Source organism: Sciurus carolinensis, unplaced genomic scaffold (genome assembly GCF_902686445.1).
Source record: "Sciurus carolinensis unplaced genomic scaffold, mSciCar1.2, whole genome shotgun sequence".
NCBI lineage: Eukaryota > Metazoa > Chordata > Mammalia > Rodentia > Sciuridae > Sciurus > Sciurus carolinensis.
Window position 1 is genome coordinate 181,959 of NW_025920116.1, and position 141,791 is coordinate 323,749.

The 141,791-nt window shown below is 55.1% G+C and overlaps 1 pseudogene; it reads left to right on the top strand.

Annotated features, from left to right (window-relative positions):
• Positions 1-33,985: 33,985 nt before the first annotated feature.
• LOC124973567 (probable RNA-binding protein 19) lies at positions 33,986-99,813 on the top strand (annotated as a pseudogene).
• Positions 99,814-141,791: the final 41,978 nt, after the last annotated feature.

The window sequence follows — 141,791 nt, forward strand, 5'->3', positions numbered from 1 at the left end:
CACCATGACTTTATGAGTTGTGAACGCTGCTGGGCCAAAGGATCTCAGGCTGGTGGCTTGAGCCATGGGTATTTATTTCTGCGCAGCTCTGGAGGCTGCCAGCCCAGGGTCAAGATGCTGGCAGTCCGGGCATCTTGGGAGGCCTCTCTTCTAGGCTGGTAGAAGGCCATCTTCTCCCTACTGTGTCTTCCTTTTTTCATCTGCTCTTCTTATAAGACCAGGATCAGGGCCTTCCTCGATGACCTCATTTTACCTTGGTTACCTCTTTGGAGAATCCAAAAGCAATCACATTCTGAGGTACAGGGGGTTAGGACTTCAACATGGGACTTTGGTGATGGGGTGGGGATGTGATTCAGTCCATACAGATGGAGCATCAACCTCAGAGGATGGTGGAGGCCCTGAAGAATGGCCCATCCATGTAGTCATCTCTCATGATGTAACAGACACCCCAAGATCAGCAGCCTAAGGAAGTGATGTATGTTTAATTCAATTATTTTCAATCTTTTCAGTGATGTTTAATGATTTCATGTGTTAATGTATTCATTTTCAATGGGTCTGTGAGTCACCTCAGAGACCTCTGTCTCAGGAGGCACCATCAGGGTGGCTCCATGGTGGGGAGTGGGAGTTTCAGGGGACTTGTTCACTTGCACACCTGGGAGTCGATGCTGGTGGGGCTGTTGGGAGAAATGCTTGCCTGTGGCCTCTGCATGTGGTCTGGGCTTCCTCACAACATGGCAACTGAACCCCCAGGGTGACTGCCTCAGGGAGAACCCCAAGGGGAAACTGGCACTCCGTGTGACCTTGTCACATAGCATCCCTTTGGCTGTACTCTGATCACGAGGTCACCAAGACCTGCCCCTTCCAGGGAAACAGAGATCTGTCTGTGCTTCTCATTGGGCAAACTTCTGGAAATGTATCTCTCATCCTTTTTGCAAAATACAACTTGCCAGAATACAGATGGGGTGGGGCCATCTCTGGGAAGGAGGTCTACCCAGGCCCACAGCATGAATGCCCCTCCTTCACCCCAGAGAGTGCCCGGGAATGTGTTTGCTCCCCATGTGGGGCATTGAGGTGTTCTCCTTCTCCCAGAGCCCATGGGAAGCTCAGCAGCTAGACCTCAGTCTGCCTGGGGGATGAATTTGTCACCTGAGAGGAAAATAACTGATTTTCTGCTCTTCGCCTAACTCCTTATTTGCATTTGGCCAGTGGGGAGTCCTCAGGGGTCAGGGGTCCTCCAGGTCCCCTTCCTCTTCCTTTGCTCCTATTTCTCCCACACTCTCTCTCTCTTGTCTCTGGCTGTCTATCCCACTCTCTGTGCCCCTTCCTCTACCTCTCTGATATTTGGGTCCTGCTGAGACCCTTGCCTGGAGGCAGCTCCTTTCTTGGATCCAGGCTTTGTGACCACTCTGCACCTGGCTTCAGTCGACCATGCTGCATCCAGACAGGGAGCTGGGAGTGAATGAGTGGCTGCATCGTTGCTTTATTTTGCTTAACAACTTTTTAAAAATTGAGGTGAAATTCACATAGCCCAGAATTAACTATTTAAAATGGACTTTTACCACATTCACAGAGGCATGCAAACACTTCTTCTACCCAGTTCCAAAACATTTCCATCACTCCAACTAAACCCTACGGCCATTAAGCAGTCACTCCCCATGCATTCACCCCTGGAAAACCCTCATCCATGTCCTGTTTCTCTGGATTTTCCAATCCTGTATATTTTGCATAAATGGAATCATGCAATATCTGACCTTGTGCAACTGGTTTCTTTTACTTAGCATGAGGTTTTCAAGGTTTATCTCATCATAGCATGCATTAGTACTTCATTCATTTTCATGACCGAATAATATTCCATTGTCTGGACAGACCATAATGTGTTTATCCATTTATTTGTTTTTGGACTTTTGGGTTATTTCCACCACTTGCAGTGAACATCTGGGAAAAAGGATTTGAGGGGGGATTCCTGATTTTTATTACTTGGGATACATAAAAAGGAGTGAAATATCTGGGTCATATGATAATTAATTTTGTGCTTAAGTTTTTGAGGGACTTCTAGACTTCCTTACCATTTGGCTGTGCAGAAAATGATCATGTGTTTAAAGGACACATGTTGCATTCTAAAGTCTTCTGCCTACTGTCCTGCCAGGTCTTATTTGAGGGAAAGCATTATAGCCTTGAAATGTGCACTAGCTATTCAGCAGTGAACTCCTAGATGGAATGTAGAGGAGAGTTTGGTGCAGCATAGGACAGGGATAGAAAGCCAAGACTCATCTTCCTGTTCATTTGCTAATCCATCCTTTCACTTATCCCTCCATTCACTAATCCATCCATTCACTAATCCATCCATTCACTACTTCACCATTCACTAATTCAACATTCACTAATTCACCATTCATTAATTCATCCATTCTCTAATTCATCCAGTCATTAATTCATTGTTAAAATATTTACCAGAGCTCCTACCCTATGCCAAACCCTGCGCTGGACATGGGAAGAGGTGCATAAGATACAGGTGATTCCTCAAGAGCTTATGATTGTGGGGTGAGGAAAACAGATATATTAAAAAAACAATCGGGCCTGCAAGGTGGCTATACCTGTAATCCCAGCACCTCAGGAGGCCAAGGCAGGAGGATCACAGAGATCATTTCTGGGAAGGTAAAGCACAGAAGAGTGAACAGGAACCACCTGGGGATAGGGCTGGATCAGGGCTGCCGTTCTGCTCACTTGTGAGAATCAAGAGCCCAGCACATATTAGGAGCTCAGTAAATAATCGTCAGTTGTACCAGTGAAGATTTCCAGGGAGAGACCTGCCCGTTCAGTTTCGGGCCGTTCTCTGCAGTTATAATCTGTTTTAATCATACACGAATGTAAACAAAATTTTGATTCTGATTTTTTAATGGCAATCCTTCCATCTTCTGATCTTCCTCACCCATCACTGTGCTGAGAGGAGAATTGGGGATCATGTTTGTAAAACAACGATCGGTAAATAAGTGCTGCTTTGAAAACTCAGGAGAAAAGCTGCCACATCAGTCATATATATATATATACTTTTTTTTTTTTTTTTTTTTTTTTTTTTTTTTACATCCCAGCAAGTGAACAAGGGCCTCCCTGCCTCCTGTTCTGGGTTCTGCTGAGGTATTTGTTTTGCCCAGGGTTCTCCAGACCTCCCTCCCTGGCCTCCCCGAGAGAGCACGGCAGGGCAGATGATCACTCCCAAGTCTCCCCAGCCCGCACGGCACCGGGGCTTTGGTGGAAGGCCAGTGATCCCAGGATCTGCTACACACAGCACCTAGCCCAGCAGGACCCTCCGTGGGACATACAGGGGAGGAGACATGTCCATCTAAATCCTGTTTGTTTTGACTTCTACGTGCTGATTTCTTTCATGCCCCCACCTCTCCACCCACCCTACCAATGCCAAACCCCACGTCGCTTGGAGAATGGTGTCCTGTGGGGATAGGGGACCTTGAAGTGGCATCTCCAGGGGTGGGTGTGGCTGCAGTTGGACCGATGACAGGTGGCAGGGGAAGGAGTCCCGCTGTTGGGTCCTGGAAGCCTGGGTTCCTCACTTGCTCCACCGGGACCAGTAATGGGAGCCCTGGACAAGCGACTCTGCCTCCCGGACCTTGGTTTTCTCTTCTGAAAAATGGGTAGAAGAGTGGCAGCCACCTTCTAGGATGTCGTAAGCAGGGAAGGAGAAAACAGGGCAGATAAGCACAGAGGTGGTTCCCAACCAGTGTCCGTTCTGTGGCAACGCCACTTTTTGGTAGCCTGGCTGCAGATGGAGGACCCAGTGGGAGGTGGAAGCCACATCCCCATGCTAGGAGGGTCAGGCTCTGAAGCGCACAGCCAGCTTGGGGGTCGCTCCATGCACCTGTGGGAGCAGAAATGGTTTTGGACCAATGACCTCAAAAGTTGGTCCTGGAACTTACATATAAGCAGCAATAGAGAACATGATGTTGACAGGGGTCTGGGGGTCAGGGACAGAGTGGCTCCTGTGTGGGGTCCCAGGTCTGCACATGTCATCTGCCAACTGTCCTCGTAGGACCCTGAGCTAAAGCCACTCCATGTACTTCTGAACCATCAAAAAAACTTAAAAGATGAAAAATATTCAGAGGGCATGGAAATTTAGGAAACTTGAATCTAAGTGTCCATATGAATATATGATTTTATTTTTGTCATTTTTTTTTTTTTTTGCAGAGCTGGGGCCGGAACCCAGAGCAGGCTAGCAAGCTCCCTGCCCCCAGCCCATCCAGAAATATGGCTCCACTGGAACACGCCCCCCACCACAGTCCTCAGACTCTAGGAGTGCTACTTTGGCCACACCCTGGCCCAATTGAATATCTCTCATGGAGGCCACCTGCCTGCAAAACTGAAAATACCTAGGAAAAAATGTTTGCTGACCTCAACTATCTAGACTGTATTGAAAGCTCAAAGTAAATCCATGAGTCATGTTATCATCAAGAACCCATCTTGTAGGCAAATAAACTTCAACCCATTTACCCATCCTTCCATCCATCCATCCACCCATCCATCCACCCACCCACCCATCTACCCACCCAACCGTCCATCCACCATCTATCCATCCATCTATTCTTCCATCCATCCTTCCATTCATCCATCCTTCCACCCATCCATCCATCCATCCATCCTTCAATCCATCCATCCATCCATCCATCCTTCCACCCATCCATCCATCCATCCATCCATTCATCCATCCACCATCTGTCCAACCATCCATCCTTCCATCCATCCTTCCATATATTCATCCTTCCACCCTTCCATCCATCCATCCATCCATCCACCATCTACCATCCACCCACCCATCCATCCACCCACCCATCCATCCTTCCATCTATCCATCCACCTACCCATCCATCCTTCCACCCACCTATCATTCCATCCATCCTTCCATCCATCCACCATCCACCCATCAACCCACCCATCCATCCACCCATCCATCCATCCACCATCCATCCACCCATCCTTCCATCCATCCTTCCATACATCCATCCTTCCACCGTTCCATCCATCCACCCATCCTTTCATACACCTTTCCATTAATCCACAAATCCATCCATCCTTCCATCCATCCATCCTTCCTTCCATCCAACCATCCACCATCAACTATCTATCCTCCATCCATCCATCTATTCATCCATCCATCCACCCACCCATCCATCCACCCACCCATCCACAAGCCATCCATCCATTCATCCATCCATCCCCCATCCATCCATCCATTCATCCATCCTTCCATTTATCCATCCATCCATTCATCCATCTTTCCAGCCATCCACCCACCCATTCATCCACCCATTCATCCATACATCCTTCCATCCATCCATCCTCCATCCTTCCATCCATCCACCCATCCATCCACACATCCTTTTGCCCACTCACTCACTGCCTTCTCTCCTCCCTTTCATCTGCCCAGCATGCTATATCCCAAGCCATCTTCCCAGTCTGGGAGGTCAAGTGAAGGGCCAGAGCCCAGGCCCCAAACCAGAGTGGTGGACTCCACATCCCACTTTTCTCCACTGTGCCCCTTGAATTCTGGTGTCTGCCCTGCCTCCAGTGCACAGTGTGGCCCCAGGCCACCCTGAAACTTAGTCTCCCCATGTGTCCTGAGAAAGAGTGGACCCCTGATTTCTAGGCTGCAGGCAGAAGAGAGGAGAGCCAAAGCCAGGGCCACCACCACCTCTCCCACTCCTGACCATTCACTCAGTCAGCAGCACAGTAGTCCCCGAGCTCCTGCTACGTGCCTTCTGGAACTCAGCTTGGGAACACAGGGGTGATGGAGAGGGACCAGGCTTCCACCCTCTGAGGAGGAAACACAGTAGCCACATCCACAAACTGATGACCCTATCTTCAGAGATGGGTGGTGAGAACCTTCTGTGGAGGACTCTGTTGCAGGGGAGGGTGGCGTGCCTGGATAGGGACCATCAGGAGGGCAGCCAGGAGGCATCCAGGAGGTCCTGATGCTTCATCTCACAACTAACCCTTCATCAGCAAGTCTTCCTGCCAAGACTGCAGGGAACAGAGTGCCAGGCAGAGGGAACAGCAAGTTCCAAGAAATGGTGATGGAATCAGACTTCTGGGGACATGGAACTGGGGTTGGGGACCTTGTCAACCACTGCTGGGGCATCCTCACATGGCTCTGTCACACGGCATTTAGTCCAGTAATTAATGACAGTGACGTCTTGTCTACTACCTGGGAGAGCTGCAGCCTGCTGACTCTTTCTTGTAATTCTCTTTCATTTTAACAGTCTGCATCTCAAAATTATGTTCCCAAATCCCAAGGCCTCTGGGTACCAGGTATATTTCTCCAAATCCCAATAAATAAATACAGTAAGTTCATGTGATTTCAGGGATTTTTATGGACCAGTCTGCAGAGGAAATGGGCTAGTTGCCTCAGAGGGACAAGCTGACGGAGCCGGAGAGGTGATTAGCTGCTAATTTATGGGGACACTTGAAGCCTAATTATGGAGAGAGCTGAGGTGCCTGCCTCCTTGGGACCCAGACTTACATGGCACTGCAAAGGCTCCTTGGGTCAGCATCTCCCTTGTGGGGCAGACAGGAGGGAGGCTGCTGGGTCTCTGAGGGGACTTGGAGGTAAAGGCCAGAGGGTCAGAGAGCATGGGGTGTACTGGGGGAGGCTGGGGAGGCCAGCACTGCCTCCATCATGAGCACCTCATTTCTTCCTTCTTTTTGGACTTCAGATTGAACCCAGGGGGCTTAACCCCTGAGCCACATCCCCAGACCTTTTAATTTATTATTTAGAGAAAGTCTTGCTAAGTTACATAGGACATTACTAAATTGCTGAGGCTGGTCTTGCACTTGCCAATCCTCCTGCCTCAGTCTCCCGAGGCACTGGGGTCACAGGTATGTGCCATCCTGCCTGGTGAGTCACTTCTTAGTTCTTTGGTGGATCCTGCAGCACTTTTTGAGAATCTGCTTCCATCTTGCTCTTCTGGCTGAGGTTTGCTTTGTAGATGCTCCTTAGCATATGATGGGGTTATGTTCCCAAGTCCCCATTATCCCACTCTAAGTAAAAAATCACACATTTGGAAAATGCATGAAGCTCCTGTAGTACAGGCACTGCAGGGATTCGCTCACCTCACCTCGTGATCCCTGGCCCATCTGGAAGTTGCATGGGGTGGTACCACCCAAACCCATCCAGGGAAAAGACCACAATTCAAAGTCCTGAGTACAGTTTCTACCAAAAACACGTGACTCTTACACCATCATAAAGGAAAAAGGTCTAAGTTGGACCCTTGAAATTCAGGACTATCTGTTTATGTATTTGCTCACAAGGTCCCCCTCCTAGACCCATTCATTCCTTCATCCAACCATCCATCCATTTATTCAACAAACAGACCAGGAACCCCAGACTGGGTCAGGATTTGGCATAAATGTTCGGGAGATGAGTCTCTCTTCACAAACAGGGTGCTTGACAAATCATTGGTGCACAGTATATGTTTGTTGCAAGAACTCAAGGTCTCAATGCCCTAAGTCCTGGCCCTGCACAGGTGTAGACAGTGTGTGTGTGAGTGAATGTGTGTGTGTGTGTGTGTGTGTGTGTGTGTGTGTGTGTGCAGGCTCGTGCACACATGCAAGCTGAAAGTCTCCCATGTGCCAAGAGGGGAGATGCCAATGTCACTGGCAGACTACTGCCTCTGAGGCCAGGACAGCTGTGACAGCCTGGGACAGTGACTGGAATATAAGAGGTGCTCAATAAATAGATTTTGGTGATGACCCATGAATGCATTTTTAAATCCAGAGTGCGGGAGCTGGCACATGGCTAGGACTAAAGACCTGCTCAACTAAACGTGGGGACAAGAGAGCCCCACTGAGTCCTGCAATGGGAAAAGCCTTACCAGACAGGTGGGGTCAGTGAGACACAGCAGGGTGGCATTGCCCGTGAGGGTCCTGGGGGGTAGGGGCTCTGCCTGGGGCATGTTCCACGAAGTTCAGGCTCTTGAGCAAGAATAGGAGCCTGACAGCTGGTTCATGTGGGGAAGGGTCTGGCGTGAGGAACGTGCCATCCACAAAGGTCGAATTAATGGGGCCTGATGTCCAGACAGCCAGAGGGTGAAGGGCCAGTGGGGAGAGGGGGACACATGCTCAAGACTGCAGAGCTTCACATGGCAGATGAGGAATTAAGATTTGCCCCAGGGGCCCTGGGGAGCCTGAGACACCACATACAGGAGGAGGACCCTGTCCTATGGGAGCCCGCAGCAATCTCTTCCCGACCTTTGGAGATGGTTAGGGCAGGACCCGCCAGCAGACCAGGAAGGAGATGGCAAGGGCCGATCCCAGCTGGGGATCCTGGGCACCAGGGAGACCCTGCATGGCTGTGCAACCTCGCTCAGCTCAGGATGCCCACGCGGAACTCTGGCCCAAGGTCTCCACCAGCCCTGTCTGCCTCACACTGAACAGAGTCTGATATCTGGAATCCTTAATTAAACCTATAATCTAATATTCAAAACAGGATTTGGGGAAAACAAAGGCTGTGTCAGGCTAAAGAGAAGCTTGCATCATGGTTGTAATGCAGCCTTGGTTTTATTCTGTGGACAGTCAGAAACAGGCGACTAGGGGGAGGGAACAGGCATAGCAATGGCTTCTGGGTCCTGTTTGGTGAGTGTATCCAAGGGGCTATGTACCGGGTGCCCATCAAATCTTGATGAGCTTGCCAGCACAGCATCATTCTCACTTCCAGGGGTGATTCGAGGCTCAGAGAGGCCCAGCAATGTTCCATATCACTAGCAGGCATGTGGTGGAGCCAGATGGACCCAGATCCTTGGGTTTGCAAACCTTCCTGCTTCTCAGTCCCAGGCTCCTCTGATCCCATGGCTTGCTCCCTTCCCTCTGGTCACACATCCATCAGGAACAGGCAAACACCTTCCAAGAGTTATCCCAACAGGTCTGTGGCTGCAGCCCCTCTGGACTTACACCTGGATGGTAATCTCTGGACAGTGGAATGACCCTGGGCAGCCCTGGTGGCCTTCTGGCAATGGCTTGAACCTGGTGAATCGGGGGCTTTCTTTGCCAGCCAATGGCAATGGTGCATCCCATGGAACCCAGAGAGCACCTGACAGGGAGGAGGGAGAGTGTACCTGGGAAGGTATGCACAAAGATGGCAGGAGACCATCAACCCGTCCATCCACACATCCATCCTTCTGTTCATCCCTTCTGGAGAGAGGAACAGAACAGAGATGCTGAGCTCATCCCGCCCAGGGCCAGCCAAGATTGGCCGACAGCCAGCTGAGCCCTGGATATGCCAGTGATCCCAACCAAGTCTTCTGGCCTCACCTCACCCAGGCTTCCTATCACCCTCTCCTGACCCCCACCCCTACCCCACATTCTGCCTGACTTCTTTCCATATTGCTCAGTCTTCCCAGAGATTGTAGGTCCTTTAATCTCCCTTGTGACTCTCTTCAGCCACTGCACTACTGTCCCATCTCTTACTCTGTAGTCTTTTTCTGAAGGACATTTGGCTAGGAGGAGCATTCTTGTGCACATGTGTTTGTTTCTTAGGACAAAAGATTTTCCGCTGATGGAATTGTTGAAACAAAGACCCCAGCCTCCTCCCCTGGTAACTGACCATTCATAATAGGGGAGCCCAGGGGAAGTGGACGTTTTGTGTGGACATGAATGAAGCTTTGACTTGCTCTCTGGGTAGGAAAATGTGTGGCTGGAGCCCAGTGGCAGATCACAGTGGCAGATCAGAATGATGATCCCGCACCTTCACTTCCCCCTGCAACCCTTTATCATGTGACCTTGAAGTCCCCTCTCAGAGGACAAGAATGACTTGCTTTCTTACAAGGACTTGGGGCATGTATGTGGGCTAACCCGGCTCTCTGCTGCCCCCTGCTATCGCCTGGAGCAGTGCACACACAGGCTGGCTTCCGGGGTGAGAAGTTGCAGCCTGCCAAGATCAGCCAGTCCTGGAGATGGCAGCAATCACAACCAGAAGCCATGGAGCCAACACAGCCTGAGCACAGCGTGCCACTCAGGTGGGTGATCCTTACCAGGCAGTATTTGGTTGAAGGATAACTGACAGGTATGCACAGCAGTGAGACCCATTTGCTTAGGATATCCACCCCAGGCAGGGATGGCAGTCACTCAGGGCAGCACTGGACAGGTTCTAAGAGAACTCAACTGGGGAGGACATTCATGAACATTTTACCTCTGCTCATCTGTTGGAAGGCTTGCCCCTGGTGCTTGGAGGAGACACAGCACAGAGGAAGAGTTGGAAGGAGAGTGGAGGTCAGAGGCTCTTGAAGGGATACAAAGTGATGATGACTTCAGGTCCATTACCACTGGATTGTGTTCTAAACTCCCTGCCATCCAGATAAAGATGCATGGTGAGGGATTTCTGATCAGAGAGAACAGGGTGTGTCAACTACCAAGGCAAGTGTTGACCTCAAAATAAGGCCATGCAGATTTCACCAATTGGTAACTGGCATGAAGGACATGGTGGAGAAAGTCACACCATGGTGTGGCAAATTAACTGGATTCTGATTCTAGAAAGTCTCACTGTGAATCCCAGGTCCACTTCTACTTTTTAGTGTGATCTCTGGCTGATGTGGTCACCTCCCTGACCCTCTGTCTCCTTTTCTGTACAGCTAGGATAAGAGTATTCACCTCAGGGGTGCTGTACCCCAGATGGGGCTTCCCTCCCTGGGATGTTAGCCTCACTCCTCTTCCCTGGATGTTCTCCCTGACTGTGCTCACCATCTGTGCTCCCTGGCTGAGTTCACTTGGAAACTTCTCTGTCGGATGTCTGAACATCCCCCCTCAATAGGCCCATGCTGGCCAGCTGGTGGGGCTCAGAGGGACCAGCTGGGGAAGTCGACTTCAGGGGTTTCAACTTTTTCATTAATCAGCAACCATGACCCCTACTCAGCAGCCCCTCGAGCGACAAGCTGATATTGCCACTCTCGTGTTACAGAGAATGTGAGCTCAGAAGGCCACAGGGGGACCCAGATCTGACTGCTCCTAAGACAGGTTTTGTCACCACTTACACCAACGCAGCATAGGCCAAGTCAGGGAGGGCCCTGCCATTGGACTAAGAGGGAAAATACCTGCCGGGCCAGTCTCACACCCTCCATCCTGGAACTCAGGTTGAGACGCTCTGATAGGTCTCAGTTTTCCTCCCTCCAGGCCCCTTTGTGTCTTCTCTCAAAGCCCTTGGCCTTCCCATTGCCTCTAGGAACAGTGAGGATAGGCCCAGCTTGCTGCAGTAAGAAAGCAGCCCACTCAACTCTCAGCAAAGGAGATAGATGTTTTCTTCTTGCTTAGGCTACAAGTTCCTGCAGGCACTGAGGTTTGGCAAGGCATGGTTCATACTCAGACACAGGACAGCTGTGGGTTTTGCAGGGCTCAGTGCAAAATGGAAACCCTTGTTTAAAAATCACTAAGCATTTTTTTTCAGGGGTTACCAGGGATTAAACTCAGGGATGCTCGCCCCTGAGACACATCCTTGCCCTATTTTCTATTTTATTTAGAGACAGGGTCTTGCTGAGTTGCTTAGGGCTTCACTTTTGCTGAGGCTGGCTTTGAACTCTCGATCCTCCTGCCTCAGCCTTCTGAGCCAGGGGGATGACAGGCATGTGCCACTGCCCCTGGCTAAAATTCACTCAACATTTGAACCCGGTGATAGCAAAGCAGTCTTCTCAGTGTGGGACTATGTGTGACCACACAGGTCACCTTCCTGTGAGGCTAGAGGGGCTCAGGCGCACAGGCCAATGCTTCTGGGCTCTGCTGACATCCTAGCAGGGGACCTGGGAGTCTTGCAAGCCATACACACACCTGGAAGTGCTGGTCAGCCATTCCCTCCTGTTCCTGTGTACTTCCTGCTCTGGATGGAAGGGTGGGGCAGGCAGGTCCGCACCCAGCCACGCCCCTCCTGCCCACTGTGGTCTCCCAAGGTGGGCCCCTCGCCTCATGCTTTCCCACTTCTCCAGCCAGATGAGAAGGTGCCCGTCAGGAGGACATCTTGCTGGAGCAGCGTGGGTCTCTGATCCAACGGGACTGAGGTCCAGACCCAGAGTCACAGAGGATGAGGAGGCCACCCACAACAGAGGCAGCCAGAGAGGTGCATCTGCAAGCCAAGGAGCACCAGGCTCTGCTGGCCGCTGCCCCTCACAGCCTGGGCCTCGGCCTCTCCAGGGCACTGGCGGCACTCAGCCACCCTGACCTGCTTCCCACCTCTGGGTTTAACTTGCTTTTCCTTCTGCTTCAACCCCTGGAATGAGATGGGCTCCTCCTCATCCTTCATGTCCCCACTGCTCCTTCTGACTCTCCATCATCCCTGATCTGGCTTCTCACTTCTTCCATCAAAGCACCCTTGTGATTTCCTTCCCAACACTTTTCATCATTAGTGATGATTTTCTTTGGCTATGTCTGTGTAGTCTGTCTTTCCTACTGGCATGTGAGGTACGAGGTCCCATGATTCCCTACTTCCTGGTGCTCACACCCTCCCCTGAGTGTGGGCAGGTCCTGTGACTTGCCTCTAACTGATAGAATATGGCACAAGGGATGGGTTGTCACTTTTGTGATGAAGTTGCATGAAGACCCCATCTGGTTGAGACATCCCCTCCCTTGCTGACTTTGAAGAAGCAGGTGGTCATGTTGTGAGCTGCCCCATGGAGAGACCCACAGGGCAAGATACTGATGCCAGCCTCCAGCCACCAGCCAGCAAGAAACAGAGGCTCTCAGGGCCTCAGCCTTTAAGAAATAGAAGCCTGCCAACCAAAGATTTGGGAACAAGTCCTTCCCCAATGAATCCTGAAGGTGGCTCAGGGGACGTCCTGAGCAGAGCACCCCCGAGAGCAGTCTAGGACTCCTGGTCTCTGAACCTTGGGATGTGAGAAGCATCATGGTTTTAAGACTCTTGGTCTCTGGGTGATTTGTGATGCAGCAGTAGCTGACCAGTGCAGGAGCGGCCCTGCCTTGTCATGCATGCTGTTCCCGGCAGAGTCCAGTAGCCTATTTCTCTTGTATGAGATGCTCAGTGAACATAAGTTGGCAGATTTAATGCACCATGTTCAGCCAGGCTCTGTAGCTTGTTAACATGTGTGTTTGTAGTGGAGAGATTAAGTAGATAGATATATGATAGATAGATAGATAGACTGACTGATGAGGTGGGTCATAGAACCACACATATTTTGTTTATCTGTTATCTATCAATCCATCCATCCATCATTTTTCTCTCTCCATCTGTCATCTGTACTCAGTATCTGCTCCAGATCTTGGGCTTCTGCATCTGTGGATTCAATAAAAAATACTCAGGAAAAGAAGGTGAACCTGCATCAAACACATACCCACCTCTCTTCCTTGTCCCTATTCCCTAAATGATAGAGTCTAGAAATGGTTTCCACAGCACGTACCTTGTGTCAGTTATGGTAGGTCGTCTAGACATGGTTTCCTGCAGCTGGGAGGAGGCCACAAGTCACTTGCAAATGCTCTACCACTTTACATCCGGGGCCTGCACATCTGTGCATCTGGGTATCTGAGGGGCCCCTGGAACCCAGGTCCCGGGGAGGCCAAGGGACCAGCTTCTAAAGTAGAGAATGAGACTTTCCAAGGTAGACCATAGATGGCCAGAGCAAGCCTGGGCTACTGGGAGCAGTGTTTCCTACCTCCTTCCTCCTGGGTCTTTGGATCTCATTTTGTTCTGAACACTCAGCGGGGTAGGTTGTAGTGCCCTGTCACCAAGGGCTCTTTTGGCTGCAGCTTCCAGCTTTTGAAGGAAGGGGTTGCAATTGCCAGGATTTCCATAGGCTCTCCTATTTTGTTGTTGGTGGTGGTGTTATTCTCAAAAAAATATAAGATTGTTCAACTTAATATAATTAAAAGAGAGAGAGAGAGGGAGGGAGGCCAAGCAGGCCTCTCCCGGCCATGTCTGGTGAGTCTTCTTTACTCTTAGGAGAGAGCAAACAATTAGCCCAACTCCTCCTGCTGCAGACTCCTCTTGGAGACTAATAGCTATTTACTTAGTCCTGTCGTGATGCTGTGTTTAATATTTATTCATCATGGAAACTGTGCATGTTAAATGTCAGTCCCTCATCCCAACAGCCCATGGTTCACCAGCTAGAATCCCACAAACAGCCCCAGCAGCCCGGGCTGGCTACCTGGCAGAGCCCAGGGTGGGCCACTTGGCGGGTCCTGCCACCTCTGAGGAGTCCTACCCCTGTGAGCACCACGTGGTCGCCAGGGCCAGTGTGGGTGGACAGCAGGCGGGACTCACCTGGAGGGACAACTCAGGGGCTCAAGTGGAAACAATGTGACTACCTTTGACCCCGTGCATGGTTCTCCAGGATGTGTAACACCCGATACCAGGCAAACGCTGGATCACTTGCTGTCTCGGGTAGGGAATGGCAAGAGTGGGTCGCCCCTGTTCAGCTCAAATACAATTCTTGTTTCCTGTGTGCTGTTGATGTGTAGTTTTTGAATCTGCTGATGCTGAACTAGGGGGTGCAGAGGGCAGACTCATGTGTGTGTGTGTGTGTGAGTGTGTGTGTGCATGTGTGAGTGTGTGTGTGTGTGTGAGTGTGCATGTGTGTGTGAGTGCATGTGTGTGTGTGCGTGTGTGTGTGAGTGTGCATGTGTGAGACACTCATAGTGCAGAGACTGTACCTAGGTATTGGATGTGTACTTGCACCCGGGACCAGGGGCTGCGATGACGGCCTCTGCGTTTTATAGGATGTCTTTCCCAGGGTTGTATCGTACATTTCCCATGACATCTGGGGTTCCTTCCGGCTCGGTTTAGCCCATTCTGAACTCCCAGCTTCACAGTGAAGGTTGGGAGGTTGGTCACTGAATCAACCAACAGTCCCACTGGGCAGCACTGGGAGACCCTTAGACTTGCCCCTGGATCCTGGGGAGGAAATGAGCATAAGTGGGTCCACAGGGTGACAGGAAGCCCAGAGCTGAACCCCACAGCCCAGGTCCCATGGCTCTGGAGGAGCTACGCAAATGTGCACCTACGACCTCCCCTCCCAACAGGCAGAACAGGAAGGGAGGCCCCACCCCTCCTCCGAATCTCCCAGGGCCAGCTCTCTGTGGGACTTCAGAGAAGTCTTGTCACCAGGGCACTGGGGCAGAGTCCAGGATTGTCCCAGGGCTGTTTCTGCCCCATAACTTGCTGGTCCCCTTTCTACAAGATCTGAGGAGGCTCCAAGGGCCACCTGTCGGGGGGTCAGGACCTGCCACCAACCGCACATGGAAATGCTTGAAGTTTTCATCACTTTTTGGATGATAGGAATGAGAACAGGGATGGACATGACCTGAAACGTTTTCTCTGAGGAATCAAAGCAGATGTGGGGCATTGAGTGCCTGGCGTGAGTGTAGTAAGGACTTAAGGGACGTGAGCCTGTCATTAGTATTGGCAGCAGCTGGTGGAGGAGTGGGACACTCAGCCTCAGAGGTAGTCAACACAAAAGCACAGCAAAAAAAAAAAAAAAAAAAAACACAGGAAACAGAAAACAAGACACCTTGAGATTTTTGCTGAAGTTACTGGGGGAAGTTTCTTCCAGTCAGGTTTTACTTTTCCTCCATGGCTTCTGTGCTAAGTAACCACCAGGGCCAAGGCCAGGCCAAATCAAGAGCTGCCTTTCCAGGGAGGGATCTGGGGGGACTGGGGCTTCAGATCCACACAGAGTCGCCTCCCTGCACCCCGGGACCTTCAGCAAGGGCCCCTCCTGGTCTCCACTCATTTTGCGGAGATCTCTCTGTTTGATAAACTGGGTTTTAAAAACAAATGTACCCCATTAGAAATAAAATGTTTCCAACCAGTTTGAAATAAAATAAAAATGTAATTACTAATGACATTTAAATGTTGTAGATACTTTACTTTTAAAAAATGCCCTTAATGTGAAATGAAGTATGACTTTCATTTAGCCTGGGAGGCATTAAGGCCTGCTCCTGGCCAGGACCTCCTCTGGCTTCAGAAGACAGCCTAAGCTTCCAGAACCATCCCTGGATGGGGATACTGGATGAAGTTTTGCTGAGCAAGAAGGGCGTGCCTTCCAGGGATCCCTGGATCTCTAGGGATCACAGGCTGTACTTTGAGAACCTGCGACAGGTGATGGTTTGTGCCCACATCATGTGAACGGGTCCCTGCCCTGCTCTGCACCTTAGTCTCCAGCAAGAACACTCCCTGCCCCCTCCTGCTCCCTGCGCTGGTTCCTGTCCAGCTTGTTTTGGTTTTGTTTTATGGTTACAGGATTCAGGTTTATTTGGTGAGTTATAAAGTTGTATAATGTGTGCAAGAGCATATTTGTGGTTTCCTCTAAGATGAAGCTTCTGCAATTAGCTCCCAGAACAAAACGTGGCTGGACAGGGGCAGTGGGTCAGTTCCTGGTGGCTTTATTCAGGAGGATCAGGTGGTACCTTGGGCTGCACTTCTGCAGCGACATCTGCAAGCAGGCAATGGTGGCTTTGGGATTCTGGGCTGGAGGGCTGAGGGTTCAGCCTCCCAGTGGCCTCTGTTGCTCAAGTCTTCAGTCCCTGCGCAGGTGACAGGGGCTGATGTAGGGAGCCTTGCCCAGGTGTCCCCAGATCTTGGGGACCTGGCATTCACTACGGTTGAATGATAAGTTGGGGAGTCCCTTTTGCACTTGGTTCCCTTCAACAGATGGCCAGAGGTGACTTGCAGCATGGGGAAGGGTCCTTGACACTCAGGGGACTTCCGATTCTCTGTGATCAGCACACCGTGTGGCCCAGGGTACTTTGCACTTAACCTGCTGCATCTGGGTCCTAGGCTGTGGTGACTACCACACACTTGGTGGCCAAGAGCAACAGAGACGTTCTGACCCCATTACCCTGGAGGCCCCGGAGTCCCCCCTCAGAGCATGGATGCCCACACCACCTGGAGACTCTGAGGAGGACTGTCCTGTGCTCCTTTCAGCTTCTGGTGGCCCCAGGTATTCCTTGGCTTGTGGTGACCCCACTGCAGCCTCTTCCCCATTTCCCCCTGTGGGTCTTCCCTCTGTGTGTGCATCTCTGTGTCCGAATCTCCCTGTGCTGGGAGGACCAGGGCCACTGCATGAACCCACCCTGTCCTAGAGTGACACAGTCGTAACAGATTCCATCAGCAAAGACCCCACTTCCCAATAAGGCTGCCCTCCTGGGCTCGAGCTCAAACTGCCTTTTGTGGGAGGAGGAATTCAGCCCCTGACATGTTCCCGTTGAGCACTGGGCACCCAGAGCAGGCCCAAGAGCAGGAGAGGGGACTGAGGCAGGCTCTGCCCAGAACCTGGGTCCTTGCTGCCTCTCTCTCTCTCTGACTGACCTCCAGGCATCAGGACCAGGGGCAGGGCTCCCAGCTTAAGGGGTAAGGCCCTTGGCAGGTGGCGCCCTCTGGGTACCACTAGAAGATGCCTCTTGGCATCTTCCAAGGTCAAAGTGCCTGTGAATTAATCTTTATTTGGGTTGTAGAGTCATTTATTCAACAGATACATACTACATACTGAGTGTCTCCCCATCACCAACAAACCAAAGATGCTTGGCTCAAGGACCTAGTCTTGTAGGTGAGAGAGAGGGAGAGAAAGAGAGGGAGAGAGAGAGAGGGAGGGAGAGAGAGAGAGGGAGAGAGAGAGAGAAGGAGAGGGAGAGGGAGGGAGAGGGAGAGGGAGAGAGAGGGAGAGAGAGAGAGAGAGGGACGGAGAGAGAGAGGGAGAGAGAGGGAGAGGGAGAGGGAGAGAGAGGGAGAGAGAGAGAGGAGAGAAAGAGGAAGAGAGAGGGAGGGAGGGAGAGGGAGAGAGGGGAGAGAGAGGGAGAGGGAAAGGGAGAGAGAGAGGGAGAGGGAGAGGCAGAGGAACCAGGAGCCGTGAAGCAACATAAAAACATGGCAGAATTGGGACCAGGGAGTGTTGGACTGTTGAGTGGGGTGTCAGGAAAGCCCTCCTTCAAGTGATGGCTGAGGGAGACCTGGAGGAGGTCATCCGCTGCTGTAAAGGCCCTGAGGCTGCCATGCCAGGGAGGCTGCAGCTGGTGGGCTTGGAGGGAGCACAGGAGTGGTGGGATGTCACATACATTTAGTTTTTAGAAAAAAACCTGGTGAATCACTCAAAAGATTGTGAAGTCTGGAGACTGCTGAAGTCGCCCTGGTGACCCAGACGTGGGTGGTATGGTTCAGGCTGCATGTGGCCTGGAATCTGATTGGAAGACGGGAGTCCAGGGCAACTGCTAGGTTCGTCCAGAGCCAGGGGGAGGTTGGCACTGTCCATCCTCAGCACGGGGACAGTGGTGCCAGGGGACAGGTGGGGGAGCAGGCAGGAACCAGGGTTTCCACTTTGATCATGTCAGGTTTGGGTGTCATTTAGATGTCAATGTGGAGATGTGGACCAGGCAGGTGGCAGGAGAGGCAAGAGTTCAAGGGAGTCTCGGGTTGCAGATGGATACTGACTGCAGCAACCATGTGTCCCTGAACATGGTGAGGACTGAGCAGTTGTGAGGAGGGAGCAAGGGGAGAAGGGACAGGCACATCAGGGTGGGGTTCCTGTGAAGCGGCCCAGGCCTTCTGCACACTAGGGAATCTGTCATGGCCGAGGGAAGCGGCACAACGGAAGGTGGTCTCACCTTTGTGTCCCATCTTCACAGAATCAGCATCTGACCCCCTTGAATGTCCCTTTCCTACTGTGAGAAATGGAGCCCCTCATTTTGTTCTGGGGAGTCAGAGGCTGCTCACAGGGGACAGAGTGGATGCTAGCAGTCTGGTGTCTTCCCCAAACCTGTTCTCTCCCCTCACTCCACACTGATGCAAGAAACCCATCTTACTTTAAGACTGTGTCCTGTGAAACACTTTCCCCACTCAGGGGCTCTGGACCACCATGGAGTCTCCTCGAGTTCACTTTACAGATGGGAACCCTGAGGCTCAGAGACCTGGGGTCCCCTGGGCAAAGCCCCAGGGTGGGAGGTGGGGGGTCTGGGATTGGAACCTGGGGCTGTCAGTCCTCAAACTGGACATGACTCACGATGGACCTGGCCCTCGCCCATGCTGTTCCTTCAGTCAGCAACACTGTCCCCTCTCCCTCCTCCTGCTTACTAGGTATCAGCTGCGCCCCTCCTTCCTGGGGACTCCTTCCCTGGCACCGTCTCTGCCAGGCTCCTTTCCGGAGTCTGAGAGCTCCCTCTACTTGAAAGGATCCTGGTGACTAAGTTGGTTTCTCTCCGACTCTTTACACTCTCAGTGCAGGAAGAGGGGGACTCAACTGATCTCCTCAGGCTGCACCCCACCCCAGCAAGCACCTGGCACAGGGCAGGTACCCAGAACAGAAACGTGTGCACAGATGCATGAACAATGCGTAACACGTGGCAAACAGGTAAAATATGTCCCATGGCAGAAATCTATATTTATTTCTAAAGTTGGAACGAAAGCATTCATGGTTGCTTGGGACCTGTTTCCATGGTCCTCTCAGAGCGAAGTAATTTACAGGGTGGGGTCAGCGCCTCCCTGTCCCTGGAGGGCAGGGCCTGGGCCTCTTAAATCCAGCTTTTAGAAAAGCGTCTGGGGTACAGAAAGATCTCTGTGAGGCTCATCCCTCCCTTCAGATTCCGTCCAGTTTCCACCCTGACTGTGCCTCTCCCTGACCCTGAGGCCACCACCCAACACAGCCCCCGTGACAATCTCCCTCCCCTTACACTGTTTCATTTCCCCTGAAGCATTCAGAGTAATCAAGGGACCTGTGGCAATTCCACCTGCTTGATCTCCTTCTCCCACTGTTGGAGGTCAGCCCTACATGGGCAGGGACTAATTTGTCTTTCTTTTTTATTTTTGAGTACCAGGGATTGAACTCAGGGGTGCTAACCTGCTGAGCCACATCCTCAGCCCTGTTTCATATTTTATTTAGAGACAGGGTCTCACTGCGTTGCTTAGGGCCTCGCCATTGCTGAGGCTGTCTTTGAAGTCCCAATCCTCCTATCTCAGCCTCTAGAGCTGCTGGGATGACAGGCATGCGCCACTGGGCCCGGCTAATTTGCTTTTCTTCTATGTCCTCAGAACCCAGCCCCATGGCTGGTCCTGGGGCAGGTGTTTTGCAAACACAGAAATGACTACAGAAGGAGGAGGTTTGTGGACACCAACTACCCACCAGCAGCAGACCAAGCTTGACCCACCTTCCCCTTTTAGATCCTAACAGCCACACTTGGGGTGGGTAAACTGAGGCTCAGAGGCAGTCGGAGCCTGAATTTAACTAGGATTTAAGTCAGGCCAGGATGTCCAACTTCCTCACACCCAGTGGCCTTCTCCAGGGACCTGTCCAATGAGCCCACCTGGGCCTGTCCTCGGTGACCCAGACACAGTTGAATGGGTTGTCAACTGACCAAATGTCCATGAGACAGCCTCCTGCAAGGACATTTGGGTTGTGGTATTTTCTCAAGAGCATTTAGAAGACACTGCTATCTCGTAAGGACACTTCTTAGGAAATAACTGTTTTCTTTCTTGCTCTTCTGTAAACAGATCCATTCTCTCATACTCTCCTGCAAGTTTTTTTAAAAGAATTAATTGCCCTTTTTATGGCTTTGGTGTGTTTGTGCTTGCGAGCCCCCTGGCACCCTTAATCACAACTGCAAAATTCTCTATGAACAGAGGGAATTTGAACAGTCATTAAGCAGCAGCGAATGTGGAGCGTATTCATGGGTAAACAGTAAGTTGGAGGAGAGAATGTTTTTCTCTTGCAAAGTACATAGGAAAAGTTGATCCAAATCAAGGTGCTGCCATAAATCTGTTAATTTTGGGAAATTAATGGGAGCTAGAAGGGACGGCTGGGCTGGTGAGAACAAGTCAAAGGTGGCCTGGACACTGCCCACCAGACTCAGAGGGAAGGCTGGGCCCAGCGGAGGGACACACAGCCCCGCTCTCGCCCAGTGCCTGGCCGCTCTTCCCTGGGCTTCCTCTGGTCTTGGAGCTAGGGTCTGGACGGCTCTCCAGGTAACCCCAGGCCATGGCCAGATTTGGAGTGGACCTGGATGCTGGGCTGAAGGGAGGGAGGCTTAGGCTTCAGTTTTGAGTGCACCCTAGGTTCTTCCCCTTCCTATTGGACTGTGATGCTCCTGGGGCCACTGGCGGGGTGGCCTCCTCCTTCCTGGCCTCCCCGCCTCCCCCAAGCCTGGCTGCAGTCTGGCTCTGGTCTGTTTCCTTTGGCTCAGGCTGCAGATGGCTCTCTCTCTTCTGGGACTGGATTGTGTCCAGGGCTGGCGGAGGGGTGGCCTTGGGACCCTGTGAGTGTACCTGTGTGCACAGGAGTGTGCCCCCCACCAGGGCACCTGGGTGCAGACAGTTGTGGGTGTAGGGGGCCGCTGGTGTCACTGAAGGCTTTTGGCCACAAAGAGCACTTTCCCCTTCCCACTGGGAACAAGACCCAGCCAGGTGGAGGCAGGCCGGGCCCTCTCCATTTCTGCGCCCTGCCCTTCCCTATCCCTCTGTCCCTCCCCGTCCCCATCCCTCCCAGCTGGCTTTGGCCTGCCTCTGTTTCTCCCCTGATTCCTTTCCCTGGCTCTTGGCTTCAGATCACCTGCTCACGGCTCCACTCTTCTTTCTGTTTCTCACTCATATTTCCGTACTTCTCCCCCGTCCTATTTCCAGATGCCCTGTCTCTCTCACTCCTTCCTCCTGTCCTCTGTGACTCCCGGGCACATGTGTGTGTGCACACACACAGACACACACACATTCTCGTCCTGTGGAGTCTGGGACTGTCGGTGAGCAGGAAGTCAAGGAGGAGCACAGACATGTTTCTTTAGTCTCAGTCACAGATTCTGTGGGGCTCAGGATGACAAGGACGCAGGCTGCCCTGTCAACTTCTAGTCAGGCTGCCTGTCCTCGGTTCAGGACCTCCTCCTCCCTGCCTCCTGGGCCCACCCTCTGCCAAGCAGGTGGCTGCTCACTGTCCACCCCTGGTGCCACTGGAGGCCAGGCCACCGTGGTTAACCATTGATTATGGAGGCAGCTATTTTTGATGTGTTCCACATGGCTATTCAGCAAAGCTGCATTTTGGCACTTGTTCTGGGCTTGAAGGAATCGCTTTCCCAGAGGTGACCCTTGGTGGGAGATTGCTTGTCACTGTGTGAGGAAAGGCCACTGCAGGTGTGATGGGTAGGCTGTCTGCCTCCCCTGACCTCAATCACTTTCTCACAGAGGCGGCAGCATGGACAGAGAGAGTTGACACAAAGTGCTTACAATTTCCACTGGAAGGCAGCAGAATGGTAATGGGGTGCTGGGCCCCGACTGGGTGGCCCCAGGCGTGGCCTTCAGGGCTGAAGCTCCTGTCGGGGGTGGCTCCGTGACAGGGATGGTGAGGCTGCCAGTGGTGAGGGCCAGCACAGGAGGGAAGGGGACAGAGCCAGGCCAGGGAGGAATGGATCCCCTTGCACATGCCAGCTGTCTCAGGGACCCACTGGGCTCTTTCACCAACACCCTCCCATCCAGTTGCCCATGGTCCCATCCCCAATGCCTGGTCGCTGGTGAGAGGGCAGCCAGGTCACAAACCCAACCTGATGCACAGCCCAGCCCTGCACCGCCTGTGACTTTACTCCACATTTGCTCCTGGGTCCCCACCTGTGAGGCAGTAGCATCAGTTCACAGGTCACCGTGGAACATCCTGTGAGCCAAGACTAGAAAATCTGGAACAGGGCCGTGTGTAGCAAGGGCTGTGCAGGTGTCATTAGCTTAGCGTTGCCGCAAAGGCCATCTTCATTTTATTGTATTTTTGTACTGTGGATTGAACTCAGGGGCACTTGACCACGGAGCCATCTCACCAGCTGGAACCGAGTGGGGACAGAGCCTTTTGTTCGCCCACCTCCTCCCTCTTTTCCTCTGCCCCTCAGCTCTCCTCTGTCTCTGGTGGTCCTGTCCACAGGCCCCTGGAGGCACAACCAGGTGATGAAGCCGGGGCACAGATGTGACAGTGTCCAGTCATCCCATCTCCCGGGCAGGTCAACCCCCATCTCCAGGTCTCAGTTGCCCTCTGAAAACATGCCAGATGGGTGCCTGGGAGCCAGGTCCTCCTGGCCTCAGAGGCTGCCTCTCCCCTGTGAGAGCGGGCAGACTGTGAGCCAGTCATATAACCCACTGTAACAAAAGGCTTCCAACTGCAGAGTCAGCCTCACAGAGTTGGCAAGGCAGAGTTGAGAAGAAGATGCTCTTGGGGCGTGGCAGGGGCAGGGGCTTCCTGGCCTCATCCTTCCTGGCAAGGCTGGTTGTATCCAGCACCTAGACACTTCTGGCTGGTCTGCGCTGGACATGAACTTAAGAGTGGCTGCAGGGTCACCTGTGGTGGCCTGAGGTCAAGGCTCTGAAGTGTCTGTGTCCTGTGGGATGCAGCAGAGAGGCCTCTCAGGGAAGTGCGGCTGGTGGGTGCGAACTTCTCCTCCATGATCTGCTTCTCTCTGGGGACACGCTCCACCTCGCACCTCCTTCTGCTGGAGCGCAGCTGAGCTCAGGCTGCACCTTCTGTGTTCCAGACTCTGTACCCAGGGATGTCACCTGCAGGTGGCTTCCAGCTGACCAGGGGAATGTCGTGTCTATGTCTCGTCAGTGTCACACATCAGAACTGGCCATCTTGTCCTGCCATCCCCTCCAAGACATGGGAGTGTAAGTAGCATGAAACTCTTGGTCCCCTTCTGAGACTCCCTCCAACCCCAGGAGTAGAAGCCCCCAAACTCCCCCTATGGTTCTCCCTCTGCCCTAGTGTCCTGGTTCCGGTTCTCTCAGGAGCAGATTTGGACACAGGGACTCAGGGGCAAGATGTATTTGGGGAGAGGGTCCCAGGAAGCCCCAAGAGAGGAGTGGGAGAGGCAGGCCAGTCAGTGGGGGGCAGGATATAGAGCCAGTGGTCACCGTGGGCGATGGGGCCTTATCCTGCAGACATGTTCTAGGCAACTCTGTGGAGAGACCCCTCTTCAATTCCACCAAGCAGGGAGGGCCTGGGGTATCCATACTCCATTTCTTGAGGGTCCTTGGTGAGGAGCTGCATTGGTTTGGGGCAGGTGAATTCCCTGGTGCTTCCTGTCCTCCCTGTGGAACTCTGGAACTGTCCCTAAGACACAGGACACCTGAGCTGGGCACCCGAGTCAATAACCGTCCAAGGGATGCTTGCCTCTTCCAAGAGAGTCACTGGGCACGCCTCCCTCCATCCATCTACCTCTTTGCTCATGGAACTTTCTGGGCTGTATTCAGTGCTGCTGCCCCATGTTTTTATGCATTTTCCCCCATGATGTCATGCTTCACGCAGCCATATCTGACTGTCTGTGTGTCTGCCCACCCCATCCCATGTTCCAGCTGTGAGCTCTGTCAGACAAAGCCAAGTCTGATCTGACTCCATGTTCCCAGAATAAATGCTCAACATCAACAACACAGCTCCATCTCCACGGAGGCCCATGGGAGACACCTAACTGTGTGACTCTGAGCTGCAAGTGAGACCCCCAAAGCTTCACAGGTAGCAGACACCACAGGATGCCAGTTTTCCTGGGACTCACCCCAATGCTAACCCCACCCAGCCCAATTTCAGGTAGAGTAAAGGGGGAGACAGCAAGCCACATCCCTGTGAAGATGGAGGCCTTAGCTCACTGTGAGTGGGAACAGATGGATCTGAGGTGATCCTTGGCAAGATGTAGTGGGAAACCAAAAGCTACTTGGTGGATCTTGACAGTTGAACCCCAGCATGACTCTGGCTCAGTTTCCTTCCTGCCGGATCACACCTGTGATCTTTGTAACAAGTTCCCCATCATCTTCTGGGCCCTGATTCTCACAGGTGGCCACTGGTCCGTGGATGTGAGATAGGAAGGGAAGCCCACGCCCAGGAGTGCCAGAGTGAGCGTCTCAGGGTACAGCACCTTGGTTACCATGCCCAGGACATGGGCAGTGGCCACTTCCTATGAAGGCAGGAAGTGGAGAGGAGGGTACAGGGAGCCATTTTTATTTTTTTCCAGAGCAGGGAGGCTGTGGTTTCATGGCAGTTCTTACTGCTCCCCATTCTGAAATGATAAGAAGGGAGAATGTGTTGTTCTCTGCTGGCTCTTGCTAAAACAACTCACCTCCCAATATTGGAAGAAATTTCAGGGCAAGAAATAAAGAAGATGGACCCACACAGAGGCAGAAGCATGGGGTCTAAGGAACTTCCATGTCCTTCTGAGGAGGGTGTTTCTTAATAATGCAGCCATGCTTCCTAGTGAAGCTCCCTGCTCGCTGCTGTCATGAGGTGGTGACATGACTACCTCACTTTAGACCAATTCGACATATGGATGTCCAAGTGATTTCTCCCATGAAAGAGACCCCAGCAGTAATCACTGAATAATGGCGGTTCTGAGTGTGAGGAGCACTCTGGTTCTAAAGTGGGTTTTTTTCTAAGTCACTTTTTCAAAAGGATGTTTGTGACTCATACGACAAATAATGCTTCCGTTGCAGACACCGTTCCAAGTATCTCTCCAGTTCTCACTTAATTCTTGTAGCAAGCCAGGGGGAAATACTGTGTTTATCCTCATTTTACAGATCAGGACACTGAGGCATGAAGAAATAAGGTAACTCACTAAAGGCCAGCCACAAGTGAGTTGAGGTCTGGGTCCCTTGTCTTGCTTGATATTTTTTTCCACTTCTAAAATGGGAAGGAAATTGGCTGGTTCCTGGATCTGGCCATGCTGGAGAGACCTGTGCTGCCCCTTGTCATGGGTGTGTGTCCAAGAAACATGGTCTTCTCTGTCCCCTTTTCCCTTCTTGCCTGTCCTACTCACCTTTAGAATCTGTGGAATGGGAAATGTGTTAGTCAACTTCCAATGACTATAACAAAATGCCTGAGATAATTCAGAAAAAAATTTTTATTTGAGCTTATAGCTGGAATGTTCCAATCCATGATTGATTAGCTTCATAACTATGGGTCTGTGGTGAGGCAGTGCATGTGTTGGGAGCTCATGGCAGAGAAAACCATTCCCCTCCTAATCAGGAGATGAAGAGGAAGAGACCAGGGTCCCTGTGCCAGGCACAGTGCTTGGCATGGGGTAGGGCACTCTGTGTCCTGAACTCAGGAGCAGCAGGGGGCTGAATGGCCCGGGTGGCACAATTGACTGAGGGAATGAACACAGATTCCCTTCCTTCTGTGTCCATAAGCTTTTTGTAGCTGTGACCAAAATACCTGACAAGAGCAAGTTAGAGGAAGGAAGATTTACATAGGCTCAAAGTTTCAGAGGTTCAGTCCACAGTTGGCCGATGCCATTGCTCTGGGCCTGAGGTGAGGTGGAATGTCATGGGGAGGTTGTTGAGGAGGGAGGCTGTCAGCCCGTGACAGCCAGGAGGAGGGTGGAGAGAACACAATCCCGTACATGCAAGGCACACCCCCGGTGACCTACTTCCTCTAACGAGTTCCTGCCTCCCATAGTCTATCCAGCTGTCCTTGGATCACTTCACAGATGAGGTCAGGGTCTTCATGATCTGAACCTTGCTGCACTGGGGACCATGCTTCCCTCATGTGAGATCTGGGGTGACATTCCAGACCCAAACCATCATATTTAGGAAGGTCCAGTTCAGGGGTCCAAAATTTGTGGGAGCTTCACATTGTCTTGACGATCTTGCTGCCACAGAGTACTGGGCCCACCCCAGGATGGTCTCAGTCCACGGATTTCAGGGGAGCCCAGGAATATGCCCTTCTGCAAGGCCCCAGGTGCTGGTCTCGGAATCAAACCATGAGATCCACCAGTCTTAGCAGCGAGCTTGCTGGTTCTCCATCTCGACTGCACATTGAAATCATCTGCAGGAATTTAAGACAACTCTGGTCTCAGGCTCCTTCCTCAGAGATGCTGATGTAATTGATCTGGGCCCTGGCTGGGCACCATTCAGGTTTTTAAAAGCTTCCAACATGCGTGGAATGCACTCTCCACACAGCCAGAGAAACCCTGTCTGGGCATTCGGTTTTTGTCTCCTGACCTTGGCTTTCTCTGTGGCTTTGTGAGTTGGAGAGCTCATACATCCCTTAAGTCACCTGGGTTCCCATGTCCCCACCTCCTGAACTCCACAAAGCCAGCTCTCCTGGGTGCTATGGTTCTTCAGGCAAACTTCTCCTCTGGTTGCTTCCTGGATATTTCATGTTTGTTCCCTGCCACTGGGAATCCCCCGTCCCCACCCTCACCCACCCTGTATGCTGTGGTGTCTATTAAGAGCAGATGCTAAACTGTTTTCAACAGGCCTTGAAGCTAATGCTCTGCAGAATGGACTCAGAAGGGCCTATTTCTTTGCATGCTAAGAGTGCCAGTGAATTAATGCTGGATGGAAACCTGCAGAGAGTGGGAGTTGGGGCTGGGGGGTATTTGGTGGCTAAATAAACCGTTAGAAACTCATTTTTTATTATTGGGTACATTGGACAGATATTTTCCTCTTCAAATGCAGTTGGAAATCCGTTTGGTCAAAAATTGGTTGGAAACCTCATCACCGTTGCCCCTGAAAGCTCACAGGCTCTGTCAGGGGAGGAAGAAGAATGACCAGGTCCCCAGCAGAAGTCGAGGTGATGGGCCAGGAAGGGGTGGGATGGGGCTGCCTGGGGCTGTGGCTGCGTGATTTTTCAAAAAAATGCTGCCTGTGGTCCACATTTTTACATGGGCCTGAGTCTACAGGGTTTTAAGGTGTGAATTTGGGGGTGAGGCCACGGATCTCCTCTGCTTTCAAGGAAGAAAGTCATGCAAGTTCCATATGTTCTGCCTCAGGCTTGTGAGGTCTTTGGTGTGACTCCATCTCAAGGAGCAGATAGAAGCCAAGAGCCAGGCCTAATCTCCTTTCACAGGCCAAGACAGACTCCAGCAAGGGACAGAGGGTCCAAGAATGTGCCATCAGTGGTGGCTTTTGAATTGGTGGTTCTGTTTCCAATAGCTTCAGAGAGGGCAAACCCTGGGTTGTGAGCAAGACTCTGGTCTGAGCTGTGTGACCTCAGAAAAGTGTCTGGGTCTCTCTGAAATGTATTTATTTACTTTTTTTTAATGGGAGGATCAGGGGTCAGCTGTAAGGAGTCTTGGAGAAAATGCACATACCTGGTACGTGGTACTTGCAAGCATATGGTCAGTGTATGGGAACCCTCCCTCAGTCAGGGAGAATTGTGGTAGAGGGGAAAAAGAAAGGAGGATTAGAGAGAGAGAGAGATTTAATTTATTTTTTAATTGACCCAGGAGAGTTGTACTTTTTGATGAGGTTATTCTCAGATAAGTGACTTATCCACCACCTGGAACATGGATCACTTCTTTGTGTTGGAAACAGGCAAAATCCTCTCTCCTGGCTGTTTCAGAATAGATGCTTGCTATCTACCAGGCCATGAAGGGTGCACAGTTAGGCATGCCTGTGTGTTAAAGGAATAGACATCCACGACACAGAGAGGGTGAGGTCTGGTCTTCAGAGTGACCCACTACAAATCAGGTGGGTCCCCACCCTAACCCCCGGCTCAGAACATCACCAGATGGAATTGAGGATCTTGAGATGAGATCGACCTGGATTGAAAGTGTCCTTAAGCCAGTGACAGGGGTCTAATCAGAGGCAGGGAGGAATGGGGGGTGGACTCAGACACAAGAAAGGAGAGGCCACAAGACAGACAGGGGGACTGGGGCAAGGCAGCCACAAGCCCAGGAGCCCTGGAGTCCCCAGAGGCTGGAAGAGGCCAGGGAGCCCTCCCCTACTGCCTTCAGACAGCACGGCCCTGTCCACAGTTTGAATTTTGGATTTCTGGCCTCCAGAACTGTCAGAGAATAAATTTCTCTAATTTTAAGAGACCTGGTTTCTGGTCATTTGTTACAGCAGCTCCCGGGAACCCGCCACCCTACGGCCCTTTCACTTAAAGCTACAACAATGTGGCTGCCCTGGGGCCATGTGTGCTGTCTCTGGAGTTCTGGGGTGAAAACACTGAATTACCCAAGGTTACTCAACACAAAGGGTGCGTCCCTCCAGTCAGACACCCACTTCCTGGGTGCCCTCCCCCTTCCCTGGGGGCCTTGGAGATGATTCTGGCTTATGTCACTGCTGTGAGCTGAATGACCCCAAATTCAGAGGAGAGAGTCCTAACTGTCAGTGCCCCTCATGGCACCACAATTTGGAGATAGGATGGTGAGGCTGACATGCACTCGCTAGGCAGCTCAGGCCAACATGACCGCTGTCCTGATGGCGTTTCTGTGGGCATGAAGACGTGATGCATCTATGACCTGGGCAACACCAAAGAGCTCCCGCAGACCTCAGGAGGCCAGGGACAGGAGGGGCAGACTCACCCTGGATGTTCCCAGGAGGAACGGCCCTCCCAACCTTGACCGTGGACCGTTCCCAAAGGTAGGGCTGCCCCAGCACACAAGAATGGGGACCCTGCACCCTGCTCCCCATCCATCCAGTGACAGAACTCATCACACATGGGTTGGCTTTTTGCTTGAAGGTCGTCCTGGGCTCCAGTCACTGTCTAGGGATCAGTCTCCCGACTGTCCCTGCTCCTTCACCGTGCCCTGTGCCCTGGAGCTACCTGTGTGCTCCTTGACACTCCTTATCTCTGGTCTCTGGCTGGCTCAGCCTAGGGGTGGCCACAACAGGAAACAGGAAGTAGGGTGACAGTCACAGGTGCTGGGGTCATGATGGGGACTCCATTCTCCCACTGTTCAATCTTCTATAGCATGGCTTCTGGAGACTATATCCAGGGAGGTCCCCTTGTGTAAGACAGCTGCTTCATGCTGACTGGAGTGTCCTTCGAGGACCCATACCCGGTTCTTCTCACCAGCTGCCTGGAACCCTTGGAATCTACAGACCTTCATTGATGATTGCTTGCCTTCTCCTGGTGCCTCCTGTGACATTTTGCAAAGACAGATCTGCTCAGGCCCCTTGGGCACCATGACATGGCAAGACCAAGGGGCCCCATCTGTAGCCCTGAATTAGCTGAGTGCGTTCTGGTAGTGACTTCTGCATGCTCATGGTAGGGCGGACGCATGAGGTCCAGGCATCTGGGACTCGGTGAGGAAGAGGTGGGTTCAAGGACACTGTGTCTGAGCTGGTCTTGGAGAATGAGAGAGGGGGTTGCTTCAGAAAGATACACAAATGGCCCAAAGCTCAGGAACAGATTCTCAGCAACAGGAGCCAACAGGAAACTGCAAACCCAAACCACAGTGAGATATGGCTTTACCCCCACTAGGATGGCTAGAATTGAAGAGGAGATGGGGACTCGAACTTCCGTGTGCTACTGACAGGAATGGACAAGGTGCAGCCACTGTGGACAACAGCTCGCTTCTGGAAAGGTCGGTGTGTGGCTCCCCAATGCCTCTCCCAGGAATCTACCCCTGGGAAATGGAAACACCTTTCCACACAAACACTGGAAAGTTTATAGCAATGTCATCCACAGCGGCCACTGGGTAGGAAACACCCAGATGTCTGTCCACGGAGGAATGGATGAGGAAATGCTCTTTATCCACAGGAGATATTCCTCAGCAAGAAACACAAGGAAGCACTCACACATGCTGCCCATGGGTGAACCTTGAAAGCACGGTGCTAAATGAAAGAAACCGGTCACAAAAGACCACAAGTCGCATGATCCCATTGCGTGGAAAGTCTAATGAGCAAATCCCTGTAGACAGAATGTCAATCCCTGTGGCTGCCAGGGCCTGGAGAGAGCAGGAATTGGCCCATGACAGCTGAACTCTGCAGGATTTCTTTGGGGGATGTACAAACATTTTAATATCGAGGGTGATGCTGGTGCCTGCAAAACTTGGCAAATCTACAAAAACCAGGGTTTGTGACGTTCAATAGGTGACTTGAACAGGGTGTGGAGTATACCGCAGTAAAGTTGCTAATTCCAATCACAATCAAAAGGATGGGAGGGTGGCTTTCAAGTGAAGAAAATCACAAAAACTGGGGAAACCAGGCCAGGGACACCAAGGCACTGTGGTAAGTGGCCAGGAAGTGCCCGTCATTCTGGAGAGGAAATGGCGGCTTTTTTACAGGCCCCCCTCCTCCCTCCAACAGTGGTACAGGATGCTCAGAGAAGCAGTAGAATGACACCCAGGACCCGTTCCCTTCTTACCTCCTTGAACCCTAGCATAGTAGAGAACTACCCCGGTTTTACAGAAGTAAGTGCAAAGACTCACGGTTAGTCTGGTCAAGAACTCCCAGCTAGAAGGTTGGCAGGCAGGGGTTTAGAAGCTCATCCAGAATTGGCATCTGCTTGTAGCATTGAAGCTGAAGATATCGGTGCTCACTGCGGAGTCCTAGGCATCCCCTGCCTCCAATCTCCGCTCTTAAATGGAATAGCTTCACTCCTTGGGTCCCAGGTTGACCGCCTGCAAAATGGAACTTTGTTTCCAATGTGCACATTCCACCATTGACCCTGCAGGGCTTAGAAAGCCTATTTCTCCATCTTCCAAAGGGAGGCAAGGATCCCTAATCTAGCCCCCGTTCTCAGGGCTGTCTTAAAAATCAACAGTAAAACACAATACAAATGGGACACAAAACCACATGCCCTGCTTAGGGCTCCTCATAGAGCAGGTCCCTTGCAATCTCCCGCGGGTGTTGTGAACCAGCGTCCCCTGCCGACTGAACCGCCGCATTGCGCAGAATGGAAGCGCACAGGCTCACCACTTAGGGTTGTGACCTCCTCAGGCACGACCGGCTTTGGCCACGCTACTTCTGGATGGGCGGGTCAAGAACGAGGCAACGTGACTTTGTTCCTGCGTGCTGAAGATGGGGGCACCAACCACTGCAGCGTGAAAGTTGTGGGAAAATGCAGGATTTGTGCCATGTCATGAATGATCATGAAGAACCTCTGAATGGGGTGATGGAAGAAGCAGGTTTGGGGACTCTGAAAGTGGGGCCTGCTGGGAGGTGTGGGGAAGGGTTGGCTGGAGAAAATTGAGAGACTTCTGCCTTCGGTGGGACTTTGGGCAGATCCGAAACCCTAAAGGGGCAGAATCCTGGATTTATCCCCACTTGACTTATGGGAAAGAGAATAGCAGCTGCCCAAGGTTTCCCATCCAGTCCATGGGTACCTGACTCCAAACCCAACAACCCTCTTTTTAGGGAAATGCCAACCTCTGCCTCATGCTGCTCCCCAGTCTCTCTCGATGGATCACGTTTTCTTGTTGGTCAGTGTCTGAACCATCATGGTACTTGTATTGCCCTCCCACTTGGGAGTCTGTTGGGGAGGCTTGTGGGGAGTATGCCTCCAAGGACCTGTGTTCCAATCCCCACTCTCATCCATCCCCCTTGGGACAGGTAGGAATATTGCCAAGGACTTTAAACCATTTATCCTAGCTGCACTTTACTGTCTGCCTAGAGCCTAGCACAGAACCCAGCACTAGGTAGGCTTCTGATGAAACAATCTGATCAGCAAGTGAAGAAATGGATGAATGGATGTGGCAATGTCTTTCCGGATGCAGTGGACTGAAGTGGGCATCTTTCCTCTTTCACTGTAGTTCTTGAATAGAGAGCACCCACACCACTTGTGTGGCCAGGAATCGCATGGCCCCAATACAAAGAGAGTCATTTGGATGGTGTGAGAATGTCTTCGGAACTCTTGCCTCTGTTCTGGGGAGTTTCTTTCCCTAGAAAGAGAATTCAAGGAGCCATTTCGCTTTTATTATAGTGTTTTAGGGTTTTTTTACTCTTTGTCATGTAGGAGGAACTTATGCCTCATGATTTAAAAAATTAAAACAGGACAGTTGTATATAAAATGAGAAGTAAAGTCTTTTACTCCAACTCTCTGGGAGTACCCATCTTCAAATGATTTGTTTTTAAAAGGACTCTCCATAGGCTTCTCTGTGGACCCAGGTACTTTGCTCATCCCTGTAGTTTATCCCAGGGACTAACTGCTGACTCCCTCTACTATGAAAGAAGAGGACCTTAGATAATCTATTCCTTCCCTCCAACTTCTAAGTATTTTTAAATATCCTGCTATTTACCCTAAGTAGAATACTTTAAAGATATTTATTATTGATCCATCCACCCACTTTAAACAGCATCTCCTGATGCTTCACTTAGTTGGCTGAGAATTTCAGCAGGGCTACCCTTCTTTTCTCTCCTAGTTTCATTTTGCCTCTCAGTGTGGCAGATTCTTTCTGTTGTTCATGTTGCCTGATGAATGAAAGAATTAGCAACAAAAACAGTAACAGTAGTAGTTAGCCCTTAGAGAGTTTACTATGTGCTGGGCACTGTTCCAGATGCATTAGGTACAGTAACTCATTTAATCCTCACATAAGCCTGCAAGACAGAATCTACTCTTATATCCAAGGCATATCGAGGCAAAGTTATTGGCCTGAAGTCACACACAGGTGATAATTCATACAACAGGAACTGAATTGAGGAGTGTGGTTCTAGAATTGGCAATTCTGACCAGTACCCCATTGTCTCTCTTAGCATAATTGCATGCACTTAATTATTTTCCAACAGATGAACATTTAGTAATGAGTGCTTCTGGTGTTGCTGACAGTGTAGACAGAAGTGGGCAAGACTTGGTCCCTGCTTTATGGAGTTTGCAGGGTAGCAGAGGAAACAGACACCAGATCAAAATGCAGGGACTGAACTATGAGCCGGGTACTTTGGGAGCCCACTGGGGTTTGGTTACTGACCCATGTGCGGGATCTTGGAGAGGCTTCCTGTGGGAACAGGGAGGAGCTGACAGTCCCTGCAGCAGAATGATGGGGTCAGAGTTCAGCGAGGCCCCCTGTGCAGTGGGGGCATGAGTTCACTTGTACATCTGAGCTGACACAGCCCTGGATTCTGTAGACCTTGAGCAGGTCATTTATTCTCCGAGTATTCCATTTTCTCCTCTCTAAAATGTGCATAAAAACTCCTAACTCAGTGAGTGTGATATTTGGGTGAGACCAGAGTTACTACAAAGCTGCCTCTGAAAATTTCTTCCTCCTGGGCCATCAGTACCTATGGGTTTCTGTGTTTTCAAGATGGTTTGGTTTTCTGTATCCCCCAGGTGCCTCTTAGTACCACTACCACCCACATAGTTCTCTGCTGAGTTGTGAGGGTGTTCCTGGGGTCGTGAGGATGCTGGAAGCCAGCAGCCAGTTCTGCCTGGAATGGGGGTCACTTGACAAGATTGTAACAACATCAGCTGGTCGGATTTCCATGGCTGCCCGAGCAGCTTGCCACACCTCGGAGATTGGACAGTGCGTATTTATTCCTACAGTCTTGGAGTTCAGAAATCTTAAATCAATGTGTTTGTGGGGTTGCCGTGCTTCTGGAGGCTGGAGGACAGAATCTGTTCCTTTGCTTTTTTGTCTTCAAGAACCTGCCTGCCTCCCTGGACTCCAAGCCACACCCTTGAACTTCTGTCTTCAAAGTGTAGCACAGCATCTTCCAGTTTCTCTCCCTCTGTTTCCGTCTTTACACCTCCTTCTCTGACTCTGACCCTCCATCACCCTCTTGATTACTTTGGACCTGGATAATGCAGGATTATCTCTCCATCTCAAGACTCCAAATCGTATCACATCTGCAAAATCCCTTGTGCCCTGTGTGGTGTGTAACCAGCATTCTAGGGCTTAGGTTGTGGCCACCTTGGTAGGCTGCAGCATCCTCCACCACAGTTGGCACACAGAACTTGCATGCCCACTCTCTCATTTCTTCTGACCAGCCTCTTTAAGTGTGTCCTAAGCAGTGCCATAAAGGTGATTTTGTACTTGGTCTTGACCTCGTAGCAGCCCTACAGGGTATGATGACATCATGTGGCCCTTGGAATTCTCATTTCTTCACCAGGGATTTGAGCAGAGGGCACATAGCCAGTGAGTGTTAGAGTCAGAGCTGGCCTGACTAGTAAAGCACATGCCGCCACCTCCTTGTCTCTGGCCACCCCTGGAGCCCCGGGTTTCTAGCCATTTGTCCCTTCACTATAAGGCCGCACCAGCTCCTCCACATCTTCTATCCTAGATGAAGGAAGAGCGATTCAGACAGCTGCTTGCTGCCTTTGGCACGTTGACCGACTGCAGCCTCATGTTCACCAAAGACAGCAAGTTCCGCAAGTTTGTCTTCATTGGCTTCAAGTCTGAGGAAGAGACTCAGATCTCACTGAGCCATTTCAACAAGAACTTTATCGACTCGTCCTGGATCACAGTGAGTGGCCGGGAGGCTCACCCTGCCTGCCTCTCCAGAGCAACACCCACCATCCACCTTTCACCCAGCACGTGGGTCCCAGGGCTGTCCTCCAGGCTGTGAGGTCTTTGGCCAGCTTTCCAGGTCCCACTCTTCCATGTTCGTAAGAATCTCCTGAGAACAAGTCAAACTGTGGCTGGCCTGTCCTGAGTTTTGACATGGTGCAGGCTGTCAGGTGTGAAAACAGGCACGTCTGAAGCCTGGGCTGGCACTTGTGCTGCCCGCCAAGAGGGCACTTGAGAGCCACAGGTGGGCATCAACCTGCCCGTAAGTGCACTCTCAGGAGCTATCAGTCACTGCTGGGAATCTGGGAAGAGCTGTGCCCTGGTTCTTGTACTCACGAGCCTGCTGCCTCTGCACAGGCAGAGCACTGACAGACACAGGCTGCTGTGGTCAGGGTGGTCAGTGCATCAGAGACCCTGGGAAGACAGAGCAGGACCCACCCTGGCCAGGGAGGGGTCAGGAAGTTTCCAGGAGAAGGAGGTCCCACACAGGTCACCCACATGATAAAATGTTCACTGACATGATAAAATGTCTCCAGCGCTTTGCTGAGAAAGAGAAAACTGATGGGCACGAGAGCCCATCGAGGCAGCCGCATCCCGCGGTCTGGCGTGGGGTGGGCATGGGTTTTACCCAGAGGCTGACGGTGCCTCTCTGATGATAGCAGTCAGAGTCATTTCCCTCTAACCTTCACAGAGACTTTCTGGTATTTGGGTTTTGCACCACAGACTTGCTGTTATTATAGGAGCAACTGCTTTGAACATCCTCACAGCAGGATGGGCCCAGATGGCAGGCTTTTTCTTCAGGGGAGGGCCTGGTGACCAGGGCAACCTTAACTACCTGGGAGTTGTCACCCTGGGCTCAGCCCTCTGTTGTCACCCTGGGCAGGACCAGCCCTCTCCACAGTCACCTTGAGTGTAGGCAGCCTTGGGTCTGGAGAGGTTCATGGGCTCATCTCCCTTCCATGCCCCGTGCCTGCCCTGGGCTCCCTATTACCCATGCTTGTTCCCCAAGGCCAGTGGCACTTGCCTCACACTCACTAGTGACCCCACAGCTGTCACTCGTCCCTGCCCCTGCCTGGCTGTACATGTGGCCTGCATCTTATGTCATCCTCAAAGCCGTCCTTTGGCATGGATGGTTAAAAACTCAGGCTTCTGGGTCCCCAGGCACCTGAGATCTCTCTCACCTACAACCTGGTCACCCATGCTCCCTCACATCTCTGTGCTCCCCATTTCTGGTCTGGGGACTGGGGAGAGTCGCAGCTCTGCTGCCCACTGTTGGGGGCTCAGCTGGTCAGTCCTTGCAGGGCACTCGAGGGCACCTGTGTGCGGGATGCCTCAGTAAATTGTAGCTAGTGTAGTGACATCACAGGACCAGCCAAGGCTGGGGCGGTAGTCATTCACTCAGCTCAGCAAGTCGGTGACAGCTGTCTCTGAGAAGCCCAGGTCCCCAGGTGCTGAAGGGCACCAGTAGGGCTGCTGGCTATCGTGTCATGTATGAAAATGGCCCTGTTCTCCTACAGGTGGAGTTCTGCAAGTCTTTTGGTGACCCGATGAAGCCCTGAGCCTGGAGAAGACACGCCCGGAGACTGAGGCAGCCTGAGCAGCCCACACGAGGCCCTGTCCCCCTGGAAATTAAGAAAGTACGCAGGTGGCCCCAAGGGAGCTGGGGGGCTGTGGGCACCGCGGGATCACCTCCTGCTTTCTGTGTGACCCTCATCGTCTGTGCCTTCTGCTTTTAGGATGACAAGAAAAGAAAGGTCCCAAGTGAGCTGGAGAAGGTGAGTGTCCCATTGACGGAGAGGGCTGGTGGCAGCAGATCTGAGATTGAGGGCTGGTCCACGAAGCAGAGTGCCACACTCTCCTCTGTCCCTCTCCCCATGGACTCCTGGTCGCCTCATCCTGCAGAGTCCACTCTGCCTCCTTGATGACCTGCAGACCCTCAGTGCCCACTAGAGGTGAGAGGGTGCCTGACCTGCCGAGAGCTAGGATGACTGGGCCACACCTGAGCCACCTCCACCTCTTCTCCCCCCATATCCCTGCCACCCTGGTTCTGGTGCCACCAGCTGAAGGAAGATAGCAAGTTCCAGGAGTTTCTGTCAGTTCACCAGAAGCAGATCCAGGTGGCCACAGGGGCAAACAATGCCCTAGACACAGAGCCCTGATAGGGAAGAGCAAGCTGACCAGTGACTACCTGAACTTTGACTCCGATTCTGGACAGGAGAGCAAGGAGGAGGTGGCTGAGGAGCCAGCAGGTAAGGCCTGGGCCTCTGCACCTGTGTCCTTCCCAGCCTGCCTGCCCTGTGTGTATGCTCACCACACCTGCTCGCATGCACAGGCGGCCTGCCCTGCCCGACCCCAAGCATGGGCCAGCCCAACGCAGCTTTTAAGCTCTCTTAGTTGGCAAGTCTGCTGCGACTGTTCTGCTCACTTACTCAGTTAGTGATCAACAGGATTGGCTGAGCACATGCTGTGTGCTAGGCACTGAGGACATGGCACTGAGCAGGAGGCAGAGGAGCCCCTCCTCCTTAGAGCCATCAGCTGTCCTCCTGGTGAGAGGTGAGGAGCAATAGCAGATAAGCACCCCTGGATCACATCATTGGTGACAGAGAGGACAGGAGGGCTTGGAAGGGGAGCTGTTGGGAAGGCCTTTCTGGGGGTGAGCCTTTGTCCCCACGGGTCAGTGCGGGGCAGCTAATGGTAGTGAGTGACCAGTTGTAGTATAGGTTGGTAGATCTGGTTGGGGGTCCGAGTCAGGGCTGGTTTAAAGATGAAGACAGGGACGTAGCGTGAGCTGGAGGCCTGGCAGATTTTCTGTGCTGAGCTGGAATCTGAAGGACTCGTAGGACTTGGAGGGACACAGAGGCAGGGGGCAGAGAAGGGGTCCCAGACAAGGGTGCAGTATCTCAGGGCTCAGGAGAGGGGAGCAGGGGCTGCAGGGGCGGACATGGCCCTAGGTGGGCTGAGGAGAGCAGGGAGGGAGGAGCCAAAGGCGGTGGGCTCACAGGCCTGGGAGGGGTGGCGGGTTCCCTCCTCAGACTCCTAGGCTCCTGCCCGGGTGTGAGAGGCTAGAACACAGTCCCAGCAGCCCGCGAGCATGGGGGGCACCCTGCACACACCTTGGCCTCCCTGGCTCTCCATCTGTAGCTCCTCAGTGGCTGACGTCTTACCTAGTGTCCTTCATATGTTATACAGCATGTCCAGTGTCAGTTAGCAGGATGGGGACGTCCAGAGCGCAGCACACAGCACATTGACAGTGATGTGCTGGAGGTGCTTTGGCACCGTCCTGCTGTTCAGATGGAGAGTTACCCCTACCTGGGATAGACCAGACGGCCCTCTGTGGTGACAGACACCATAGTGCCTTCCTCTGTAGTAAGGCCTTGGTTGTACCGACACCTTCTCTAACATGTTACGTGCCTGGAAGTAACCCAGCTAGGAGGGTCAGCAGTGACTGGGGAGGGCCATCCAGGGGAGAACCAGACTGTGGCAGGAGCCATGGAACCCTGGGTGTGTGGTGCCATCATAAGGAACTGCAGAGCTCTGCCCTCTTGTTGCCCATCACAGGGTTTCCTGGGGCCACTGGACACAGGGGCCCTGGTTGTGGTTGTTGTGGCACTTCGGCCGCCCTCTAGGTTTTCAGCCCTATGTTTCCCAGGTCTCTGGTTGCCCAGGAAGGTGACCCTCCTCCACCCTGGCTCGCTCAGCAGAGCAAGGTCTTGAGCCAAATACAGCTGCACAGAAGGGGCTCTCGGACATGGAGTACCTGAAGTCCAAGATGGTCGCTGCCGAGTCGTCCTCAGAGGAGGAGAGTGAGGACGAAGCAGTGAGCTGTGATGAAAGGAGTGAGGCAGAGGAGTCCTCTGCCACTGAGACCCAACAGGTATGAGGGAGCACAGAGGCCCTGCCTGGGAATAGGAGGTCACAGGAGCCCGGAGCCTAGGTGTGTGCCTCTGGGGGACAGGGAGGGGTTCTGTGCATGTCCACATGGTCCTGCGGCCCCATTGCTGGGGTGCCACATGGAGGAAAGACTGCCCCCTCTGAGCTCACTGCCTGCCATACCTGGAGGGGCCGCCTGCCACCTGTCAGGGCTCTGGGAGGAGTGAGGGTGGTGGCCGTGTTGCACGTGGTGTTCAGTAACAAGGCAGACGGACTTGAACAGGCCGTCATCAATAGGTGAGTTTAGTCAAGCCCTGACTATGTGCCTGGTGATGAACCCGCCATCATGGAATGTCCTCATTATCTCTGGGGCTGTTGTTCTTCCATTTCATAGGTGAGGAAACTGAGGCCTGGAGAAGGGAAGTGACAGGCTCCCATGATGGGGTCAGGCCCCAGCCTGGGTCTTCCAGGCTTTGAAGTTGAGAGTATACAGGTGGACACGACCCTTGAGGATGGCCACCTTGTCCCCCAACGGGGAGTCCTCTGCTGCAGACACAGGGCACTTGGACATGTGTGTGTCCCCATTCTTGAGTTGGAAGCAACCAGTCTTTCGCTTCACAATGAGAGGAAGGGGCTCCCTCTGCCTCCTCTTCTCTTTCCTCTTCCTCCTCCCTCCTCCCTAGTTACCGTGCCCTGCAGGGAGTCTGGGAGTTCGAGGCCCAGTCTCAGCTCTGACCCTTGGGGGCTGCTGGGCCTGGGGAGATGCTTCAGCCCACAGGCCTCTCTGATCCTCGTCTGCAGAGGACATCCTGGCAGTGTCCGGCCTTCCAGCCATCTCCTGACCCCCTGTAGTCAGGGTGGCCCTGGGGGTCACCATATCCAGCAGAGTTGGGGCAGCAACACTCCCAGCACATCAGCGTTTCTCCGGTGGGACTAGAAATGACCTTGTGCTGCACCTGTTGGCTCACGGCAGGCTCTGCTGGGGAGTGAGTGCTACTGGACAAGTTTTAGCACCAAAGGATCTACCAAAAACTTAGGTTGTGCAGAGCTATCTGGAGTCCAGAATTACAGGAAAAGGTGCCGAATTCAGAATCCGTGTGGAATTAGAGGCTCAGTAGGAGGCTGGCCTCTGCATGTAGCATGGAGCCAGCTGAAATCAGCGACTGCAGGGTAGGTGCCTTGGCTCCTCCCTCTATCCTGGCCCTCTGCTGGCCAGTGGCCTGCTCACCTGTCCATGGTGTGCTGACCTGGCTGCAGCTCTCACTTCAGAGGCAAATGGGGACCCTGCATCCACTGCCTCCACACTGGCCAAACCCTGAGTCTGGCAGGCACAGGTGCCAGCACTTCCCGCCACCCTGGCTGCAGCTGCTCCTAGAGCTGTGATGTCCCAGTCTGTCCCTTGCTCCCGCCACCTCAGGGAACCCACTGTGGCCTTTTCTCTTTGTTCTCAGACAGAGAAACCAGCGAAAGAGAAGGAGCCCACCACCTCCCACACCGTGAAGCTGTGGAGAGCCCTGTTCAGTGTCACAGAGGTATGTGCTCTGAGGACAGGTCAAGGAGGAGGCCACTCAGATTGAGAGCTGGAAGGAATCACCCACCAAAAAGGCTGACCGATGGCATCTTGGGCGTCACCAATGAGGGACTGTGATTGCTGCCTCGAGCAGGAGGAGGCCTTTTCTGCTCCCTCACCTACAGCAGGGTGGGTGGGAAGCTGGGGCAGAGGGCTGGCCTGTGGTCAGACAGTCCCTGGGGAGAGTCTTTCCCCACTTTGCAGCGGGCGGCCGCTGTAGGCGCTTGTGAGTGTGGAGGTGTTGCTGTCTTCAGGAACAGGCCACAGGCCAGCTGGCACCATGGCTGCAGCTGACTGGCCCTAGAGCTGCCTTAGCAGAGGACCCTGTTCTCACACCCCTTTGCGACAGCTGTAGAGGTTCCCCATATGAGATCCTAGAAGACATGGCTAAATAAAAAGAATGAAAGTCAACTATAACCAGGATGGCCATGTGAGTCACTGTGAGCGGGCGTAGCCAGAGGGGGTGCCAGGATGCAGGTGTGATCGCTGCAGGTCTGACGACTGGAGGTGATCCGCAGGTGCCCACCATTCTCTGCACACTGGGCTGCCCCGCCCCAATTCCCGGGTCCCACCCAGTGACAATAGCTGACATTCGGGACGAACCTTCTTAAGTGTCCTTTTCTTTGTGCACTGACGCTGACCTCTGCCGTTGGTTTGCTTTTTCTGCATCCCTCTGGTAGTACTGGCTTGCAACACCACCATTTCCTTTTTGCATGTTCTTCTGTGCTCGGGGACACTTTGATACACTCCTGGTCTCCTAAATGGGGACACAGGAGTTAAAATGTTTTGCTATTGGAAATACTGAAGCAGTTCCTTGTGATCGAGGTCAGTTAGGTTTTGGTTTTTTTTTTGTTTTGTTTTGTTTTGTTTTGTTTTTTAAATTTGGTACCCATGATGGAACCTCAGGGTGTATAACCACTGAGCCACATCCCCAGCCCTTTTTATGTTTTATTTTGAGACAGGGTCTCATTCAGTTGCTCAGGGTCTCACTAAGTTGCTGAGGCTGGCTTTGAACCCATGATCCTCCTGCCTCAGCCTCCCAAGCTGCTGGGAAGAGTGGCAGGCACCATGCACATCCTAGTTAATTTTTTTTACGGAAAAAAGATGAACCCCTGCCTTACTCCTCATAATGAGAAAAGTTTCAGACACATCAAGGATTTGAGCTGAACAAATTTCTTTCTAAGCAATTTGCAAACTTTGTTGGAAAAACAAAAAATGGACATGTTGACTGCCTACAAACCAGAAACCCTGTAAGGCCATGGCTGCCACGGGGTCAGAAGGTGGACCGCAGAATCCGTAGCCTGAACAGCAGGCAAGAGGCACCAATTTCTCTAATTTACAGAGATTCTTATGAAGGACATATGACCGCCCAACAGAAAAATGGAGAAAGGACAAGAATTTTTTGAAGAAAAAGAATTTAGGTGGCCTGTACAGATGCTTGAATTTATTCATAATTATTAAAAATAAAATCGAAACTGCAAGTTCATGTTTTTCACTTGCCAAAGTGGCATACATTTTTCACATTTGGCAATAAACATTTTCTTGTCTTTTGGAGGACAATGTAGAAGTGTCAGGCAGAATTAGGAACATCTAGGCCTTTGCCGAGCTGGTGCTGAGCTTTGCCCCACAGGTGGATCCCCCAAGCACATCAGAGTCTGAACTCAAGAAAGTTCTTTGCAACCTTCCTGTTATTATTTAAACTTAATGTGTTGAGTTATAGTCATCAGTAAGAACAGAAAAGCAAAGCTCCATTTCTAGGGAAGGTGTGTATCCTTGATTCTCAGAAGGGAATGATCCGCCCCAGTGGAACAGATGGTGATGTCCAGAGGAACCCTTGGTTGTCACCTCTGAAGGAGCTGCTGCTGGCATCTAGTGGGCAGAGACCTGGCATGCTGCGAGATGCCCTGCCGCACACAGGACAGCCCCCACAACAAAGAATCACCAAGCCCAAAATGTCACCAGTGCCTGGGTAAACTCACAGGGCACATTAAAACGGGGGAACATGAGGTGTCACATGAAGAACACAGTGACCAGGGAGACCCCAGGGTGCTGTGGCAAGTGGAAAAAACCAGGTGTGGAACAGCGGGTGGATTCATCCCCAGAGACACCTGACCATGTGTGGTGCAGGTGCTGGCTGTCCCACCAGTCACCGGGAATGAGGCCAGGCTTCTGGAGAGAATCTGATAATCAGGAAATTGGCAGCAGCAGGGTGAAAACCCTACTTTGCTGGACTTCTTCCATTTGTTTGGAATGCTTGTTAGCTTCCTCTGGTGGCTGGCACCACAGGCTGCTCAGGATGGGGGCCTCTGAGCACCCAGGGCCCAGATTAAAACTAGTTTCACTGCTTTTATTTTGCAGAAGGAGCCAGGAAGGTAGAGCTGGCCCTTGGAATTAGGAGTTGGTTTTGTTCTCTGATTTGCACTTTTCAGCATTTGCCATGATTTCACACCCTGCCGGTTCACATATTTTTTGAAATACACGTTTACATCATACACACATCCAGAAAAGGGAATGGTTAAGAACACGGAGGTCTCCTTACAATGTGAAGTATCATGGACAGATACCTATGCTGTAAAGTGAAGTGAGAAAAGCTAGATTTGACCCCAAGTATAAAAGAAAAAAAAAACCCTCAAAAAAGGTCAGATATGATGCCTTAAAATAGCAGTGATGAGGTTAATAGTTTATAGTTGTTACGCATTTCTTCCCTGATCTCTATTTTCCAATTCTTCTATTTTACGATGGAGGAAGGATGAGTATAACTGAAAGCAGAGCCATAATCACCCTGTTATCTTTTCTGATTCAGTCCTTTGTCCCTCCCTCTTTATTGGGCAGCACTTTTCTTGTTGCACTGATCAGGGGCCAAAGTTCTCCTTGCAGAAGAATGTCATGGAATTCCTGGCACCCCTGAAGCCAGTGGCCATTCAGATAGTGAGGAACATGCATGGAACAAGATGAATGAGGTCTGGGAGCTGGGCTGAGTCAGGGGAGGCCGGCACAGGGCAGGGCATGTCTCCTCTCCTGGTGGCGGTCCTCACTCTACCCTGGTCAGGACATGGCTCTGACGTCCTCCTTCCTGCCTCTGGCAGCCTGGTGGACAGTGTCACAATCTTCACCTGTCTCTCCTTGCCCAGCCTCCACTCTTCTGGCAGGTTTCCCCATCTGTTTAGATAGAGGCCAGCAGTTCTCGGTTTGCTGGGCTGAGTTCATGCTGGTGGAAGATGGTGGGGTAGACAGGGTGCTCCACAGGTAGAGACCCCATGAGACTGAGGCTGTGGAGGCCCCCCATGATTAGGAAAGACCCCCCACCTGCTGGTGCTTTGTGAGTCGCGGCCTCTGTTGCTCCCCAGAAGTGGTGCTGGTGGGCAGCGCTTTACTCTGAGCATGCGTGGTGCTGCGCCTGGTGTCCTCTCTGGCAGTGAGCCTCCACCCTGGCCTTGGAGCCCTGGATCTGGCTGCCCAGAGGCAGGTAGCATGGCTGGAGGGAAGTTGGCGCTGGGAGGGTGGTCACAGAGTCCAGTCCCCCAGTGCTAGGTTGGGTCAAGGGGCTGTCATGAGCATTTGTCCTTTGCAGAACCTGGTCAGGGAAGGGCTGAGGCCAAGAGGGAGGCAGAAAGGCCCTTGTTTCTGACTCCTGGCATCTGGCGCCTTCGCCCACCAAGCCAGGGAGGGCTCCTCAAAGGGGAGTTTGGCCTGTGGGGAGGGAGGTGGGTGTGCTTTGGAGGCTTCCAGCCTCTGCCCCGAGCTGGGTGCAGCATCCCCAGCGACTCCCTGCATCTGCAGGACCTGCAGTTAACCTTTTTCCTGGTCCCCCTCAGGCTACGTCTTTGTGGATTTCAGCAGCAAAGAGGAAGTGAAGAAAGTCCTGAAGTGCGACAGGGTATACATTTGTAAGGGGGCGCTGGCAAGGTCCCCTTGGGCTCCTTGTTTCCTCGTGGGCTCCTTCATGTACGTCTGTGCCTAGTTTTCCTCCCACCTGATGCTGCGTGCTCTGAGGGTAGAGCAGCAAACAGAGGGACTGCAGAGAGGCAGGCAGCATGGGAGCCCATGAGCAGGCACATGGCCCTGGGCAGTATAGGCGGTCAGGGCAGTGGTAAGAGCTGGGGTGGAGGAGACAGGTCTCCAGTGGGGCAACTGTTGGGCCTCCTGGAGTGAGGAGCAGGCTCTGGCCTCTGGGAAGGGTTGGTGGAGGTGCAGCAAGGGCACCTTCCCCAAGCTGGGACATGGTCCTCCACCCACTCTGGCACGGATGGTGATTGGACCCAGCCACAGACTCCTGGGGATGCGTTGTGTCAGGGTAGACAGGGGTCCCTGGGAGTCCTGCTGGCGGGTCAGTGGAAGGTATCCATCAAACTCTGGTGGCGCAAGTGGAGGCAGGCCATCCCTGCGGCCTCCTTAGGCACGCTGGGTGGTTTTTGCAACCTGCTCACCAGCAGATGATTGTTCAGGGTCAGGCTGTCACATGAGACCTTTCCCAAGGCAGAGCCACCAGCAGTGCCAGAGTGGGCTCAGAGTTCAGCGGACCTGTCACTTGGCCTGGGACAGCAGGCTCCAAGGGCTGAGGCCATATTGGCAGACTGGGTGAGGTCCCGGGGATTCAGACTGCTGCCCCTCTACAGAGCCTGCTGCCAGGCCCATCACCTTCCCAGCTGGAGCATCTGGCAGCCTGCATCCAGGGCCTGGGTCTCCAGCCAGCTGTGTCAAGTCCCAGGCTCCCTGGATTCTCTCCTCCTGTAGGTGGACACTACATCAAGGTGCTCAGGGAGAAGCACGTGCCCACATCCAAGGGAACCCTACAGAACAGTGTGCAGCCCTGGCAAGACCGGACGCTCAGGAAAGAACGAGGAGGAGGAGGAGGACCTGGCTGACTCTGGGAGGCTCTTTCTGTGCAACCTGCCCTACACCAGCACTGAGGAGGACCTGGAGGGGCTCTTCTCCCACTACGGTAGGGCTCTGCTCCTGGCCGCGCGTGTAGGCCCCTGCTTTGCCCAGCTCCCACTTGACTGGGTTGGCCCAGTCTGCCTCCCACTCACTCTTGACCTTGGGCAGTGGCTCCAGCTGGTTTCCTCATCTGAAAACAGGGCTCTCTGTCCCCACTGCAGATCTAGTGGCATCTTCTACTTTCTGAACTTGAACTTGGATTCCTTTTTTTTTTTTTTTTTAATGGTGCTGGATTGAACCCAGGGTCACTCTGCCACCAACCTACATCCCCAATTTTTTTTTTTTTTAATTTGAGACTGTTTTGGTAAGTCCACGAAGCTGACCTTGATCCTCCTGCCTCAGCCTCACAAGTTGCTGGGACCACAGGCATAACCAGCATGACCCACAGAACTTGATTCCTTAGCTCTCACCATCCAAATGCAGAGCGGGAGTGATGGAGGTGTTTTCCTGAGATTCTTTGGCTTCTGGTGTTGGAATTCAGCAGCCTCCCAACCCTCCCCACCCACCATGCTCCTGCCTGGGAATGCTTTTTTCTCAAGTCTTCCCAAGCAAACCCAGCTTCCGAGAAGAGGCAACAGCCAGGGCAATCTTTGTTTTTGCTGCTGTTACTTCTTGGGCTGGGAACTTGCAGGCCTGTAGTTGAGCTTGGTCACAGGGACCATTTGTCGAGGGGAGGAAAGTGGGCTCACAGTGCAGGTGAATCTGTGCTCTGGAGATGCTGCCGGCACCCTTGTCTCCCAGGAGACTGGCCTGGGTGTGGAGGATCAGTGAGGCCGTGTGAGTGTGGCTCAGGCCAAAGACAGCTCAGAGGTCCCAAGTGGAACCTGCTTGCAGGCCAGGTGATGGGACCTGAAGGTCTATCCATGCTGTCCTGCTGCCCAGGTCCTCCCATGGGCTGGTGCCCTGGCCATACAGCAGTGCTGGGTGGATGGGAGGGGGCTTGACCATAGACTGCAGGTATCCATTTGAGATGTGGCCGCACCTGGTGTTCAGAGTGGAACCACTGCAGACAGTGTCCTCTGAGAGGGACGGCATTACGAACACTTATGTGGCACTAACTGCAGCAGGCTCTGTGTAGTGACTGCACACTAACTCTTGGACCCTCAAGGCCACTGTGTGTGGGGCGACTTGTGCCATTCAGAGGTGAGAGGAGGAGGCCTGTGTGGGCGAGGCCACTGCCCAGGGCAGGCTGTGCTCAGCAGTCCATGGAGCCAGGTGCAGCCCGACAACTTCCTCCTTGCTTCTCTTAGGGTGGGGGCGAGGGGACTGGGAAATGACACCCTTGACCTGGAGGTGGGCCTCATGGCTGGCAGTCACCATCCTTCCCTCGGGCTGAGTGGACATGGCCAGTGCACAGCAGTTGTGCTGTGTTCATGTGGCCGATCCTTAGTGCCTGGCACTTTCCCTCAAGCTTGGGCCCAGCTCCAACCCAGGCGACTGACACTCTCCTGTCCTCAGGTCCCCTGTCAGAGCTCCACTACCCCATCAACAGCCTGACCAGGAAACCCCAAGGGCTTTGCCTTCGTCACCTTCATTTCCCTGAGCATGCGTTGAAGACCTGTGCAGCAGTGGATGGGCAGGTGTTCCAGGTGAGGTTGCTCATGGGCCCGCCGGGGTCGCTGAGCCTGGGGATGGAGGAGGGATGGCCCTGTGGAATGCAGGGAGCTCTGCTCTTCAGGGTCACCTTGCAATGTGCCCAGGCCACCTCCCCCCAGTGCATCTTCATTCACAGTGTATGGACCTTGTGGGCTCCAGGCCAGACCTGGCCCACCCACGGCCGCTCATGTTCTCCCTGTGCAGGGTCTGGGGGTGCAGTGTGAGGGACCGTGGGGTGTCACAGAGGGACACCTTTCCCTTGGCATGGCCGTGTCGGGGACCCCAGCACCAGCTGGACTGAGAGTAACCGTGTGTCTGCTCCGGCTGCCGTCCCTGTCCTCCTGCAGGTCTGGCTGTGGGTCCAACTTGTTTAGGACAGGAGGCCCCACTAGACAGGAGGCCCCACTGGAGTGCAGGGCTGGAGGATGGGAGGGTAGCTTGCCCACATCCTCCCCTGTCCCCACAGGGCAGGATGCTGCACGGGCTGCCGTCCACCATCAGGAAGGAAGCCAGTGAGGATACCGACACCCCTGTCTCATCCTACAAGAAGAAGAAAGTGTCCAAGGACAAAGCCAGCAGCTCCAGGTCCTCACCAGCCCCGCCCGGGCTCTGCCGCCCTCTCTACCTTTCCAGGCCAACTGGTTTATAGCTTTTATAAAGCTATAAACCTTTTGCTTTATAGCTTGAGGTTCATCCTCACCTCCGAGCCCACTTCCCCACTGCAGAGGGGAGAGTAGTGCCGAGCTCACTTTTGCTCTGAGTTGTCGCGTCCACTACAAGTGAACAGTTGCCACCTGCTGGGCCCTGCACAGGCCAGCTGCTGCACTACCAGAGGTTGGATCTGTCAGTCCCGCTGCCTGCTGGTGGGGAGCCCACCCAGGTCAGGTGAGCTGGCGGGAGGGCTAGGAAGGCAGGGAGGCTTATGACAGGCTATGTGTCTGAGAGAGCACCTGTGTGTCCCAGCGTGGCCTGTCCTGCTCTGCCCCTGCCCACAGCTCCCATGACTGAAACACGCTGTTCATGGAGCCCAATCCCATGGCCGATGTCATTGCACAGAAGTTCAGTGGCACCAAGAGCCAAGTGTTGGACCACATGAGTGGCCCGTGACCTGCGAACTTCGTGTCCGCAGACCCTCTTGGCGAATCTGTCCATGGATGGACCCCTGCAGAGTTCTTTCTGGCAAAACTGGGAGTGGGTTTCAGCCACATGGTGAGGGACATCCCTTGATTCTGCCCATTGGCTGCTTCCTCCACGGTCCTCTGCCCTTAAGACACCAGAGGCCAGCCTGTCTGTGGAGGTGGACAGCAAGCCTGTGTATAAGTGAATGGACTGGTGGCCATGTTTTTAAAAGAAACAGGAAAATTAATTCTAACAGACGCCCTTTATAGCTAATGCTGAGGGATTGTTACTTCACTGTGCCCAGCATAGTCACAGGGTGTTTCTCCTCCCTCGTTCCCACCCAGGCCACTGAGTTCCATTCGTAGCAGGACATGGGTTTGAATGAACCACACCTCAGGTGCCCAGTGGCTCATGGCTGCCATGCTGGGCAGTGCAGCTTGGCCTGAGTTGGAGGGAGGGACAAGGGATGGTCGCAGTGGCTCTGGTGCCATGAGTGCCCTGAGCACCATGGCTTCGCAGTGCTGAGACAGGGTCCTGCCTTCTAGAGCCTTCTGGTGCCTTCTTAAACCTCCTAGTGGAGACAGGTGGAGAGAGGAGAGCCTGGGTTGGTGGGGAGGTGACAGAACAAGGACTGCTTGGTGTGAGGGGTCGGGGTCAGGGTCAGCCCTGCAGAAGCCCCCAGGAGCTACAAGAGGAGCCACAGACCTGCCCACTGCAGAGAAGGGAAGAGCCTGGGTGGGTGTGGGGACACATGGCTGGAGAGGGTGGCAGAGGAGGTCAGGCAGGTGTGGCTGGGTGAGGGGCACCGCTGAACCCACTTCCACTGGGTCTGCTCAGCTGCTGGCTGGAGATAGCAGATTGGGTCCACCTGATGGCTGCTGGTCTCCTTTTCCCCTCCCTCAGGAGACCAAGGACAGTGTGGCTATCCGTGTGGCCCTTGGGGAGACCCAGATGGTGCAAGAGGTGCAGCGCTTCCTCCTCCACAATGGAGTCAACCTGGGCTCCTTCAGCCAGGTGGGTCCCCACTGCCCTCCCTGCGGGCTCTGATAGCCCTGACTGATGGCTGCTGCAGAGCTGGATATGGGGCTCCAGGAAGGCTGGGGGTGTGTCCACAGGCCCTGAGGTGACTGGAACCAAAACCTGAGGGCTCACTGCTCCGCTGCCCCTCACAGGGACAGGCTGCACCTGGTGCTTCTTCCTCCATGCCTGTTGTGGCAGGTGGCCTGCAGTTCCACACTGAGATGCCAGTCTGATCAGTGGAACAGCGGCTGGGGCACCTGGGAGGTCCAGCAGGCTGGTCATTCACTATCACGGTCTGCACAACTCAGTAAGGGGCTGGGGACTGACCCCTCAGCAGAACTGCCCAGCTGTGGAGCCAGCAGGTGGCCTGCTGGAGAGGGTGGTGCCTCCTGGGTCTGCTTCCCAGTCGCCTGGCCTCTGGGGCCCCAGACAGTGCTGGTGTCAGACTGGACCTCTGCTGCCATCTCTCACAAGTCCCATCCGCTCCATAGTCTGCAGCAGAACGAAGCAAGACTGTGATTCTGGCCAAGAACCTCCCTGCAGTCACCCTGGCAGCTGAGTTGCGGGAGACCTTTGGCCGCTTTGGGAGCCTGGGCCGAGTCACTGCCATCTTGGAGTTCCTGGAGCCCCTGGAGGTGCACAGGGCCTTCTGACACCTCGCCTACTCCAAGGTAGGGCTGCCCCAGGGGAGAGGGAGCTGGTATGTGGGAGGGCCCTCAGCCTGAGCTCCGCCCTTCCACAGCACACCTGCAGAAAGCACCCCACTCCGCCCCTGCTTTCCCTGGCTTCCTTTCCTGCCTTAACTTGAGCCTTCACTGTCTGCTTCTCTGCTTTCATGTACCCGTGATAAACTAAATCGGTTCTCTACGTGGGTCCGTTTAAGAATAGCTATAGCCACGGCACATTGGCTTAGACCAACAGAAAGTCACCTGTGGCAGATCTGGCAGGCCGGTGTCCAAGTCCAGTTTGTGGCCAGCAGATCTGAGGGCTCTGGGGAGGACCTGTCCTTGTCTCTGCCACCATTGGGCTCCTGGTGTCCCTAGGCTCCTTGAACCACTACCATCCCACTCCTGTCTGTGCCCCATCTTTGGGCCTCCTTGGTCCCAAATCTCCTCCTGGGTTTATAGCCCGCAAACTGGGAGCAGACACTGAGGTGCCACTGGCAGGGTACCCACTTTGTTGTCCAATGGCAGGTGATAGTAACCAGGCCTGTGGATGAGTAGTGATGCTTGTTTTTCTTAACAACTCAACACAGTGCAGGAGAGTGTGCCTGTGACTATGTGTGTCCATGTGGTTTTACTCCAGGTTGCAGGAGGGATGTGGAGGCAGGGCAGCTCTGTCACTGGTCTGGGCTGCGTGGGTGGTACACAACAAAGTCTGGTGGTACAGGCCCACATTGTGTTCCTGCGTGTGTGTCCCATGTCTCTGCCCCTCCTGACCACTGTCTCCAGGCCCCTGTGGACATCAGATCTCTAAAGACTGCCATGACCTCTTCTCGTAGCATTTCAGAATCTGGGTACTCCAGGGACAGGGATGTCATTGTGGGTGTGAAGGGTTAGGTCGTGGATGTCTTTGGAACTAGATGGCCTGCGCTGTTGGGAAAAGGCTGGGCACACGGGAACACAGCTTTCATCTCCAGCCAGCTGCTTTTCCCAGTGCACCTTTCTTGGCGGGACTGAGAGTGACAGACCTGCCCAGGGAGGGACCGTTCCTGAGCACAGTTCCTGAGGTGCCCACTCACCCAGCCTGCTCAGTTCAGCTCAGCTCTCACTAAACCCAAACGCCACACCCCAGGCTGTGCCTGTGACCACCTGACCAGGCTCCTGGGCCAGGGTCGGGTGGAGTCGACTCCACCTTGCTGAGGGCCCTGGGCTGTCCAGGGTGTCTCTGGGAGGCTCCCACTCCTGGAACCCCCGTAGGCCCCTGGGACAGTGCAGGGAAGGTGATCAGTCTTTGCCAGAGGTCTCTGAGCAAGAAGGAGGTGTGCGCTTGCTGGCCAATTAACCAATTCCTGCCTGGCCCAAAAGCCTCATGCCGTTGAGTTAGGTTGCCAAGATTGAAAAAGTGGGTTTTTGTGTGTAAAGTTGGGTTTTCCACTCCTTTTCAAAACTCTAAACTTCTGGCCATACTGAGTTGGCCTCCCCAGGGGGCAGAAGCTGGCCATTGCTGAGGAGAGGCTACCCCTCGCACTGGCCATGAACCTTCTGGGGAACCATTGTCTCCACTCCTCTCTCCTCTATAAGTTTTTGTCAGTCTTCCGGGAACCTGTCTTGCTTTCCTGAAACCACTTGGCATCTAGTGTTGGTATTCTGGAATGTTCCCGAGGCCACCCGTTTGTGTTTGTGATGTGATCTCTGTGGTCGTGCATGAGACCAGGTACCCAAGGCACCCAGCTGAGGTCCTGGCATGTGGCAGGAGATCTACTGCCCATTCTTTCCTTGGCCTTCAACCTCTAAGATGCAGGATGACCAGGAGATCCAGAGGGTCTTCCCGCTGACAGTATTGACTTTCACTTTGATTGAAGTTCTCCTCCAGGACCTGGAGTCTGAGCTGCTATGTCCTTAGTAGGCTGTTTCCTCCTCTCTCCTTTAAAAGTGGGCTTCTGAGTACCAATGAGCACACCTGGAGTTCCTTGCTGGGTCTGTTGGTTGTTTCTTGGGTGGGGAGGAGCCTGCAAGAAGGTTTCCTCCTTGAGGCCTGGGGCCCAGGAAGCTGGAGGACTCGAGGTGTTCTTTGGGCCCTGGGAGGGATCCAGCTGAGTCACTAGCTATTTCTGTGAGACTTGAAAGTCTTGTTCAGCGGCTAAGCGGTTGACACCTAATCAGGACTGGAAAGCTTCAGGCCACAAGCCAGCGGCAGGGAACAGGGCCCCGGAGCTTGGCGTGATGGTGCAGGACAGGTCTGAGTACTTGGAAGCCCCCTTAGGCCCCACACAGGTGGGAGCTGTTGGAGGGAAGCATGCTGGGGAGAAGCCCATGGGCTTCTCTTTGGCCATGGGACCTCAGGAGCTCCTGCCAGCCTGGGGGGCAGGGCTGCCACCTGCTCAGCACCAAGGTGGGTTGGAGTGAGGAATCCCCGCCCTGGGGCTGTACCCATGTGGCTGTGGGATAGCTGTTGAGCCTTTCCTGGGGAAGGGGCTTGTCCCCATGCCTGGCTCTCAGGACTTGGTGAAACTGGGGAGATTGAGCCAAACTGAGCGCGTTTCTCTAAAGTAGGGTTTCTCCAGCAGTCCTAAGACTGAGGTGTCCGCCACTCTCACTGGGGCAGACAGCCACACAAGGCCCTGGCCGACAGCTGGTGGCCCTGCCCCTTTTGCCCCATGTGCCCCTGGGCACCGCCACTAATTGGCAAGGCCATGTTCACCCTCCCTCTCCCTGGAACCTGTTCCTTCAGAGGGGGTGAGGTGCAGTGGCGGTGGTAACAGGTACTGGTGCAGCCACCTGGGTCTGCTGCTGCGGAAGCAGCCAAGGCCCCTGCCCACTGTTCTCATGGCTGTGTGCACATGTGTGCTTTCCCTGGCTCAAGCAGACCAACAGAACCACACACCACCCTTCTCGTCTTCATCTTCAGCTCCCCAGGTCCATCAGTGCCCTTCAGCATTCCTTAGCACATCATTTCAGTGGTGACCTACCATCCCAGCCTCCAGTGGCCTTGCTGGCCTGTCTGTGACTCTGTGTGATGGTTTTTCCCAGTTTCCACTATTACAAAATACTGTGACTTCCTCATGTATAAACAAAACCACTTTGACACAAGTGCATGTTCAAGGGGTATTTGAAATCCATATTCAAGTGGTTTTAGAATGCTTAAGTTTTCCCATTCTGTGATTTTTGCAAAACTCTTAAGATACATTTCAGTTTGAAAGTTCACTAAGTGATGTTTTTTAAGGAAAAATAACATTTTACTTAGGTTCATGGTTCAAGAACACAGTTCCCATAATTTATTTTGAAGTTAAAATGAGTGTGGCCTAGTCCTATCTGGTGCTTTTACCTTTGGATCTCTGTCATATTCTCTTTAAAACAGAGGAGGATCTGGGTGCAGTGGCACATGTCTGGAATCCCAGCAGCTCAGGAGGCTGAGGCAGGAGGATCTTGAGTTCAAAGCCAGCCTCAACAAAAGGGAGATGCTAAGCAACTCAGCAAGACCTGGTCTCTAAATAAAATACAAAATAGGGCTGGGGATGTGGCTTAGTGGGTAAGTGTCCCTGGGTTCAATCCCAAGTACAAAAAAAAAAAATACAACAGGGGCAGATGGTGGGACTTTGTCTCTCTTCCTGGCTCTCTCGCTGCTGACACCTGCAGTCCCTCCTGACCGTGCCACAGAGGCAAAGCCCCTTGGTACAGCGTTCTGTGCTTTAGGCCCTGGCTTTGGTGGGTAGATGTTACTTAATGGTGTTGTTTGTTTTTCATGGGGTTAGTGGCTGATGGTGAGACTCTAGAAGGTGGGAAGCCAGCAAGTGAAGGAGCAGAGGCATCCACAGCCAGGGGCAGAAGAGGAGGAGGAGTAGGAGGAGGAAGATGAGAGCCTTCCAGGATGCACTCTATTTATTAAAAATCTCAATTTCAGCACCACAGAGCAGATGCTGAGGGAAGTGAGTGTCCACCAGGAATGGGGGATGCTCCAGGCTGTGATGTGGGCAGTGTGTCTGCTCTGGGTCTGGCCCGCCCTGCTGCACACCACCCCTGCTGTCTTGGGGGGGGGTGTTCCATGTTCCACGCATACTTGAAAACAGTTCCCCAACTGCTTCTGTGGTGAGTGACTCAGAAGTCAATGCCACCACTGTGCGTGTCCTGATGGAGCCTGCAGGAGACTCGTCAGTGAGGGTGTCCCCACCTGGCATGTCTGGATGGGGTGAGTTTGCACCTGCAGGAGGAGAGCAGGAGGGGCAGGGTAGGGAGCTCCAGGCAGGGGTTTGGCAGATGCCCAGTGAGCATGGCAGCCCATGGACTGCAGGGCCAGGATGGGTGAGGGGCCCCTCCTGCTCAGAGGATGGGGTCTGTGAGCTCCCTGCCTCCCCAACCAGGACTCCTCAGCAGAGGTGCTGCTTTTGGTGAATCGAGCATGGAACAGAACAGACGCTCACCAGATTTCCTCCTTAATGGATGAGTGACACAGCTCACAGCCCTGAACTTGTCCTGGAAGGAGGATGGTCAGAGGATGGAAATCTCTGATTCCCCTTCCTTTCAAAATGTCCCCTGAGCTCTAAAATTCTATGGAGGGTTCAAGAGAGGAGGCAGTGTCCACTGAACCCACCTCTGTGCTGTGACTGTCCCTAGGTAGGACAGCCACAGAAGTGGAGATGCCCAGACCCAAGCAGGCAGCATGGCCAGGGGCCCCGGAGCACCTGGTGAAGCACTGATACCATGTGACTTGGTTTTAGAGGCGCACCCTAGCAGTGTCTCAAAGGCAGGTGGCTCTGAGCCTGTCAGGCCACCTCTGCTCCTGTGTTGTCCTTGTCACTCCTGGCATGGTGTGGGACATCACTATTGGATCAGCGTTTCCTGGAGTTGCACAAACGGCAGCTCAAGAGTGTCCTCAGAATTGAAGGCCCTGGAGCTGGAAGGCTCAGCCAGGACCATCTAACTCATCTGGGAGATGGAACTTCAGAGAGGTTGCCTCACTGTCCTGAGCTCACACAGCCCATTAGAGCACTGTGGGGAAGCACCCCCAGATCACAGGACCCCTGTCCCAGCACCTGAGTGTGGAACCATGGTCAGGGGTCAGTCCTCCTGGACCTGGATCCTGGCCTCACTCCTTGTTAATGGGCAAGCCCTGCAGCCTTTCTGTGCCTCGGTTTCTCTGGCTGTCATAGAGGCATGAGTTGAACTTTCTCATTGGGTTGTTTTAAAGGTTTGACTATGACGACTGAGATCCTCCAGTTAGAGGGTCACACGTCTGAAGCATGAGTCTGCCACCGGTGTGTGTGAGGATCTCTGCTCCTCCTGCTGCCCATCGCTCAATTGGTGGACAGTACTGAGCACCTGCCTGTCTTTGGTACTGAAGACAGGGACAGAGCCAGAGCCATGTGGAGTGTGCCTTAGCTGGGCTCTAAAGGGAGACAGGAGAATGGAGGGGAAACCTAGAGTGTGACTTACAGATTTTAGAAATATTTTGGCTTTAAGCACAGAGGGCAGTGAGGTGGTCAGGCCTGGAATCAGTAGACTCCATGCCCCTGAACTGACACCAACTTCTGGGGTCTACAGCAGACCTCTCAGCTGTTCCAAGGCCTAGTTCTTCCCTCTGTAAGTGGAGGAAGAAAGCAGCCCAGCTGCCATTTTGAGAGGCCCGGGGGACTGGCCAGGTTACTTGGAACAGGCCATCACTCACCACCTCCAAATGACCCAGGATCTCCATGGGCAGAAGTGGGAGGACAGCTTCACAGGTTACACAGTGGCTCGGAGCCTGGCTCAGCAGCCCAGGCCCAGGTCCAGCATGTCCAACTTTGTGACCCCAACTGCCAGATCCCTGGCTCTCAGCTGCCCATCTGAGGGTGTCTCTGGGTCACTAGGTGGGTGGGTGGTGTGGGACCTGGCACAGGCCCATGCAGAGTGAGCAGCCTCCTGGGGTCAGCTCTGCATGCCTCCTGATTCTTGTGCCCGTGGGTGGACCCATGGTGACTGGAGAGGCTCCCACGCAGGTGGTGGATGCTCCCAGAAGTCAGGGGCTGTATGATTCTCTCTTCTCCAGGTGTTTTCCAAAGTGGGTGCTGTGAGGAGCTATGCCATCTCTAAGAAGAGCAAAGCAGGTAACCCATGCAAATCTTGGCTGGAAGGAAGTGGTTCCAGAAGAAATCATACCTGCAGGCAGGGAGGGCAGCCAGGCTTGTCTGAAACAGCCCCTCCTCTCTCCTGGAGACTCCTGCTGTCACATGGTCCTGGAGCTGTGTACCTAGTGGGTGGGCACGGTACCATCAGCACCCGGGGGCTCCCTCCTCCCCACTCCTTCCAGACACAGCAATAAAGACTGATTGTGGGATTTCCCACTTCAGTTCCAAGGGAAATGACCCATACATAGAACTTCTAGATCATTCCATCTTGTCATTAATCTGCACCTCCCTGGCCATTAGGTAGTGTGCAGGTAGAGACCACCTGGCCTCTCCCTTCAGCCCTGGGTCTTGTTCTGACACTCCTGGCCTCCCCTCTTTCATGCCCTAGTTCCCTGCAGAACATGAGCAAGGACATGTCCTTTGTCCTTTATCATAGCCATGTACCCAGTGCAGCAGCCCTTTGATTCACAGACATGGTGTGGTGCATCACGAGTCAAGAGTGACCACTGCTCATTCACTCCCTAACTGGCCTGGACCACTAGACAATGAGCGCCAGAGATGTTGTCCCTGTCCCCAGGCACCTGCGGTAGCTGGGGGACATGTTAGCCAGTGGCTTCAGCACAGGACCAGGAGGGCTGTGGCAGGTTCTTCAAGTCAGAGTGGGCTTAGAGGCAGGGAGGCTGAGCAGCTTGGTGGCAGAGGCCAAGGCAGGAGGTGCCCTGGAAAGGAAGGCAGTTTCCAGCTTAGGAAGTGGCTTTTATGCCCTGCAGGGGTTTGGATTGAAGCCTGGTGGGGAACCACTGAGGGTTTTAAGTAGACATTTCTGTGTGTGAAGTTAGAGGTCCCTTGCCTCTGTTTGCTCAGGATGCCATGATAGCAGGTAAACCAGGCCGCAGGGACACTGCCCCTCTGGGAGCCTGCACTCGCCCCTGCAAGCACTCAGTAGTGCCTTGTCACCCGTTGTTGGTGTTGAAAGCATCTCTTGGGGTGTCCACTGTCCTTTCGGGAGTCTGTCATCCAGCCAGGTGTTGGGGAGAGCAGGATGAGGCCATGCTCAGCCTGGGGCTGGCATGAAGGACGGCTGGGCACAGGTGACTGTGCAGCAGCAGGTCATACTGCTAACCATTGAGGGGTACAAGGAGAGATGGTGGGCAGAGCTTGTGCAGAACTGGCACACGGGGGATCAGCAGAGCTGGGTCCTTGGCGCCAGCATGTGCCCCTCTCCCTCAGTCCCAGGTCAGCATTTCCTGTGGGCTGATTCCCACGGGCACAGAGGCTGGGAGCAGGTGCTGCTCTTAGCAGAGACCGGCCTCCCAGGCAGTATGGCCCTGCTGTGTCAGAGGGTGGATGAGCTCCTCTTTCTCAGGAGTATGTTTGACACTTAGGTGCAGATGCCACCAGCCCACTGCCCACAGCCTTCTGCCCCCAAACAAAAGCTCTCTGCTCAGAGAGCAAATTGACAGGACTGCCTGCCCCCTGCAGTTCTGAGCCACTTTTGGGCTCTTCACAAGGTTCCCTAGCACGCCTGGCCCTGGGTCCGTCAGCCTCTGGATAGAAATACAGGTGCAGGGCTCTGCAGGGGAGGCAGAGGTGCAGTTAGAGACCTTGTGCTTTGGGGTGCCCCGTGGGACTTCCCAGCATTACCCCACTACGCCTGACATACACACACTGTCAGGAAGCAGTGCCCCTGGAGAGGCTGCTGTTGCTCTTGCCCTCTGGCCTCCTGTTGCCTTGGAGTGGGGAAGCAGGCAGAGCCAGGGCACCTTCACCTCCCTGTCAGAACTTTAGACTGAAAATCCAGGAACCAGATCCGAGGGTCAAAAATGCCCCCAGGAGGCAGCCACGGGTGCTCAAGATGCCACATGGAGGCAGGGTCATCCAGGTAGAGGCTCCTGCTGAAGAACAGTGGTCAGCCCCAAGTCAGTTCCCCCTCCCTCACGATGGCAGGATCCTATAAGGAGGTTAATTATCACATCATTCATGTGTTAATTAATAGTCAGTGATTAAATAGGCAGTGGATTCGCTGGGGCAACTAGTCATAAATGGCAAGCCCAGAGCTGAGGCCATGTGGGGGCTGGAAAGGATCCAAAGCTGAGCCCTGGCTCACTCCGTGCTCCCTTTTGCTCCTGTTTCAGGAGCGCTGCTTTCCACGGGGTTTGCATTCGTGGAGTACCGAAAGCCAGAGCAAGCCCAGAAAGCCCTCAAGCAGCTGCAGGTAAGTGGGCTTTGAGCCAGGATCCATGCTGGGGGCCCATCACCTCTGAAACTTGGGGCAACCCCTGATCTCCCATCCTGCTGGGCCCGTCCTTTCACCAGTTTTCCAGGAGACAATGCCCAAGCAATGAAGACCCCTCTCAGTCCTCCATGGATACTTTCATTCACTTATTCTACCCACATGCTTGTGTCAATGGTGTAGTTTGTGACAGCACTGTGTTATGCCTGGGGAGACCCTTCCTCTTTCTAGTGGGGAGACGGGCAGTGGAGCCATGAATTAACACAAGACAAGATCATGCCGAATGCTCAGTCACATGACTTCAGAAGTGGGGCTGCCTTAGGCCGGGTGGGCAAAGGGGAGCCCCTGAGGAGCAGATGGTTGAGCCTACACCTGCCCACATGAAGTCACCTGCACAGAGACCTGGAGGAAAAGCCGTCCAGGAGCAGGGGAGGGCATATGCAAAGGGCCTGTCAGGGACTCAAGGGAGTTGGAGGAATAAGTCCCTGAGGTCAGCTGGCACAGCAGTGTGTGGTGGGCATAAGGGGAGATGGAGGTGTTTAGGACCAGATTTGCAAGTCACTTAAGAGACTGGATGTCAGCCTGGAGGCAGAGTGAGACTGTCGGAGAGCTAGGAGCCCATGGGGAAGATCTCATTTGTGCTTCAGGACAGTTTCCAGCCCCTGTGTGGACATGAGATGGGAGAAGGGTAGGCAAGAAACCCTCAGTGGCCAGAGAACAGAAGCTTGGGTCAGGGATGTGCAGTGGTGGGAGGTGCTGGAGAGTATTTGAATATAGATTGAAAGTCCTGTGCAGATGGAGGAGACAGCCTTCCTGCTGAGCCTTATGTCCGGGGATAAATGGGACCCTTAGCAAAAGGTGGGAGCCATCACCACAGGGAGCACATGGCCAGGGGTCTGTACCACCCCCAGGGAGCCGACCTCACTGACAGTGACCACATCTCCCTCACTGAGGCCCACGTGCCAGGCCCTGCCAGTGCAGGGAAGAGGGAAGCGTACTTCCTGGTCTTTTGTTAGACAGTGGAACTCCCACTTTGTCACCAGCATTGTGCACTGTCAGCTCAGACGTGGCTCCTCAGATCCTGTGGTCATCATCCTCTTGCACTTACGTCAAGGTTCAGTTCAACTCCTTTGCACAGACAGCGCACTGCTCAGCCCCAGCTGTGCACATGTGTGTGCCTGTGTCCACTGAGGATTGCTTATGCAGTGTCACCTGGCTGTATTTTCTGGAAGATTAGAGGGACTTCTGGGGTATTTCACTCAGATGCCAGCTACACCCCCAGGGACCACTGCTTTAGGTGCAGGGCAATGGGCCAGGGATTTTGGGAGCTGCAGACTAGATAACAAGCTCTCCGAAAACCACAACAGAGGAGCCCCTGAACCTTCAGATGCTTTTAAACAGTGGCCATGCCTGTGCCCTTGAATGCTGTAAAGGTTAAGGCTGCCACAGGGTTCAGGCAGAATTTGCAGGCTGGGTCTCTGTGACCACTGGTCACTGCCTGGTTCTCACCCTGCTATCTTGGGGAATGCCCTTCCGTGCCTGCCCTCCGAACCCTTCAGCATGGCCTTTGTGAGCTCGAAATCTGTGAACATGGCCTCTGTGAGAACAGCCTGTGTGAGTTTGTCCTCTGTGAGCACTGCCCCTGTGAGCTCGGCCTCTGTGAGCTCATCCTCTGAGCACAACCTCAGTGATCTTTGCCTCTCTGAGAATGGCCTCTTTGATCAAGGCCTCTGTGAGCACAGCCTCTGAGAGCTTGGCTTCTGTGAGCATGAAATCTGTGATAATAGCTTCTGTGAGCAAGGCCTCTGTCAGTAAGGCATCTGTGAGCTCTGCCTCTGTGAGCTAGGCCTCCGTGAGCTCAGCCACTGTGAGGTTGGTCTCTGTGAGCTCAGCCTCTGAGAACGGCCTCAATGATCATGGACTCTATGAGCAAGGCCTCTGTGAGCTCATCCTCTGTGAGAATGGCGTTTGTGAGCAAGGCCTCTGTGAGTACGGCCTCTGTGAGCTCACTCTGTGAGAATTGCCTCTGTGAGCATGACCACTGTGAGCAAGGCATCTGTGAGCTCTGCCTCTGTGAGCAAGGTCTCTGTGAGAAAGGGCTCTGCAAGCACAGCTTCTATGAGCAAGGATTTTGCGAGCAAGGCCTCTGTGAGCATGGCCTCTGAGATCCCAGCCTCTGTGAGAAGGGCCTCTGTAAGTATGACTTCTATGAGCAAGGCCTCTGTGAGCAAGGCCACTGTGATCACCGCCTCTGTGATCATTGCCTCTGTGAACAAGCCCTCTGTTAGGAAGGCCTCTGTGAGCACACCCTCTATGAGCAAGGCCTCTGTGAACACAGCCTGTGTGAGAGAGCCCACTGTGAGCTCAGCTTCTGTGCATGGCCTCGGTGATCACAGCCTCTGTGACCAAGGCCTCTGTGAGCATGGTTCCTGTCAGCTCAGCCTCTGTGAGCATCACCTATGTGAGCAAGCCCTCTGTGACCTAGGCCTCTGTGAGATAGGCCTCTGTGAGAATGGCCTCTGTGAGCACGGCCTCTGTGAGCAAGGTCTCTGTCACCACAGCCTCTGTGAGCACAGCCACTGTGAGGATGGTCTTTGTGATCTAGGCCTCTGTGAGCTCAGCCTCTGAGAATACAACCTCTGTGAGCTCGGCCTCTGTGAGCTCAGCCTCTGTGAGCTCGAACTCTGTGAGAATTGCCTATGTGAGCAGGGCCACTGTGTCAAGGCATCTATGAGCTCTGCCTCTGTGAGCTTGGCCTCTGAGCTCAGACCCTGTGAGTGAGGTCTCTGAAGCACAGCCTCTGTGAGCAAGGCCTCTTTAAGCAGGGCCTCTGTAACCAAGCCCTCTCTGAGGAAGGCCTTTGTGAACACAGCCTCTGTGAGTACGGCCTCTATGAAAAGGCCTCTGTGAGCTCAGACTCTGTGAGCAAGGCTTCTGTCAGTAAGACTTCTGTGAGCTAGGCCTCTGTGAGTAAGTCCTCTGTGAGTCCAGATTCTGTGAGCTGAGCCTCTGTGCATGGCCTATGTGAGCTTGACCTCTGTGACCTCTGCCTCTGGGAGCTTGGCCTCAGTGGGTTCAGCCTCTGTTTGCACAGCCTCTGTGAGCAAGGCCTCTTTGAGCACGGCCTCTGTTAGCAAGGCCTCTTTGACAATGACCACTGTGAGTATGGCCTCTGTGAGTACGGCCTATGTGAGCTCGGCCTCTGAGCACTGTCTATGTGAGCAAGCCCTCTGTGCACAAGCCCTCTGTGAGAACGGCCTCTGTGAGCTAGGCCTCTGTGTGCACAGCTTCTCTGAGCTCGGCCTCTGTGCGTACTGCTATGTGAGCAAGCATTCTGTGAGCTAGGCCTCTGTGAGCATGGCCTCTGTGAAATCAGCCTCTATGAGCTCAGCCACTGTGAGCTCAGACTCTGTGAGAAAGGCTCTGTGAGCACAGCCCCTGTGAGTTCAGCCTCTGTGAGCAAGGACTGTGAGCTCGGCCTCTGTGAACACGACCTCTGTGACCTCGGCCTCTGTGAGAATGGCCTCTGTGAGCACCACCTATGTGAGCAAGGCCTCTGTGAGCAAGCCCTCTGTGAGCCCAGCCTCTGTGAGCTAGGCCTCTGAGCATGACCTATGTGAGCTCGGCCTCTGTGAGCTCATCCTCTGTGGGCACAGCCTCTGTGATCACGGCCTCCATGAGCAAAAACTCTGGGAGCAAGGCCTCTGTGAGAATGGCTTCTGTGAGCTCATACTCTGTGGGTACCACCACCTCTTTGATCTTGGCCTGTGTGAGCACCGCCTATGTGAGCAAGTCTTTGGGAGCACAGCCTCTGTGAATAAGGCCTCTATAAACCTGACCCCTGTGAGCTCAGCCTCTGTGAGCCTGGACCCTGTGACCTCGGACTATGTGAGCAAGGCCTCTGTGAGCATCGCCTCTGTGAGCAAGGCCTCTGTGAGCACAGCCTCGGTGAAAAAGATGTCTGTGAGCTTGGTATCTGTGAGCTATGTGAGCTCAGCCTCTGTGAGCCTGGACCCTGTGACCTCGGACTATGTGATCTCGGCCTCTGTGAGCTTGCCATCTGTGAGCAAGGCCTCCGTGGTCTCTTTTTTTTCCTTCAGAATGAAGAGAAGCATAGAGGACACAGCAAATGTGTGTCATGGGTTGGGAAACCAGTCACAAGTTGACCAGGGTTTCCTGCTGGCTGTGGAGGCCGACCTGTGAACTCCTGAGCTGAGTGGCCTTCACACTGCCCCTGCTCACTCGCTTTCATCTCATGCTGCAGGATGGGGAGGGAAACTCTTTAGCCTGGCCAGCACCCACCATCCTTCTGAGGAAGAGGAGGGTAGAGAAGCATCACAGTGAGTGCCTGTCAGCACCAGGGCCCAGCCAGCACCTCTCTGTGCCCTAGGAGGAAGGTGCCTTGCTGACTGAATGTCATAGAAACCAAAGTGCAGTTCAAGGCATTGGGTATTGAGCCACACCCTGCCACTCCTGTGACTTGGAGAACACAGACTGTGTAGAGCCAGTGAGGAAAGGGTGCCAATACCAGGCAGGCCTCAGAGTGTTGCCTGGGCCTGGATCTGTGTTTGTGTAACTGTTGCTAGAATTGTATACCCAGAGTGGAGTGAGGTGTTTGTGGAGGCCTCATACTTATGCAATGTAGATTCCCCTGCAAGGAAAAAGAATAAAGTATTCACATAAAATAGTTCTTGAAAGAGCTTTGCAAGCAATGCCTGCGGTTTCAGCTCCAAGACCCTGGATGTGCCACCCTGCAGAGCCTCTTCTCTGTGTTGACCAATAGCAGACTTCCTGGGCTTCTTTCTCGCCTGGCACAGGGAGCCCTGCAGGACTCTGGCTGCCTATGGCTGCTCTTGGCCCATGTGTGTCCCCAGCCAGGACTCAGCTTTGAGCCCAGAGCTGCCACACCCCACTCAGTTTGTGAGAAGCAGCTGTCTCCTTCCAGGGAGAAGATTTGAGGTTGCAAGCCACTTTCTGGACATGGTGCCCACCGATGGACCATAGGAGGCAGACAGTGGGAAGAGGGAGAGGCCACACCTGTACAGGGCACAGGCACCTGGCTCTCAGAGTCACTCATGTTTAATCCACTCGCAGGAAGCTTTTTCCCATGTGGTGATGCAAGGTCCTTATAGAGCTTTAGAGAAGGCAGGAAGCAAACCAAAGAAAGCAGAGTGTGGGTGTCAGGTGGGAGTGGGAGGGAGAGTGACCAGGGGACATGGGTGGCCAGCTGAAAATGTCCAGTGTGCCCCAGTCTCACCCTGCTCTGTCCCTCACTGGGCATGAAGTTCAGGTGCTCCCATGGAGCAGAGAGCAAGGGACCCAAGCCCACAGAAGTACACTAGGGGTGCTGGGGCCTTGGGTTCATGTGTGGAGGGCCTCAGTGGACAGAGGCCTGAAGCAGTCCAAGGCCAATCCCTGGTGCTGTCCCTGGACAATCCTTAGTGACTGCTGGTTGCCCTTGGCAGGGGTGCTCCCCGCTCTGCTGGACCCTAGCCCCTGCCAGGACCTGAACCTGAGGCAGGCCTGATCTGTGGAAGGATGGCACTCAGATGGGACCAGCTGGGAAATGGGAGCTCAGATGAGCAGGTGAAGAAGAGAGGAGGAGTGTTGGCCAGCCCTCCTGCCCAGAGAAGACGAGCCCTGCCAAGAACACAGAGCCCCAGAACTGATGGTCAGGGAGGCACAGAGCGTGCCCGACAATGGCGCAGGGTGCCAGTGTTACCAGGGACCTCAGGGAGCGCCTGCTCTGAGCCCAGCCACAGCTGGTGACTCTGTCCCCCAGAGTTGTGAGCTATGCCCTCTGTGTGGGTGGAAGAAGAGGCTGGGCCTCTGGGAAATGCTGAGTTTGTGCTGAGATCAGAAATGACAGATGCACAGTGATGGCCCGGGGAGGTGTCCTGCCAGATCCCTGTGGTGCTGGGGAAATCAGTACTGACCTCACTGCTGGATAGCAATAGCCAAACGATCACTCCTACCTGTGAGCATGTGAGCTCTCTACCAGGGAAGGTGGAGAGACTGTGTTCACCCACACTGGGATATGCCAGGGGACTCAGTGCAGGACCTCAGCCTCAGCTCAGCAGAAGCCATCTGGGCACTGCCTTGGGCTCCGGCTGGCTCAGTAGAGGGGCCCAGCAATCTCTGGCAGGTGCTCTGCCCCTCCCTGAAGCTCCTGCCTGCCCATGGACACTAGGACTCCTGTGGCCCCACTGCTCAGATGCCTCCCCTCTGCATGGGCTCCTCCTCTGTGCCTATGCACTTAAAACTATTCAGCCATCATCAAAGCACATCCCGCCTGATGCTTGCTGACCACCCTCTGTGGGCTGCTTTGCTAGGCATGATCTCAGGCCTCATTCTGTGGAGTGAGTTTTATTTAACAGATATATGTGAACAGACAGTAGGAGGCCCAGGTGCCCAACACCATGCCTGCAATGTCAGCTGGGAGGGGAAATCTTCTTCTGCACTTGGCTCTCAAGCTGAGCCACCTCAGACTGTCCCTGGTCTGGATGCTTCTGTGCAGCCTCCATTATATTCTTTGTTCAGACCATGTTAGACATGACTTTTTAACTTGGAAGAGGAAGTGCAGGGTGGCTCTAAGACAAAGTTCATTTTTACAAAATTACATGGAGATCACAACGTCTGTGAATTTGAGTACTGCCTTTTTCACTTAGCATTATGCCATGAGCATGTCCCCATGTCATTAGATGCTTTACTACAGGGACTTTGGATTTATACAGAGACCCTTTATGTAAATGTAGTCACTACTTTTAAATTGACTCACTTAAAACCACTGTCTTAATGAAGATTCCATTGTTTTCCCCAGGTTTGATTTTAAAACTTACAATTCACATTCTTGGTGGTCCAAATCTTAGTGTGTGTCTGTTTGATTGTTTCCTCAGGAGAAAAGTCAGGAGTTAGAATTACTGATCCAAAGGAGGTAAAGGTCTAGTACACGCCTGAGACATGGAAGATCAGCTCTTCTGAGATTTCACACAAAAGGACACACTCATCAGAGAGGTATGGAAATGATGCTTAATTCCTAGCAACAGCTGACAACCTGAGTGTTTTGTTTTGGAAAATCTGCTTTTTTGACCATTTAAAGAATGGCACCTGTTTTAGTTTGTGTTCTCTTGGCAACTGGTGAGGTTGAACAGTTCTCATATGGTGACAGGCTGCTTATTAATCTTTTGCGAATTGCATATTTGTATCCATAGTCCTTTTGACCATGGAGATACCTTTTTTCTATTGATTTGCAAGTACTCTTTACATATTGAGAGAATTAACAGCCTTGGAATACTGCATGTTTTAAGTATGTTCCCCAATTTATCATTTTCTCTATTTTATTAACTTGAAAATGGTATGAAAATTTTAGGTCGCCAAATCCATCAAATTTTTCCTTAGTGTTCCTACGTTGATATCATGTTTACAGAAATCCATCTCCACACCAGATATGTATGTATAAAATATTCTTTCCTTAGTTTCTTATGACTTTGCTGTTGTAGTAATTCATCTGGAGTCTGTATAGATATGTGGTGTTCTACGTGTCCAATGTATTTATCTGTTTATAGTTGAGCAGTTATTCTGGTTCAGTCTGTCTCCACTGATTTAAGGTGCAAGTAGCCTTACACTAAAGGGCAGCAAAGTCTGGCTTTATCTTTGCCTGCTCCATTGAACTCTGCCTTGTCTCTGGCACTGAATCAGCCTTCCTGTTTCCTTACCCGTGTGAGACTTCTACATCCCACTCTATACATTAGTGAAGTTCACAAGGAAGATTTTTTTGTGTGTGTGGGAATTTTATTTGGTTTGCTAGTCAATTTGGGGTGAACTGACATCCTTACAGTATATGTCAGATTGTTCACCTAGAAATAGAAAGTGCTTTTATTTGGTTTGTTTCCTCAGTAAACATTGCTGGATAAAGGGTATTTTTCATAATGTTTATTGACTTTTATTTTTATGTCATGTGGTTATTCTGAACAGCTTTTTAATTATTGCTGGTGTATAGAAATTCATTATATTCATAATAGTGTTATTTTGCTGCTGACCCTCTACCTTGTAACCACAGTTCACATTTCTTGGCTCTTTGTGATTTGCTGTTTGAGAGAGGGGCAGAGGAGAAAACCTTCCTGTTGAAAATAACAGCAGTTGTGGCTCTACTTTCCAACTCCTTGGGTTCCAGATGAGGGTGGGTGACAGGGAAGAGGGTCACATGCTGACTTTGCTCTTTGAAAGGTGCCCACAAAGCTAGGAAAGCACTGGCCACTGATTCTCCATCTGGGACACATGTCCCTTGTGAAGTTTGGTGGTTTTGGGTACCAGTATTGAACCCGGGGGTGCTCTACCACAGAGCCACATCTCTGGCCCTTTGATTTTGAGGCAGGGTCTCCCTGAACTTGCAATCCTCTTGCCTCAGCCTCCCAAGTTGCTGGGATTGCACGCATGTGCCACCACACCCAGTACTGGTAAAGTTTTAAATACATATTTGGTTTCTGTCCACCTCCACTGGACTTTCCAGCCATGACTCACCAGTACTCCTCGACATTCTTCTGGCCTTTCTCTATTGCTAAATGCATATGTATTTTCACTCGAGGACTTGAAATGTGTAAATTTGAAGTCTAGTTTCTCTGGTGACAGTACTTGGTGTTTCTAAGATCTGAGCTCTGCTTTAGTTCTCTGCCAACATCAGGACTAGCTCTCACTGTGCAAGACCAGGGAGGACCGTCCTTCCTCACCGGAAATGCTCTAGAACATGTCAAGTGAGGTCTGGGGCTTTACAGAAGTAAAGAACCAGTGAGGATTCCTCGGCGTCAGGGGAACATTTCATTCAGTGGTGAAACTGCATGTACGGTTGCACATCTGTACCAGGAGTGCCCCTGCTGTGTCCTCCACTCAAGTCCCGTGGGTTCATGGTGGCACTCCGTGACTGTTTAGAAAGTCCTTGCTGTCTTTCTCAGTGCTTCCTTTCTGGCACAGGGTCCTGCACCAAAGGCTGCACTCACAGTCACCTCCTCAGAGCTGGGTCCATGCATCTCAGGCTTTGGTTCATGTGCCTCAGAGACAGTCTGGGGACCCTCCGTTTCAGCTGATTTGCAGTTTACCCTGAATGCTCCAGCACCTGCTGGGGAACCTCCCCATGCTGTGTGAGTCTTGCAGGACTTCTGGTACTGTGGGAGTTCTCTGCAGTGCCCTCTGGGGATCCACCTTGCATGGCTAGAGGGATCCAGAGGGAAACCTGGGCTCAGGCGCCATTCCGGTGGTGTCTGACGGAGCAACCAGAGGACTGGATCAGAGAAGGTACTCCAGTCAGTGGAGAAAGAAGAGCTCTGCCCACAGGCCTCCATGAAGAGAAGGGCTGGAGGGCAGGGGAAGCTCCCTGGGCTCGGCAGGGGCCTCTCCACTGCCCACAGGGTGTCTGACCACTGAGTGGCCAGCATTCCCTCCAACCTGTGTCCCTGGCAGCTCTGAGAGTGCCCCATGTCCTGTGCTGGATCTCCACCCTCCCAAAGCACAGTGTCTTGGTGGTGGGAATAGCAGGCCCCATGGGGCCTGTCAGTCACTGAACATGGAGGCCCAGGCAGTCTCTCCCTGCTCCTGAAGCACACTCGCCTTGCTGCCTTCTTGCTCCCATGTCTGCAGTCCCCTCCACGGGTTTCCCCTTTCCTGTTCAAATGCACACGGTGTGACCCTAGCCCAGCCCCACCACATCCTTGGCCCAGGACAAATGTCCTCTATGCCCATAGCGCACTGGCTTCCTGAGGCCCTGCTCCTGAAAGAAGCCTCTGGGTTGCTCCAAGTCACTCTGGAAGGTCCTGCACCTCTGTGTCACAGACTCACTCTCCCCTTGGAGCGTGGTTGGGCCTCAGGGAGGTGTGAATTCGATCAGAGATCAGAGAGGTGACGGAGCTACATTTTTCCCCAGGGCTGACTGCCTTCCATTGTGGTGTGTGCCCCTTTGTAAAGCCAGGTTTGCTTTTGAGAGGCAGGGTCTGTCCTGCCTCCACATGTTGGCTGACCTTGGCCTCCTTTGACCAATTGAATCTGAGGCCGTGACATTGCAGCTTCTGGCTGTGCCCCGAGAGGCTCCACATCACTGCCTCTGTGCCCTGGGTTGTGGCCCTAGGGCACTGCTCCAAAACTGGATAGGCTGCTGGGGGCTGAGCACCACGTGGAGAATGACAAAGCAGCTCAGCTGACAGCCAGCACCAGGCAGCAGCTTCTAGACACTGGAAGAGGGGCTGCATGGGGGCCCAGGCAGGGCAGCAGGGACCCGCCAGCCAGCCTGGTGAAATATTAAATCCTTAAGTGACTGGTTTGTGGGTCGGTTGTTCTGTAGTGACAACTGACTGGCAGAGGTGTGGAGACTCTGAGCAGGGGCAATGCCATGGAGGCCTGAGCTACTGGTGCTCCATGGTATAGTGATGACTGGAACTTCCAGTGGTTTCTCTCCCACCAGCTCCTCCACAGCCCTGTGAAAGCATGTGGAGCTCAGTAGCACATGTCTCAGGCACCAGGTGACTGAGGAGAGGCCACCAACATCCCAGGACTCCATCCTTGTAGTCCTCTTGCAGAAGACAGAGATTACGGAGCTCAGGGCAAACAGCACAACAGGCTGCCTTCACCATGCAGAACTGAGGGCAAGGGATGCACAGCCCTGGTGTGGAGAGTGTCTGGTGCAATCGCCCTTGGAGTCACCTCTGCACTCAGAAGCATTCAGGCCTCTCAAGCGCATGAATCATTGGTTAGACTATCAGCTGGCGAAGGGTGTGGAGGCTCACTGGTGCTCAGCAGAAGCTGGGAAATCCTTCCCCACCAGGCCTGGGAGACCAAGGAAGAGGAGGCCTCGGGAGTTCAGGCCCTAACAGAGCAGTTGATTTGTTCTGCTCAGTTAGCACTGTGATATTAAAATGTAAATAAGTCTGTGTGTGTTTGAAGACACATCTGAACACACTCATTGGCATAGAAAGGCCTCTCTTAGGTTGGCCTTTTCCAGAAGTGTATTTGCATTTTGAGCCAAGGCTGTGCCTGACCCACCCTAAAGATTGAGAGGAGCTCAGTGGGTAAGCTGAGGACAGACAGGCCGTGAAACGAGCCTGGGCCTTAAGGGCAGAGGAGATCAGGACCTGACCCTGACTTGTGAGCGTGCAGGGGGCGGGTGTGGCCAGAGACAGATGTGTGGGCTGTCTCATCAGCACAAGAATGTCCTGCTTGAAGAAGAGGGACTCAGGTGCTTGGAGCTGGGTGGGAGCTGATGTGCTGTGGGTGATCCACCATGCTGGCTGCCTCTGGGGACATGTAGACAGAGAAGGAAATGGACTGAGGCTGTAGCCTTGTCCATAAACCCCATGAACAAAGTGCTCTGATTGGAAGGATGGCTTCTCCTGGGAAGCCTCCTTGGGTTGGGTTGTGGGTGCTCTTCCAGGGGCAGCTGGTGCACTGTGGCGGGCCTGATGGGCAACACCCAAGTCCTTTCCATCTCATGCTCTACCATCCTCATGAGCTCGCTCCCAAGGGCACCAGGATGTCTCCCTCTGGCACCTGGAGAGTGGAGAACAGGAAGGAGACAAAGTCCTTCTGTTTTCCCTGGCTCCTCCTCTCTGAAAGGCCCCGGTGCAGCTGCAGGAGATGCAGTTGGAACAGGAGGGGTGCAGCCCTGCCCTCGTATAGCTGATAATCTGACTGGGTTAGGCCCACTTTTCTCTTGCTTTTTCTCTACCCAATTTCCAGTTGTGATTTTCATACCCAGCCAGATTCTCAATCAAGATGGGCATCAAGTTCAGTGTATACTCCTCCCGATATCTATTCCAACTGTCTTCTCTGCCCAGAACTAAACCCCTCAGCTTCCCATCTACCTTGCCTCTTGTCTTCATTTCCTGCACCATACTACCAGCAGGACAGCCCTGGTAACTAAGATGGCACTGTGGTTCCATGTGCAGTCACTTTCCCAGTCTTAGTGGATAAGGTCCAGATTCCTGAGAATAGAATCCAAGATCGTCTGGAGGGCCTCTGCTCTGTCCAGCCCCACAGTCCCGTCCCTCACTGCCTCTTCTCACCTCCACACACACACACTCACACTCCCATAAAAACCCCTGTCCACACCACATTGCTCCTTCTTGCTGTCTTGAGTGGCATCCCTCTCTCACTTTCTTGGTAAACTCCAATTAATTCTATACTTCCAATTCTTATAAAATATTTAGTGTGCATATAGTTCAAGTGTGAATTCACTCTCCTCCAGCACTTGTGCCAAGCACAGGGCTCCCTGCCTCCCTTGCTTCCATTTACCCTCCTCAGACACGATCATTTTCAACTTCTTATTCTTAGCTATTTATCTCCATGTGTCTAAATAAAAGTATCTAGATTGCTCCTTCTTGGATACTTACCTTAGCCCCGACTTGCTGAATGCCTTCATGAAGACATGAACCAGCTTGCTCTTGGTCTGCGTGTCCTCCTGACATGGCAGTGCTGACTCTCTGAAACTCCTTCTACCAGCTGGACTACGTGGGTGTTGTGCACAGGCTCTGTGCACCATGCCACGACTGCTTTCCCTTTGCTGCCCAGGGCTCCCAGAGTTCACAGCTGTCCTCATATCCCTTCATTTTCTTTGTACTTAAAATTAATTACAGCCCGACCCTTCTCTACTTTTCTGATGCTCTTTACAGGTCAACTCCAGGCATCTCTCCAGAACCTTTTGGGGGTTGGAGAGCCTCCTGGCCTCACCCATCATCGTGGTCTGATGATTTCTTTGCCTTTCTCTCATTTCCTGGGCCACATTTTCCCTATTTCCTGATGCACCCCTTCCTTTTTTGGAGGGCTCCCTGCAGTAGTTTTCTGATATGGTATACATTTGAGGTAAATTTTTTGAAGAATCTGGTATGTCTGAAAATAATCCTGATTTTACCTCATTTTTGTTTGCTATTTCGGATAGATACAGAAGTCCAACAGGAAACACTTGCATCCAGGATGTGAAGTCCTCCAGTTTCCTGGGTTGCTGTGGAGAAAGCTCTGGTCCTCTGGTCCTCTGTATGTGACCTTGCTTCTTTTCTATCATGTTCTGGACTCCACAGTGCAGTGTACTGATGTGGATCTACAATCATCCCTTTCCTGGGCACTTGACTTCTTCAATCTGAAAACTCATGTCCTGCTGCCCAGGCTTGTGAAGAAGGAGTAAGCAGGCCTTCACCTGGGCGGGCAGCTCCGGGCTTCCCTGCAGGCCCCGTGTGGGTGCCCTTCCCTTCCTCACGGGCTCCTCTGGCCCAGGGGAGGCGGCGACCACACCTGTGCTGACTAGAATGCAGGAGGTGGCAGTGAAACTGGTTCCTGAACCCACTAGTTGTTCCCAGAGCCACACGGCAGCCCCTGGAGGGTCCCTGTCCTGGGTGCTCTCAAGACGCCTGCAGACTTGTCTCGGTCAGTGCTGTGGTGCATCACTTGGTGCTGCTGCAGAGAGGGCTGCGTCTCCATAGACACCTGCTCCTGCCAGGGCTCCCCAGGCTCCCCAGGGTGCCTTCCTCCTGATCAGGAAGCGAACGTGGTGTCACTGACAGGACTGCTTCTTGGTGCTCCCATGAGAAATTTTCTGCTCTCCAGTTGCCAGGACTCTGCCTGCCCATGTGTGTCCCTTGAGGTCCCTGCAGTACACACCTGTGACCCCAGTGACTCGGGAGGCTGAGGCAGGAGGATTGCAAGTTCAAAGCCAGCCTCAGCAATTTAGTGAGGTCCTAAGCAACTGAGTGAGACCCTGTCTCTAAATAAAACTCAAAAGTGATACGGGTGCGGATCAGTGGGGGAGCTCCCCTGGGTACAAACCCCAGTGCCAGGAAAAGAAAACCTGCAACACCCGAGCACTCTCGGCCTTTGAGATGGCACCTCTGTCCCTTCCCCTGTCCATCCTCTGGACTCCTCCACCTGCCGTCGGGAAGATGGAGGTCCTTGGAAGATTCACACCCTTAGTTGACGTTAGGACGGCCACACCTCGTTCAGGAGAAAGTGCAAGGCAACGTGGAGTGGCTTGGCGTCCACAGTGAGGTGAGGTCCTCGTTCAGGTTCTGAGCATTGAAATGGGCCCCAAAGATGTGAGATGGATGGAGCCCTTTCTTTGTGCATATTGTGAGGGGCAGGAATGGGAACCCAGCAGAGCTCGCCAGCCCCTCAAGACGGAGCGACACTCCTGAGCCAGCCTCCTGAGCCAGGCCTGAGGTGGAGGGGTGTCCACTGCTGGGGCCAACCAGAGACTGGGTGCAGCCACCTGCTGTTGTGGGCGAGCTCACCCCATTTCCTCTGTCACCCCACATGTGGCTCCACATTCCTGGGAACCTCGCTACATATTGGCAACCCCAGGCATAGTGTAATTGGTGTCGGAGGTTTCTGGATTTGGGATGATGTGGAACAGTCCTGGGGGCCAGAGGCTCAGCCTCCATGGTCCTTCTAGGAACAGCAGAGACAGGAGATGGGCAGAGCAAGACGGGGCATGGGAGAGCTAATCATCGCCATGGCTGGTGACCTCAGGATATTTGTGATTCATGGAATTGTCCTGGCGAGGCCAGGCACGGTGGAGAGGAGAGCAAATGGCAAGGCATGCTGCAGATGAATTCCTGAGTTGGTTTTTTCTCCACCTTTCTTTTGATTTTTGTCCTTCCTCCTCCCAAACATTGGCAATGGACAACGACCCCAAAGGAGTGACAGAGGAAATGGGGTGAGCTCCCCCACAACAGCAGGTTGCTGCACCCAGTCTCTGGTTGGCCCCAGCAGTGGACACACCTCCACCTCAGTCCTGGCTCAGGAGTCTGGCTCAGGAGGGTCTCAGTGTCCACCTCTGCCTGGCCACGCTCTCGTGATGATTACATGAGCCTGAATTATCCACTTTATTTTCTTGTAATGGGATCAGCCCTATGTGCAGCAGTGGGCAGGGCATCTCTGTGGGTCTCTTCAACTTGCTCCACAGAGGTGGGACCCACTGGCTTGTGCACCCCCGGCCAGAGGGTTTCTCCATCTGCCTCATGGAAAGGAAGGGAGTGGGAGCTGTTCCCAGGCCTGGCTCAGTCCCGGGTCAGGCCAGGGTGTTCCTTCTGGGGACAGTTTCTTCTAATTGTCTTGCAAACTAGTCAGACAAGCATGTGAGACAGAGAACTGTTCCTCTGACACAGCCTAGAAATCGCCTCGTCAGGCTGGTCCCTTTAGCCTGAGTCCCCCATCTATCTTGCTCTTTGCTGGGGATCCCAGGACCCACTGGGAGGGGTCTCCTGTGCCCAGGCTGCTCCTTCTCAGCTCTCACCAGAAGGACCTGGGAGGTGTTGCTTGCTCAGTACCAGGGCATCTTCCTGGGGTCAAGGGTATTTGTAACAAGTGCCCACTAACGTGGCTTCTGACAGGTGCCAGGGACCAGAGGCCATGCACAGTGAGGTGACGATTCCCACTTCGCAGGTGATTGAAAATGGGTCTCAGGGACGTGGCAGCAAGTGCAGCCACCTGCAGACTATGGGGATTCAGGACTTCAGTGACTCGCCTCCCTGTCAGAACCAGGTTCCCTGCCAAAGGTGCCCACTGTGCAGCGCCTGGCAGGTTAGAGATTGAGGCCTGTCACCTCCGCGTGCTCTGCCTGCCTGCCACTGTGGCCACCTTACTTCCTCCTCCCTCCCCTGTCTCCCCATCAGTGCCCTGAGAGGTGCTGATGGGTTTTCTTGTTTGGGCGAGGGGGCTGCGGCCAGAGGAGTTTGAGGAACACTGTGTCTGCTTGATCCCCAGGTGAACCTCCATGCTGCTCGCGGCCAAGGTTCCTGATGGGTCTGCAGCAGGGATGCATGCTGAGTGGACAGCACCCAGGCCAGTGGGTCCCAGGGAAGTTCATTAGTGTCCTGCAGGGAGGGTTGAAGGGCACTGATTTAAACGTGTTATCTTTTTAAAACCCACTTTATGTGACGTTCTTCAGCCAAGGGCTGCACTTCACTTCGGTGGACAGTGCTCGGCCTTTGACACCTCTTGGATCCTCCACTGGTGCTGGACTCTACCCCCAGCACAGGCCTTGGAGAGCACCAGGTCTGGCTGTGAGTTGGGGCTCACTACCTGCACCTTTCGGCGGATCCATTAGGCAGCCTACACCTCGGCTTTTCTGTGCACAAAACGGGCCCACAGCCCCACCACCTGATGGTTAGGGACAGCAGGAGAACATGCTTGGATACGCCCAGCATGACGCCTGGTCAACAGGAGCCCTAGATAGCCAGAAGGCAGCTCCAAAAAGGGCCTGGGTGGAGTCGTGGGGCAGGAGGAGTATTAGGATGCCATTTCTGTTGTGTTTTCCTCTCATCCTTTAATCTTCTAATTTTTAAATAGTAAAGATTACATGGCCAGTGAAACAGCAGCATGTACATGTGACCTTTAAAAAAGCGTCTGCACAGTGGAAATGCTCAGAACCCAGGGGGGGGACATGGAGGCCACTGGCTCTCAGTGCCCACTGCAGGTCCCTGCAGGACCCTTCCACTGTTCTTTGGAGTACAGAGCTTGCCCTGGGGTATTTTCCAGGCACATGCAGGATCCACAGTCCCCAGACCATGCTGCATCACAGTCCCTGCTGGGAGGGGTCATCCAGTGCAGGCCCAGCCAGGAAGGTATCTGCACCTGGGTGAACATCATGCAGAAAGTCTCAGTGGCAGGGCCCTTCTGTTCTCATGGAGCTTAGAGCCCCTGAGAAGCCACAGTATGTGAGGACAAATCCCTGTGGGCGCTGGCACATGCAGACACCCAGAGCCGAGGTCAGAAAGGCCCACTACCCGCCCCAAGGGAGTAGCAGGCACAGGGAGGTGAGGGAAGTCCTCCTGCTGGAAATGGACCAACCCTTTGGGTCTCTTAATACCAAATCAGAATGGAGCTCAGGCATGAAGGTGGCACGCAGAACCCTTGTGTTGGGTGACACTGTGTTTAAAATGTGTGACTCTTGGTGGCATTCTGCAATCTCTTGTCAAGGAAGCTGGGCTGCAGGCTGCTTCTCAAGGAAAATGACTGTTGGGCTGGCCCCGTGTGTCCCCTGCCCATCCTGGTGAAGCAGTGACCTTGTCCTGGAAGCTGGCACTTAGCTGGGGCCTTGCTGCAACCCCAGAGCTGCCGATGCAGAAGTGCTGGGCTGGGGTGGGGAGCATCTTGGACTGGCTCCTAAGCCTCCTCATGCCACTGGCTTGTACCCCACACACCCCTGCCCTGTTTCTCTTGGCTCACTTCCATCTTCCCTGCAGCCTTTGGGCCTCCACCTTGGACAGGGCAAGCCTCCCACTGCTCCTGCACAGCCCACGTCCTTCCACACACTGCGTGCTCTCTCGTCCTCAGACTGGGGAGTGAACCAGTGTCTCTCTACCAGGGAGCTGAGTTACATCACCAGCCCATTTTATTTTAAGGTTGGGTCTCTCTCTCCAAGTTGCTTAGGGCCTCACTCAGTTGCTGAGGCTAGTCTTGAACTTTCGACTTGCCTGCCTCACATCCTGTGATTTGCTGGGATTATGGGCGTGTGCCACTGCACCCAGCCCTCTTTCTCTTGATTGGGAACTGCCTTGCCTCAGGGTCACTAGCTGACTCTGGACAGACCAGGCCAGGAGGCTCTGCCTTCCAATGCCAGGTCCCCTCTGCCAGAGCCTCTCAGTCTGTCTGGAACATGGCCCAGCTCTGATTCAGAAATGCTATTCAACTGCTCACCCCTGGGATTCCTCATATAGAGAATGAGAGGGTCACACTTGCCTGGCAGAATCCAGAAAGGGTTGCTGAGGGAAGCTGAATGCTGTCCTCTGCAATCAGTTGACCTTGCCCATGGCCCTGGCTGGCAGGAACAGTGGGTGATGGGGGAGTTAAGCCTCAGGCGCTATTCCCAGGGAGAGGTGGCAGGACCAGGGGAGGGGCCACCTCAAAGGGGCTGTCAGTGGCCCCACAGCCCTGCCACAGTCTGTGCACACCCGGCCAGGGCTGCCGCATGGGCCACATCCTCTCTGCCACCAGACAGGCACAGTTCTCAGAATCGCCGTCCAGATGCTGGGTCCTTGGTGAAGCCTGAGTGGCCCCTTTATTGCTGCTGTGATTTCTTCACTGCAATGGAGGAAATAAATACATACGGGTCTCTGGAAGGACCTGCAAGGTCCTGGTGATGCTCCTAGCAACTTTTGGGTCACATACATAGTAGAGTGTCCTCCTCAGCACAACATCTGGATCAACTGCCCCCAAATGTGACCCTGCCACACCACAGCACGTGGCTAGATGAGATGATGTGCAGTGGACAGGGACCTGATGCTTTGGGAGAACTCCAGGCCTCACCGATGATGAAGTGAAGGTGCAAGGTCTTCTGAGAGCCAGGCAGCCCCAGGGTCTGTGGCTGCAGCAGCATAGGAGCCCCCACCATCTTCGAGGGGCCTCTCCTAACGGAAGGGAAAACAGGATGGTGAAAGGCACCACTCAGGCAGCGATTGTACACGACCAAGTGGCTGGCGGGGCAGAGGCAGGGCAGTGGGATGGCCCGGGAGGTCTTCCAGGGAGGCAGCACCAGCTGAGGACTGAGTGGCAAGGCGCCATGGTAGGCAGAGCAGGTGCAGAGCCCCGAGGTAGGCACACACCCCCTCCCCTACAGAGCCTCAAGGAGGAACCCCAGGGTCCTCGCCAGTGAGGAGAGAATGTGAGACGGCGAAGCAAAAGGGCAGGGGTCTGCTCGGGCACCACCTCATCCCGAGTGAGAAGTTCGGAGGTTATCCAAGGGTGCCAGGGCCACCAGAGCTGAGAGCGCGGGTGTGACACCAGGTGTTGAAGACCCCTGCAGAAGCAGCCCTGGAGCCATGATGGGAGCGTGGACAACAGAAGCCCCTGCTGGGATGGAGGGGTGGGTTTGACTAGGTGTCCCCATGGCCCATCTCCCCAGCCTGCCCCAGACAGGACCTCAGCCACATGGGAATCTAAGGAAAGGGGGACAAGGACAGGACACAAGGCCACTGTGGCTTGCCTGCCATGCCCGTTACCAGGGAGCTTTCCATCCACCCAGAGTCAGTGTTGCAGACTGAGGACAAGGACATGGGTGGCCAGCAAAGGTCAAGAGCCCTCCACCCTAGACCTGGTCTGTGGGACCCAGGTCTCTTGTGTGTCTGCGACGGAGCAGGGCTCTGGCCTACCTGGCAACTTTCCACCAGGACCAGGTCCCTGGGGACCAGCCTAGTGACTGACCCTCCCTTGACATGCTCCTGGTGCCTGGCACACTTGGGACTTTGGCCGATAAGGACAGGCGGGCAGTCTCTGTGGACTCGGAGCAGGAGCATGGGCCTGGGGCCAGATGCTCACTTCTGGACTGGCTCCGCTCCTTGCGGCCGGTGTCCTCAAGCAAGTCTACACCCCTGAGGCCATAGCAGCTCCCCGAGTGACCGTGGCTTCTTTCTGCCTTAGTCTTCTCCACCTAGAAAATGGGAATGATGCCATGCCTCTTGAGGGTCCTGGGAATGTGTGACCACCATATGCTGGACACGCACTGGGCTCAGGACACATGCTGGGGCCTTCTGCATGGTCACGTGTGCCTCTGATGTGTTCAGAGGTTGTTTTTTTTTGACCTTTTTTTATTGTAAACAAATGGGATACATGTTGTTTCTCTGTTTGTACATGGAGTCAAGGCATACCATTTGTGTAATCATAAATTTACATAGAGTAATGTTGTTTGATTCATTCTGTTATTTTTTTCTTCCCCCACCCCTCCCACCCCTCTTTTCCCTCTATACAGTCCTTCATTCCTCCAGTCTTGCCCCCCTCCTTAACCCTAACCCTAAACCTAACCCTAACCCTAATGCTAACCCCACCCATGCCCCATTATATGTCATCATCCGCTTATCAGCAAGATCATTTGTCCTTTAGTTTTTTGAGATTGGCTTATCTCACTTAGCATGATATTCTCCAATTTCATCCATTTGCCTGCAAATGCCATAATTTTATCATTCTTTATGGCGGAGTAATATCTCATTGTATATATATATGTGCCACAGTTTCTTTATCCATTCATCAATTGAAGGACATCTAGATTGGTTCCACAATCTGGCTATGGTGAATTGAGCAGCTATGAACATTGATGTGGCTGTATCTCTGTAGTATACTGATTTTAAGTCCTTTGGGTATAGGCCAAAGAGTGGGATAGCTGGGTCAAATGGTGGTTCCATTCCAAGTTTTCTGAGGAATCTCCATACTGCTTTCCAGAGTGGCTGCACTAATTTGCAGCCCCAACAGCAATGTATGAGTGTACCTTTTTCCCCACATCCTCTCCAACACCAATGTTGCTTGTATTCTTGATAATCGCCATTCTAATTGGGGTGAGATGGAATCTTAGGGTAGTTTTGATTTGCATTTCTCTTATTACTAGAGATGTTGAACATTTTTCATATATCTGTTGAAATTGGACTGGCAGATGCCTGGTCATGCTGGCAACGCCTCAGATTTAGCTTATGTCATTTCTCCAGAGCTTATGGCCTTCACTGTGTTTTTTTCCCAGTCGGTCTTTGGCCCTGAAGCATCCGAGACCGTCGGAGGCAGGTGGGCTCCCTGGAGGCTGCACATGTGTGTAGATTTTCAAATCAAGTAACACCTCTTTTCAGATGCCGGGCCCATTAAATATTTATCAGCAGCAATTTGTGCATATTCATTTGATAAATGGACATTAGGAAGGGACTGAGGTGGGCAGCGAGATGACAAGGCCAGGGAGGCCGGAGGAAGCCTGGTCCTTTCGGCCTGGCTGCTCTCAGAGCTTCGGCTCATGGGGAGTCGGCGACAGTGTCCAGCCATGTTTGCCTGTGTGATCCCTGTCGAGGAGCGTGGTGTCCTCCAGAGCTGTGCTGGCTTTGGCTCAGACAGCAGAGGAAGGCTTGGGGAGGGAAGCAGGGTACAGGGGACGGAGCTTGTGTCAATCCAGCCCAAGACTTGCGGGTACCTCCCACATCCTGCCTGCTCAGGATGGGGTTCCCAGCTGGACATGGAGGCAGACTGGACCCCAGGCCCAGAACCTGGGGCCTCCCTGGCCTGGCCACACATGCAGAAGTCTGGGATCCCCCAGAAAATGGTTTCCCTGTCGGGAAGGGGAGGACAGATGCACCAGAGCCTGCAGCATCTTGGAGTGGAACCAAAAATTCCCATCACCACCCCCAGCTGACCGTTTCCTGCCTGGCCCACTTGCTGCCCAGAGCCAGGGAGAAGAGGGCACACCCCCAGAGTGCGCTGCCTGTGGGCCTGACCCACTGTGTCACACGAGACTGGAGCACCTGTCTCCAGACCCAGAGGCGCTGGCGGAGGACCTCCTGCCACCCCTGCCTCCTCCGCGGGCCTCGGTGCTCAGACCCCCATTTGCCTTTTGTTTCCAGCACCTTCAGGGAGCTGAAGATGGTGTGGTTGCCAAAGAAGATGGCCAGGACAGGCACACACAGGGGCTTTGGCTTCATGGACTTACTCACGAAGCAGGATGCCAAGGTAAGCTGTTACCCCTCCCCACTCAGCCTCTCCTTAGAGACTCTGCAGGAGAGGCTCCTGGCCTCCTCATAACAGCATGGTGCCACCCCTGGGGTTTCCTCCTCTTCCCTGATCTGCTAATTCATACAGCAGTCTTGGAGGAACACCTCTGGGTGTTGTCTCTGCAGGACGGGATGGTGCCAGGTTTCCCAGACCTCTACACACCAGAGAGAGAAATCTGTGGTCCAAGTGGACCTGGGCAGGCAGTGTGGGAAACGCTGTGCAGTAAAGCTCTCAGAGAGGAGAGGGAAGGTCTGGGAGCAGCCCATGGGGGCAGGGCTCCCCTATCACCTTTGTGCCCTGGTGGGTCTGGCTTGTGCTGGTTATACACGTGAGGCAGCCCAGGTGACCCTCCGTGTGTGCGTGTGTGCCGACCTTCCGCCGGGCTCCTCCAGCTGGAACGTGCTTGCTGGGTTGCTTGGATTTTGGGGTGCTGGGGACGGAGCCCAGGGCCTCGCACTGCTGAGCCAGATCCAGCCCTGAAGCTATTTGATGTGAGGCCTCTGTTTGGAGCTGGGGCACAGCAAGTTTGCAGGCATCCTGCTGTGTCCTCGGTCACTGCACTCTCAGGCCCAAAGCTCCAGCAGGCAGGGGACTACAGGGCTTCCCTGTGGGCGCCCCCTGCCCCAGCTCTGACTGTGAGCTGCATTTCCCGTTTCTGGCAGCAGGTGGCCTCGCCCTACATCCTCGAGGAGTCCTTCAGTGGGCAGGTGCTTCTTGAAACTGCCCCTGGCATCTCAAAGGGTCCAGGGAGGGTCAGCTCCTTGGAGCCCAGGGTACAGCCCTAGGTCACAGCACAACCCCCATGGGCCCAGGACACCCCTGGGGGCCTGCCTGCCCTCGTGCCAGGTGCCTGTGCCGTGGATGTGTGGCCATGTTTGGACGCCTGCTCCTCTTTCCTGGGTTGGCAGCCTTTCTGTGCCTCCAATCTGAACCCGAGGGACAGCCCCCTGTGGGCAGCAGACTCATGGCAGCAAGGGAGGCAGCAGAGGTGGGCTCCTGGGTGGCAGCACCCACCCTGCCTGGGCACAGTATGTGGCACACTGACCCACCCCAGCACATGGTGAGTACTTCACATGACTCGGCCATGCCCTGCTCGCTGCCACAGTGCCCAGTCCCTAGGCCGCCGTCCTTGGTCCCCAGGTGTGCACACCTCCAGGGTTCTGGGCAGAGAATGCCAAGAGGTCGGTGCCCTCCCCCAGTCCCCAGGTGCTGGACAGGGAGGGGCGGCTCCCTGCAGGGGCACTGGGAGCAGTGCAGATCCCTGTCCTGGGAAGCGCCTCTTGTGAAGGGCACGGCCAGCACTAGCTGTTAGCACACAGACCACAAAACCAGCCTGCAGCAGGTGGCATCCTCGTGCTGCATTCCCTGCTGGAGGAGCTCAGCTCCCCTGTGGGCGTTGGTCAGTTTCCTCTCAGGGTCGCCCGAGGCCGGGGTGCAGTGGTGTCCCAGGAACAGCCAGCCCTGGGCGGCCTCCTGTTGGTCATCAGGGGGACGTGGTGGGGAGGGGCCAGCAGCAAGGTGCCCTCCTGTCACCCCAGAGTGGGGCCATCCTTGGACACAGCACTTGGGTCTGGAGGGTCAGACCAGGTATGTGTGTCCAACCTGGACACTGTGAGCCCCTCACCACATCACAGTGAGAACAGCCAGGGTCAGCAACCCCGCAGGCCTGGTGGACCCTGACCCAGGACCCTCCCGAGTCTTGCAAGGCCTTAGTGCCCTCTGCTTAGCGCTGGCATGAGGAGCAGCACCTGCTACTTATTGTGCCAAGAGGCCTGTTCCAAGCGATCCTCAGGCAGGAGGAGAGGGCTGAGATCAGGGAACGGGGATGGCTGGCAGGAGCTGCGGCCATTGAGCAGTTGGGCTGGCCAGGCTCCAGCGGTCAGCGCTCCCTGAGCAGTTGCCCCAGGCGAAGCCTGAGGTGTCCCCGCCACACCAGTCACCAAAGTGGCCCCGAGTATGTGCTGCCTCTGTTGACCCTGAACAAGGGACCCTGAGTCCTCTGTTTCCTCTCCAGAGATGCAGGTCTCACGTGGCATCTGGGGCCCTGCGGAGGCTGCAGGGGCTGAGCTCAGAGTAACCAGGCAGCTGAGGGCAGCAGAGGGACCATGAGCGCCACCTCAACACAGGACATGGTCCCCACATGCACACATTGTCCCCACTGGCCTGTGGTTCCTCGGACCCTGGGTCATCTGCAGAGGCGCTCCCTCTCCCCGATTCCTGCCCCGACTTGGCCGGGCAAGGTGGAGCCTGTGAATCCACGGGCAGCCCAGCCCAGCCTGCCGCTGAGATGCCCTGCGCACTGAGGACGGGTCCAGCTGTCAGCCCTTGTCACAGGTGTGGTGACCAGAGCCCTTCTCACAGGAAGCCAGGTGGACAAGCTGGCGTCTTCTCCCAACCCAGGGCGTTTTATGAGCTCCTGACATCCTGACAGTAAATGTCAGTCCTTCTGACAGCGCTGGTGTTATCTATCCCTCCAGGTGTGACAGCAGCGTTTTCAAAGAACCTTCCCCACATCCTGCAGGGAAGCAGGAGACGGAGGCTGAGGAATGAAGAGGATGGAGGCTGAGGATAGAAGAGGACCAAGGCTGAGGATCAAAGGAGACAGAGGCTGAGGAGTGAAGGGGACAGGGCATCACATGCCAAGGACCCACACAGAGCCAAATGCAGGGCCTCCCCAGGATCCTGGGCCTGTGCTGTTCACATCTGGCCACAGCCGTCTGTCGGCCACTAATGCTCCCTGCGTTCTCTGAGGACAGTACCTCTGATCGGTGGACCTGTCAGACTTCCAGAATCCCACTCGGCAGGACAGCCCCATGCACTGCAGGTCACACACTGACCCTGGCAGGACTCTGGGGCAGCAGGCAGGAGGCCCTTGACAGCCAGAGGAAGGAGGCCCAGAGGCCTTGTCCTGGTCAGGGTCACACAGCCAGTGCTCCTCAGCTGGGGACAGCTTGGTTCCTCCATCCTGTCCGCTGGGTCCCCTAACCCAGTGCCCTCTCTTGCTGCCCCTCCTCCCAGCACACCCTCAGCTCCCACCTGGTCCTGACGCCTCAGGGGCTTCTGGGAGGAAGGCCGAGGCTGTCCCTTGGAGTGTCTCTTGGAACAGCCTCCCCAGCCCCTGAGGAGCAGTGATCTTCCTCCTCCTGCAGAGGCCCGGCCTCCCTGCCTCCCTTTGCCAAGCCTGAGGCCGGCCCAGGAGCCCAGCCAGGTACACCCGTCCCCACTGGCTGAGTGGCTGCCCCTTTGAAGCCACCCTACCTCCTCTTGCCCAGACCAGGAGGGTCCTGGAGGAGGAAAGGAGGGTACAGGGAGGGCAGGGTCATGAGACTCGGGCGGGCTGTGCCCAGGAACCAGAATATGGGTTTTTCCCATGCAAGACACCTTTAATTCTCCTTCCCCGGCCGCGCCTTTGTACTTCTGTGACTGAAGCTGTTTATATTTGCCGCTGCTGCTGTTGTTATAAAAGGTCTATTTTCACATGGAATATTCTCCAACTAGCAGAGCAATGTGTTGGCTTAAATAAACACTCTGGGGAGCCGGGATGGTGGCTGGCAGCAGCAGAGCGCCACCATGGCTCCAGTCGCTGCAGATCACGGCTCCCTGCACGTTCCTCACCGTCCCACCAAGCCAGGGTGGGCACAGGGAACCACGGGGATGTAAGCCCTGAGCCACCCCCATCCAGGGGACACTGCAGGGCTTCTCCAGGCCTCCGGTCACCACAGAGTCCACTGACAGATCTGCAGCTGGCAGGGGTGGGCCAGGCAGAGCGGCTCCGCTGCACAGGCTCCCTGCTTGTGGGGTGCCAGGCACAGAGCTACGTGGTGCACAGGGAGCCGTCCCATTTGGCCGTCTTTGTGCTCAGCACGTGCCTGCTTGATTGCATGCAAGAGCAGAGGGCCGGACTGGGCCTGTGGGGGTACAACAGAGCGAGGAGCACCACCCCAGGAGGGGCATGGCAGTGGGTGCACCATCCTCACCCCACTCCTCCAGCAGAACCACGTGGGGTTGGTGTGGCTGCGACCCAGAGCCACATCTTCCCTGTTGGGCGAATGTGGAGGAGGGACCTTGACTCCTGGACCCAGCCAACACTCCATGAGGGGACACTGCTACCCTGGGGCCAGCATGAGAATGAGGAGGAACAATGCCGGGAAGCACTGCCCGTGGCACCGCGGAGCAGGTGCAGCCTGGGGCCCAGGCATTCCTTGCTCCGTGCCTTCCAGCAAGTTAGCTGGGAGCAGATCAGGAACCAGGTCCTGGCCCACTCTGCCACAGTGTGTGAGGCTCACATATGCACTTGGGTCTTCTGCTTCCATGTGAGGGTCTACCAAGCATCCATCAGCACAGCCCAAGGGAAGAGAAGATGTGTCTGGACCCTAAGCTGACCCTTCAAGAAAGGGATTCAGGCTCAGCCAACAGGTGTGGACTGAGAGCCTAGAACAAGGACAAGACACCCCAGATGTGTGCACCTCCAGAGTGAGCCCTCAGGGGCAGTGTCCTCCCTCCAGATTCACCAGGCCATCTGTGAGAGCCACCGAGGGAAGGAGCAGATCCCAGCCAAGCTGGAGAGCCTGCTGAGCTCACAGCCTCTGGGGACTCACTTCCAGCAGCTGACATGGGTACCAGGAGCCCGACCTCATCACACGCTGGGCATGGGGCTGGAGGAACAGTCCTTGTCTTGCTTGGTCTTCTGGTGTCCTTCGAGGCCAGGGTGTCCCCATTCTGAAGTTGAGAAAGTGAAGACAGAAGTTCCCTGTCAGGTCAGGGAGCCAGAGAGCAGCCGAGCCAGCTCTGTGCCTGCTGCCGACCAAAGTGCCACTGGCCCCTGGCCCCAGGCCTGCCTCTGACCTCAGCTGCAGGACTGCTGTGCGCTGGTGGGAGGGAGAAGCATCAGTCTCTGTGTTCCACACACCACAGGCTGGGAGCAACCGCGGGTACTTGCCTTGGAAGTGCACTCTGCCACATGAGTCCCTTTCTCAGAAGGGCCCAGAGTTGCCCTCTGTCATGCACAGACCCCACTGTGCCAGCACAGTGCAGGCCAGAAGCTGTGGACAGGGCTGCTGAGAGAAGGCTCACGGGACTCTGAGTGGGGGACAATCATGCCCACTTCAGAGGTGACGGCACTGGCCTCTGCATGCCCCAGCAGCCCTGCCGGCCTGGTTCCCCTGTTTGCTGTGCTCAGTCACTGTCCCCAGGCCTGCTGGTCATCTTTAGCCAGCTCAGTGGCAGCTCACTCCAGGCGTGGGGGCACAGTTGGTCAGGGCAGGGCGGCGTGGCCCGTGTTCATGTTGGAGATGCAGCCCTCTGCCTGCTGGGACCATTCCCAGGGAGTAGGATGGACCAGAGGACACCCTGGGTGGCAGCAGACAGGAGTCTGTCCTGGATCTGCCCAGGAGCCAGGCAGTCCTTTGCAGCCCTGTGGGACATGCATCCTGCCAAGGTCGTGCAATGAGCTTTGGTTGCTGGGAGAAGGTTTGTCTCCCGGGAGGCTGTGAAAAGGGCAGGCCCAGCGTGGTGCTGGCCGCCTTCTGGGGCCTTCTGTTCCTCAAGATGGCCACCAGGCCTGGCCAGTCTACCTGCACTGTCATCCCCATGCCACCTGAGCAGACCTCCCAGGAATTTGGACAAGGTGGCAGGGAGACCCTGGCTCCCCAGCCCTGTGGTCCATGTCTATGTCAGAGGAGAGTGAAAGCCAGGATTCCTGGGCAGCTGCCAGAAACCTGTACAGTGGGGAGGCCCTGGGGCCAGGTGGGAGCTGCTCAGTGCCCCCGGGGGCCACATGGCTTCTGAGCAGAGCTCAGACTCGAGGCACACTGCCCAAAAGTAGCTCAGGTGCCCTGAAGTTGGGGTCCCAGGGTCAAGGTCAGAACACACCTGCACATCAGAGATGTGTGCAGGACTAAGCAGGGCTGAGGGACTCACCAGGGACCAGCAACAGTGGGGACCTGTCACATTGCTTAGGTTAAAGGGATGCTTGTAGGAAAAGGCAAGGGACAGAGCTCTTGTCCTACAGGCGGAGCAGGGAAGGAGTGGCCACCTCCCCCACTGGGCCTCCCATCCACTTGGCCTCCATGGAAACCAGAGTGCAAGGGAGCCCTGGCCACAGGCCCAGGAGTCGCCTCCTACATGGGGCTGGCCAGGAATGACCAGCGTCGGCCATCAGAAAACAGCAGGAAGTGACTCCCAGGGGCAGAGTGGCTCCTCTGTGGCCTCTTCTTCACCTATGACTGCACCCTCAGCGTTCCACTCTGGACCTAGTCTTCCCCAGTGAACCAGCTGGGGGTTTGACCTCTGGGTCCTGGCAGCATGGGTCACTGTCCCCACCCTGTGAAGTCCCAGAGTCCTGCACATTGGGCACAGTGCCAGACCAAGACTGCATGTGTCCAGTCGGGGTCCACAGGCTTCACTCTCCAGTCCAGACCTGCTCCTGCCTGTCCTTGCTGTCTCCGTGGTCTCAGGGGCAGGGCTGGAAGGGAACCCTCAGGACCCTCAGCCAGGTTGCCCTCTCCAGCCATGGCCAACCCTCACCCCCCATCCAGGCTGGAGATGCTCAGTGAAGGAGATGCCATGGTCTGCTCTGGGTGTGGACTGAACACAGTGCCTTCCCTGCAGGGGTCAAGGTCAGACCAGGGAGACTGGCAGGTGCTGTGGGGCAGGCACAGCTGCAGGGAGGGAGGCCAGATGTGCTGGGCGCTGAAAGAGCACCTGTCCATGGCCTGTGCGAGAAGGGCAGGCCTCCTGGCCTCCAGTAAGTGTGTGCACGAGGCTGTTGTCCAGGGCCAGTGTCAGGGAGGCAACATGGAGCCTCTGAAAAGGAAAGGAGTGGGAAACTGGCCTGTCGCAGGTCTTGCCCACTCAGCTTCCCTTCATAGTGAGGGGAGAAGGCAGTTCTTCCTCTGAGTGGGTCCAGGTCCCTGCAGTCACTGGCTACCAGGAAATCCGGGTCCTCAGTATGAAGGGCTCCCACCCAGGAAGGGAAGGCAGCAGAAGCAGGGTTTGGTGAGGCCCATGGTCCAGGGACACAGATCTCCAGAGACACCCGAGGCTGTTGGGCAGAGGCACAGGCCACCCTCAAGCTGGTCTAGGAAAGCAGGGAGGTGGTGGTGATCTCAGTGGTGTCAGTGTGGGAGGAAGCAGCTGGCAGACCTCAGCCCAGGGCAGCAGAGGGCCTGCACTCCCCTGCCTGGCCTGGAATTATCTGTACCTGAGGTGTCCCTGGAGACCCAGGCCCAGGTCATCATTGTCATCGTCGTCTCCTCTTCCTCTTCCTCTTCCTCCTCTTCCTCTTTTCCTCCTTCTCCTCATCCTCCTCCTCCTTCTTCTTCCTCTTATTCTTCTTCCTCTTCCTCTTCTTCTTCTTCCTACTCTTCTTTCTCTTCCTCTTCCTCTTCTTCCTCTTCTTCTCTTTCTTCTTCTCCTTCTCCTTCTTCCTCTTTTTATTTCTCTTCCTCTTCTCCTTCTCCTTCTCCTTCTTCTTGCTCTTCTTCTTCCTCTTCTTCTTTCGCTTCTTCCTCTTCCTCTTCCTCTTCTTCTTCTTCCTCCTCTTCCTTCTTCTTCCTCTTCCTCCTTCTTCCTCCCCTTCCTCCTTCTTCCTCCTCCTCCTCCTCCTCCTCCTCCTACTCCTCCAGTGTCCCTTACCTGGGCTGATTTCTCTGCAGCTGCCTTTTCCTAGATGGTCCCCTGAACACCAGGGTGACCTTGGGGTTTCTCTTTTGGGAAACACAGTTCAGTCATGTGGATCTGTTTTAGGTGCGAGCTGCAGAGCCAGGGAGGGACATGGCAGCGGAAGGGAGGGGACCCACAGGAGTCAGAAGAAACCAAAGGGGATAAATTCAAGACCAGTGTGAGGAACAGAGCCACCAGGGCCAGCGAAGGAGACTGGCACCAAATGACATGGGCTGCACAGTGTCACACATTGGCCAGAAGGAGCTGGGCTTCCTCAGGAACTGTTGATGCTGACAGGCAGTGGCAGGGAGCCTGCTAATGAGGTCGCCCTGCACAGACAGGACGGAACGTGGGAATGGAGCCAGGTCAGGTGCCAGGCACGACCCTGGTCGTGGCTGTATAGACTGCAGGGCATGCGCAGCCTCTGTGGAAACGGAACTAATCATAGCAGGCGGCCTGCAGCCCCAGCCCTATTGGAACCCAGTGCCCAGTGCCGCAAACAGGGAGGACAGCAGGCGCCAGAGTACCTTCAGCTTATGCGCAGCTCTGTCTCTTGTCGTGGTGCAGAGAGCCTTCAACGCCCTGTGCCACAGCACCCACTTGTACAGCTGAAGGCTGGTCCTGGAGTGGGTGAACTCCAAGGTGACTCTGCAGGCCCTGCAGCAGAAGATAGCCGAGCACTTCCATGGTAGGTGAAGCCTGGTGGTTGGGCCTCTGGGTTCCAGGGCTTTTCAGAAAGCAGGAGGAGCTGGGTCCCCAGGAGCGCCGGCCCAAGCTGGGCAGCCACCCTCCTGTCCCTGTGCTGGGACGCTGGCCACCTGTGGGCCTCCCTACCATCACAGGTGCCTGTGCTCCTGTGCCAGGTGACAAAAGGAAGGTGCCAGCCTCCTTCCCACTCTGTCCGCTGGCTTAGTGATGAGTCATCTGGCCAAGGAACACACCCCTTCCTGCCTGCAGGCTCCAGTGTGGGACCAGGAGAGTCCCTCCTGTGGCCGACTGTGATGCCGAGGTCTTTGCATAGTCCTCTGGCCTTCTCCTGGGTCCTAAGGCTCTCAGCCCTCCTGTGTGGGCTCCAGGTGCCATTGTCCCATCATCCAGACCCCTCTAGGGGGCAGCCAATGGCCCAGGGTCACCCTGGGGTGTTTGCTGCAAGGCCCTCCCTGTTCCTCTGCAAAAAGAACCTGGAGCCAGGGCAGGTTTCCTCACCTGGCGGGGGAAACCAGGCCTCCAGCCAGGCAGCAGCCTAGGACCACCTGAGGGTGTGACTTCCAGGCATGGCACACCTGGGGCCTGAAAAGCAGGGCCTCTGAGTAGCAGCAGTGTAGTGACTGCACCCATGTCCTCAGAACCCAGAGGCAGCCCAGGGCCTCCAGGCGTGGTCACCTGCCAGGCCTGCAGGACTCAGAGCCCTGATGCCCCACTGGCTGCCACCTAGTCTCCATTTTGCTTCCCCAACTCCAGGTAGGGCCCTGTGGCTTTGACTACTCTGTTCCCTCTGATGCAGTGCCTTGCCCCCTTCCTCCTGGAAACCACCTCCAGGAAGCCTGTCGCCCCCTCCGTCTGTGCTCTTCCTCACCTGTTGCAGTTGCTTTCTTGGTTCATCATCCTCGCAGCACCCATTCTTGGGCAAGGTTGTCCTCTTGTTTTTCAGCGTTGGGTTCATCTCTGTGTCCCTGGCACCTGCCAGGCCATCACCTTAGGGTGGAATATCTGAACCAGGGCGATTGTGAAGCCAGAGAAGCAGAGGCTGCAGCCAGTCTCAAGCTCATGGCTCAATAAGTCCCCAAATCCTGATGTGCAGAAAGCACGCAACCTGTCGACAGGGTTTGACAGGCCCAAACACATGGTCCACAGCCATTTGCGTAGGGACTTCCCGAGCAGAGGTGGGTGCCCACTCCCCTGAACCCACCCAGCTAAGGAGGCTGAGGCAGGCATCTCAGCACTTCCACCCAGGGTTGCAAAGAAGCCCTTTGAATGTGCTGAGCTGCACTGCATGTTCCCTTCTCCCAGAAGTGTTCCTGTGGGATCAGCCCACCTGGCCACTTGGCTGCAACCGGTGGGTGGGCACTGCCTCATGAACACCCCATGTTTGCAAACCCTCCATGTCCCTCCAGGAGCCTATGAGGTGGGCGTGAAAAGCCCATTCTGCAGATGGGAAAACTCAGGCCCTGGGCATCAAGGTGACAGTTGACAGGCAGCATGTGTGCTCGTTTCCCTCCCTGACCTCAGCCCTGGATCCTAGTGCAGGCCATCAGGCAGGGGTGCCAGCCTGGAGACGGCCCTGCCTTGGGAGCTCCCTCCCACCCTGCTCTCCTCCTCCCAGAGGCCCCTGCAGAAGCAGCAGGGCCTGTCAGGTCAGGGCTGTGGGCCTCTGCCCTCCAGCAGGTCTCATTCCCTCTGTGCCCTTCCCTGCAGTGAGAATTACCCAGCTACTTTGCATTGAGGTCACATTGTCCAGTGTTCGTAGGAGTTGTCAGGCCCGAGGGCTCCAGGATCCATGCCCACTTCCCTCCCTGGCCCTGGCCTTGGTCCTGAACTCTGTCAGAAAGGTACTCAGATCTCAGGTGGAGGCTGCAGCTCTGCCCCACTGCATCCCTGCAGGTGGGCAGGGGTTCTCGGCTCCCCTTACACAGGACATTGACGTGCCTGCAAAATGGAACCACCAGGGCAGGTCTCCAAAAGCATTTTGAAAGTTGCCCTGCATTGGCCAAGACCTTGATGGGACAGAGGAGCTGAGGGAAGTGACAGCCAGGCAGACGTCCTCCCCAAACCTCCTCCCCTCCTGGTCCCTCATCAAGTTCGTCATCTGCTGCGCCAGTGCCACTGGATCAGGTGCTGTTATCAGGTGTGGCGTGTGGGAGTGTGAGCAGAGCGGAGGAAGAAAGGTAAATCCCCACTGGCTGTGTCCTTTTCTTCCCAAGCGTGTCACAAGCCAGTGGGTCGCGGCATTGGGAGGCTTTCAGGGCCTCGAATCCCGGTACCTGCCAGGGACACGATGGTGGGGAGGAAATCCACCCTCTGTGCCATCCACAGCCAGCTGGGGGGCAGAGGGGCTGTCTTTCGCTGGAGCGAGGCTCTGCTTCCTGTGTTGCCGTATTCCAGCTGGGGACGGGCGGGCTGTGGTTAGCCTCTGTACCTGTCAACTCCAAAGTCCGGGCGCAGACAGGACCCACATGGCAGGCATCTGGCAGCACCTCCCCCACCTGCGCAGGCTGGGCCAGCAAGGCCACAAAAGCTAGAGCTTCCCCACACACAGGGCCACGTACTTTCTGGTCACCAGCCTCCAGCACGGAGGTGAGGCATTGCCAGCCTTGCTGCTGGAGCCCTGTGCATCACCCATGCCACTTGGCTGCAGGTCTGTCAGAGGTGGAACCTCCCATGCCCCCTTCCCTTGATTCCCTCGTCACACCCACACCTCCTTTCCCTCAAATGTCCCAGTCTTCCCTCTGGGGACAAGGCCCTGGCTCTGCCCTGTGGGCCCTGCATGTGGCACAGCTCCTGTGCTACAGGGCTGCTTGTGTGGGAGGGACAGGCAAGAAGCGAGCCAGCACGGGACCACCAAGATCAGCACCTGTGTGTGCTGGCACCACCAGTGATGCCCCCATGTGCCAGGGGCACCCAGCCTGGGCCCCCTTAGCCATGCATCTGGCACTGAAGCCACTTGGTCTGAAGCCAGATGTTCCCTCCTTGTGCCTTGAAGCACCACTGATCTCAAAAGAGATGGTCGTGTGACTATTTTCTTGTTTGTTTTTATACTGGGGATTGGACACAGGGGTGCTCCGTCCACCACTCAGCTGCATCCCCAGCCCTTTTATCTTGAGACGGGGACTCACTAGTTGCCCGGGCTGGCCTCAAACTTGCAGCTCTACCTCGGCCTCTCAAGGCACTGGGGTCACAGGCGTGCACATGTGACTTAGTGAAGACCCAGCCAGGAAAACATTAAGGAAAAGGGGAAAACTTGTGTAGGGGACTTCTTGCATGCAGAGGGACACACAATAGTTCTCCTTCTCAAGTGCAGACATTCAATTTAATTTTAGCCCCCAACTCCCTAGAGAGGTGCTATTCCCATTTTACAGACATTCAAACTGAGTTCCAGAGAATTGTCCTGACTTGCTCAGGGCACACAGCTCTAGACCCAGTGGAAAGATGACCCTGTTTCCTCATACCTTAAATCCCAAATGGCCTGCTCTGTCAAATCTGGGCTCCCAGGCCAGCAGGGAAGCCACTGCAAAGCATGGCCTCCAGTCTGGTATTGTAAATAAAGTTTTATTGGAACATAGCCTTACCCAAGGGTCTGCATCTCACGCTGCAGGGGCAGCTGAGTGCTTGTGGTAGAGCCCCTGTGGCCCACGAAGCCTGAAGTCCTCACTGCCTGGCCCTCACTGGAAGTTGGCAGCCCCTCGGGTTTGTGGGCTGACTGAGCTTGTGTACCCAAAAGCCCCAGATGGCTGATTCACCCCAGATGACCAGTCTCTTCCACCTGCAATTCTAGCCTCCCAACTGCAGCTCCCCTCCCCTGCCCAGCTTGGGGCTCGGCTTCAGTGTGCCCTGGAGAGGGGCCCTTGCTTTGCTTCTGACTCACGCACTCAGCAGCTCTGGGATGATCACCTGATGGTCCGGACACTGTCGGCTCTGGGCTGAAGAGAAGGCCCATCCCACACAGTTGACACTAGAGCAGGAAAGACAGATGATTACCAGATTGACAAAGTCCTGTGCAGGAAATGAGAAAGGTTGACATCCTTGGCTCTTATTCCCCATTGTGCTTATGGAAGCTTCCCAGGGAGTCACCATTTCTCTGATTTGAAGAGACCAGGCAGCCAGAGATAGGCATCCCAAGCAGGAGAAAGCTCAGGTGCAAAGGCCCTGAGACAGCCATGTTCAGAGCAGGCCATGGGAGCTAGGGAGCAGGTCTGGGGTAGGAAGTGGAAACACACTGGAGGGACCAGCAGGGCTCCACCATAGCTGTAGGCTGATCTGGCCTGGCAGGGAGCCTGGCTTGTATTCAAGATGCAGTGGGAAGCCCCCGGATGGTTTAAGAAGGGGTGTGAGTCCCAGGACCAGATTTCCTCTTTCAGACCTTCTTCTCTCTATCTCTTGGGGTGGCAGCATAGAGGAGCAGGAATGGGGTAGGCGGTCCATGTCTTTCTCTGGTAAGCAAGGACAGTAACAGAGCAGAGGCCAGGGCTTGAGATGAGGTAGACTGCACATTTTGAAAAAGGTAGTATCACTAGACTGGCTTCTGGAGGGCAAGAGACAAAGCAAGCCTGGTGCCCAGGTCTTTGCTCCGAGTCTCCCAGCCCAGTGGGCCATGCAATGAGCCATCCAGGAGGCTGGGAAGAAAGGCGTGTGGGTGGGTTTCTGGGTTAGTTGCGTTCCAGACACTTATCTGGACACCCTTGATCTCAAGCAGATGGCTGAGTTGGGAGCTCACGGGCGAGTCGTGGCTGAGGGGTGCACGGGGAAGTCATCAGCATAGGGATGATACCCACAGCCTGCTGCAGCTCACACACCCTCTTTGAGAACTCTGTCCTCACAGGACAACACTTAACAAAAGACCAGGGACCAAGAGCCTTCATCCTGGCGTCTGGCAACCTTGCAGACAGGCCTGCTTGATCTGGCACATGGAAACATGGTCATCAGGCTTTAAGACTAAGGAAACTTCCAGCAAGTACGCGACGTCAGAATTCACTTCAGTGCCTCCCTTTCTTGTGGTTCGTCTGCCACCTGGAGCTCCACACTTTCAGGCCTAGACTTGGTGCCATGGCCCTTCGAAGGCACCCTCAGGAGGATGGCAAAGGGGACTGTCCCAGGCCACCAGGCAGGGTCCCGACAGGAAGGTGTGGCCGAGGGCCTGCCCTGAGGACGTGGGTCCAATATCCATGCCTGGGGCCACCACAGCTGCTTGAGACAGGATTGGAAAGGTCACAAGGGGAACTGCGTGGATCGAGGCAGGGGGTAGGTGGCTGGCCGTGGGGACAGGAGTGGGCTTGGGGACTCGGGGGCCCAGAGGCCAGCTGGAGCAGGTGTTGCACAGCTTTCCCACACTGTGCCCTGAGCCTTTCTGGGGGTGTTTTGGAAGTATTTCCAAGCACTTCTGCAGTATCCTGCACAGGTTCCCCGTCCCCTGGGAGTGGCTGTCTGTGCGGCAAGGTGCTTGCTCCCAGTCCAGCTAAATTGTTATTGACTCGTGTTCTCTGCTTTCTGCAAACACTTCACTCAGCAGTTGCCAGCGAGGCCAGGGATCCCTGCTAGGGCTAACGGGGAAGCCAGCTGCACAGGCATCTCTCCTGCTCCTCCTCATAGATCATGGAATTAAATTGACAGGAGTATTGCAGGGCCACTTGGGAGGGGCAGGGGCCTGGCAGGAGTGGACGAGGTATTGGGAGCCTGGGAACAGGAGTTCTGGAAACAGATGGAAGGAGGTTTGGCTGCTGGAGGGCAGGGGGGCCATTCTGTTTCTGAACCCTGGATTGGCCAGGCCAGGAGGCACAAAGCCACAAAAGAGAGGCTCTAGGACTGGCATGACCTAAGGAAGTTAGCTGGACTCTGTGGAGGAGAGGAGACAGGATAGGTCAGGGGCTGCCAGCTGGTCCCTGCTGAGGGCACCCACAGATCTGTGTCTTGCCCACAAAATAGGAAAGAAAAATGACTTTGAATTAATGACCATTATTTTGTTATTAGAAGATTTGGTCTGAAAATCAAGATTCTGAGCTCTCTTGGGAAAGCGCATCTGGATGCCCTGGTCCCGCTTTCCCACAGGGCACTCGACCTGAGGACAAGCTATCCATCTATAGAAAGCGTGAGCCTCCTGTTTGCCGCAGTCCTCAGTCCTCCCTATAGTTGCCCCTGGACTGTCTGACTCCATTGCCTCCCTACCTGGTCCCAGAGGAGATAGTACCATCTCTTCCCCCTCAGCTCTGCCTCCACCCAGGGCCCATGTCCAAAGGAAAGAGAGGCAGCTGACACTGACCCAAGCTGGCCGAGCCCCTGAGACCTGAAATATCCTGAGACCTGAATGGATTGGCGGGTGCTGCCCCGTCTCTTGGTCACCTCCTTTCCCCTCTGAAGAGTCCCCACCCCAGGATGCTTCCCACCTCTAGCTGGTTCAGATGCACATGAGACTGAGCCCAAGGTCCCCAGGCTTAGCCTGTGCCTACAGCCCAGGCTTGGGATGCACTCTGGGTAATCCAGGCTGGAGAACCTGCACCCACCCTTGAGCATGGTCTCCCAGTGGCCAGACCAGTCTAGAGGTCCTAGACCCCCTGCTTCCCAGATATCCAGAGCGAGGTCACCAGGCCAGGCTGAATTCGGGAAGCCAGAGCCCCTCACTCCTGGGTCAGTCACAGCAGTGCCCATGGTCCTGGTGACCCCAGTTGCCCACACTTGGGAGCAGATGCGGGCAACAGTGGTGTCTGGCTCTGTCTGCCCAGTGCAGGGTGCAGCCTGGAGTCCTGGCCTGCACCTTTGTGTGGAGTCCCTGCTTCCTGAGGGAGCCAAGTGGTGTCCCCCACCACAGCGCAGGTGGCTGAGCATGGGCCTCAGCTTGGTGGACCTGGAGAAGGCCCCACGTGGAGCACCAGCAGTCACGTGATGTACCCACAGCCTAGGTCACCGACTCCATGTCTGAAAAGTGGAATGCTGGTGTCACCAGTTCAGGGATCTCTTCAAGAAAGTCCACAGCCTGCCACCCCAGAACCTGCAGGTGCCTGGGTCCTAGCCTGTTGTGCACCCTCGCCCTTAATTGGGGCAGCTGGGTCCTTTGTTGGGCACTGAGTAGCTCCTAGGTGGCCTCGCAGGTCACCTTGGTCCTGCTTGGTTACATTTAGCATTTGCTCAGCCCCTCCTGGAGCTGCCCTGGCCTCGGGGCCTTTGGCCGGTGTCCTGGAGTCCTCTGTGGAGAGCACTACTGCCGGTCCTATCCACGTAGGAGCTGTCCAAGTAGGGCAGAGAAGACGGGACCCTGGGGACGCAGAGCCCAGGTGCCCCTCAGCCTGGCTCCTGGGCCCCAGGCCAGTGTTTCAGCTCCCTGTCCTGGCCGCAGCATGAGCCCAGGACTTGGTGAGTGGTCAGTACTAAATACCTGCTGGAACCATCCAGAGCACCGTGAGGCCAGCAGAGCAGGCACTGTCCCCTTGAATGGATAAGCATGAGGTTCTGCCACAAGCAGCCCAGGGGCAGACGTAGGGAGGCACCTGGGTTCCTGCCTGGGGGCATCAGGGTGGTACCAGGGAGGAACCAGGCTGAGCACCACTGTTGTGGGGGTCAGGCCAGCACAGGCACCTGGCCCCAGGGCACCCACACCTGTGTACCTGTGCCCATTTCCCCAGGGGTGGCCCCCAAGGGCCAGGATGGCAGGCCACTGAGTCTTAGCCTGGAGCCTGGTCTTCCGTGCCCTGCCACCCTCCCTACCTCACCTCTGCTCTCCTTACCCTATCCCCCTGGCCTGCTGGAGTCCAGCCAGCTCTAGGCCTGCAGCAGAGGAGCCTGCCTGGGGCCTGCAGCTCACAACTGGCAGAGGTGTGCCCACCCTTCTCAGGGTCTCCTGTCCTGTTGCCCGGCCAGCGCCCTGCATGGAGGGGCGGGGGTGTAGATGTGTGCAACAGCGCCCTCTGGACTCCCAGTCACTCAAGTGGGTGCCCCTCCAGGGCCCACCTGAGGCTGGGCTCATCCGTTTGGCCACATCCTGATGCTGGTAATAGCCAGAGAGGTGATCCCAGGAAAGCAGGAGGACGCAGGGCTGGGTCCAGTGTCACATCTCCCCATCTGCCCACCTCGCTGGTCGGGCTCCTTCCCCACCCTCGAGGTGGTTGCGACCGTGGCCTCTACGTCCGTCTGGGGCCCTGAGGGGAAGAAGTGGCCTCCCCTCGTGACTCCAGGAATGGCGGAGTGAGTGGTGCCATCCTGAGTGCCCACTGTGGGCTGGGTGCCTCCCTCGCATACAGGCACTCTGGCCTTTGAGATGGTCTCACCATCCTCTTGTCTCAGCCTCCCAAGCAGCCGGGCCTCTGGTGACAGCACTGCACTGGCTCACGTTCTCCAGCACCCCAGGCAGAGGGGTGGGCACTGTACATTTCATTGTCCTTGATAACTGCAGAAACTGAGCCCAGAGAGGTGGAACAACTTGCCTGAGGTCACTCTGCCAGACTCAGCAAGGTTGGATCCCAGGTTAGCCTGGACCCTTAACCCTGAGTCCCAACCACTCTCCTCCGCTCAGAACCCAGCTGACCTCCCCTCCCCTGGCTGCTCAGCAGCCTCTCCTCAGGGCTCCTTGCAGAGCCCCTTCTCCCCACAAGCCACTTCTCCCCCCAGTTTGTCTTTCCTCAAAGTTCTACCTCCGGAAAAAAACCAGCGATGTGCTCTCCTGTCCCCTGAGAGGCCTGGCCCCTATCTGTGCCTTGCACACAGGGTGGCAGTGCCAGCCAGGGAAGAGAGACACGGGCTGGCACTCTGTCAGGGAATTAATTGAAATCTGAAATCATTAGGGGCCTCGAGAAATGCAGACGGGTGGGTGGAGGTTGGGTGGGCAGGATGGCTGGGGAGGCTGCACCTCTGCCAGGCTCCCTCGCAGGGTCAGTGTCCAGATGTCCTCTCCTCCTTTACCTGACACCTTCCTGGCTCTGCAGTGTCTGTGGGGGAAACATGCTGAGGCTTTGATGTTGGAAGTGGGGTTCACAGCTGCCCCTGGAAGCAGGACTGGTGGGTGCTGGGTGTCCTTGGGGCCCTCAGCCTGGCTCAAGTCCTCTGGGGGGGGGGCTGGTCGAGGCCTTGAGTTCAGGCTTAGTTGGGGGGGCATGCAAGCAACTCGCCCAGACCCACCCCATTGGTCATGGAGCTGGTGGTCACCATGCGCCCTTGCATCCTGACAGTGACAGTAGGTGGCCCTGTGTGGCATGGCGGGTCCTGCCTGTTGGCACTGGATGCCTCCTGGAGGAGAGGGCCTGGGCCCTGCGACCTGGCCCAGCAGTGGGGCAGTGTGTGGCCCAGCCACCGACAGCCCACTTCTGCACTAGCTGTCTGCACTCCCTTGAGCCTCGCCACCCCACCAGGGTGGCACAGAAATGTGGAGGCTGTTCCCTGAGGCCACACAGCTGGTCTGTGGCAGAGCTTGGTGTCGGGGTGTGTGGAGAGTCTCACAGGAAGGAGGCCCCTCAGCTGCTCGCGGGTGCTGGCCCTAGACTGGTAGCACTGCGTCTCCTGTACCGTGGGCCTCCCTCTGACCCCACAGCCATGCCCCCATGCCACTGCCCAGTGTTGGAAGCAGAGCAGGGGACTGAACAGGCAGGTGAGGCGGATGGATGACAAAGTCCAAGAGTGGAACAGGCCAGCTGAGCGCTGTGGGGGAGGGACAGGAAGAGACCAGAAGTGGGGTACATGGGGAGAAGTGGACTTTAAGTAGGGAGGTCAGGGGAGCCTCACCACTGTGGCCCCTGTGTGGCTCTCCAGATGGAAGGAACAGCAGGCAGGGCCTGAGTGGAGTGGCAGGTGGCCTAGGAGCTAAGGCAGTGTTGACAGGGTGACAGGCCTGCTCCAGGCCCTGGTGACCAACCAGCAGATTCGACTTCCCAGGGGAGGTGGCACCCACAGAGGTTTGGAGAAGGGAGTGGAGGCCAGAGTCCATGGTGCCTGGACCAGGCCTGCAGGGAAAGGGAGCAGTGCTCAGGTCCAACCTGTTGGGAAGCTCCGGCCAGCATCCCAAAGGGAGGCTTGTCCCCTGCCAGGCTCAGGCTGAGAGAGAATAAAAAGTCCTGTGGAGCTAAAGGTTATGGCTGTGGCCGCTCTTGGGACTCCAGGCCAGGCCTGGCCCAGGAGGACAGGCCTGGGGGACTGTCCACCCCTGTGGCCACAGGAGTGAGTGGCAGGCCCACAGTCCAGTGGCTGGCCTTCTGTTTCCTGGTGCCTATTACCTGCCCACAAATTCAATTTCCAGAGACCATTGTGCACCTTGCAAACTGGCAATCACCAGGGGCCCCGGCCTTAAGCAGCATGGGGGGTCAGGTGTTGGGGGAGCCGCCAGCCCCGTGGCCCAGCCCCGCGCCACAGCCCTCTGCTCCTGCCCTGTGGGCAGCTCAGCAGCACCCTCCAACCAGGGGTCCACCTGCTCATCCCCCAGGGGTGTCAGGAGCCCCATTGCATGCCAAGCTGTGAGCTGAGGCTGGGGTTACAGAGCTGCAGGGGACAAAGGCTGTCACATGGTGATGGGTGATGGTGCTGGGCCAGGAGCCAGTTGGGGGTGGGGTTGGCAGGAACTGGGCCAGGCCTCCAGGTGTCCCCCTCCACAGCTTGGACCAGCTCAGGTGGTGCCCCAGGGACATAGGGTCTCTTCTTAGGTGACAGGTGCCTGGAGCACGTGTCCAGGGGGCTCCCAGGAGGGTGGAGTTCCCAGAGAGAAGGTGATGGGGCTCAATCAGACCAGGGCCGCATTCATCAGTTGAGGGCAGTGAGTAGGGAGGCAGCTAACGCAGGTCCCCTGGGCCAAGAGCTGTGCTGCCACCCTGGAGGCCCCAGCACCTGCAAGGTTGGAGAGGAGGAGCGGGAGCCGCGTGAGGCTCTTGAGACCTGCTCTGTGCAAATGAAGTCTTCAATTGAGTGGACTGTCCACCAGTGAGTGGTTGGCCTAGCAGAAGGACTGACAAAGAGGCAGCCCAGTGCTTGGCCTCACTGCCCTGTCTCCTGAACCCCTGCTCCCGCCACTGCAGGCAATAATGTGGGCTTCAGTGTGGCCTGAGGTCAAATCCACGCTGCTCCCTCCTGGTTGGACCTCAGACCCTGCTGCCTGGCCCACCCTCACCTGCACAGGCAGTGACAGCTGCTGTGGGTGGAGAGGAGTCAGGCATGGCACCAGGAGGGACGTGTGGGGGCCCAGGCCGCCTGCCTCCATCCCTCCCTGCCCTCTTTCCCCTCTCCTCACAGAGAACTCCTCTGCGCTCCTCAGAGCCCACCCCAGATATCCCCTCCCGCCAGCCACTCCCCATCGCCCCTCCACGCCTCCCTGGGGCCCTTCAGTGAGCTGCGACTGGGTGCCCACTGCTGACTGCGCCATGGGAGTCTGTGGCCTCCGGTACCAGGAATGGGTCCTGCTTGTCCCCTCAGCCCTGGCTGACCCTTGACCTGCAGGAAGGAGGAGGAGACTCATGCAGGGTCCTCCTCTGTGGGACGATGGGGAGGAGATGTGGAGGCAAGAGGAGCTCCGGGCGATTCCCTGCCCTCACCCTGGCCTCTCCTCTGCCCTCCTCTCCTTCCCTCTCCCCTCCCCTGACATCTTCGTCCTCCTGTTCTGCTTCCCGGTCCTCTGCTCCTCCCCATGCCCTCCCCTCATGCTCTCCCCTCTGCTCACCCTCGTTGTCCTCCTCTCTCGCCCTCTGGGTTCCAGAGCCCCCAAAGAAGAAGCGGTCTGTGGTGTTGGACGGGATCCTGGAGCAGCTGCAGGACAGTGACCCTGACGGCAAGGAGCAGATCCTTCAGCTGTGAGCTGGCACCAGAGGCACATGGCTGGGGCCCTGGCTGGGGTGGGACCACCACAGGTCCAGGGTGGAGGGGACAGAGCCCTTTGGCCATCTGCCCCCAGAGAGCCCCACCGGATGCTCCACTCCACCAGGCTGAGGCCACCCAGGGGCCCATCTGCTGAGAGGATGGTCACGGTTTCAGGGTGCAGAGGCTCAGGGACTTGCCCCAGGGGCACAGCCCCCTGAAGCCAGGACCCTGACCCCACCCAGAGCAGGCAGTGCCAGGCATGGCCTGTGCTCAGGAGCCAGGCTGTCCAGGCAGGACCCTGCCCACCAGCTCAGGCTGGGAGGTCCCGGCCCAGGTCCCTGGCCTCCCTGAGGCTGCGTCACCTCACTGCCTAGCACCTGCAGCAGCCCATGAATGGTACAGCCACATGCCAAGCAGGTAAGAGCCTCTGCCCTTGCCTCCCCCAGGGCTGCTGTGTGAGGATTCCACCTGCATCTGTCCAGGGGACTCTGTCCACCCATCCTTGTCACATGGACCAGGAACTCGGGTCTCCTCCAGGGACACCTCAGAGCAGCTACTGAAGCATCAGGCCCCGACCCGAGCTGTCACCCATACCAGCCATGCTCCGCTCACAAGCTGGGGGCCTGTGGACACGCCACAGACCTTGCTCCTGGCCAGCAGCTTGAGGGCAGCCTCCTGGCAGGGCCACACCAGCACCAGCAGCAGGCAAGACATTGCAGAGCTGAGAAGCCAGGCCTCAGCCTTGTCTGAGTCCCAGCAGCTGTCCCAGCCCCTTGACTACAGACCCGGGCGCCCCAAGTCACTGTTGTCCTTCTGTCAGTGGGCACTGACTTTGCTGGCTTGGTCAGTGGGCCAGGGAGTAAACCTGAGGACACTTGCATGCTGTCTGCTTCCTAACCGGGACTGTTAGGGGAGCCTGGCGGGAACCCAGGGACCTTGGCATTCTGCGTCAGCCCCATCATACATTTTTGTGGGGATGAGGTTCCAGTCCTTGTCCAGTGTCCAGGGGGCTTGGGTCCTGAGCAGAGCTCCCCAGTGTCCAGCACTTGGCTCGCTTCCTGTGAGTCAGGCTCTGCTCGCTGCCGGCTCAGCCCCAGGCATGGTGGAGACAGACCCAGTAGGCTCACTGCCCAGGGCTGTCACCTCCTCACTGTGGAAGTCGGGGGGTGGACAGCAACGCCATTGTGGAGGGTAAGGCCAGACAACTCCAGGCCTCTTTCCTGGGTCACAGCCTGAGGGCCACATAGGTTTCAGGCCACGCATGTCTGACCTGAGACCAGGAGCAGCAGAAAGGAGGGCCAGCTCCAAAACTGGCCTGGGTGTCCCTTCCTCAGCCTGACCCGGCCTTGCTGTGGGGCATGCTGCACAGCAGGAGCAGATCCGTGAACAAACAGGAGGTCACTTCTCCACAGAGGCCTTGGGGTGCCCGGCACCCAGCCGTCAAGCCACCCCTAGGTAGACCCCGTTCCTGCAGGCAGCCCCGTGACCTGGCTGGATCCCTGAACTGGATCTGGCTGGTCCAGCTTAGACCATTTGGGGGCTTCCCCTGCACACTGAAAGTCAGGTCCCCTCCCCAGAGCAAGGCCTGTCCCACCTGGTCTCAGCCCCACCGTCCCTTCCCAGGGCCTGTGCACGGTGCCCGCCCCCGTGTTTCCTGTTTCCCCGAGACTTGGCCTGAATGGCACTCCACTGATGAGCGCCTCTCCTGGCCTCAGCACCTGTCCCCTGTCCCCGTGCTCCGTTCCAGGAGTCACAGCACTTAGTGCAGGGGACAGCTGGAGTTGGAACCAGGGTCTCCGTGACCCTGGGGTCTTGCTTTTGGAAACCAGTCTTTAAGAAGTTAAGGGCCACAAGGACCGTTGTAATTTTTACGATCATGCTGTGGTCGTCCTGGAATGAGGTCACGTGGAGCTAGGTGACGAGGGAAGCCAGGCTGGGTGTCCGCCTGCCCAGAGGAGGGGCTTCGTCATTCCTCCTGTGGGGCTGTGGCTGGAGCCCTGCTCCGTCCAGCAGGTGCCATGAGTGGGGAGACGCTGTCAACTGGCAGGAGGTGGTCAGCCCTGGAGCACAGCCTGGGGGCCTTCGGGAGGGGCTCTGATCCAGTTTGAGTGACAGTGGCAACTGAGCGAGGCTGGGGCTGGACCCACTGTGGGGCCTGTACCTCCTGACCCCATAGTGACTCCTGCAGGGCAGGAGAGAGGGTCATGTGTCATTGGGGGCCTGTGGCCTCCAGAGGGTCAGGAGGAAGCCAGGAAGAGAACTTGATCTGCTGGACCAGAGAGGGTGCCTGGGAGACAGAGGCAGCGCCCAGGCCAGATGGATGCAGAACACAGGGACCCAGGGCCTGGAGAACTAGAGCGTCTGGGACTGGCTGCGTACAGAGGCAGGGACCCCACCTGCTGACCCTCATACCCACCCCCCATGTGGACCTCAGGCCTGCCAGCTGACTGCATATCCCAGGTTCCTTCTATCTGGTGTAGCCAGTGGCGAGTACCAGCAGGCGTCGGGGACCAGAAGAGAAGTAAAACCACCCTGTCCTGCGTCACATCCTGCCGAGGTTCAGTCCTGCCTCTGGTGTCACCACCCTGCCCAACTCCCTCCTGTTGTCACCCAGGACCTCTGACTCTCAGGTCTCCTTCGATGCTGTTTCCCTGCTGTGACAGGGCCAGCCTGCTGGGGAGGCCCAGAGGGAGGAGCCTGGCAGGACCTCAGGGGACAGGAGAGCAGCTGGGAAGGGCAGCCACACGGGAGGCCTGGGGAAGCCTGCTGGACCTGGGGGGGAGGGACTGCGCAGTGGACAGGACCCTGGCTTCTCTACACAGGCCTGCAGGAGGAGACAGTTGGACAGGGCCTGAGGGAAGGGAGGGTTGAGGCGATGGCAGCCCTGCTTCAGAAGACCCCCATCCCAGTGTCCAGGTCGCTGCCTTTGTGTCGGTTCTCCGTGTTTTCAGAGAGGCATAAGAATCCCAGGCGGGCCGCGTCTGTTAAAGAACAAGCAGGTCATGGGTGGACAGCAGGGTCTCACACCTCCTGAATGCGAAGTGGGGGGTTATTATTATTATTATTATTAAATTATCATTCAACGAGGAGCAGATTCCTAGGATGTCAAATATAGGGTGAGCCAGGCTGCACCCATGTGCAGAGCACAGGCAGGGCTGAGAGGCCCGGGGCAGAGCCTGCATCTCCAGGAAGGGCTGGTGGGCCAGGCTCTCGTTACCCACGTGCCCAGCCCCAGGTGAGCTCACATTTGGTGGGAAGCAGGCGAGCCTTCCCCCAGGAGCAGGTGCCCTGCTGTTGCTACACATCCCAGCCCTTAGAACTGAGTGTCAACTGGTGGCAGGGGAGGAGGCAGAATTGTCTTTTCTACTTAACTCGGGGACACTGGGTCAGCACTGGGGCCAGTCTGCAGATGCACCTGTGGTGGAGGGGTGGGTAGGAGGCAGATTTCCAGCAGCCTGGAGTCTTCTGCCTTCTTCCTGGGGACACAGGGACGCGCGGGCTGGTTGACGCCCCAGGCAGAAGCTGGAAGGTCCTCGGCCAGCATCTTGTCACTTCTCAGAAAAGGGGCAGGTGGAGAGTAGCCCACCACCCTGTAGGTGGGAGGCAGGGACCAGTGGACTGACCCTCCTCATCCTGCTCTCCCTCACAGCCCCAGGCCAGGGGACCTCTGTGCTGTGCAAGGACCTGAGGTCACCCCACCCACCTCACGTGGCTTCCCTTGCTAGGTGGACATGGCTGCATTCTGGCCCTGGGACGCCATGGGTCAGGCAGGAGTGTCTCTTGCACCATGTGGCCCCCACAGGCAGTGGGCCACTGCTGGGCTCTGCGGTGACAAGGACAGGAGGGATTACCCGGGCCCGGCCTGCAGGCTTTGGCGAACAGCGCTGAGCTCAGTCTCCACACCTGATTTGATTGTTCTGCTAAGATTGAAATAGGAAAATGTTGCCAGTCAGATGTTCAAAGGACAGGACGGAGGGGCCCCCTGGGGGAATTTAAATTTTAATGGAACACTTTAACCCTTTTGTGTGTCTTGCAGGAAAGGAGCACATCACCTCCCTTTGGCCTTGGGCTTCCATCCCCCTTGCTGGGCTCCGCCAAGAGCCTGTCCTCATTCTCAGCAGCATTCAGGATGAAAGTCCAGGGCAGCCCTTGGTTCCTGAGGACAGGCTCCCCGGTTCCCGTGCTGCCTCAGCTGTGCCCTGGTGCCTCACGGCCAGCAAATCTCCCAAGCTCCGTATGGGGCAGGCCTGGCCCATAGATGCTCTGCTGACACCCAGCACCCTTGCTGCCTCCCAGCTCTGTGATGTCACCTGTCCTGTCCTCTGCAGTGGAGAAACCTGGGCAGGGGCAAGTCCCCATATAGGAGCCTAGACCAAGGGCATGATGGGAGCTGCCCCTTTGCTTTAAGAACTAAGAGGCGGAGGGGCATCTCGCCCATGTAGGCAGAGCCAGCACACAGCTCAGGAGCTTCTAGGTCATAATTTGGTTGGATCTGGGCTTGGACTTGGTTTGGCCTTGTCTTGTGTATTTGCAGAGCTGGGGGTGAAGCTGGGGCCTCATGCATGCCAGACAAGCTGTCTGCCTCTGAACTGCGCCCCAGGCCTGCCAGCCCTCCAAGTGACCATAAACCCTTTCAAAACAAAAATAATTAACTCATTTTCACGTTTCCCACAAGTACAGATCCATAAATAGCTCACCCAGTTTGTGGTTCTCCCAAACTCCAAGGAATGCCTGTGAATCGATATGAGGAAAAATATTAAGAATATAAATATAATGAAGCCCAAGAAACAAAGGAACATGACTGAAATCACAGGGCAGCAGACCATGGGTCAGAGGAGTTGCTGTTTTTATAAATAAAGTTTATTGGCACACAAACATGTCCGTTGGTTACTCATTGTCTAAGGGAGGTCGCCGCATGTGGCAGAATTGAGGGGTCCATCAGACCCACCTGGCCCTTTGCATCCAGTGCTGTCCCTGGTCCCAACCAAGGTTCACCATCTTACAGATTGGAAAGTCAGTCCCAGCGAGGTCAAGTGGCTTCCCTGAGGTTACCGTGGCAGAATTCCCCTGCCCACCCTTGTGCCTCCTTGCTGCCTGGCTTGTCCTGGGCCCTTTCTCCTGCTCACCAGCACCACAAGGGTCACATCCCACTTTCTGCAGCACAACCTTGACCTGCTTCACAACCTCTCTATGCCTCAGTGTCTTCCCTCTGATGCACCAGGGAGGTGCCTGCCACATGTGAGTTCTACACATTCTTGGCCACTGTCACCCATGTCCTCAGCGCCAAGGTTGTGCCCTCGGTTTGGCAGGCTCTTCTCATCCCCGACCACTGGGAGGCTGGAGCAGTCCAGCACCAGCACCAGGCCAAGGTCTTCTAGATCAGCCATAGGACAGAAGAGATGCAGCCTTGTTAAACCATCACCAGAAACCAGGCCTCATCCCTCCAGTCTCTTAATGAGCCCCACTTCCCCTAATTGTAGCTCTCATAAAAATGATCCTATGGGGCTGCAGCACTCTGTCCCTGGGCTTGAGCCAAGAGCAGACATCTTTGTGCACAGATTTCTGGGCGGCAGCAGCTCCTGCCTTCCCTGGGGACTGTCGGAAACCCTCCCTTCTCCTGGCCTTGGGATTCCAGGTGATGCCGGCACCCGGCACTCAAAGCACCTTCAGGCTCAATCCCTCAGCTAAGTATAGGCAGGGTCACAGGGCGAGGTGGACACTCCCCTATAGGTGAAGAAACACGCTCCAGGAAATGAGCCAGCCACCATGGCCAATGTCCCAGGAAAGTGCAGGCAGGAAGTGGATCTCCAAAGAACAGCAGCTTGCTCTAAGCTGGGGGGACGGCTGAGTGGTGGCCTTCAGGCAAACAGTGGTAGGTTAGGCTGCTGTGTCAGACACAAACATCAGCAGGTGTGCGCAAGGCAGGGGGAGTTCTCCCCAGGTGACTGTCAAGAGGTGAGTGTCCTGGTCTGACAGGGACTGTCACAGGACACCAAAGTTAATCCCCTTACACAACCCAGAGGACTGCCCAGGGCTGACCCCCAGCCAGCATGAGGGGAAGGGACATGAACTCATGCCCTTCAGGGACAAAGCATGGACATCCTCCTGTGGCTCCACCCACAGCCCTTTGGCCAGGACATGGACACATGGCTGAGCCTAGCTGCAAGGGATTCTGGGAAATGGAGTCATCACCCTGGAGATGGTAGGTCCTGCCATCAGAGCTCCTGGCACTGCAGGGTCAGGACAGCTCTGGCTGCTGCCTGGGACATTTTCAAGGTGAACCTGACCTTGATTTCCACCTTGTGAGCTGGCTTTAGAATTCAGTCATGTAAGCATGTTGGGTCCAAAAGTCAAATGCAGTCAGTCATTCTCAACCCTCTGAGCCCCTGAGCAGGAATGTCCATGAGAAACCCCAAGGAGTGTGTAGAGCAAACAACAGAGATGCTTCTCTCACAGGTGAGAGGCCAGAGGTCTGAAGTTGGGGTGTCAGCAGGCCAAGGGATGCTCCCTGCCTCTTCAGCTCATGGTGGCTCCAGGTGTCCCTCGACCTGTGCCTGCACCTGCCAGTCTCTGGCTCCACCTTCTGTGTCCCTCTGATTTCCCTCTGCCTTTCTCTTAGGAGGTCCTGCCATTGGCTTCAGGCATCCCCAAGATTCACAATGATCCCTAGAGCCTTGACTTAGGCTCATCCACAAAGACCCTTTTATTCTCCCAAATAAAATGATTTTGTGGGTTCTGTCTTGGAGGGGTCACCTTGGAGTTGCCAGAGTCTGCTGGAGCCCTTTTCCCTCGCTGAGCATCCTACAGTGGCCTCCTACTCGCCAGGCCCAAGCTGGTGGCTGGAGACCCAGTGATCAGCATAGCCGGGCGGCCCTGCCCTCACAGAGAGTGGTCTGACTGGGGAGATGGTCAAGGGGTGGGTAATTGGGTCCCGAGAAGGAACATGAAAGTGGCTGTAGATCCCAGAGGAAGGCCAGGGAGGGCTTCACAGGCGATTTCTAAACCAAGTCCCAGTAGGCCAGTAGTGGCCAAACTGATTGACGGTTTTGCCCAGGAGCAGCAGGAGCCCCCTGAGGTCCAGAGGCAGGAGAGCAGCAGTGTCCTGCTGCTGGGGACGCTGTCTCCTGCCCCACACCCTGTCATGCAGGGACATGCCTCCCCAGGCTGGACAGCCCAGGAGGGAGTCCCTGTGACACATCCTGGTTCTCTGCACCTCCCCATGTGATGCTCCGTCACCTCAACAGAAAACCTCACCCACCATCTTCCCAGAAATGCACTTCTTTCTGTCCCTGGCAGACTGGGGAGCCCACGTTTGCAGTATCAGTTCTGCCTTCCCAAGAGGTGCTGCTTCCCACCCCAGGGTATTATCATTGACTAAGGGCGAGGCGGCCTTTAGCCAGGACCATGAGAGCCCAGCACTGGGCAGAGTCTGAGCTGCAGAATCATAGCTTAAAGTTTGAGGTTAAATGATCAGTGTGTCAACTCTAGAAAAGTCTTGAACTCACTGAGCACTCAGTGGGCGTGGAGCCTCCTTTCAGCTATCACTTCTAGTTAGGCAGCAAGAGATGGTAAGTTATTTATTTGCCCCTCGAGCAGGGACTGAGGTCTGGGTCCCGCATCTGAACCAGAGAAAACAGAGGAACCCCTCGAGGCAGTGGCCTGTCCCTGTTACCTGAGACTTGCTTTGGGCCCTAGAAACCAGGTGGCCCTCACAACTGCTGGAAGCCTTGCGTGGATGTCCCCATGTGACAGATGAGGAAGCAGGCTCAGAGAGGTGATGACCTTGCCCAATGTCACAGAGCTATCAGTGGAAGGGGACAAGGGACTTCAATGTCCCACAATAGAGCAACAGTCAAAGGATAAAGAACAATGTTATTCAAACAGCCATCAGTGACTGCCCTCATGGGAATTTAGGAAGGTGGGGAGTGTGTTGTTAAAATTGGACACCAGGCCTGATGCACACCTCTGATCCTGCTGCTTGGGAGGTTGAGGCAGGAGGATCACGAGTTCAAAGCCAGCCTCAGCAAATTAGCGAGGTCCTTAGGAACTCAGCAAGACCCTGTCTCTAAATAAAATACAAAAAAGGCTGGGGATGTTGCTCAGTGGTTAAGTACCCCTGGGTTCAATATCCGATACCAAAAAAAAAAAAAATCCATATATATATATATACACATATACATATACATATATCTGATACCAGGCCAATGCACCAACTGGATTAGTTTTGATGGAGTTGAGACATAAAATTCTGCATGGAACCAAGAATCCCAACCCCTTGTCCCCTGCCTGGCTATGGATCCATTTTTATGATGCAGATATGTGTATGTTCTGCCTTAGGTTATAAAATTCTTTGCTGTAAACCTTGAATATACTTACTTTGAAATAGTCATTATAGACACATTTCTAGAACAGTACCCTATATAAAACCACCAAAGAAAACCTCAATACATTCCTAAAAGGGAAAATACAGATACGATTCCATGACCACATGCAATGAAATTTGTATCAACAGGAAAAAGAACACCTCTAATACCTTAAAATACTCTCCTCAAAATTTTGAGTCAAAAAGTAAAACCATAGCAACACTTTTCCACTGATATATAATATAATGCACTAATTTAAAATATGGGAAATTAAAATAGAAAAATGGTGACATGCCATAAGTAAACACTGAAGTCAGGTGCAGGGATGCAAATCTGTAATCACGCTATTCAGAAGCCTAATACAGGCAGGTTATGAGCTCAAGTCATGTTTGGGAGACCTAAATGAGGTCCATCTCAGAAAATTAAATAAGCCTGTCATGGCCAATATCTAAAAGCAAAAGTCATAAACCGCCATGCTTGATGGTAGATAAGCTATAGCCTAGAGGGAAAATTCATAGCCCCTTAAATATCTACTGGCATTAACATCCTAAGACTTCCAATTCATCTTCTCTTCATTTTTTATTGCCACAGTAATTTTGCTTAAAATCACATCTTGGTAGTTTAAGACACTGTATATTTAGTCAGGACAGTGGAGTGGTGGGTGGATGGTCTCAGTTGGTCATTCATAGCTTCTGCCTTCAGCTTTCCAGCGGCTTCACATGGCCCTGGGCCCTTACCATCTCAGGACTGCCTCCATGGCTGACTCAGCCTCTATTAGGCTGTCTTACCGAGCCCCCACCTGTCGCCTGGAGGAGCAGCTCCCTCTCCTGTTCCTCTGACCCCTTCCCCCTAGTTACTGCCTGTTGACCCTTCAGGTCTCAAGCCCACTCAGAATGGTCTCCACTGGACCCCTAACCTCGTGCTCTCCCTCTGGACTCTGCTGGGTCTGGCACCACTGTGCTCCTCCTCACTGCACTGTGGTCCTCTGTGGACTCTTACCCACTGTCAGCTCTTGGAGGGCAGCGGCTGTGTCTATCTAGGCTGGTCCTCTGGGTAGCGCCTCCCTGACCCCTTGAGATTGATGTTCAGAGGCTTTTTGTCACCAAATCCAGGGAGATTCTGGTTGAGAGTGAGTGAGGCCTCCCCCACGGCTTGGCCTCTGACCAGGAGCATGTGCACTGGGAGGTGAACCAGATGGCGTTTCTCAAGTCCCTGGGGTGTGAGTGGACCCTGGTGTTAATTCGCTCTGGCAGAAGGCTGTCTGGTCCACTCTGCTTGGTTACTGCAGCCGGTGGCCCTGGAACTCCCTGCAGGTCCGAGTCCCTCTGGCAGGCAGGAAGCACCCCACCCATCTGAGAGCAAGGGGAGCCAGCTCAGTCTGCCCAGGCCAGGCGGCGACTGTGGGTAGCCTGTGTGTTCCCGCCCACTCACCTCCCGGGCCCCAGCCTGCTCAGGTTGGCTGCGGGCTGGACACAGTGCCCACCCCCAGCTTGAGGGGTGCCCCTGGGATCCGTGATGATTGGATCTGGTTCATTCCAATTCCCTGACCTCCCTCATTCCAAACCCTGTTTTCCTCGGGGAAGCCTTTGAACTGAGAAATCTGATTTTTGGATCTAGCCTCATTTCTCTGCGTTCTGGTTCCTCTCCAATCCCCTGGGCCCAGTAGTCCCAGCTCTGGAGTGCTAAATCAGGGAGGGCCCCACCGCCTCACCCAGCCCCACAGTGGTGGCCGCCTGGCTGTCTCGTTTCTTGGGGGAGGTGGGAACACCAGCTCCTCCTCATTCCAGCTCCCAGAAGCCTGGCTGAACCTCCGGGTGTCTGGAAAGCAGCCCCAGTTCCACGGTCTCTCCTCTTGGATTGGGCAGGCTGCCCGGGGCCTGCACCCACCCCTCCCACTACCCACACCTCTGGGTCACAGCTGTGTTCCCCATGCAGGGGGTCCCGAGATGGGGCACAGCCAGAGTTTGTAATTTCTGACTTGACCCCAGGTACTTTGGTCACATCACCTTTGAGAATCTCAGCTTCTAGAGCCAAAGCCAGCAGCCCTTCAAGATAAGGTCACCCCTAAGCACCCCAAGTCCCCAGGAGTGAGAGATCAAGATCCACCCTTGCACCAGAAGCACCGGCCAGAGGCCACCCTGCCTGGATTCTGCTCTCTGGGTTCCCATGAATCTGCACCTGGCTTCTCACAGGGACAAGATCGACCCTCCCAGTGCCAGTACCAGACCCCGGGGGTGTGAGCTGTGGTCTGTGAGAGGCATTTGAAACCCTTTGTCCCTCAGACTTGCTGATCACTGTCCAACACCAGGCTGACGAGGCCGGGATAAAGGTCCAGCTCCGTGGACTTCTCTGTAGATCAGCCGTGACACTGTGGTCTGGGCAGGGACAGGGCTGTGCGCCAAGAAGGAGGGGTGAGGAAGCTGCGGGAGAATATTCTGGCTGAAGGGGAGACACAGTCCCTGCAGTGGGCATGGCCAGGAGCCAATGGGAGCCAGTGCCAGCGGTAGTTATGGCCACCCCACCCCTTCTCTGTTGCCTACCACACCTGGGCCTGCAGGGGAGGAGAGCGGCCAGGTAGAGGCCACACCCAGGGCACTGTGTGGTCCTCCTCTGAGGTCCCATGCCATGTGCCACGCCACACAGTCCCAGTGCCCTCAGACCAGCCTCCTGAGGCAGGGATGCTGGCATGAGGCTGCCTGGGGTTTCAGATGAATCCACTCCTGCATGTCAATCAGTGAGGGGACCCAGGTTGACTAATAAGCAAAGCTTTCACCCCAAACTTGGTCTGGGAAAGGAGAGTGGCAGCGGCAGACAGCAGCCAGGTGTGGGCACAACATGACCAGAAGAGGAAGACCCAAGAGCTACAGGCCCTAGGGGGCCTGTGCCGTGCTGGCCTCGGGAACAGGGTCCCCACGGGCAGCAAGCTGGAGCCCTGACCACAGCACCACAGCCAAAGGGAAAACTTCAAATTCAGTTCCTGCCTCTGAGGGGGACAGAGGGCACAGTGCTTCCTGGGGGTGGAAAGAGGCGGCCGCCATTTGGCCAGACACGCAGTGTGTGGCCTTTAAGGATGCTTGGTGTCCAGCTGGCTTGGACCATGGGGGAGTCCTGCAGGGCCTCCCATCCCAGCTGAGAACAGGGTTCTTCTGTCTCCAAGTTCCTTCTGACCACAGCTGTGCTGCCCAGGACAGGTGGGCTGCTGCCCCAGGAGGGCCAGGACCCTGGGCACCCTTGTCCTCCCCACACCAGGACACTGGAGGCCTGAGCACTGCCCTCCGGCAGCCTGACTCCAGCGCTACTGCTGACCAGCCCTGTGACTCGGAAGACTCTGGTGGTCCCCTGCCTCAGTTTCCTCTTACCTAAAATGGGGAGGGGGGCATAGCCATCTCAGGAGAGTCAGCAGGGGGCTGTGTAGCCCAGGCCAGAGGCTGTGCCTCTCTGAGCTGGGTTCCCATGGGCAGTGCAGACTCAGGAGGCCAGAATGAGGTGTATGAAGCCCCTGACACGCTGCGCCCTGAGCAAGCTCACTGCCCTCACCTCCCCCACCCTAATCTCGCCTCCCCATCTCTGCCAAGCAGGTGACATCATTACCCACTACAGGTTAACCACGGTCATGCTCCACACCCTTCCAGCCAGGCTCCTCTGTTCCCATACTCACTTCCAGTGAGGCAGCAGAAACCCAGAGTGCTTGAGATACTTGTCCAAGGCCACACAACTTGTCCTGCCAAGGACAGAACCAGGTTGGGGACAGCACTGTCCACCCTTACTCTGTAGCCCTCCACCCGCAGTATCGGCCTCTGCCTCCTTGCAAAAGCACCGGGGAGACCCTGCAGCCCCCTGCCACGGAAAACCAGTGGCCAGGAGCCCTCTCCTTTCCTGGGGGGAGCAGTGCTTGGGTTTTTCACAGGCGCTTATGAGGGATTTGCAGAGAAAAAGATCAGCCTGGATCGTTGACTTGCCTGGTGCCGCGCTGTCTCGGGGACACAGCTGCAGAAGTAGCATGTGTCCTGCCTGACAGCGTGTGGGGGTGGCCACACAGCCTGGCCACCATGGGAGACAGTGGCTCTGTCTCTGAAGGCCAGGCCAGCATGTCCGGGATGGTGGTCACCCTGGAGTGAAGACCTGGGATGGGGACAGCAGGGACCTCAGGACTCTCAAAGCATGGGTGGCTCTCCTGATGGCTGCTAATCGACAGTTCCAGGGGTGCCACTTTCCCCCCATTTCACTGCTGAGGAAACAGAACATCCCCAGGGTGACATGGCCAGGGAGGTGGGCCCAGCACCCCCCGATCTCAGCCCTCAACCCCAGTGCATCCCGTGGACCAGGACCTGGCGGGAGCCTGGGTGCCACTCATCGAGCGGCTAGACACGCCTGGGGCCACACCAGCCCCTGTCTGGGAGCCCACAGGGGCAGCCAACCATTCAGGTGACCACAGAGGGCAGGGAATGCTGAACCTGCAGCAGGGGCTTGAGTGTGTGTCTGTGTGTGTGGTAGGGGCCTGGAGTCCGGGTCCATGTGTTCTGTGGTCAACCCGAGCTACTGTCAGGGGGGCTCAGCCCAGGGCCCCTCCCAAGCAGCTCCAGTGTAGAGGTAGTGTAGACGCCCGCAGCCTGGTCACCCAGGGATGTGATGGAGTGTCCACCTTCATCCTGGACAAGTTCGTCCATTAGCTCCCTCAGTAAGGACATCGTGGAATCTTGGGGTGACTCACTGTGCAGAGAGGCTTCTGGGGACAAGGCCCCAGGCCACTGCCAACAGACGGTCAGGTATGTGGCATTCTGAGAAATGCCACAGCCGTATTTGGACTCAGGCGAATTCAGTGTCTGGGGCCCAGGTCAGGCTAGGGGGTCACTCGGGTGGCCCAGCCTGTTTCCCACCCTGCCTTGTGGTGGCATCTCCTTGGGAGGACACTGGGCAGCCTGTGCTCCCTTCACAGGGAGGGACGAGATGGACCCAGTCCACCAGCACCACCACCGTGGGAGGCAGATAGTGGTGTTCTCCCTCATCCCAGACAGGGAGCGGGGCACAGAGAGGTGCTGCAATGTGCCCAAGATCACACAGCTCCACAGCTACAGGGTGGGGATCAGATCCTGAGAAGTCGCTCCAGAGCCCTCACCCTGGACCCCAGCATGGTGACACTGGAGTGGCATCACATGCCTGCGAGTGCTCCCAGGGACCCCGGCAGGAGCCCCTGCCTGTCCCTCTGCTTATGGACATCAGAGGCCATCAAGAAATGGGATTCAGTTGGATACTGTGGCACAAGCCTGTAATATCATCGATTCAGGAGGCCGAGGCAGGAGGATGGAAATTTTAAGGCCAGCCTCAGCAACTTAGCAAGATCCTGTCTCAAAATAAAAAAACAGAAGGGCTGAGGGTGTGACTCAGATCTAGGCGCCCTGGAGCTTAGTACCCAGTAAGAGAGCGCTTCACTCTCTGAAGCACCTAGTCAGCTCCCGCAGGCAGAAGCCAGGCTCCAGGTTCTGGAAAGTGTGAACTGGCTGGAGGGCCAGGTTTGGATTAGTGAGGAAGGACTTGGGTCAGTGTCCTCTTTCCTGACCAAATGTGAACACGGAAGGACATGCCCAGGAGCGCCAGTCTTTGGGGTGTCCTCCCACCAAGTGTCTCAGGGAATTCCAGGCCCTCCCACCTTGGCCTGGGCCTGCCCTGGCCCCTGCCTCTGAGCACCCCTTCCCGTTGCCCATCTTCTGAAGTGTGGCCATGTTTGACTTGGTCAGTGAACATTGAAAGCCCCCAGGCGTGGGGTGCAGCAGGTCCCTGTCCCCTCCTAGTGCAGAACATCCAGCAAGCAAGGTCTATGTCATGTCAGGCTCAGGTGCTGGAAGCTGGAGCAAGACCCAGGACAGCCTCGCTGACCTGGTGAGTAGGGCCATCCATGTCATTGTGTTCTGTGAGGACAAAGAGGGAGCCGTCTGCAAGGTGCCTGCACACAGTAGGTGCTTGATAAACGCAGCCTCCACGGTGGGGTTGTTGGCACTGTTCTTTGTTCTCCATCCCAGCGATGCTGGAGCAGGCTCTGGGTCACCTGGGAAGCACCAATCTTGACGGCGAAGGTGGCGGCTCTGAGGCCCCTGGGAGCCCTCCAGGCCCCTGCTACTCGCCCCTGCTCATTTCTGTTTGCCTCTCAAGGGGGGCTGGTGGCCTCTGTGCCTGGGGAGGCACAACCAGCCCTCACGGGTGCTGCATCCCTGGCCCCGGGTCCGGCAGTCCGTTCCCCTCCGAGTCCCTCATCAGGTGCCGGCAGCGGAGAAGGATTGCCAGTGAGCTCGGGGCCCAGCTGGCCGCCTGGGAAACCCTGGGCAGTTTCTCCTTTTCCCCTTGAGTGGTTTCACGGCTCAGTTCAACCTACCATGGAGGCGCTGAGGATGGAGGCCAGGCCCCGAGGAGGCGGGAGAGGGAGAACGGAGACTCCACCCCACCCTGCCCCCACCAGGAAAAGCAGTAAACACCCAGGAAGAGCTGGGGCAGGGGGTGGCTGTGGCCTGCTGGCCTGGCCCTGGCCTGGAAGCAGGGGGAGCCATCACCAAACAGGAACATGCAGCCGGCAGTCCATAGGGGACGTTCATCTTGGAAACCAAGCAGTGAACTGCATGGACACCCTGCCCGGCTCTGTGTCTTCTAAAGCAGAAATCTGTCCAGGGCTTGGTTCCCAAAAATGTGGGCACCTCGTCCTGTCCTGTAGCTCCTTTGTCCCACTGGGATACTCTCAGGTCCCTGCAGGAGTTTGGTCACCTTTCACTCGGGGCTGTGGAAGACTCGGAGCCTCCCTTGCCTGGATTCTCCTGGGCAATGCCTGCCTGTAATGTGGGGGGGCTCTTGTGATCATTTTCTAGGTGTTGAAACTGAGGCTCAGAGAGGTCACATTTGGGTTCCCAGCTGCCATCCTGTCAGATCACAAAGCTGATGCCCTTTCTGGAAGGTTCTCTGATGGGCAGCTGTGACAGCAGAGGCTGACCTCTGGGTTCTCCAGCCCCCTTGCTGTCTGTCACTCAGCACCAGGGGCCAGGAGAGGTCCTGCCAGGCCTGCCTGGCCCAGCCTGCAGGGCCCCCTGGGTGCTGGCCTCCTCTCCCAGGGCCCTTGGGCCTGACAGGGGTCTTCCAACCTGGGCTTCACCAAGCCTGGCCTCTCAGAACCTGGAGATGTCAAAGGGGCTGACTCTGTAGAACCTGCCTTTCTCCCTCCGCCTCTGCTGGTGACAATCCTCAGAACCAGTAGCACTACAGTCACTTCTGTATGTTTTGGTGCTGGGATTGAACCCAGGGCCTCACACATGCCCTACCACTGAGCCACACCCCCACCTGATTCTCAGGACAATCCTGCTGTCCACTCTGCTCCAGCCACTGGGGCCACCTGGCTGTCCCTCCCACACTGAGCTGGTTGCAGCCTCAGGAGTGACCTCGCTGGTCCCTCTACTAAGGATCTCTGCCCCTTGGCTTCTCCCAGCCTCACTGGAGGCAGGGTCAGCAGGTGTTGCCCCTGAATCCTGGGCACAGCAATGTCCCCACTGTCCCGGATCCCTGACCCTCATCTTCCTAGCATGCACCAGCGACCTCTGACATGCTTTGTGCTTCTTTTTTTGCTGTCCATTCCTCCCTCCCCAGCTGGGAGGCTCCATGGGGGCGGGTGTGCTGGCCAAGGCACAGCCCCGTGAGGGTAGCCTTCTCACCCCACTTCACAGAGAATAGAGGCTCATAGGCCCCGTGCCCCAAGTGTCCATGACAGTGGCCCCCAGGGCTGCCAGCATGACAGGACTGTCCTCCAGGAAGGAGGGACGGCTGGAACTTGGCAGGATGAGAAGGAAAAAGTTCAGGCAGAAGCTGGGCACTTGGCTGGGCCGCTGACCGGGTCCCAGCAAGTGGCAGGCTTTGTTAGAATGTATCTGAGAGCGCCTGCCTTCTCTCTGATGACTGAGTGATTGACACTTACAAATTACCCAGCCCAAAGTGTCGAGTCTTTGACCCCTGAGTAACATCATTGGCAAGCCTGAGATTTGCCAGCATTACTACAAATTACTACAAATCCCCTGAAAATTCACTGGCTGGTGAATTTTTAATGTGGGGCAATTTCAATGTGATGCATGGCCCAGATGGTTCCTGTGTTCCTCACCTCTCTCCCTCTCTCCCTGTCTCCCTCTCTCCCTCTCTCTCTCCCTCTCTCCATCCTTTTGCACTTTTCTCTCTCTCTCTTTTTTGTAATCTCACAAACTTAGGAGTGAATTGTAACAGAGCCAGGCAGAGTCGTGGCCAAGTCACTGCCGTCCATCTGACCCTTGCTGGGCCATGTTCTTTGTGCCCTCCCCCGCCCTGCACGATGTCCCCAACCAGCATCAAAAGCAAGGCAGCCACCTCCTGCAGGACCCACCTGGTGGGGGGGTCACTGTCCCTGGGCAGGTGGGCTGGTGACTATCTGCAAGGCCAGAGACACCAGCAGCCTCTTGGGAGCAGCGAATGCCTGACTCCTTGGCACCCCAGGCCCTCGGAGGAGGGTGCCCCAGCCTGAGCCCTGAAATGACCCAGTGACCTGCCCCCTCCAACCCAAAGGATGACGCTGGGTTTCCCTGGCCATGTGCTGCATGGACCTGGCTGCAGAATGACCTTGGCCTTCAACCCAAAGCGAGGCAGACGTCACGGGGTCTGCAATTCCCTATAGTCGCAGAATGATCACCAAGCCCTAAGTGGGAAGGGGCCCAGGAGCCAGAAATGTGGGTCCCCCTCTCCTCACAGCCCCCAGGCCACGTGGGGTAAGACAGTTTCCCAGTCTTCATTCTTCACCCATTGTGTGTAACTGAATTCTTATTTCTAAGTACAAAATATATAAATATATACAGACATACGGCCTTTTAAACTGTGTGCCCGGAACCGCCCTCCAGAGGGCCTTTCCTCCTGGACTGGAGGGACCCCTGTGTTCCCGCTGATGACCTCAGAGAGGGAAGGCCCTGCCACCCCACCCACCCTCCATGCAGGGAAGTGGGTCAGCCTTTCAGCCCATCTCAGCTTACACATGTACACGGCTGATGAAATATTCCTCTTGGCCCTTCGCCCCCTGGGACCTGCCGTCTTTTGGGACATGGGTTTGTATGACAGCAACCACCATGGAGCGCGGGCAGGGGCAGTGCTCTCTCCTTGCTCCCTTTATTCCCATTCCATCTCTGGTTTTGATGCCAGCATGGCTGCAGAGCAAGGGCTCAGGCTTCCCTGGGATCTGGCCAAGGTCTTGTGTTCCCCGGAGGCCTTGAGAGGGAGGGTCCTATCCGGGTCCTGGCCCATGCTCCCTGGCAACACCCCTGGGACCTCCAGACCTGCACAGATGCCCGTCCCACCCTTCTGCTGAGCAGGCTCTGTCTGCATCCAGAGACTCCCCAGGGTTGGGGTGGGCGCGTCCTCTGTCCTGGATACTCAGAGGTGAAGCTGGACAGAACCTGGATGAGGGCTGGCTTCCAAGGAGCAAGCCTGAGCCGGGCATGGTGGCCCATGTAAATGATCACAGAGACTGGTTTGGCAGGCTGAGACAGGAGGATAGAATGTTTAAAACCAGCCTCATTCATTCAGTGAGGCCCTGTGCAACTCAGCGAGTCCCTGTCTCTAAATAAAATATAAAGCGGGCCGGGGGTTAAGGACCCTGGGTCAATCCTGGTACCCAAAACAAGGAGCTAGCCCAGCTTCCGGGCTCTTGCAGCAGCAGGAGGATAAGGCTGGACCTTGTGTGGAGAGGAGACTGGCTCTGCTGTGTGGGGTGGACAGAAGTGTGCGGGCTCTGTCTGGAGGACCTGGTGGGTCGCACACAACTCCCTACTTCCTCCCCTCTGCTCCTGCTTCCTGCATCACTGAAGCACTCCAAGTCCAGAATACGCCAGAGGCAAAAATGGAGCAGAGGCAGGTGGGCAGGGGCTGGGAAGAGGGTGGTCCTCCAGCCCCTCCGTCACCCCCTTCCAGAGCAGCAGCCTCTCCACTGGGCCCCCAGCAGGCAGCAGCCAGGAGCCCGCCCCACTGGCCTGGGCCAGGGTGCAGGAGCCCCAGAGCCACGCTTGGAAGAGCTTCATGTAGGGTGCAGGGTCGGTAAGACCACAACCCATCCAGGGATTGCCTCGTGAGAGGCGCAGAAGCTTCCGGAAGAGCAGAGGAGGTGAGGTCTAGGCAGGAATGCAGCAGCGTTTGGTGAGCACTGTGGTGAGCTGGGCATGGGCTGCAAGCGTGGAAGGCTTCAGGGAAATGACCCAGGTGAGGGTCCACCCTCTGCCCAGGCCGAGCCTGCACGGTCAGGACCCTCTGTGCAGTGGTCCGAGTCTACACAAGCTGGCAGCAGCACCACCCCACAGAACAGCATCTGCCAGTGCCCTGGGGCCAGGGCACACCCTTCCTCACTCGAGGTCACTCATTCCCATGTGGACCGAGAACCTGGCACTCGTGACCAGGACAGGGCCCCTGACCCCATGGGGTCTCGTGGGGAATGTACTCCAAGCAGTAGGCCGGGAGCAGGGCCAGCGGGAGGGCCAAGCCTGAGCAGGTGGTCCCCCCTGGGGGGGTGACAGGAGGCCAAGACTTGAGGACTAGGAAGGTCCCACCCACAGCTGTGGTGGATGGAGCAGGGACAAGGCATTCCAAGGTCCAGAGCAGGTTCTGTGGCCCTCGAGTTGGCCAGGGTTCCTAGAACTCCCAGCTCGCCATCATGAGTGACCTGCAGAGGCATTAGCTGCGCAGAGGCAACGCGGAAGGGCTCGCTGTCCATTCAGACAGGAAATGAAAACAGGTCACAGCATCATGTGGGGGCGGGGTGGGCAGGGTGAGATAGCTGGTTGTTTCCAGCCCCCCCAGCTGGGTTACCTTCCATTTGCTTTCCCAGCCCCCTGCACCTGCCCACAGCAAAGGGAGAGCTGGCGTCCACACGTTCACCCCTGAAAACTGGATTCAGGGTGTAAGGGAAAGAGAGAAGCAAGGGAAGTATCTCTTGAGTCGGAACTTGGGAACAACCCCACCGTCCACGGAGACTGGAAAAACAGACAGAGCAACTGCTGGGCTCATGACACTGCTCGGCCACGGAGGGAAGCCCCTGCCAACCGCGAGGCAAGGACAGACACACCTGCAGGCATCCACGGAGGGAAAGAGCCAGGACCAAAATCACTGAGTGACTCTCCTCCCAGGGGAGACCGAGGGACGAGGTGGCCGGCTCCGGGTGGAGTGCTCCCCGGTGGTCTGAGTGACTGAATTCAGGGTGCTCCTGGGTAGGAATTCATCCTAATGTGCACCTTAGCCAAGGCTACCTCCACCTAAAACCGGAAGGATGTGACACACGCCTGGGGGCGAATCCGTTTTGAAACCTGTCATCATTCCTCCTGAGCCTGGCCACTCCTCAGTTCCCCGGGGATGTGCTTAAAACAGCCCCGACGGGACCCCACCTCCAAGAGGCTCCGGAAGACCAGCCTGGGATGTGGAACTTCTGAGGGCCACCAGGGCTGGGGCTGCTGTTCTAGTGAGCAAGCCACGGCTCTCTGTGGGCCACAGCCGAGGCCTGGCCTTGACCTCCCCCAACACCAGGCCTTCACTCTTCTTTGTTCAGGGAGACAAGACTCCAGAAATGGTTCAGTGTTGTGATTATCTCTAGCTCTAAGAAATGTCAAGAAAAAGTTGGTGTAGACCTCATTCAGGGAAGAAAAGGCTTTCTGGAGAAGCTGGACCTCAAGCTTAAGCAAGTGGAGAGGAGAAGGATAAACAATCTGGTGTGGAAGGGCATGAATGGAGGCTCAGAGGCAAGAGGGCTCAGGGGTGTGAAGGGTGCTAGCAATCTCTCAGGGCCCGGCCCAGCTCAGCCAGGACCCCCTCCTGGACCATTCACTGCCTCCTCCCCACCTCACACAACCTCTTTACATACGTCACTCAGCTGACAGGTTGCCCCTCTGCATGTCTGACTTCCTGTGCAACCTTAAGCTCCTCCATTATCATGATTGACATCACTAGACCACAAAATGTCAGCCCAGTTTCTGGGGTGGACAGAGGCCCCGGGTCTCCGCTCTCTGCCTCTGCACCTGCTCCCTTCCTCTCCGGTTTCCGTGTGACCAGTAGGAGGCACTGGCTGGCGGACAACCTGGTGTCTGGAGAGGAAGCAACTGGGTGTGGCCTCTGCCCCATGACCCACAGCAGTGCGCCCTGGGCCCACAGATTCCCTCACCTGAGGCCAGGGCTCCTGACCACCCATTTGCATGGTGATGATGCATCTCAAACTTTTTTTTGACTCTCTGGCGAGGAGCCTTTTTTAGATTTCTTTTCCTAATCCATTTCCTTCATGAATCTAGTGCCGCAGAGACCCAGGGGACCTGTTGTGTCATGATTGTGTTTAGCTTCACACACAACAAGAGCGACGTGGGCCTCCTGTCCCAGGAGGCAGCCTTTGCCCCTTGCAGTGGTGGCATGGACCCCGCAGAGAAGACCTCAGTCCAGGAACTCCTGCCTGCCGGCCTCTCCGAGGCAGAGGGAGGCCCAGCACTTGACTCTGCTCCCCGGGGTCTCCTGACTGGCACTCTCATTTCCTTATTGAATCCTCAAATACTGTTTCTTCCTGGTGGAGCTTCAGTGATGGTGCCTGGACCAGAGCATAGGAATGTTCTGGAATGTTTGGAATGTTCTGGAAGTGAGGAGAGTTGGGAGTCATCCTCAGAGCCCTGCACGGCTGGCCCCTCTGGCAGCCAACCACCCTGCAGTCCTGGAGCCCAGCTGTGAGGGCTGTGGCTCCCCTGGGCAGGGAAACTTGTCTGATCCCATTCCTTCCAGGGTCCATTCTGAATGTGCACCTCTCCTGTGGCCCCTGAGGGTGGTTCTCGGCATCTTTTCCTCACAGGGCACCTCTGCTCTCATGCTGGACTCCTAGTCTTGACAAGGTCACCAGCTCACTCTGATGACCACAAAGTCCTTCGCTGCCCACGAGTCATCATCTGCCTCTCTTCTGGTCCTACTGGCCTGTCCATTTTCTCTCTGTAATCATCACAACTAATGGGCACTCCTCAAGTCAAAGGTCCACTCACGGGATTTGCTGGGGCCACCAAGCGTCTGGGAGCTTCCTGGGGGGACAGCGGGAGAGGGCGCCCCCTGGCAGCTATGCTCAGCCTTGCCCCCCGGGAGGCAGCAATTCGCTCTGGCCCAGCCCTGCACACCCTCCTCAGCCAGGGTCGGCCTTGCAGGCAGTTACGGGTGCACAGCTTTAGCAGGCAGTTCCCCGGGGTGCCCAGCATCTCGGTTACTTGAGAGAACCCTTGGCCAGCCCGTCCCTGTCCTAGTGACCAGCCCCATGCAAGACTCCCCTGAGTTCCATAAAGCAACGTTTTTTTTCATACTTTTCCACGTCCCCTGCTGATCTTATGACCCTGAGGGGTGGACATGCCTCAGCTACTGCCCAGCAGCCTGACCCAGTCCTTTTCCCTGCCCAGTGGCTGTGCTGCCCTCATCCCACAAGCAACCCCGCCATGCTCTGGGTGGGGCTGGAAGCTCCCAGCACCCGCAATCCTGCCAGGGAGTCACAGCCCAGCCAGTCACTGGCTCTCAGGACCCTTGAGGGTCTTCAAATACTGAGGGTCTTACAGGATTTTCTCCTATGTGGGTCTTACCTGCCAGTACATGCTGTTTTAGAAATTAAAACAGACTTTGGAGAACATTACATTTATCTTAAAGCAGCAATTAAAAACTCATAACATAGTGACATGTTTTATGGAAAGCTAATAACATTTTTCCTAAAATGAAAAAAATCAAAATTCAATGAGGAGGATGGTGTTACTTTACGTTTCTGCGTGTTGCCATAATATCTGGCTTAGTAGAAAACACCCGGTTCTCAGATGCGCTTCTGCATGCCGTTGGATGCAATCTGTCGCTCTGGTTGAGGGAAATCTGGAAATGTAATAATCATAGGACAGGGGAGGGGAGGACTCTGCAGATCCTGAAAATGGTCTGAGGACCCCGGGGGTCCCAGAACAACACATGGGGATCTGGGTCTCCAAGAGAAACAGAGAACAGGGGCCTGCACCTGTCCTGGTTAACGACTGCTCTGGTTGGCAGGAAAGCCAGTGTCGACCTGGGAAGAGAGCCATCCTCAGACACAGGGGTGTGCATGGACGTCACCCCTGAGGTCTCACCAACCCTGCAAAGCTAGCCTGTCCCAGACATACAGGACTGCATCCAGCAAGAGCTGATCCCATGGATGCAAAGTCACACCAGAGCTAATTAATAAGGAGAGCAGCAGCCACGATTTAGGGGCAGACTGGGGGGAGGCTTTATGCTGAGCAAGACTCTGCAACCCACTTCACGCCCATTATCTAGGACCCTCCTCCAAGGAGTCCGCCATGCTGTCATCATCTCTATTTTAGAGACAGTGAAACTGGGACCCAGAGAGGCAGAATCACTGTTTACTAATTCATATAATTTTCCCTACAGCCTGCAATACATTGACTGTGCCCATGTTACAGAAGAGGAAATCCCAGCGACTCCGGAGGCTGAGGCAGGAGGATCTGGAGTTCAAGGCCAGCCTCAGCCACTTAGTAAGGCCCTAAGCAACTTAGCAATACCCTGTCTCAAAATTTAGAGAGAGAGAGATTAACAAACGTGCCTAAGGCCATGCCATACATGCAGTACTGGGTGAGGATCAAATAGCTGTCTGTGCACACTTTTTAAATCATGGTATCCACATGGAAAAGTCTGGAAAAATGGACACCAAACCCCATTAGCAGTGGTAACTTGCCGAGTCCAGAAGACAGCTGTATCTGGCCTTGGTGACCCATTTCTTGTAAGATTTGAAATTTTAAATTTTAAATCAGTAAAATAATAGATTAAAAAAAAATCTTTGCTTGCCAACCTGTGGAACAGGTCCTGGACATGTATGTGTGAAGTGGGAGGGAAAAGAAACTTCCAGAAAGCCACAGGTGGGGTGGGGGCAAGCGCTCCCTGGGAACAGTAGGCTGGAGAGCCAGGTGGTGCTGGATGGCCAGTAACTGCCTCTGTCCCGGGATCCTCCAGGTGAGCACTGACAGGTGGGGGCCTTTGGGGCACCTCCCCAAAATGCCCTGCAGGTGCCTCCAGCCCTGGAGCCGCTGGGGCCCCAGCTCGACCCTCCTGGTGCTATCCAGCGAGTGTGAACACCCCACCCCAGCTCCCTGAGTTCACAGGACGGGAGTCTCATTTTAACCCGGGGGACAGCCTGTCGGTGGCTGGGGTCTCCTTCTATTTTTTTTCCTGAATGATAATTCTCCCCCAACATTTTTTTGTGTAGCCAAAAATCACCCAGGCAGAAAATTATGTGGTGAAAGGGAAGGGAAGATAATTTCCCTGGGTTGTGACATTCTCACTTGTCATCTGTTGGCAGGAGAAGCAGAGAGGTGGCATGAGGGAATCCATTTCCGTGCCTTTTCCAGTGACTGGAGGCTGCCCACATCCCAGGGCTCCTGGTCCCTGCCTCCATTCTGGAGTTCTTCTGATCTCTCTCTCTCTGCCTCTGTCCCCAGTTCTCCTTTCTGAGTCTGACTTCCTCTCATAAGGACCCTTGGGATTTTGATGCACTCAGAGAATCCAAGACAGGTCACCCCACATCAAGGTTCTCAATCACATCTGCAAAGTCTCTGCCACCTGAGGCAAGAGATTCCTGGGTCCTGGGGGACAGGATGTGGCCACTGGCAGGAGGCATTATTGAGCCTAGCTCACATGCTCAGCCTGGATGGCAGGAAGGTGCCCGACCCGTGGGACCTTAGGGTCAGTGGGTGGTTTAAAAGCCACTCAAAATGCAGGGCTCAAAATAGCCACCACTGATTCTGCTCATGACCCTGTGAGTTGACCAGTGAGGCTCTGGAGGGGTCCAGTGGGCTGGGCCCGGCTGGACTGGCCAGTGTGTCTGCAGGCAGCTGGCCAGCTGGATGGTGGCTGGGTGATCCCAGCCTCGCTCGCATGCCTGGCTGGCCGACAGCAGAGCCACCGGGGAGACGGGGCCGAAGGACTCTTCTCCAAGGCTGGCTCAGGCTTCGTCACTTGTGGGCATCAGAAGCTGCAAGGACACTTATGGCTGTGGCAACATCAGACGGGGGGACGCTGAGGTCAAGGGTTCAGCCTCAAGGTGGTTGAGCGAGCTGGAGGGAGAAGCGCTTGTCTGGGAGGGCAGGGAGCAGGCCATCAGCCCTGCCTTCATTCCGAGAGTCGGATGCCATGGTCCCTCCTGGAGCCGGTTCATCGGAGTCCCCAGAGCTGCCCTCTTTCCTCCCTGTCCCATGGCGAGGGGTGGTGACAGTCTGTGTGGGCTGCCGTAACAAAGCACCACAGGCTGGGTGGCTTATAAACCACAGGAATTCATTGCCCACCGTGCTGGAGGCTGGGAAGCCCAAGGTCAATCTGCCCGCAGAGTCGGTGTCTGGTGCAGCTGCTTCCTGATTCACGGATGGCCCCTTCCATCTTGTGATGGACAGGGGGACGCTGGGGTCCCTTTTATAAGGGCACTAACCCGCTTCCAGACAGCCCCACCCTCACGACCTCATCACCCCAAAGCCCCTGCCTCCTGAGGCCGCCCCATTAGAGGTTAGGATTTCAGCACCAGAACACAAACAAATGGGCTGTCGCAGGCGGCAAGGGTGGGGCTGGGTGAAGAAAGGGCTGGGGCTGGCAGAGAAGGTTCCCTTCTTTTTGCCCCCTCCCTCGTGACTAAAGGACATTTCCCTAATACAGTTCGGGTGGGGACCTAGTGGGACAGGAGGGGGTCTTTGCACAGGATTGGTGCTCCACTCTCCAAGAGGATTTCCATCTTGATAGAAGCTGCAGTGGTGGACATTCAGCCAGATGAAAGATGGGGGCTGGGGCACTATCTCCTCCTTGAATCTGGGTGGGCTCCCAACTCTGTCATAACCAAGAATGTGGAGTAGGTGATGCTCTGTGGCCACATGCAGAGGTCCCTGAGCACCTGTCCAGGAAGTCCAGTGACCAGAGTCCATGGTGCTGAAGAGGCTATGGGTCGATGTTCCCATTGGCAGAGCAGAGAGCAGATCACCTGCCAGCCTTGAGTGAGCCAGGCTTAGTCCAGCCCTGCCAAGCCCGTGACTGCCACCGCATGCCAGACCCCCAAGGGAAAATGACCCACATGGGCACTTCCCAGATCCCAGGCCCACAAAACCCTGAACAGACTTCAATGGGTGTTTTAAGCCACTAAGAGTTGGGGGGATTTCTTACCCAGCAATAGGGACCAGCTCATGTTCCCAGAACTAACTATGCAGAGGTCGCCTCTGGGAACTTGGGAAAAAAAAAAGCTGATTCCTGGGGTTCACCCCCAACCTTTGTCAATCCACATCTTCTGTGGCTAACACGTGAGAAGTTGTATCGATGAGCTGCCCCCAAATGTGAGAGGCAGGGTGAAGTCGGAAAGTTGAGGCTGTGGGAAGATTCCACTCTCTGAGCCTCCGTCCCCTGAGAGCAGAGCCTGGGTGGGCTGAGGATCAAAGAGGATGGTCTGGAAGAAGTCTCCAGTGAGTTCAGAGCCCTGGGGATCGGAATTGAAGGAACAGAGTGGGTTCTAGTGCCAGTGTCCTGGGTACAGTGTGGGACTCCATCACTGTCACCGTTGAATGGAGGGCCCCCAAGATACAGCTGCGTCCTGACCCCTGGGACCTGGAAGGCGACCTTATCTGGAGACAGGGTCTTCACAGATATAATTAAGGATTGCAAGATGAGATCATCCCAGGAGTAAGTGGTCCCTAAATCCAGTGATGAAGAAACAGAGAAGTCACCAGACGAGGGAGAGGCCAGGTGCAGACAGGGCAGAGGGTTCAGGTGCACAATCACAGGTCAAGGAGCATCCGGGCCACCGGGAACTGGAAAAGACAAGGGAACATTCTCCTAAGAACCTTCGGAGGCCGTGTAGTCCTGAGGATGCCTTGGTTTTGGACTGGCAGCCTCGGGAACTATGAGACATCAAGTCACAGCAACACACACAGTGCCTGTGAGTTCCGTCAAGCTGAGAGCAGGCATCTTCAAATGGGTCCATCTCCCTTCAGGCTCCCATGAGGCCCAGAACCTGACCTTCAATCCTAACTCCTGGGTGGTGTGTCCAGAGTGCCATTTCTGAGGCAGGAGCCAGGCCAGGCACAAAGTCCTGCAGGCCCAGGACCCAGAGTCTGGCAGGGGATGCAGACTAGCACAGGGACAGGCAGGCCCGCTCTGAAGAGCCAGGATGGAGCACCTCTTACTCCCCTGTGCTCCAGGGCCTGCCCAAGCTGGGCTTCTGGTTCTCTTGTTCCCTGTGTGACCCTGGGCAAGTCACACGGACCTTCTGTGCTTCTGTTCCCTCATCTCTAAATTGGGGACAATACCCATGCCTGCTGTAGAGGGTGGAGTCTGTGCAGATTAATTGAGGAAATCCTGGAAAATATCGAGTGCCAGGTGAGGCACAGAGCAAGGCTGGCATGGGTGTTCGGGAGCATCCAGACCTGGAACAGCTAGGGCAGAGGCAGGGAAGAGGAGAACAGCAGCTTTGGGCGGCAGACGGCTCCGTCAGGCCAGAGATGGAGAACACAGGGTCCCAACCTAGTCTGCATCACAGTCTGAGTCAGGAAACCCATCATCAAACCGTTGCACATGCCTACCAAATTCCATTCCGGCCTTCTGGGGAGTCTGGGTGCAGCATTTCCCAGCTGGACCCTGCAGACCTTGGGCCAGTGATTCCTTGTGGTGGGGCTGTCCTGTGCCTGGCAGAGGGCGTAGCTATACCCTGGCCCTGACCACTGGGTGAGAACCATGCCCTCAAGCATCTTCAGGTGGCCTGGTGCAGCTGCCTGGGCAGGGGCAGGGGCCCTGGACCATAGTCCTGCTCACTGACAGGTACACACAGAGAACTTGCTAGAGACCAACCCCAGGACCCTGCAGGGCCGTGGGCTTGGGACTGGCATCCTCTTCCCCCCATGTGAGGCTGGAGTCAGGAAAGACTCCAGCTATCCACCTTTGTCTCTGCAGGTCCTGGACTTCCTGGGTTGGCCCCAGGACCATGTGGGAGAAAAGCAGCAGAGTGAGGACACAGCCTTCCTCGGCCGCACCTGACCCATGTGCAAGTCTCCAGCAGCAGGCCGCGGCCATTGCCGCCCAGCTCAGGACTCCTGACTTTGCTCTGCAGCCCAGGGGCTGGCAGAGGTCTGCCCATCGGCACCCCTGCCCTCTCTCTTCCCAGGGCAGAGAGGGTCCCCAGTACCCCTGCCCTCTCTCTTCCCAGGTGCAGGGTCCTGTCACACTCGCTCCCTCTCAGCCTCTGCTTCTTGGCACAGGTGGCCGGGTGGCTACGGGCCTCTGTGTTTGCACACCCTTCCCCAGCTCCACGCTGTTCAGAGGCCTTGGAGTCCCCGGCGGAAGGGTGGCTGGTTGCTGCCAGCGCTGACATTCCAGGTTTTACGACTGGGGGACACTTGATGTGAGCCAGGGCATGTTTGAGGGGGTGTCATGAACCAGGCGATGATGCGTTTTATGGGCTCCTCCAAGGGTCCAGCGTGAAGAGGGAACAGACCCTGGCCCAGTGTTCTGATTCAGGTCCCCACACAGCCAGAAGGAGCACCTCCAGGTTCTGTGACTTTCTCCTCTGAGGTACCCAGGCACCATCCCTGTCCCCGTTTTATTGACAAGGGAATAAACGTAAGCTAAAGGCAGAGACCATGGAGTCAGCGGGGCCGGCTGGGCAGACTCAGGCAGAACGCTCGCCCCTACTGAGCTGTGTCTGCACAGTGAGCTGGCAGGTCCCTGGTGAGCGTCACTGACCACCTACAGTTGGCTCCATGCTCAGGACTGGGGATCAGCACTGGATGTACAGGGGAGAGGGCCATGTGGCGGGGGGTGTGTATTTTTCAAGGAAAGGGGTACAGGCCTCAGCAGGCTGGTGAGTAGACCCTTTCAGGTGGGCTGAGGGCCATGCTGACCAAGGGAGCAGAGGCAAGGGTTGGCCCTGATAGGGTGGCCAGAGACATTGAGCCTGGGACCTCAAGTGAGAAGGAATGGCCCCAATCCTCAGGTCCCCTGCTGTCCCTCAAGTTTTCATGACCCACCAACTGTGCCAGTCCAGTGACCCCCCAAGAGGAACAGGGCCTGGGAGGTGGAAACCTTTTCTCTCATTTTCTTATTAAGATGTGACTGGCCACCCAAGACTGTGTGTATTCAGGAGTTGTAACCTGGTGATTCCACACAGAGGCACCGCCAAATGACCACACTGCCAGGTTCATGATTCAGTCGCCCCCCGACTCCAGGCATAGAGCACTGTGAGGCCTGGTCCCCACCTACCCCCCAACTCAGCTCTCCTGGCCTCAGTCCTGGACATTCTAGCAGCTTCCGCAGTCTCTGCCCAGGTGTGGAACTTGCTTCCTCCTGGGTCATCTGCCAGGAAGGGTGGGAGGGAGAAAGAAATGTAAAGGAGAGAGAGAACAAGAGAAGAATGGAGCCTGTGTGGATGTGGATGGAAGGATTCCCTCCTCCTCTGTCTGGGAGGGCTTCCCACCCTGAAGGACCATTCAAAATGGCACCTCCTCTCTGGCACCAGCACCTCCTCGAAGGGGTTTGGGTGCTGCCGAACAGGTACCCATCGGGCTGTGCAGGGCGAGGGGGAGTGAGGACCAGAAAAGAAACTCTGTCTCCTCTCTTTCCCCACCTGCAGCCACATGTCTTGAGTGAATGCAGAGCCCAAGGTTGGACAGCCCAGCTCAGTGGGTAGTTCTGTCTGGGGCTCTGACTCAAGTCAGACCCATGAGTGACACTCAGGGCTCTGCCTGGGGCAATTCTGGAAGAGGCTTCTTTCTGCTGGCTAACTGAGCTGATAATAGATAGCCATCTGCACACCCGTGGCAGCAGATCCTGCCTGAGCATGAAGCCAATCCGAGGAGAGCAAAGGTGAGAGATGGTGAGAGAACGGATGTCTGAAAAGATCATTTGAGCCCCTGGATCCACCTGTACCTGAAGACCATAACTGAAGCCAGTCCCATGCTCTGGACTTTACACTTACTTGAGCCTATAAATACCCTTTCAACATGAGATGGATTGAGTCTTAAGGAGCACAGAATTGAAGAGAAAGGAAGAAAGCAGTAAATAAAAGAGATTGGAAAGAGCAGAGAATAGATTTTCCCTCAGAGCCTCCCGAAGGGGTGAGTATACTGACACATTGACTTTGGACCTGGGCCCCCCACAACCATGAGAGCATATATTTCTGTTACTTTAGGCTTCCCAGTTTGTGGTATTTTGTTATGGAAGCCCTAGGAAATGGACACAAGGAAAGAGGCTGGCCAGTGGCAGAAGCCCCCTCCACCCCAAGAGGAGACACAGAGGGGCTGGAGGGGCGAACATGCCTTCTATTTACAGCATGGTGACACGCATTCGTTTCCCTAAAGTGTGTCCTGATGAACCTCTGGAGGTCATGGAAGCCACCACCTTGATTACTCCAATGATAGTGTTGGGTTACAGAAATGAGTGACACCTGCATTGATCACCACGTGCATTGATCATTCTCATTCCTCGCTGTAAACTCACTCGCACCCGTGAACACGTGTAATTTTACATAGATCTCATTTGAAGTGACTGGGCGCATCATGCACAAGCTGTTTCTAATGCGATCAGTGTTTTCTTTGCCATGGAGAACAGGGTTTCCTTCTTTCCTCCTGCTGCCCTCCCTGTCCTCCCTGGCCTTTGCCCCTCTTCTGTCCCTCACCCTCGCCCACCCCCTACCTAGTCCTAGTTACCAGCTCATAATTGGGTGCATTTCCTCCTGTGATGAGCTGAATCGTGGTTCCTAAAAGAGGTCCATGCGGGACCTTGAATGTGACTTCAGTGGAGCGGGATCCTGGAATGCCAGGAGGGCCTGACATGGGGAGGTCATCTGGAGCATCTCACTGTCCCCAATTTTAATTTGTTTTCCTCACTAACTTGCTTAGACTGGCCGTGGCTTGAGATCCTTCTGCCTCAGCCTCCTGAGTAGCTGGCATTACAGGTGTGCCACCACCATGGCCAGTGGAGTGATGCCAATTTCACCAGGAGGCTCCTTCTGAAAGGGAAGCAGGAGTCCAAGTTAGAGGAGGAGGTCAGGCGATCGTGGAGGAGACTGGAGGCTGCAGCTTGAGCCTTTGGAGTCCGAGGCTGCCTCCAGCAGCTGGAGGGGCAGGACATGGACTTTCCCCTGGAGCCCCCAGGTGCAGCCAGCCCTGTGAGCATCCTGATTCAACCCTGTGAGACTCACTGTAGGTTTCTGACTCCAGGGCCATCAGAGAAAGAGGTATAGTTTTCCCCACCATGTGAGAATTTTTCATAGTGACAATGAAAACATACCGATTTGGGACCAGGAGTGGGATGTAGCAGAGCTGAAAACATGGAAGGACTGTGGAGTTGGGAGGTGGGCAGGATTTGGAAGAATTCTGGGGCACACGATTGCCTGGAACTGACCGTTGGTGTGAAAGGTCCTGCCTGTGACAGTTCCCAAGGAAACGAGAGGCACACCCAAGGAAGCACAGGTCACCACAGAGACACTTAAGCCACGGTAGCCATGGGAATGCTACAGGTGCAGCCAAAGAGGCCCAGGAGAAATGGGGAACATGGGTTTGGAAAGTTGGGAAAGGAGGTTCTTGTCCCCCAGTGGCCAAAACCCAGGGGAATTGTATTTGCAGTTATGCAGCAGAACTTACCAGCAATGCACTTTCCTATTTAAGCTAGTGTCTGAGCTGTGACCTGGGTGCTTCTTGCTGCTTATAGTAAAAGGTGAGAGGAGAGAGAGATCGATCCATCGGTTGATTGATTGATTGATTAACTCAGAGAACTGTTCACAAAACGGAACCAAAACTTGAATACTTGGGGAAGTCTCAGCCTGTCCAGACTGCAGAAGGTGCTGGGGCTGATTTACTTACACCACAAATATGTGTTCATTATCTATATTGTGGTTGGGGTTGATTTTCTCCCCTTTTTTGGGGGGGTATTCTACCACTGAATTACACCCCCAGTCCTTTCCTATGTCTTAATTTTGAGACAGGTCTCACTAATTAAAGTTTCTGAGTCTGGCCTCCAACTTGCCATCCTCCTGTCTGAGCCTCCCAAGGAGCTAGGATTACCGGCGTGGGTTGCCATGTCCAGCTTTCTCACCACTTTTATGGGCATGTCGGAGCACAACATTCTCAGACCCCCCCAGGAGGAATGGAGCTGTGATTCCAAGCCTGGCCTTGAACATCCCGCCTCTGCCACACCCATGATGGCCTCTTGGTCGTGGCCAGTTAACTTCCTCCCCTAAATGGAAGGTACTTCCTGTGCTGTGAACCTGACCCTCTTGCTACAATTCACAACAGTTTGATTTATTTGCTTGTGGACTAAACTTCACCAGGCCAGGGAGCAGCTAGGTTGTCTTGTCAACTTGGTGGCATCTCAATACAATGCCTGGGTCTTGAGAAACACCTGATATATGGGCAGAATAAATAAATGACACAGTCCTGGGTGGCAGTCAATCAATTCCCTGGTTTGCATCTCTTCCATGCTGGCGTCAATACATCTTCATGCTCCCTGCGTGCTCCACTGTCCCATTGGTGTCCCCTGGGAGCTCGGGCTTCCACCCTGATCCCTGCCTCTACCAATCCCAGTTCACCACCTGCCCATGGGTAGTGTCCATGTGCCACCAAGTCCCAGTGGCCTCTGCTGAAAAATAAAAAGAAAAGAGTCCTTAATGGCCTCTTGCTAGCACGGCTGCCCAGGTCAGGCGGAGGAAGAATCATTAGGTGTGGACCACAGTGTGCTGTTTACAAGATGGTCTTGTTCGCCACATGGGCGTTTGGAGTGTGATAAAACCATGTGCCTCCTCCCTCTCTCTGCTTCTTGTTCCAAATTCCAGTTCCCTCCATGAGACCGGCCTCCCCTCCTCCCACCCACTGTGCCTCTCTGCTCCTAAGAGCAGGCAGGACTGTCAGGTGCTGTTCCTTTTGCTGGCTTGAAACCAGCACCTCTGTCTATCAGAATTGGTGGGCTGGGGCACTTGGGACCGATTCAAACAGGCTCTTGTCCTCTGCACTGGCTTTTGTCTTGTGCAAATGTGTCATTTGATGCAGGTCTGATCAAACATGTTCTGGGCTGGGGGACATGGGTGGGAGGGAGGAATTAACATCCCTCCCCGGCTGGGCTGGGGAGTCTCCTGCCCCTCCGCGTGTGGCCTCACAGGGATCCCGTTCAATTACAGGTGGACCTCAAAGTCCAGCGTCCACCTTCACATCCCACACCGGCTCCAGAGGTTTCCAAAGGAGCCAGCCAACAACTATTAACGTTTTCCACAGGCCGACCCATGTGCTGGGCACTTTACAAACATTTTTATGCGGTATAGGGGAGGGGGGAGAAAATGAAACACAGGGTTAATGCATTTCCTGAAATCAAAAATTCCATCCATGGGGGCTTTTTCCCCTCAATTTGATAACAGCCACATGAAATGTGTTAAGTCGGCAGCTTCCCAGCTACTCCGAGAGTGGTCCTCAGACTAGTGCAGGCGCGTGGTCACCTGAGATTCCAGTGGAAGTGCAGACATGTGAATGGGGATCCTCATTTTAACAGGTATCCCCAGGGGACTGTTGTGCACACAAAGTGTGAGAAGCACTGATTATGAAACCTATGTCTGAATCATTAAAACACACAGGGACTGGGGCGGGCAATAGAGGTATTTTAGAATCAAGGACACAGGGAAGTTTCTATTCCAAATGAGGAAATTGGTGCTCAGAGAGGCAACGTTACTTACCCAAGGCCACACAGCTTATAGATGACACAGCCGGAACTGTTGCCCAGAAATCCAAGCTCCATGTGGCTGGACACTTGGAAGAAAGGAGTAGAAGTGACAGCAGCAGAGGAAGGGCTGAGGGAGGTGGTCCCCTTGACCCTCTCATGGCACCTCACTCCACCTCTCAAGTAGAGGGTGTTGTGGTCGTCAAGAAGATGGACACATGGCTTCTGATGTCAGCACAAGATAGTTACCAAAGGCCAGGTGCTTCCCATCACCTTGAAAGACTGACCTTGCCAACCGACAACAGCCTGACTGTGACTATCTCCAGGTTTTATTAAAAAAAGTAAAAGCGTCCACTGGGCTTTAATGCTGACGATGCTGATGCACCATATTGTCATGTGCAACTGATTATCTGCATAGGACAGCGTCCTGCTTGTCATGCGGGTCACGAGTCTTAGTCCTCCCTCTGAGCGGCCTCCCTGGCCCTGTGGGCACCACGAGTCATTTGTTCTTCCCCAATCCCACAAGGCATCACACTCTCAGCCTGCTCTGGTTGCTGGCATGGATGATGTTGGCTTGTCAGTGGTCTGTCTGTCCTTGCTGGAATGCCAGCCCCTTATAGGCAGGGATCTAACCTGCAATGTAGACTGGATTCCCAGTGCCAAGAGGGGGCCTGGCACACAGTGGGGTGCTCAGTGGATGTTTGTTAAGTCAATGAATGAATGATCACCTTTGTCGGATGGGTGAGTGGATGGATGATGGATGGATGGGTGGATGGATAGATGAGTGGATGGATGGATGGACGGATGGATGGATGGACGGATGGATGGATGGATGGATGGATGGATGGACAGATGGATGGATAGGTGGGTGGATGGATGGGTGGATGGATGAATTGATGAATGGATGAATAGGTGAATGGATGGATGATGGATGGAAGGTTATGGATGGATGGATGTTGGATGGATAATGGATAGATGGATAAAGGGATGGATAATGGACTTAGGGATACATGGATGAATGGATGGATGGATGAGGATAGACAGAAGGACGGATGGATGGATTAATGGAAGATTTAAGCAGCCGGGGGGGGGAGGGCTCACTTTACTATACTTTGAACCTCCAAAGGAAAGTCTCCAATGTAAATAAACCTGTTTAAAACTTCATCCCCAACAAAATGGAAACAAGGCAAGTTTCACTATGAAATAAAAAAATCTAACCAACAAACAACCAGCACTCACCTGGCAATGGTGGCTTGTCTTGATAGAAAACATGGCAGCCAGTCCCTACTCTGGTCTGTGTTCCTCCCCTGGGGCGAGGTCAGTCTGTGGTTCAGAAGGCTGACCCTGAGTCTCTCTCTGCAGACTCTGCTGGATCCAGGGGAAGCCCTACCTGTCGCTGGTCACCTGGCTCTCGTGGCCCTGAGCCAGGACCATCGTCAGCCCACAGAACATTCTTCTGCAAGTTACAGAAGAGTGTCCTACCGCCCAGGTGTGTGGCCTCCCAGCAGGCCCCTCCTTCCCTGTGTCTCCTTCACCTGGCACTTCTGTGCAGGTCCCAAGACCCATCCATGCATGGCAGTCTTGTATGACCCACAGGACTGGCTTGCTGGAGTCACACAGAGGATCACCACAGGTGGCCTTGCTGCATTTGGGTCCCACCTGATCTCTAGGACTGTTCAGTCATCTCTTAAGCGTAGCCCAGCAGGTAGGAGGAAGGCCATTCTCATCTCCCATGCTGCCAATGCAGGAGTCTTGCAAAGGGCTCTCGGGCCAGCCACTTCTCCCTCTGTTCTGTCTGTCTCTGGGTTTCCCTCTGTCTCTTTCCATCTCTCTCCCTCCTCCCTTCCCTCTCCCCTGTTTTCCTGTGCAGGTATTTGCTACAGCCTTCAGCAATGACAGGTCCCCAAACTCCCACAGGTGGGCTCCACCAGTTGGCAGTCTGAATAGTGAGATGAAGCCCTGCCCTCTGCTCTGGGGACAGCCTGCACATATCTCAGCTCACCTGAGGACTGTGGGCAGGCTACAGGCTTCAAGGACAGCGCAGACCACAGTCCAGCCACACAGACCATGGGCGTAGGACTTAGGAAGATCTGGACCCAGATCTGTCACATTGGCTTAGCAGATCTGAGCTCAGGCAGGTGACTTGGCCTCCTGGACCCTCTGGTTCTGCTTCTGTGACTCAGGAAAGATGCTTGGGCTACAGGTTGTCTGGGGGAGGTCAGTGCTGGCTGGAGCCGCTCTTTGAAAAGGGGAGGGGCTTGGCGGGGCGGATGTGCAGGCAGCTGGCCTCATCTAGTGACAAAGACATGTTGCTCCGAGTGCCAGGATGCAGTGGGCCCTGGGTGAGGGGAAGTCCCGTGGGATGGGCACTGGGGCCCCTGGGGCTGGGACAGTCCCCCATGGGTGGCAGGGTTGGTCCTCTGGGATTAGACACACTATGGGGCTATGCCTTGTCGTCTGGGGTCTCCTGACGAGAGGACCTTGGGGTTTGGATGTGGGGCAGGTGGGTGCTGGTCTCAGCTCACAGTGGGACCCTTGGCCTGGGTGCCTGAAACTCAGCCCTCAGCTGGAGAAGGGTGAGAAGCCCCCTGTGAGGAGTGACTGTGGGGATGAGGAGTTCCAGAGGGTCCTTCACATGCCGCTTCAAACCGTGGCAAGCACTTTGTAAGCCATAGAGTGCTGTCCACAGGAGAGGAAGCTAGAGCATCAACTCTGGCTGGCCTGTCCCTGCCTGGCTCAGCTCCTGGGGGAAGGCGGCTGCTGGGCAGGCTCCAGCCAGCAGCTGGGATACCAGAGGCTTGCGTCTGGTGGAGGGCGGCCAGGAGCCCCAGAGGGCAGGGCAACAGTGCCCAGAAACAGCCGGTCCTGCGCATCCTCTGCCAGGCACAAACCCAGCCTTCTGAGCTGGTGCTTCTCCAGGTGTTTCCAGGGAGCACCCCTTGACCCAGAACCACCTGCAGTTCTTTGGGGCTTGTTTTTGATACGCAGGCTTCTGGCCTCCTGAACCACACCTGCTGAATCCTCCTCTGTAGGGGAAAAATCTGCATTTGAACAAACTCCCAGAGGGGTCCTGACACCCAGTGAGGTCCACCAAATGCTGGAGGAGCCAAGGAGACCCGTCCATGGCGCTGCCCAATGCAGTACCTGGCCCCAGCCCCTAATGTAAGCTGGTTGAATGAATCCCTAAAGGAGCCGACCTGTTCTAGGCCTCCGTCTGCGCCTCTGTGGAATGGGAGGCAGACGCGGGCCCTTCTGAGCATGAAGGTAGGCAGCATGGGAACATTCCACACAAAACAGCATTAGAAATGAGAGGTGCAGAGGGCTGTGGAGGAGAGAGAAGGAGGAGAGGGAGGGAGAGGCAGAGAGCGAAAAGGAAAGAGAGAGGGAGAGAGAGAGAGGGAGGGGAGGGGAAGGGGGGAGAGAGAGAGAGGGAGAGAGGCCCACTGTGTTAACCAAGGACAGCAAGCCATGGCCAGATTAGCTGTTCAGGTGCCCCAGAGCAGACCTGATGCAGGGTGCTGGGTGCAGGTGGTTTCCTTGGGAGGACGGTGAAGGAGGAAAGGTGTTAAAGAGCAGTTACTGGCCTGGGAAGCTGGGGTTCATCCCAGAGGACCCTGAGGACCCTCAGAGGACCTGCCTCAGAGTTCCCCTCTGCGGGTCGCTGCAGTTGGGAAACCCCTGTCCACCTCCCATTCTCGGGTGGCTGCCAGAGGACCCTGGAGGTAGCCCACCGGTGGCATCCCTGTGCGCCTTGGAGAAAGTGCCCTAGGAGTAAAGCGGGGTGTCAGGGATGCTGGACAGGGTGGTGGCTGGTAGCTGAGGGTCGTCCAGGTCTGTGCCTGCTGCAGGTGAGTTCTGAGCTTGATGGGGTGCAGCCTCCTCAGCCTCTGCCCTGTCTCCTGTGATACCACCCTGAGCAGACCTGCCCTTCAGAAGCACTCCAAGTCTCCTCCGGCCACCCCACCATCATGGTCCCCTTAAAAAGAGACCAGATTCAAACCATTGTAAGTTTTAAGTGACATGAGCTGAACAAAACTGTAGGGAGGGACAGAAAGAAGTAAGAGAGGAGGGAAAGAAGGAGGGAGGGAGGGAGGGAAGATGGTAAGGAAGGAAGGAGAGAGTTGGAAGTACCTCCAGTTGTGCAGGAAGCTTTCACATCCATTATCTCATTAAAACCACCCCAAGGAGTCCTTGGAATAGGTAACATTATCCATGTTTTCCAAAGGGAACCTGAGGCTCAGAGACATGACACCACTTGCCTAAAGTCACACAGCAAAATATCAGGCCAAACCCCTGAACTCTAAAACCTGTGCTGTTTCCCACCTCTCTCCGGTTGCCCCTCATGACCCTTACTTATGTTGCAGGTGAATGTTGTTAGTCCTCAACGAGATCCTGCCACTCGGGACATTGCTGCAGACCCGCAGCCTCATCATTTGCCATAGCTCGTCCAAAATGTGGCCTGCTGGGTGCGGTGGTGCACGCCTGTCATCCCAGCTACTTGGGAGGCTGAGGCAGGAGGATGGCAAGTTCAAGACCAACCTCAGCCATTTAATGAGATGTTGTCTCAAAATAAAAGATATAAAGGGACCGGGATGTAGCTCCATGGTAGGGAGCCCCTGGGCACAATCCCAGGACCAAGACAAAAATGGAAATTAAAACAGTGCAGAGGCTGGGCCCCAGCCCTACTTAACTGGAATCCACATTCTAGCAAGATGCCAGGACTTGCATGCTCAGGGTTGAGAAGCACTGTCCCCAGTGACCCTGGGGCACAGAGATGACTCTTCCTTTGATCTCACTTACATTCCACAAGAGCGCTTTCTTGATCTGGGGTAAATGCTGAAAAAATGAAGCACGTGATAAGTTCCTCTGGGTCAGACAGGGATGCTGTGCAGCTGACCAGCTGACCGCGTGTCAGGCACTGGCTGGACCAGTGTGGCATCTGGATGTGGCCTCTGGGGCCGAGCCTGTGCACTTGATCACATGACTGGGTCTGTGTTGGGCACCAACTGTGTGCAGTGCATTGCTGGGGACAGATTTGTGAATTTGCTGCTCAGTGACCCAAATTCAGGGTTGGGTGGAGTGGGGAACACCCAGAGAGATCAATAAGCAATTACAATGATTGTTATTATTAATAATACATCTTGCTGGATGAAGTAGAGGCAAGGAAGCTGGGTCTGCTGAGGGGCCAAGGCAGTGGCCTGCTGGCCCACATTACCCACAGGTCCAGCCCTGTGCATTATGGGTCACCTCTCTGCCTGTGGTACCTGTCGTTTAGCATGTGTGCTCAATCACCCACTATGAGCTGTGTGACCTCATACAAGTCACTTAACCTCTCTTGGTCTCAATTTGCTCATCTGCAAAATGATAAAAGTAGTGTACATCTCATGAGAATTTTGAGAGGACTGAATTTTGACCTTGCACATAGTGACACTCCTATGTCCACTGTCATTATTTACCTGCCCCTGTTTTTCCCATCTCTGAAACCTGGAAGTCAGCCCACCAGAAGCTCGAGACCTGAAGGTGAAGCCCCTGACCCTCTGAATCACCACGGGGGTATCGCTCACAGCTCACTCCGTACCACACACGACTGGAAGCATCTCTGCCTCTCTGCACCAATCCGTGGCGGGTAGGACTCTATGATTCCCATTTTACAGCCACAGAAACCAGAGCAGAGGGGTTGACCAACCTATCCAGGGTCACATGCTGGCTAGTAGAGGATGAGGCTGGGATTTGAAGCCAACAGTCTCTGTCCCGAGCACCTGTCCCCGACCACCCTGGGGGCTGTGGTTGAATGAATGACAGGGAGGAAGGGGCAGGAGGGGGAGGACAGCAGGGGAGCCTGGGAGGAAGAAGGGGTGCAGTTGACCTTCAGCTTGTCAGGGGCAGAGGCGGGGAAGGCACTTGGCCTGGTGCCCAGCAAGATTTTGGCACAGATTTGCAGGCACAATGACGACTATGCAGTGACCCGGCCCCGCCGAGTGGGGAAACACAGGAATGGCGGTGGGTGGGACCTGTGCCCACGGAGAGTGAGACCAGCCCAGTCTCGTGTGAAGCCTGGAAGTGAGACCCTTGCAGGCCAGGGTCCCTCCCACATTCCCCAGGTGGAGCCCTGCAGGCACCGAGGTGGCAAGTTCACTGTCCATCCTGGGGACAGGTCAGGGTTCTTCAGGACCCCTCGGTGTTGGGGGTGATGAGACTTTCCCGCAGGGCCAGGGCAGAGGCAGGATTCCCAGCTCCAGCCCCAGTGTTGGTGCAGTGCCCCCCGTTGGCCTGGCCTGGGCATGGTTGGCTGGCACCCTCCCTGGCTCCGGTCCTGGGCGCTTCTGATTGTGCTCAGGAATGTGCAGAACCCAGTGTGGCTGCCTTCAAGGCGAGAATGTTTCTGGATGTATTAGTCAGGCTGTGCGGCAGGAATAGCAGCCCCCGATCTCAGTGCCCAAGAAGTGGGCAAAGGCTCCCGTCTGGCCAGGCTGTGTGTCCAGTGTGGTTGCTCAGGGCTACTCTCCTGGCTCAGGGCGTCAGGCAGATGGAAGCCCCACCCTAGGGAACATCCCTGGTTACTCTGGCAGGGGGTGGGGTGGAGAGTCACACTACAGGTAGGACTTCCACCTGGCATGCCCGGCTTCCCTGCCCACAGCTCACTGGCCACAGCAACAAGGCAGGAGGAGGGCATTCTTACCCTGCGGCCACCACATAGACTCATGGGGCCAGAAGGGCTGCTGGGTGCACAGAGGAATTTTAAGAGCTGGCAGGCCAAGCTGGGGGCAGGGGAGCTGGGTCGGGGCTCAGTCTAGGGCTGGACCAGGGTCAAGGCTCAGTCTATAGCAGAGTTGGTATTTAGTGTGGGATTAGTGTCTGGGCTCAGTCTGTACCATGGTTAGGGCTTGCTTGGCAACAAGGGTCAGTCTTCAGTATGTGACTGGGGTCAGGACTCAATCTGGGACTATGGTGAAGGTTCAGTCTGTAACTGGGATCAGGGATCAGGACATAATTGTTTAATCTATGACTACTGAGGGCTTAGGCTGTACGAAGGGTTGGTGTACAGAATGTGACTGGGGTCAGGACTCAATCTTTGTCAATAGTTTGGGCTTCGTCTGGGATTATGGTGAAGGATCAGTCTAAATGGGATCAGGGCTCAGGTCCTAATGGTTTAATCTATGACTACTGAGGGATTAGGCAGTATCAAGGATCAGAGTGACTGAGATCTGGGCTCAGTCTATAACTGGGATCAGGGCTTAGACTGTAACAGGGACAGGCTCATTCTGGAGCAACATTCAGGGCTCACTTTAGAGCTAGGATGAAGGTCCAGCCCTAGACCAGGATCAGAAGTCCCCTATGACCTTTCAGCACCCACTTCCTAGACTGCCCTGAGGCCCTGCCTCACCCCAGGACCACATGAGACTCCCTCAAGGGGCCTCGTGTCCCACTCATGGATGCTCTGGACTCAAGAAGAAAGTCCAAGGGCCATTCCATCCATGCCCCTGCCTCTCACTTTGGTCTGTGCCCTGTATGAAACCTGCAGGTGGTGAGGGCCTACGTTCTCCCCCCTCCTTCCTGCAAATTGTCCAGTGGCAGTGTCCTCTCCTTGCAGTGAGAGGGGTCAAGTCATCCATCGCACGTTGGTGAAGTGAGCACCTACTATGTGCCAGCTCTGTGGGCTGGAGCCACAAGTAAGGGTGAAGGGCCTGGAGCTGGGCTGGGTGGAGCTCTGGGCCAGGAGCAGGTGCCTGGCTGATTCACACAGAGCCGCTAACAGTGGGACGGCCCTGCAGGAACAGGCATCATCGGCTCTGGGACAAGAGCAGGAAGGGGCAGACCAAAGATCCAGGAGGCCTCAGCCAGTGCAGGGCCAGGCATGGGGACAGAGTGGCCTCCTGGGAGTGAGCAGAGCCACAAAGGCACAGGCCAGTGTGTGTCAGTGAGAGGGAGCGCCACGGGCCAGCAGCTAATGACAAGCTCACCACACTGGGCGAGGTCAAGGTCAGGGGCCCCCAGCCAAGGTCTGGAGACAGAGGCAAGGAGAGGGGCCTCCTGTGGGCTTCCTTCCTCCAGGGCTCCCCACTGCTCACAGAGGAATCCGCAAGGGAGACCTCGAGGCCTCACCCCACTCACGCCTCATCAGGAGCAGGTCCTCAAGCTGCCAGCCTCTCCGCTGTCCCTGCTGCCTCCGTGCCTTCCCTAACCTTGGCCTTCCCTAACCTTGGCCTTTCCACTGTTGCCCTCTCCTACATTCTTCTGTCCCCTCCCCCAGCTCCCTGCTCCTCTCTTGGAAATAAGGGCCCCTGTGTTTGTGCCCTGGGATGAGGCACCTGGCCCGTCCCGCTGCTGACCATCGACAGACCTCAGATGGAGATGCAGGTTCTGGTCCATGCAGTGGTGCATGCCTATAATCCCAGCAACTTGGGAGGCTGAGGTAGGAGGATCACAAGTGGAGGCCAGTCTGAGCAACTTAGCGGGAGAGAACCTACCTAAATAGAATAAAAAATGGCTGGGGATGTAGCTCAGTGGTAAAGTGCCCTGGGTTCAATCCTAAGTATAAGAAAGGAAGAAAGAACAGAAGAAAAGAGGGGTTCCATCTTGCCCATGGTTTTCTCTGGCCCACATGGAGCTGGGCACATAGAAATACATACAAAATTAATGGTCAGCGAGTGGCTCTCTCCCACCAGAACACCCTCTCTGGGGCCCAGATCTGCCATCCATCGCTCTGTGGGTAAGACGAGAGCGGGCAGCTGTGGTTGGAGAGAAGGGCCCAGGTTTACATCTTGGCTGCTCTGTCTCCACAGCAGCAGAGCCCATGACTGTGACAGAACTGGCCACGAAAGCCTGGAGACTGAACCTCTGGCCCACCGGGAACAAGTCTGCAGCCCTTAATGTGAAAGTTGAGGGACTCAGCTC